Source organism: Cherax quadricarinatus, unplaced genomic scaffold (assembly GCF_038502225.1).
Source record: "Cherax quadricarinatus isolate ZL_2023a unplaced genomic scaffold, ASM3850222v1 Contig957, whole genome shotgun sequence".
NCBI lineage: Eukaryota > Metazoa > Arthropoda > Malacostraca > Decapoda > Parastacidae > Cherax > Cherax quadricarinatus.
This window is the reverse complement of record NW_027195983.1, coordinates 1-118679: the sequence shown is the minus strand read 5'-3', so window position 1 is coordinate 118679 and position 118679 is coordinate 1. Positions and strand designations below refer to the sequence as shown.

Genomic DNA, 118679 nt, shown 5'->3' with positions numbered 1-118679 from the left:
TGTCATCCGGATAGAGTAGGAGTTTGCATTTGACACTGATGGGTATGTCGTTTACATAACATAGGAATAATAAGGGACCCAGAATACTACCTTGGGGAACTCCACATGCTGTCGGGAGGGGTTCTGATTCTGTTTTCTTGATTTTGACAATTTATTTTCCTTTTGTTAAAATAGTACTTAAATCGGTCTACGGAACCTATGCCAATATCTTGAAGTTTCTTACATAGTATATTGTGGTTGACAGTACTGAAAGCCTTTTGCAAGTCTAAGGTTACCATTCCTATGAGGGTTCCCTATCGACATTTCTGTTCTCATATAATCCATCAGATTAATTAGGGAGGTATCGGTTAAGATCTCGTAAAGCCTGACTGGTAACTATGAAGAATGTTGCTCCCTCAACATTAAGTCATCCAGGGCTTTTACCAGCAAAACTACCCTAGAACATCTTAGGTGGGTATTTTGACCTTGTTGAATGTGTCCATTCCGAAGAGATTCGCCTTTGCTCCGTCACACTACCGCTGATCTGTTCCCAAATACTGCAAAATGCGCCACATCAGAAAATATAACTTTTCTCCATTCATCTGTCGTCCACCCCTTATGATCGCGTGCCCACCGCATCCGTGTTCCTTCATAGCAGCAGTCATTTGTTTCTTTACCGGCTTTCTGGCAGTTCTGCCAGTTTCAAGGAGCCTTCATTGAACAATCAATATTTACGCCAGCCGAAGCCAAATATCTCTGTAGATCATTGCTGGTTTTCTTGGGATACTTCACAATATTTCTTATGATAACCTTGTCATCGTGAGGTGTTGTGTTGTCTTCTACAGCTTTCTCCTCGACGCAGTGCTCCACAATCACCAGTGTTTTCAGCTCTCTTCAGAATCTGACCAACAGTTGACTTTGCTAGTTTCAAATTTTCGGGGTTCTGTCTGATACTCAAGTCAACATGTTTTTCTAAGAGCTACAATGCTTGCATGCTTCCTGGGTGTAACATCCATCATGAATTTCAGAAGTAATCACGAATTGAAGGGAGAATTTGGCGAAACCACGTTCACTCACAACACGCTTGCAGGAGTAGCCTTGCAGAACAACAGCTGTTGTAGCACTGAGGAGAGTCGCAGGGTAACACCACAGCTGGATGGTTGCCAGAAGTCGGTGGCAAACTCTTCTGAAAATAACTCAGACTACATTAATTAAGCCGGAGACTAAGACATATGAGACGATCACAAAATTTACTTCTGTCCCAATTAATTTGCACACTACTGTACTTCCGCTAGTGAATTTTTCCAGCGGTGAATCCTTCAATTGCTTCACCTCACCAGTTTACAGTATATAAGCCACCTTTGCGCATATGCTGCACTTTTATCAAGAATGATCAACTGGACACATTTCCAGGCTGAGGGACTGATTACCTCAAACTCATCTTCCACTGCTCTTCTCTGCATTGGACTGATGAAGTCACTGCCTGACGAAACGTTTACACAGTTTAGATACCCAAATGTTGTACAAGGGCCTCATTCATCTCTGTTGCTTATCGGTCAGTCATGCCTCAATCCAGGAGATTATTTCTCCGCCTGTTGAGTGCTGCTATTTTCTTCACTGAGCAATAGCAATCATTGTTTTCTTTCCCTTCACTGACAGTGGTGCAGGTGACTGGTGATAGGACCATGTGCCTACTTGTTTCTTGAGCCTAATATCTGTTGTTTAACGACTGTTGCCTCATAAGTTGGCAAAGAAATATTACAGAATTTAGAACTATTAAGGAAGATACAGGAGAGTAAAGATTAGTGTATATTTAATGACAGTTTAAGTTTGTAAGATTTACCACCTTCAACGTTCACTCCCGTCATATCACTGAGGCAAGTCACGCTCTGACCGGAAATACTTTATCTTCTCGGGGGAGTGGAAGGCACAAGACTGCTGCTAGAGTGGGTAAGATCGTGCTCTGGAGGCAAACATTCCACACAGTTTCAAGATCAGGTACAATCGTACCCTGTAAAGCAGCTTTATTGTGGTTAAGGGCAGTGTCGTGCAGAGGTCTGGTGATGCCCGGGGCCAACTCCTTGATTGTATGCCACAAATGCTCAAGTTAATGCCTACTACTGAGAAATATAAGGGAGATATTTTGAATATGTAAACACAGATGAAACATGACATAAACACTATTCGATTTAAATATAAATCAGCCAAATTTATTAATTTATTTTCCCCAAATGGTTCCACCTGTCAGAAAACACTTGAACTACTTCACTTTTTACATCAACTGTGAGAAATTCTTTTTCAATGCTTATTAAAGCCATGTTGGTCAGTCGCTCCTGTAACATTCAAGACCTCAGATATGTTTTTATTAATTTAAATTTTGAAAATGACACTTCACAGCTTGCGACTGGAAATGCGATTGTAAGCAGTAATGTGTATGAAACACACAGCGTCGGCAAGATATCCCTCCCATACTGCAGTAAAGACTCCGCAGCATCTTTAGGATCAAGGAGAATTATATTCCCTCCAGCTCGAAGGAGTATCACAAAATCAATAATTTCGTCATATAACTGAATGGCTGCCACATCATTATACATAATGATTTGCAAAGTCTGAACATTTCTTTTTTAATTTCTCTCTTGTTCATCTTCAGTTACTACTGAATTAACGTTCAAAAGAAATGAAAATAGGTCACTGAGTCCTTGAAGACGGACACTGCGGTCTTCAATTTCCGTTTTTATTCGGTTCACAATCTCGACCATTACTCAGTTCATTTCTTCTTGTGCCGTCATTCCACTGTCTCTTGCTGACTGTCCAGGCATTATTCTCCTCCTTGTTCGTGCAATTGGTATTCCTTAATTTTCACAATATTCATTAGCCATTGTGGATAATTTCGTCATTCTTGAAATTCAAGATATGAATAAGTCCTTTCAGATTACAAGAAGTTTCATGGAACCCCATTTTCGGATCCTGCAAACGTTTTGAGACTTTATACACTGATGATAAAACTGGGTACCAAAAATTTAATGAAGCTATAAACGGGAACTGTTGAATAGATTTCAGTAGCGATCCTGCATCAGATTTGCTTTCCCTTGAAAATTCTCCTTCCAGCAGGTGTGAAGGCTTGCAATATCGTTGTCACACACTTCGTGGATTACTTGCACAGCATCATGGCGGGAATTCCATCTTGTGTCACACTGTCTTTTCATAGTCCTAATGACAAATGATTTTAACACTTACCAACGAGAAGTAGATTAAGGAAAACAAAGAGTTTTTCCGAAAAATGTAACAACAATAGGTTGCACCTCACTTGCAGAGACACAGGCAAAATTGAGGCTGTGGTTCTCGCAGTTCACAAACAGCTTTTGGGTTAACTTCAAGATTTTTTTGTTGAACACCTCCTCTCACTCCAGCCATAACTGCTGCGTTATCATATGATAACGTTCCTGTGTTTCCTCAGGAGCTAACTACTGCCTCTGTAGTGCGGTGAACCTCTAAATATTGGTTTATCACCGCTGAAATTTCAAAATCATTATTTTATTTCCCTCTCTAATTGGATACCCCCCCTCCCAGCCATTTGGATGCCCGGGGCCACCGCCCCTTCGCTGCCCCCCCCCCCTCTGCACGCCACTGGTTAAGGGGCAGGCCAGGAGCTATCAAAGAACAAAAAGGTGCAGTGCCGTGACTTGAACAATACACAAATAACTCTCACGACGACTTTTCAATCCGACTTAGACCATTTATAAAGACACTAACACACTATCATTCTACACCTGCAGACGTAACTAGGCAAGAACACACCATCAGCCACACCATATACACTGTCCATGTCACCATCACCGCCACAGGGTTATGTACACCAAGAAGTGTATTACTCGGTGTATATACACAGTTTATTTTAATATCTATTTATAGGATTAAATTATATTTGTGTCTCACGTGTCAGCAGGAAGTAGGCGTTGCGTCCTCCTCATTCCACAGGTCTCATTCTTGTCACCTTGTGATGAGTCTTTGCCGGCTGAGGATTATACACTCCTCACAAGCACACTAAAAGATAACTCAAAACTTAAGTATAGAGGGTTCAAGGCTTAATCACCATCACTTCAGATTCATAACATAGGGTTTTCCATCTCTAAATTCTTGCTTTTTTCTATTAAAAATCTCTCCAAATGCTGCAGTACCACGTGTGTAGATACACTGAGAGGCACAGTTCAAGACATTTATTGAGGAAGCACTTCGCCATGGATGGCTTCTTCTGTCCTAATTAAGACTGAAGAAGCCATTCGCGGTGAAACGTTTCCTCAGAAGTACTGTGCATGTCTTCATCCTCACACTGTTAGTATGACACCATACTTATATATACTTTTGCGTACAATCTTCAGAACTTTTGACAAAATGCATATTAGAGATACTGGTCTGTAATTTAGTGCCTCTTTCAGTCCTCTTATTTATAAATGGGAACCACGATGGCTTTTTTTTCAGTTTTCTGGCTCTTGTCCTGATTGGAGATATTAGTTTGAAGACCTTTCCTATGGAATCATAGTTGTGGAAAACTGGTTAGATAAGTACACTTTCCTGCATGAAACAAACATAAGACAAGTGTTACTTATCTTTTAACAGCACGTTGTCCAGAAGCCTCTCCCTGGAAATCCTTTCGGGCTGCCGTTTCAGTTTCCACAGTGGTTGTTGATTAACAAGTTTGTTATACAATTTGTCCCAAAGAAGCGTATATCTCAGCATTTCACTATCAGCTGAAATGCGTAATGATACTTGGTTTTGGGTGAATCATCCACGTCACGGGATATACTGGTAACTCCATATCATAACTCGCCTCTGTCTATTAGCTGCAGCTAACGTAATTAGAAGTGGGTATGGCTGGACTTACCTAGGTATTGTAACTGATCCAGTTTCCCCTAGTTTGTGGTAGGGGAAGTACGTATATCCCGGTACTGTTGTCTTGAGTAGTTATGTCCTCACTCGTTAGGGTGATATCTTGTCCCTTTGTTCGAGATTATGCCGCAGATTATACACTAGTGTTTTTTTTATACTAGTTTTCCTAGTGGAGATTGACGGTATTTCAAACTTTAGCACACAGTCATTATTTTCTTTGTTCTCAGCAGGAGATCTGTGACGTGTTCACGCTCTGATATCTGAATTCAACCTAGCTTGTCGCCCTGCCCAAGCGCCCAACCACTTCACCATCTGCACAAAATAACTGCTGAATTTAGCTTTATATTTCTTCCTTACCACACACTGCAACAGTATTAAATACAATAGGGTAGGTTTCTTGTTATCTAGACTAGAATTCCTAATAGTCCCAACCTGTAGATAAAGTGGGGTGCAGAGGGCTGAGGGGGGTGAGAGGGCTGAGAGGTACCCTTCTTTACTGGAGAATTTTCTCCACAATAGTGGTTCTGCTGCTCCTCTCAGCACCCATAGTAATATATTGGCTGATCCTATCGCTTTTATGTCAAGCTCCATTCAAAGAGCTCTTCACAGAAGTGAAGAGCTCTTTGAATCTGTGGCCATCTCTTCGCATACTTCTGTCACCTTCCACTACTCTCCCTTCAGTTTTATCACTTTGTCCTCTAATTCTAACACGTCTCTCAGTCTTTGTTCTTATCCGTAAGTATTCGTTTAGATCTGTTTTTCCTATTAGACCCAACATGCTATTAATATTTTCGATGCAATTGCCAGCTTGCGGAAATAGGGCAGTCTTGCCCTCATTGCCACCAGGGATGTTCACAAAGCTTTTGACAGTTTGTGGCATGATGGACTTATTTTTAAACTGGTCGACCTTCATGACCACAACTGGACCTTTCTCTTCCTTATATACAACTTTCTGTGACACAGAAAAATCATCCCTTCCTTTAATGGTAAGACTGCTGAGCCGTTTACTCCGACTGCTGGAGTACCACAAGGCTCGTGCCTTAGCCCAATATTATTCATCATATATGTCAACGATGTCCCTCAACCCATGTTTAATGATACACTTATTACCCAGTTTGTTGATGATATTATTCATGTTTTATCCACCCCGGTGACTGGCAAATATAAATATGAGAAGGTAATTGAAAAAATGAATACTGAATTGCGTAGAACAGCGAACTGGGAGAAGAAATGGCGTATTACGACAAACCCAGATAAAGTCCTTATCAGCACCACCTGTTGTTTTTCCTCAAGTATAGAGGACAAGGGGGGTATCTCCATTCGGGGAACGCCTATAGCCATTAGAAACCCTAACAAGATCTTGGGCTGTGAAATAGATAGACTTCTTCACTCTACTTCTCATGTCACTAAAATGAAAAATGTAGCCAAAGCCCACCTGAACTCTCTCTACAGGTTTCATCCGGCCTCATCCCACATCAAAAAACACCTGTATATGATGATACGACCTTTACTTGAATATCCGTGTGTTCCCTTGTCAGTGACTACCAAAACCAATTTGCTACATTTACAACGTGTCCAGAATAGGGCACTGCGCTTCATCACAGGCACCAGAAGGAGAGATGGAATACGAATGGCCGATCTACACACCCAACAGGACATAGTTGCAATGAATGTTAGGCTTGATTACCTGAAAAAGAAACAGCTATATGCCATGCAAGACAGAGAACATCCTCCCTATTTTGCAAAATGCCGCAGACTATGTAATCAATGCACCTCCCCACAGAACCCAACGAATGACCTTCCAGCAGCGTAGATTCATCCATAAGGACGATTTCCAACGTCCGAAGATCTTGAGCGACCTACCAGATGATCCTGATGACTGGTTAACACCTGAACCAATTTATGTTCATTAAGGGTAACTCCACTCCCATTTTTGGTGATATCTCTTGGACATTGTCACTTGTTACATGTACTCATGTACTATTACTAATTCAGTCAAGGTTGGACAATGCTTCCGAAGACGCTGAGCTGGCCTTCCGTCGCCCTGCTTTTGCCATGTGCAGTTTACGTCTTGCCCCCTGAAAAAAAAATTACTTGTAACTAGGTATACCCCTTACCAATTCAGAGTCCTGCAGTTATACATTGTTATAACTATGTGAAACTGACGGGTAAGTGTTATAACCCATTCATCTAAATTACTTTCATTATTCATACTATACACATACATATATATGTATTCTGCACCTAAGTGGTTGGGCCACTTACCTTTCTTACCCCACCTCCCCTCCACCATCCCACCCTTTTCCTATATTTCTATCCTTACCCATCCTTCTTCCTTCCCCATCTTACTACAGCTCCTCTGGTCATACAAGTTGGAAGTTTTCCTATTTTCTGTAACTTGTGATAATGTATCTCTCAAAATCCCTTTTGCATCCCACCCCCCCGGCTTGTGTTTGTGGGGGGGGGATGTCAAGTGGGGAAGTAGGTATCTAGTCAATACTGCGCTTTCCCTGTCAGTGTATGAGTGCTCTGAGCAATCTGCAAATCTCATCATTTCTTCTTGCCACCACCTACACTGCCTACCTTTGGTCGCTTGCACCACTTTCACTTCATCATTTCCCTTTCACCGTCACCACCACCACCGTCACCGCCACCACCGCCACCACCGCCACCGCCACCACCACCACCACCACCACCACCACCACCACCACCGGCACCACCGTCACCGTCACTGGAATCTGTCAGTGGTGGGCTCATCAGAGTCACAGGTACTAAGTCCAGTTAAAAGGCCTCCCGTTTATGTGTCCTCTCATGGAGTCCAGTGTAATGTGTGCAGCTTTTAAAAGATTAGTTTAATAGCGAAGTATGGGTTCCTTGGTACACCCTGTATGTTAGCCACTTGTATGAACTGTTTTATTGACTCTCACAAATGTAGTCAAAACTCCAACAATGAAAATCGAAAAACCACCGAATTTAACTTCCAGTAATTTGAGGACCAGTAATTGGATATCGAGCATTGTCTTCAAAACCTAAATCCGGCCCCAAATATCTTGTTTGGGGACTTCAGTTTGAAACATCTTAAATAGAATATAGCAAGGACTGTAATTGCAGAGTCTCTGTAGATAGTTTGGAGGAACAGTCTCATACAACAAAATTATTAAACCTCTGCAATAAATTTGCTTTAAGCCAGCAGATTGTTGAACCAACCAGACTGGTTGGTTCAACAGTGAGGACCTGGTCTGAAACATACAGTAACTGTGTCGAAGACAAAAATCTCAGACCACAACATAATAAAGATTCAGACATGCGTGCAGAGTGGTCTGGGACACAGAAACACGATCAATTATGAAGGCGAATACACTAATTTCAAAGATAACGTCAACTGGGACCAAATAAATCGTGGTGACCTTAATGAGATATGGTGAGATGATTATATGACCACGTATCCAAACTAGTTCCTTGGGAGGATGAACTCCTTGGATCTCAAGTATTCTCCAGACAGACAGACAGATACAGACACTGACACACACACACTGCAAAGATGTCCATTCGAACAGAGGCATTCCCTCTAAAGATGAAGACAACTTATAAGAGAGCTTTTCAAAGGAAGCAGACTCTCTGAGGTTTGAAAAGAAACTGGTTAGGAAAATGGAGAACATCAAGAGCGAAATGGCTGCATTATATGGAGTCCATGAGAGATGGAGGCAGCAAATAGCCATAAATGAAATTAGAAGAAATCTCGAATACTTCTTACACAGAATCCTGAACAAAAATCTCATCTTGTATAGGATCCCTCTCCAAGGGGGGCTCCTTGGCGTGGTGAAGAGGCTTTTGGTCTGAGGAATTAGACCTGTCGGTCTCCTTCCTCAGACCGAACCTAATTACCCCCAATACCCCTTTCCCTATCCCATCCTCCCCTTTTTCCTTTCCTCCTCCTCCCCACCCCTCCCTTTTGCCCTTCTTTTTGACCTTTGGGATTTTTCCCACAGGCACACTAGTTCCTAGGTAGGGGAAAGGGTACTTGGGTCCATCCCATTCCGTTGAGGTTCTTGGCGCTGGCGTAGTTTGCCGTGGAATCTGGATCGCCTAGGGATGTCCCAATTCCTCTCCGGTATCCCGGAGGGTGGCTTTGGGTGTCTTTCGGGCGACGGGTGTATCTCTGGAAACCACCCTTTAGATTCCGGGGGTGATGGCCGAAGGAGGTATGCTTTGTGGCGGATATCCGGCCGCCCTCTCTTTTGTCCACCGAGGTAGCTCAGCAGATGTGAGGTTGCTATTCCGGATTGCTGGTTTACTGGCATGAAGGGTAGGGTATGGCACGGGTTCCATGCTGCATCTGCGCTACTTGCGGTGCTGAGGTCCTCTTGGGCGCGGAGGGAGATTTCTGGCCCTTTCATTCCTTCTAGGAACTATCCCTCCCCGGTCCCCCCTTTTTTTTATTCTTTTTTTATTTTTATTTTCTTCTTTGTTTTTCTTAAAAACAAAAAGAAAGAAGTAACCTAACCATGGAGTACCCGGTCCATGACCCCGCTACCCCCAGGCTCCTTATTATTACCGCACCCCATTCTGACCTCGCCTTGTCTTTTGACCACTCTTCGGACATTCCTAAGACCCCTGTACCTCTTGCTGGTGCTGTTTCATCACCCGCTTCAGGTGCCGGGGTTTTGACTGACTCCTTCGATTTGTCTGACCTCCGCTCTCCTTTGACCATGCTTCTGGCCTCTCCCTCTATGGTGCGGCGATTCGCAGCCCGTCGTCTCACGTCGAACCGACTCTGGTCCCACTTCTAAACGCCAATGACAGTTTGTTAGATTATATATTGGTGGATAAAAGGTTGATGGGTAGGCTTCAGGATTTACATGTTTATAGAGGGGCAACTGATATATCGGATAATTATTTAGTTGTAGCTACAGTTAGAGTAAAAGGTAGATGGGACAAAAGGAAAATGGCAACAAGAAGTAAGAGAGAGGTGAAAGTGTATAAACTAAGGGAGAAAGAAGTTTGGGTGAGATATAAGCAACTATTGGCAGAAAGGTGGGCTAGTGCAAGTATGAGTGTTGGGGGGGGCGCTTTAAGAGAGTATATGGAGAGTAAAAGAAAGGCGTAGAGAGTGGTGAGAGTGTAAGATAAACAAGTTAAGAAAGCCTAGGGAATGAATGGATTTGTCAGTTACAAACAGAGTAGGGGAGTTAGTAGATGGGGAGATATAGGTATTGGGTAGATGGCGGGAATATTTTGAGGAACTTTTAAATGTTGACGAAGAAAGGGAGGCCATAATTTCATGCACTGGCAAGGGAGGTTTACCATCTTTTAGGAGTGAAGACGAGCAGGATGTGAGTGTGGGGGAGGTGCATGAGGAATTACCTAGAATGAAAGGGGATAAAGCAGCTAGAACTGACGGGATCATGACAGAAATGTTAAAAATGGAGGGGGGGATATATTGTTGGAGTGGTTGGTATTTTTGTTTAATAAATGTATGAAAGAGGGAAGGTACCTAGGGACTGGTAGAGAGCTTGTATAATTCCTTTATATAAAGGGAAGGGGGGCAAAAGAGATTCTAAAAATTATAGAGGAATAAGTTTACTGAGTATACCAGGAAAAGTGTATGGTAGGGTTATTATTGAAAGAATTAGAGGCAAGACAGTATGTAGGATTTCGGATGAGCAAGGTTTTAGAATGGGTAAGGGATGTGTAGATCAAGTGCTTACATTGAAACATATATGTGAACAGTATTTAAATAAAGGTATGGAAGTTTTCATTGCATTTATGGATTTAGAAAAGGCATGTGATAGTGGATAGGGGAGCAATGTGGCAGATGTTGCAAGTTTATGGAATAGATAGTAAGTTACTAAATTCTGTAAAGAGTTTTTATGAGGATAGTGAGGCTCAGGTTAGGGTGTGTAGAAGAGAGGGAGATTACTTCATGGTAAAGGTGGGTCTTAGACAAGAATGTGTAATGTCACCATAGTTGTTTAATATGTTTATAAATGGGGTTGTACAAGAAGTGAATGCTAGGGTGTTAGAAAGAGGGGTGGGATTAAATTATGGGGAATCAAATACAAAATGGGAATTGACAGTTACTGTGTGCTGATGATACTGTGCTTATGGGAGATTCTAAAGAAAAGTTGCAAAAGTCAGTGGACGAGTTTGGGAGAGTGTGTAAAGGTAGAAAGTTGAAAGTGAACATAGAAAAGAGCAAGGTGATAAGGGTATCAAATGATTTAGATAATGAACAATTGGATATCAAATTGGAGAGGAGGAGTATGGAAGAAGTGAATGTTTTCAGATATTTGGGAGTTGACGTGTCAGCGGATGGATGTATGAAGGATGAGGTTAACCATAGAATTGATGGAAAAAAGGTGAGTGGTGCATTGAGGTATATGTGGAGACAGAAAACATTATCTATGGAGGCAAAGAAGGGAATGTATGAAAGTATAGTGGTACCAACACACATGGGTATGAAGCTTGGGTTGTAAATGCTGCAGCGACTAGGCGGTTGGAGGCAGTGGCGATGTCCTGTGTAAGGGCACCGTGTGGTGTAAATATTATGCAGAGTATTCGGAGTGTGGAAATTAGGAGACGGTGTGCAGTTAATAAAAGTATTAGTCAGAGGGCTGATGAGGGGTTGTTCAGGTGCTTTGGTCATTTAGAGAGAATGGATCAAAGTAGAATGACATGGAGAGCGTATAAATCTGTAGGGGAAGGAAGGCGGGGTAGGGATCGTCCTTGAAAAGGTTGGAGGGAGCGGATAAAGGAGGTTTTGTGGGCGAGGGGCTTGGACTTCCTGCAAGCATGCGTGAGCATGTTAGATGAGAATGAGTGGAGACGAATGGTATTTGGGACCTGACGAGCTGTTGGAGTGTGAGCAGGGTAATATTTAGCAAAGGGATTCAGGGAAACCGGTTATATTTATATAGCCGGACTTGAGTGCTGGAAATGGGAAGCACAATGCTGCACTTTAAAGGAGGGGTTTGGAATATTGGCAGTTTGGAGGGATATGCTGTGTATGTTTATATGTATATGCTTCTAAACTGTTGTGTTCTGGGCACCTCTGCAAAAACAATGATTGATGATGAAAGTATTTTCTTTTTGGGGATTTTCTTTCTTTTTGGGTCACCCTGCCTCGGTGGGGGATGTTCAACTTGTTTTATATATATATATATATATATATATATATATATATATATATATATATATATATATATATATATATATATATATATATATATATATATATATTAAATGTCGTGCCGAATAGGCAGAACTTGCGATCTTGGCTTAAATAGCAACGCTCATCTTGCCATATAGGACAAGTGAAAATGTGTGTGTGCAATAATTTCGCCAAAATCATTCTGAACCTAACGAAAAAAAATATATTTGATTGTGTTTGTTTAGTACAAAATTATTGTAAGCGTATTTAAAATATATTTAGTTGGGTTAGGCTAAAATAAATTGCTCTTGTTATAATAAGGTTAGGTAAGTTTTCTAAGATTCTTTTGGTGCAAAATTAAAAAATTTTACATGAACATTAATGAAAAAAATATATCTTTAAACGTATAAGAGAAAATTTCAGAAAAGACTTAATTTTAAATAAGTTCTTGCTAATTGACCAGATTTACATATTCGGCACGACATATATATTCTGAGTCTATTCATTCCATCATGTCATTAACATATACCAAAAATAGCACTGATCCTAGGACCGACCCCTGTGGGACACCACTCGTCACTGGTGCCCACCGTGATACCTCATTACGTACCATGACTCGTTGTTGCCTTCCTGTCAGGTATTCTCTGATCCAATGCAGTGCCCTTCCTATTATATGCGCCTGATCCTCTAGATTCTGCACTAGTCTCTTGTGAGGAACTGTGTCGAAGGCCTTCTTGCAGTCCAAGAAAATGCAATCAACCCTCCCCTCTCTCTCGTGTCTTACTTCTGTTACTTTATCATAAAACTCCAGAAGGTTTGCGACACAGGATTTTCCTTTCATGAATCCGTTCCAGGTGCTATACCACTCTCCTCCTGATAATCTTCTCCATGACTTTGTATACTATACACGTCAGTGACACAGGTCTATATATATATATATATATATATATATATATATATATATATATATATATATATATATATATATATATATATATATATATATATATATATATATATATATAATCACACACACACCCTTCCATCCATCCATCTTCAACACATCCCTTGAAACTGGGCAACTAAATGAGGTATGGAGGATGGCAAATGTAGTTTACATTTTTAAAAAAGGAGACAGAAAAGAGGCACTAAATTATAGACCTGTGTCACTGACGTGTATAGTATACAAAGTCATGGAGAAGATTATCAGGAGGAGAGTGGTATAGCACCTGGAACGGATTCATGAAAGGAAAATCCTGTGTCGCAAACCTTCTGGAGTTTTATGATAAAGTAACAGAAGTAAGACACGAGAGAGAGGGGAGGGTTGATTGCATTTTCTTGGACTGCAAGAAGGCCTTCGACACAGTTCCTCACAAGAGACTAGTGCAGAATCTAGAGGATCAGGCGCATATAATAGGAAGGGCACTGCATTGGATCAGAGAATACCTGACAGGAAGGCAACAACGAGTCATGGTACGTAATGAGGTATCACGGTGGGCACCAGTGACGAGTGGTGTCCCACAGGGGTCGGTCCTAGGATCAGTGCTATTTTTGGTATATGTGAATGACATGATGGAATGGATAGACTCAGAAGTGTCCCTGTTCGCAGATGATGTGAAGTTAATGAGAAGAATTAAATCAAATGTGGATCAGGCAGGACTTCAAAGAGACCTGGACGGTTTGGACACCTGGTCTAGCAACTGGCTTCTCGAATTTTAACCCGCCAAATGCAGTCATGAAGCTCGGGGAAGGGCAAAGAAGACCGCAGACAGAGTATAGGCTATGTGGCCAAAGACCGCAAACCTCGCTCAAGGAGAAAGATCTTGGGGTGAGTATAACACCGAGCACGTCTCCGGAAGCACACATCAACCAGATAACTGCTGCAGCATATGGGCGCCTGGCAAACCTGATAATAGCGTTCCGATACTTTAGTAAGGAATCGTTCAAGACACTGTACACCGTGTACGTAAGGCCATACTGGAGTATGCATCACCAGTTAGGAACCCCTCACCTGGCCAAGCATGTCAAGAAGTTAGAGAAAGTGAAAAGGTTTGCGACAAGGCTAGTTCCAGAGCTAATGGGAATGTCCTATGAAGAAAGGTTAAGGGAAATCGGCCTGACGACACTGGAGGACAGGAGGGTTAGGGGAGACATGATAACGACATACAAATACTGCGTATAATAGACAAGGTGGACAGGGACAGGATGTTAGAGAGAGGGGACACAGAAACAAGGGGTCACACCTGGAAGTTGAAGACTCAGATGAGTCAGTGATGCTAGGAAGTATTTCTTCAGTCATAGAGTTTTCAGGAAGTGGAATAGTCTAGTAAGTGATGTAGTGGAGGCAGGAACCATACATAGCTTTAAGACGAGATATGATAAAGGTCATGGAGCAGGGAGAGAGAGGACCTAGTAGTGTTCAGTGAAGAGGCGGGGCCAGGAGCTGAGTTTCGACCCCTGCAACCACAATTAGGTGAGTACACACACTAGTGTACGTCTTGCTGGAGCCGGTGATATTGTTATTACTCAGAATATATGCTTGTTTGAGTTGCCAAGGCGTGTCAACTCTAGCAACTTAACTTGTAGTTGTACTTCCTTCACATTGTTTCTACGTCCTCCTGTCAGATGCAGATTAGTTTCCAAGTCTAGGGACGCCAATACACTTTTCTATTATATTACTTTTTTTAGTTGAATGTTTCCTAATTGTAGCTTGTAAGGTTACAGGAGGCAAGCGTGTTTCTCAACGGTTTGTGTGTGAGAGAGGCAGTTGGAAGCAGGTGTGGGAGGAAGAGGTGGTTGGTGGCAGGGGGTTCACTCCGGTAATGTCCGCTTACATAAACTAAAAGTATTGTATTTTTAATTTCATCGTATCGAACTTCATTATTCTGTTCCTTTGCTTATTTCTACAAATATATTTAGTCATATTTTCATTATTTTTCAATTGAATTTTACAAATCCTCGTTTTATATTTATTTTGTGTCTACTCATTTTCACTCGACTAAAATATCCCCTTTCTTTTTCGTAACGTCATTTGTTTCTACATATTCTCACTGGATAATTTTTACTTTACTACTATTTTTTTTATCTTAATGGTGGTTATTATTTGAGTACTAATATTGGTTACAGCACATTGTGCGACTACCTTTATGTCAGTGACATTTACAAGGTTACATGAACTGTTTACTCAACTTCATCACGCAGTGTGATTATATATATATATATATATATATATATATATATATATATATATATATATATATATATATATATATATTTATATATATATTTTTTATTATCACACTGGCCGATTCCCACCAAGGCAGGGTGGCCCGAAAAAGAAAAACTTTCACCATCATTCACTCCATCACTGTCTTGCCAGAAGGGTGCTTTACACTACAGTTTTTAAACTGCAACATTAACACCCCTCCTTCAGAGTGCAGGCACTGTACTTCCCATCTCCAGGACTCAAGTCCGGCCTGCCGGTTTCCCTGAATCCCTTCATAAATGTTACTTTGCTCACACTCCAACAGCACGTCAAGTATTAAAAACCATTTGTCTCCATTCACTCCTATCAAACACGCTCATGCATGCCTGCTGGAAGTCCAAGCCCCTCGCACACAAAACCTCCTTTACCCCCTCCCTCCAACCCTTCCTAGGCCGACCCCTACCCCGCCTTCCTTCCACTACAGACTGATACACTCTTGAAGTCATTCTGTTTCGCTCCATTCTCTCTACATGTCCGAACCACCTCAACAACCCTTCCTCAGCCCTCTGGACAACAGTTTTGGTAATCCCGCACCTCCTCCTAACTTCCAAACTACGAATTCTCTGCATTATATTCACACCACACATTGCCCTCAGACATGACATCTCCACTGCCTCCAGCCTTCTCCTCGCTGCAACATTCATCACCCACGCTTCACACCCATATAAGAGTGTTGGTAAAACTATACTCTCATACATTCCCCTCTTTGCCTCCAAGGACAAAGTTCTTTGTCTCCACAGACTCCTAAGTGCACCACTCACTCTTTTTCCCTCATCAATTCTATGATTCACCTCATCTTTCATAGACCCATCCGCTGACACGTCCACTCCCAAATATCTGAATACGTTTACCTCCTCCATACTCTCTCCCTCCAATCTGATATTCAATCTTTCATCACCTAATCTTTTTGTTATCCTCATAACCTTACTCTTTCCTGTATTCACCTTTAATTTTCTTCTTTTGCACACCCTACCAAATTCATCCACCAATCTCTGCAGCTTCTCTTCAGAATCTCCCAAAAGCACAGTGTCATCAGCAAAGAGCAGCTGTGACAACTCCCACTTTGTGTGTGATTCTTTATCTTTTAACTCCACGCCTCTTGCCAAGACCCTCGCATTTACTTCTCTTACAACCCCATCTATAAATATATTAAACAACCACGGTGACATCACACATCCTTGTCTAAGGCCTACTTTTACTGGGAAAAAATTTCCCTCTTTCCTACATACTCTAACTTGAGCCTCACTATCCTCGTAAAAACTCTTCACTGCTTTCAGTAACCTACCTCCTACACCATACACTTGCAACATCTGCCACATTGCCCCCCTATCCACCCTGTCATACGCCTTTTCCAAATCCATAAATGCCACAAAGACCTCTTTAGCCTTATCTAAATACTGTTCACTTATATGAATAACAAAAAGGCACAATACCGTGACTGGAACGATACACAAATAACCCGCACATAAAAGAGAGAAGCTTACGACGACGTTTCGGTCCGACTTGGACCATTGACAAAGTCACACTAACAGAGGTGGAGCAGGACGGCTATATATAGGCAGGAAGAGGTGGAGGTAGTAGTAGTACAAGAATTGTATATAATACCGACAGGATGAAATGACACATGCACAACACCCGGGCATCCCCACCGTAGACGTTTCGCCATCCAGCCAGCCACTGGATGGCGAAACGTCCACAACAAAGACAACCAGACGCCGCACATGTGTCTTAATTTCATCAGTAGTTGTAGTAGAAGAAGAAGAGGTAGGGGTAGTGGTAGTGGTAGAAGTGGGAAATAAGGAAGACGAGCCAGTCAAATACAAAGGAAGGGGAGCACTGCAAGAGAGCTAGAAACCCACAGAGGGAGAGCAAGCGCACCGGGGTGCGTGAAAGGGGAAGTGGTGAAATAAAATAAATGAAGAAGGAACAGAAACACGAGACAGGAGAGAGAAAGACAACCCAGAGGAGAAAAGGAGAGAGGAAAGGGGAAGAAGAAGAAGAAGAAGAAGAAGAAGAAATGAGGATTCAGGTTAAGTCACGGGTGTTCTGAAGTTTGGAGCATTTTACAATGTAGTGGGAGAGGAAGGCATCTACAGAGACGAAGCCAGGGCTAAGGTTCATACAAGGAAAGTTGTGTATTAGAGAGGATTCAACTAAACGGCGACTGTTCGAGTTGGAAGTAGGGAAGACAGTTTTAGCAGAAGACCAGTCAATAGGATGGCTATGATCTCTGACGTGACAGAAAAGAGCATTGTTAGTGTCGGCAAGCCTAACACTATTTTTGTGCTCCCTAAGTCTGTCACTTATATGTTTCACTGTAAACACCTGGTCCACACACCCCCTACCTTTCCTAAAGCCTCCTTGTTCATCTGCTATCCTATTCTCCGTCTTACTCTTAATTCTTGCTATATATATATATATATATATATATATATATATATATATATATATATATATATATATATATATATATATATATATATATATATATATATATATATGCCGAAAGGTAAAATTGGTCAATTAGCAAGAACTCATTTAATATTAAGTCTTAAAATTTTCTCTTCGTTTAAATTTATATTTTGTCTCCCTTTATGTTAATGTAAAAATTTATAATTTTGTACTAAAAGAAGCTTAGAAAACTTGCCTAGCCTTATTATAACAAGCGCAATATAATTTAGCATAATCCAACTAAATATATTTTAGATAAGTTTACAATAATTTAATAATAAACTGACATAATGAAATATATTTTTTTCTTTGGGTTCAGAATGAATTTTGCGAAATTATTACATACACAAATTTTCGCTTGCCATATTCGCCAAGAAAAGCGTTGCTATTTAAGCCCAAATTTACCCCTTGTAATCTTAAATTCAGTAATGTGCATTAACTCATAACTTAACACTCTACATTATGTACAGTGCGTTCAGTATATTAAAGCAAAGTTATTTATAATTTATATTTTCTGATAGTGAGCTAGGAGGCCTTCCTGAGTAAGGTGATGTGTGCTCGCTGTTACAGTTTGTCTTGTTTAAACATGGCTGATAGCCTCGCTGATAGCCAACTCCTCTCACCTATAATAATCCACATACATTACTTATATTTTTCTCGGACAACATTACCGATTCTTCAGTTTTGTCATCATTGCTGATGCGTGGAGAAATGCACGATGCATTATTGAGATTGGTTTGTTGTTAATTCTGCCTCTGAATGAAGTCAGTATTTATGAATAAGATTTTATGCTGATTATTAAATCTAAGAGTTAGTAATCCAGGCTAATCCAAGAAAGTCAATCAGTGTTGCATGTTTCCATGGTGTCCTTTGACCATCATCCTCGGGATGTTACCCGCAACAATCGGGAAGCATCCAGGCACCTATTCAGTTCTAAGTGGAAAGGGGAAACATGCTCAACATGTCCACTTGTTGTTAGATAAGACACACATGCAACAGTTAGCTATCTTTATTTCGAAACGTTTCGCCTACACAGTAGGCTTCTTCAGTCGAGTACAGAAAAGTTGATAGAAGCAGAAGAGACTTGAAGACGATGTAATCAGTCCATCACCCTTAAAGGTTTTGAGGTGGTCAGTCCCTCAGTTTGGAACAATGCTCTCCTCCAGACTGAGGGACTGACCACCTCAAAACTTTAAGGGTGATGGACTGATTACATCGTCTTCAAGTCTCTTCTGCTTCTATCAACTTTTCTGTACTCGACTGAAGAAGCCTACTGTGTAGGCGAAACGTTTCGAAATAAAGATAGCTAACTGTTGCATATGTGTCTTACCTAACAACCTGTCGGTATTTTATACCATTTTAATGTCCACTTGTGCCGAGATTGAAACTAAATTCTCCAGATGTGAATAATTGGTAATGCACAGCTCGTCTCCACATTACATAATACATGTATATGGGCTGGTAAACAGAAAAAGATGAGTCAATCGTTTGTATGGATAAATATTTCCTAGGAAGACAAAGAGCATTGATTCTACACTAGTCTAAACAAAAGCATAGAATGAATACATGAGATTAGTGTACAAATGGAAGATGAGTGAATGAATAAAATACGATTGAGATGCTTAAGATATTTAACGAGATAAAATCACAAAAATGGATTTAAAATTGACAAATTTAGAAATTAGTATGTAGACAGATATTAATAAGAATGTTGGAAGCAAGACTTACGATGACCTGTGGCCTGGTAGCAAAAGTTCTCGCTTTACACTAAGGGCCCGAGTTCGATTCCTGGTGAGGGAGGAAACATTGGGCGTGTTTCCTTACATTGGTTGTCCATGTTCATCCATCAGTAAAAATGGGTACCTGGGCGTTAATTGACTGGTATGGGTTGCATGAGGGACAAAATTGACTTAATTTGCGGGAAATGCTCTACATAACAAGGGGTTTTCTATATAGTAGTATGTCATTGATGTCAACTAGGCCTGTATACCTTATACATTGTGAGGGAAAAGTTCAACAGGTAGGAGTAGCGAGCGAGTATATGGTAACGATAGTTTGATTGCCGGCTGCTTGTTAAGGTAGGGTCAGTCTAGCTCCCGCTATCCTTTCCCCCCCTTTCTCCCCACCCCGAAAGGTGAGGTGTGGGGCTCTGGCCAAACAGTAATCACTCGACTCACAGCTCCCGTCACAACTGTAAGTAAAAGCCTCTGCTCCTATTCTAGTGGATATTGGTTGAAAGCTTCACTTTTGACCAATAATAAACTTTGTCCTTTCAGTTTTAAGCTCCACATGACTTTTCGATAATCACCACCTTTTTTAAATATCTTACACTTATCATGGAGAGTGATTTCTTAAGCAGTGGGTAACCTGTCTCTCTTTCCAGCTTGGAATGACAGATCGGGTCTACCTACCTGATTAATTGTACAGGACACTACCCCTCATCTTTACAGTGGTAAAGAACCTGAGTTCCTGTCATCAGGACGGACTATTCAAGGCTATAGACTCTGTGAAGAACTAGTCGTTGGGTTGTCACTCAACACCTGTGACCCCCCCCCCCCCATCATCAGCAGTGGCTACAATTTCTACAAGACGGTGTCAACATCAACCAGACACCCCAGTTTGTGCATATTAGCGTTGAATTCAAATGTCATTTTTCCATTTCATTTTTCTTTCAAGTAGGATACACCATTTTTTTATGTTTTATCTTTGCATTACTAAATAATAATGCTTATCTTTGTGAATTTTTTTTTTTCTATTCATTAATTTTCCTGAGGAGGAGCCAGCCTTGGTAATACTGTCTGAAGTTGTTACAGGGCTGAGTAAGCCTTCACATACATGTATTTATACATGTAAGGTGCTTCTAGAAGATTTTTTAGTTATCACCTTAAGATGCATCGTAATGCATGGATACATTCTACCCAGCACTTGAATCTTTACAGTATGACTTAATTTTCAAGCACAAGAAATGACTTCCAGCAGGACTGGAATTTTCTAACACTTTCTCTTGCTTGCTAACAGATACGTTTTTAGTGTTAGGCGGCTGGAGTAGCAAGGGTGTGAGGATCATGCTCGTTCGTATATTGCTCCGTACCTGGGACTCTAAAACTAAACCTTGTGTTGAAAGATCTTCCCAAGGAGCTGAGAACCTCCGTCTTTGTGCTTGATTGTTGGTGGAGGAAGTTGGGAGGCTAGGCTGTGATCAGCAGGTTACCGCACACTGAATCATACTGCCTTTATCTCCCCCTCTCCCATCCCTCCCTCTCCCATCTCTCCTCCCTCCCCATCCCTCCCTTCCCTCTCTCCTATCCCTCCTCCCTCTCTCCTATCACTCCTCCCTCACTATCCCTTCCTCTCCATCCCTCCTCCCTCCCCCCTCCCCCATCCCTGCTTCCATGTATTACCTACGTACAATCAAGGTCTTGGCGTCCAATCCCAGAAGAAACACGGGGGCAATATTCCTTACACCCCTGCTACCCCTTGCCCATCTAGCAGTGAAAATAGGTACCCGAGCGTTAACCAACTGTCGAGGGTTGCTTCCAGGAAAAAGAACGTTAAAAAAAAAAACTAGTCCTATGTTTTAACTTGGGAAACCCTAGTTGTGTGTGAGAAACTCCAGTACCTGCTAGAATGTTATATCTTGTGTAAGAAAACAGTGGAGCCCTGTGTGTAAGAAACTGCAGTATCTGCTGGAAGTATTCAGGTGATGGATGAAAGATATCCATGTACCTAATGATGATAGCTAAACAACAGTCTTACATAAAGTAGCCCTAGCTTTTTTTTTTTTTTTTTTTTTTTACACAAGGTTGGGTTAAGGATCCCTAGCTTTATTGACAAGCTATTTACAGGTTAAGGATTCCTAACTTTATTGACAAGCTAAGAGCTGTTACCTACATCAGCTCATTTGAAAACATTTTTATTGTTATGAGACATACAAGTAGGGAACAGGATGAAGTTGAAGCCATCTGTGGGCCAGCATTTTCATTTGATCAACTGACTTTATCTCGTTGACATAATGCTGTACGAATGTGTTCCATACTCCAGTCATCCTGGGGATAAATGACCTCAAATGAAGTGATGTTCTGGAGAAGGGTACAGCCAGAGTGAAGTTGCTGCTTTCTGCCCATCTTGTGGTATAGAAGCTTCACGTTGTCCTCGAAGTGGATCCAAGTGTGGTACTTTGACAATGTTGGCCTTGTACATAACAGTAAGGCCACCCACATCCCTCTTGTGTTGAAGGCTCTGCTGAAATGACAGATCTGTCCAGGATTGGTCCAAGCTAGAGATGAGACATCTTGCTCTGTTCTCTACTGTCAAGCAGTCGCAGATGAGAGGGGGGGGGAAGGCAAACCAAAAAAGTGGAGCATACTCAAGGTGTGAGCGTACTTGTGCCTCGTACAGAATCTTGCCTACCCTACTGCTAAGCAGATGTGAGATACGGCGAAGTGCTGTAAGCTTTCTGGCTGCCTTGTTTGCTAGATTTACAACATGGTTCTTCATGGTTAGTTTGGAGTCAAATTTCACCCCAAGAATATAAACTTCTCCATGTGCCAACACCCTCCCATTCATCCTTACTACTACACCGGCATTACCATCATGGTGCCTAGAGACCATCATTTGTGTTTTCTCAGGTGCAAATGTTACTTGCCAACTATTTCCCCAAGCTGGTGTAGCTCTTAGCTGGTGATTGATGTAGATTAGAGCAGCTGGCATTTCTTTTGGATAAGTGAATATCAGTGTACAGTCGTCTGCATATGCATGGGATTCTGGGATGAGACGAAGGTCATTGAAGTAGACATTCCATAACTGGTCCCAGCACGCTTCCTTGTGGAACACTTTCCCCAATAGGATGTCTTGCTGATTCCGTTCCATTGAGAACTACACTTAGAGATCTACCATGAAGGTAATCACTGAGGATACAGCGTAGAGCCTGCAATTCCCAGTGCTTGAAGTTTTGCTAAGAGGCCCTGGTGCCACACCCGATCGAAAGCACCAGCAATGTCTAGTGCTACCACACAGCTGACTTTGGATTCATCCAGTGACTGGTGCCACTTAGTGGAGAGGTTTAACAACAGGTCAGTAGCAGAGTAAACTTTCCTGAAGCCATATTGACGATCAAGTAGTGAGTGGTAGTCAAGAAACTCTGCAATGCTTTCTCATCCTTTAATTAGCTTTCCTCTGTTCACATTTGCCGCATTTCTTCATCTTTATTCCGAAATATATAGTTCGACTTCACCAGTACTGTCGGTCATTGTTTCACCAGTACTGTCAGTCTCCCACCAATAACTGTCAGTGTCATAACCAATCTTGCCAGTTAGTCTCACCCATGCTGTCAGTCTCTCATCATTTATATTACTAATCCTGTCAGTCCTGCCAATCTCAACTCTGTTCCTTACTCTCGTCTTTTCTATCAGCCCCGCTCCTCTCTCTTCCACTCGTCTCTCTCTCTCTCCCTCTCTCTGTCCTCTCCCCCCTCTGTCCCCTCTCCCCCCTCTCCCCCTCTCTCTCCCCCTCTCTCTCCCCCTCTCTCTCCCACTCTCTCTCACCCTCTCTCTCCCCCTCTCTCTCCCCCTCTCTCTCCCCCTCTGTCTCCCCCTCTTTCTCCCCCTCTCTCTCCCCCTCTTTCTCCCCCTCTTTCTCCCCCTCTTTCTCCCCCTCTCTCTCACCCTCTCTCTCCCCCTCTCCCCCTCTCTCTCCCCCTCTCTCCCCCTCTCTCTCTCCCTCTCTCTCTCCCTCTCTCTCCCCCTCTCTCTCCCCCTCTCTCTGCCCCTCTCTCTGCCCCTCTCTCTGCCCCCCTCTCTGCCCCCCCTCTCTGCCCCCCTCTCTCTCCCCCTCTCCCCCTCTCTCTCCCCCTCTCTCTCCCCCTCTCTCCCCTCTCCCCCTTTCTCTCCCTCTCTCCCCACCTCTCTCTCCCCCCTCTCTCTCCCCCTCTCTCTCCCCTCTCTCCCCCCTCTCTCTCCCCCCTCTCTCTCCCCCCTCTCTCTCCCCCTCTCTCTCTCCCCCCTCTCTCCCCCCTCTCCCCCCTCTCTCTCCCCCCTCTCTCCCCTCTCTCTCCCCCCTCTCCCCCCTCCCCCCCTCTCTCCCCCCTCTCTCTCCCCCTCTCTCTCCCCCCTCTCTCTCCCCCTCTCTCTCCCCCCTCTCCCCCTCTCTCTCCCCCCCTCTCTCTCCCCCCTCTCTCTCCCCCCTTCTCTCTCCCCCCTTCTCTCTCCCCCCCTCTCTCTCCCCCCATCTCTCTCCCCCATCTCTCTCCCCCCTCTCTCTCCCCCCTCTCCTCTCCCCCCTCTCTCTCGGTCCCCCCTCTCCTCTCCTCCCTCCCTCTCCCCCCTCTCTCTCCCCCCCCTCTCTCCCCCCTCTCTCTCCCCCCTCTCTCTCCCCCCTCTCCCCCCTCTCCCCCCTCTCCCCCCTCTCTCCCCCCCTCTCTCTCTCCCCCCTCTCTCTCCCCCCTCTCTCTCCCCCCTCTCTCTCCCCCCTCTCCCCCTCTCTCTCCCCCCTCTCTCTCCCCCCTCCCCCTCTCTCTCTCCCCCTCTCTCTCCCCCCTCTCTCCCCCCTCCCACTGACCTACCTACTCAACCTCACTCCCTCTTCGTCTCGCTGGCGTGAAGGCGCTGTCACAGGTGGAGACTAAGACTGGAATTTTGTGTCATGACTTAAGTAATGCTGCAGGTACTAAGATAAACCTCTCCATACAGGCCGTCGTGTATTACCTACGTACTGTAACACCCAGTTTTTATGCACACCTCGACGGAGAAGTTGCGTTAAAGCAAGCAGTGAATAATTAAGAGAATAATCGATATCCCAAGAGCTAATCAATAAACTCCTGCTCACACATTTTCTGGAAATAAGAGCGTGAATCAGTTTCTTTGATAGATGATCTTGCCTTCGTGTGGTTTACTTTTATATAGTAATGGTGATCATCGCTTCCGCTGCCTCTCGCTTGGCGAGTCAGACTGTTAGTGCTCTCTGCATATACCTAACATAGGCACAAGCTCGAGTAATCAATAATTTATTTCTGGAACTTAGAAGCTCCCTCTGAAAGGAAGTTAGAGGTGTATTTGATATTTTCTTTATGTATGTAAGGCGTTGAGCACACCTGGACTCGTTATGCATAATGATTTGTCACTGTACTTTTTCTTTTGGGTGTTCTACAAGCAATTTCAGCGTGCAGATGTAGGATCAATCCCTCCAGCATCTTACATATGTAAACTGTAATACATCTTTCTCGCTGACGATCCAGGAAGTACATTTTGAAGGGATTTTAACCTTTCACAGGAAGTTAAGTGTTTGACTTTAGGAAGGCTTTGAGATTTCTCAGTACATTCTCCAGGTGTGTAGTTATACCTACCTTGAATGGGGTTATATACTAACAGTAGTAGAATCTGTGTGTGTGTGTGTGTGTGTGTGTGTGTGTGTGTGTGTGTGTGTTAGAGTATTATTGTTGCCTGTGTATCTTTGGTTTAACGCTTCTTGTTATCCAGTCCATCAATTTTCTCGTTGTGGTAGTAACACTGTTCTTTAGTTTACATCAGTTTAGTTTTGCTGTACTTTCGATGGATACCGCACATAATTCTAGTATCATCTGCGAAACACGTGTCAGTATTGTGATTTGTATCTTCATCTGCCATTGCGAAAACGATCAAAACAAGTGTGGCGAGTGTTATGCCCTGAGGCACTAAGCTACTCGCTGTGGAGACCTCGCTGTAAATTGTGTTGACTTGCTGCTTGGTTCATTCTTGTTAGGAACCTAGAGATCCAGCTGCCTACATTTTACAGTTATTCCTTTTGTACGTATTGTATACACTTCTACGCCATTACTATACTTGTCAAAGGCTTTAACAGCAATAACAGCTTAGTTGATCAAGCTTTGATCCACCGAGAGGCCTGGTCAAGGACTGGGTCACGGGGGTGTGACCCCCGGAAGACCCTCCAGGTACACTGGCAGGATTCCTAGCTTCTTCTCTCGCATAAATATGTAAGATGATTTTTTAACAAATTGAATAAATCGGCAGTTGTTCTATATGATAATTCCCAGGGGGAGGGGAGGAACGGAACAAAAGCTATGTTTCCCTGTCATATTCCATCACGCAGAATGGTGCCCATACAGGATGTTGAAACCTGTTGGCTTCAGCTGGGAGATTGCAGTGTCAGCCTGAGCTGGGAGACTAGTGGGTCAATGAGGATATCGTCAAATATTCTGGTAATGGTTCATCAGCTACTACAGCGTCAAAGGTTTCCTTCCAACAGAGCTGGAGTTACTATCACCTGGATGTCATCATCTCCCAGGATAACTTATCACATACACAGCAGAAATGTAACTTTACTCAAGATATCTCCATCATGCGAGAGCAGAAAACATACACAGGACAGAAAATGGGGACGACGAAGAGAAAGATGGCTGTAATAAGATATCCAACCACGCATACATATACATATATGCATTCCATACATATATGTATAAGATGCGTAGTGTGTGGGGGAGCCGGATACAGCATATTATGCTTTACACTAGTGTATGATGCATAAGAAGTGGTTCTACACTGTGTGAGACATGTTTGTGTCGTGTGTAGTAGTTACTAGTTGTCAAAGGCACTTGTTACTAGACACGGCCTTTGTGTGTGTGTGTGTGTGTGTGTGTGTGTGTGTGTGTGTGTGTTTAAAGAATGTGTTTACCTGGTAAGGATGGTGGTGGGAGGGGACTTGGATCCATCCTTGTCCCCCTTCCCTCCCCTTCCCCCCTTAGTTCTTCGCCCCCTTCAGTTCATAACACACCAGGTTCAGGAACCCACCTCCTCTCCTTCTTCCTTTCTCTCTTCCTCTCCTTCTTCCTCGCCTTCTTCCCCTCTCTTCCTCTTCTTCTTCCTCTCCTTCCTTTCTCTTCCTCTCTCTCTCTCTTCCTCTCTCTTCCTCTCCTTCCTCTCCTTCCCCCCTTTCCTCTCCCTCTTCCTCTCCCTTCTCTCACCCTACCATTCCTCTCCCACTTTTCTTCCCTGCCCCCCACTTCTCATCCCTCTCCATCAAGGTTACTGTCTTGATACTGCTCAAGAGTTCTTGATAGGAGGAATGGGACCTACCTTCCGTTTCCTCAGATCAAATCTGATTACTTTCCATTCCCAGGTGTTGTACGAGCCCTGCGGGTTTAGTGCACGTCTCTGTAATCTAGTATTACTTCTGCCTCTCTTCTCCCGATCCTCATTTTCGCCTTCAGTCTTTCATCCTTCTCATTGTCCTCCTCCATCTGTCGCTCTCTTCCATCCCTTCTATCCCTTCTTAACCTCCGTTACTCCCCCCTCTCCATTTTTTCTTTTTTCTCCATTTCCTCACTGAACATTTTCTTCCTCCCTTGCCTCCTCCCTATTTTACTCTGCTTTATCTCTCCCTCTCCTTCCCTCCCTTCCCCTCTCCTTCCCTCCCTTCCCCTCTCCTTCCCTCCCTTCCCCTCTCCTTCCCTCTTTCCCTCTCATCTCTTTCGCCCTCTCTCTTCCTCTTTCCACCCTCTCCCCGTCTCCCCTTGCCTCCCCCTCTACACTCTCACTTGATCTCCTTTCTTCTGGTCGTGATCTTGCAGATTATTTGTCTCAGAGGAGATATTGAACGCTGCCCGACTCTCACTCTTTAAGACTGAACTGAGAGTGGCCAGGATGATGTGTCTTTCCCAGGATGTTAATGTTGCACTCATCTGTTTGCGGTTTCTTAAGTCGAGTCTCGGCTCTTGGCTCTGCTTCGGGTATTGGCCGTTAGTGCGTTCACTCTCTCCTAGCATCGTGAGACCTGTCATATGAATTTTCAAAACTGTATATTGATCCTGCCTCTTAACACTTCATTGTCCAGTTCATTCCACTCTGACCACTGTCGGGGTAAATACTTATATCCCTGTAATTCATCTGCATTTTCAACTTCCAGCTGTTCCCTCGTATACCTGTTTCCCGCCTCTCCTGTCTCCCCTGGTCCTTCTATTCTCTAATGTCATCAGATTCAATTCATTTAGTCTCTCTTCGTACCCCTTAGCTCCAGGACAAGTGCAGTTGCAAACCCATGAAGTTTTCCAGCTTCTTAATATGCTTTCTTAGATGTGTGTTTTATGCTGGCGATTCATATTCCAAGATGGGCTTGACATGTCATATATATTGTTGTGGATGACTCTTTAAATCCCTGAAACCTAATCTTAGATTTGTCAAATCCACATTTGCTGCATAGGTTATATAGTTTGTGCGTGCGCCACAGGCAGTATGCTTGGCACAATGCTTTCTCCGAGATGTGGTTTGCAGTCTTTGTCTCCCAAGTCTGAACGTAATTTCTAATTTTTTTTTTCTCCTTCACCAATTTTCTTAGTCTTGTATTTGATGGAGACGAGTTCCAATAATTGATTGTCAGACTAATCCTGTAGCCTTTCCTTGTCCTCTCTTGGTTATAAACTCGTTAGGTTTACATCGGACTCTTCTGGCATGCCATTCATATACACCAGAAATAGTACTGATCCTTGTGGAACCCCAATGTCACACTTGCCTCTTCCCACTTAATGCCACTTCCCAAACACACTATCTCATTTTTGTTAGGTTTTCTTTGATTCACTGTAATACCGTCCCAGTTATTCCTGCTTGCATCTCTAGTTTTTGTCTCAATCTCTTGTGCTGTACTGTGTCAAATGCCTTCCTACGATTCAAGAATATACAGTTTCCTTCAGTAGTTCCCCCTCTCCTTTTATACTCTGTCCCTATCCGGGTAAAATGGCGATACAAATGTAAACAATGGCTAGGCAAATATAGCAATTGCTTGCAGTAATGCTTAACTATAACCAAATTCTATGAAATCCTACAGTAGTGTCACAGTGAGACAAATATGCATGTCAACACGCATAGCAACATTACATGTACACACAGTAACATGCTACACTACCATGATGTGATATAAACCAGCTTGTTCATGGTATTATTTAAGCTGTCACAGTATTAAGTTGTTCTCAATATTCCTAATTTGTCATGCATGTGAGAGTCGCCCTTGTATAAATTTCAAGAATTGTATTTTTATATTCGTCTAGGAATACCCCAAAATATTTGTGCCTATGATTTAAAAAAAAAACTAATTTCCTTTTCCATACTAGGATTTGTTTATTTTTGATATGCATGATGGATTTTTTTTATATACATATAGGATTTTTTGTTAAAATACACATGACTTGTCTTTATTATATAGTGTTGTAAAAGCGTATGTTGAATGCTACATACTGATGGGTGTGGTGGCCTACCCTTCCTGCTTGCCCACAGCTGCTGGGATCCGGTGTTTCCAGTGTGACTCTACCAGTGAGCGTACCTGTGCCGAGGCTCTACCCCAACACCACGTCCTCTTTGCTGACTCCTGCGACAACATCCAGGAAGCTCAGTTCTGCGTCAAGATGACCGGCCTCTTCGAAGGTGGTGTGTTGGCGACCATCGTCCCTACCCTGCAGCCTTTACTAACATTTATTTTCTTCAGGTGCTCGGGGAACTTTCTTCTAACAGCTACTGTATCTGCTTGTCTTTTTAGTGAATTTTCTTCTAACGTAGGTGTTGCTCTCAGGTTTACAGCTGTTCTGGTTCTACAACAAAACTAACACAGGCTTACCATTCCTAGTATCACTAAACGTTCAGCTAAGTAGGTGGAGGTGTTGCGGTTACCATGGTGGGTATAGCGAGAGGCTTAGCAGCTTACGCAATGTGCAGGGGCGAAAAGTGACTGTGTGTATGTGTGTTGCAGCGTCAGGTCTGAATTGTTACCAGTGTGACAGCAGCAGAGACCCACACTGCCCAGAGTACTTGCGTGCCAACTACCACTCCCGGCCAGCATCCCTCACACCCACCAGCTGTCACGGCGTGTTTGAGGCTCGATACTGCGTCAAGACCACTGGCATGTTTGAAGGTGGGCTGTCTTGCTTTGCTTTATCCTGCACACTTCATCTCCCTTTCCTTCCTGCCGCCTTCTCATTATGTCACCTTCAGTGAGCGTTCCCCTTTTTCCTCTTCCGGCTCACTAGAAAAGCAGCAGCGAGAGTTGGGCATTACAGAGGTGAGTGAAGCATCATGTCATTATGTTCAGTGCCAGATGATCCTTGCCTCGCCCTCCCTGACTTTATACCACCACTACTGGTCTTGCTCATACTCCCGTCCCCTCACCACTACCACTGGCCTCGACTTGTTCATATACCGTGGAGACATATGCTTTCCAAAGCAGGACTTGTAGTAGGCAAACCATCTCGCGGTTTTCAACCGAAAATCTAAATTCTCTTCTCCGGCCTAGGGATCTGGTAAAACAATGTTTAATTCATGTTCAGCGATAAAGCCATGTGGTTCATTCAGCGCAGGGCGTAGTGAAGGCTTAATCCTCCGTCTGCTAACCGCCAGACAGATGCGCTGGTGCTTAGCCGACTAAATATATCTTGTACAAATATATTTAGTCTACACGAGAAACAGTTACGTGATAGAGCATAACTAAAATAATTCATGTTTAGTTATACTGCTTGGTCGACTAGTTTGTGCGTCCCTTACTGATCGTGTCAGCGGTAGTGCAGAAGTAGAATTACAGAGGCCACAGTGGGTCTTTATAATAAATATCTTTATTTCTGCAAGTAAATGTACAAGGTATACAGTCCTAGCTGACATCAGTGACATACTACTATATAGAATGCCGCTTGTTATGCTGAACATTTTGGCCAAATTAGGTCAGTTTTGTTCCCAGGATGCGACCCACACCAGTCGACTAACACCCAGGTACCTATTTTACTAATAGTTGAACATGGACAGTAGGTGCCTTAAGGAAACACGTCCTAATGTTTCCACCCTACTTGTATGTGTGAGCCGAGATCGCTAGCAATCGAGCCAAGGGACACATCTATCATACTATCCCCAGTGAATAGCAGGGGCGCCACGAGTACGCTAAGAGACAACACAGTGTCAGGGACCCAAGATTGTTCAACTGCCTCCCAGCATACATAAGGGGGATTACCAATAGACCCCTGGCTGTCTTCAAGAAGACACTGAACAGGCACCTAAAGTCAGTACTTGACCAGCCGGGTTGTGGTCCGTACGTCGGTTTACGTGCGGCCAGCAGTAACAGCCTGGTTGATCCACTGCAAGACCTGGTTATGGACCAGGCCGCGGGGGCGTTGACCCCCGAAACTCCCTCCAGGAGGCTGATAACATAGAAGGTGTACCTCATTAGGCATAGTTACATTGCAAAAAAAAAAAATTACAATCTCTTCATATATTTTAATTTCTACAGTTTACAAATAGCAGAATGTCCGGAATGTTCTCCAGGTATATCATTCACACTGACTGGTAGAGCATCAGCTAGCACTCATTCTGGCTTGTAGAGCTGACTGGTAGAGCATCAGCTAGCACTCATTCTGGCTTGTAGAGCTGACTGGTAGAGCATCAGCTAGCACTCATCTGGCTTGTAGAGCTGACTGGTAGAGCATCAGCTAGCACTCATTCTGGCTTGTAGAGCTGACTGGTAGAGCATCAACTAGCACTCATTTTGAGTGGTAGAACTTCAAATAGTTATTCTGACTGGAAGATGCAAGTTAATCAACTCAAGTAATAATTTAAGCTCAACACCAGGCTTGTATAAATTTACATTACTCAGAATTGTTAACTGCACAAGTATCAGAAGTGTGCAGCTCACTTGCACACGACCTCAGGTCAACACAGTGCACAGACCAACTAATACTGTAAAGATACCAAAAAGGCAAACAAAGACAGTCCATTCAACTCTAGAATAAGCAAAGCACACAAAACTGCGCAAATATGAAGTTCACTCACTACTTATGGAAACATTAACGTTGACATTAATTAATCGCACGTCAATCAGTCCCACTGGAAACCCCAGCCACTATCTTCCTCACAGGTGGGCTCCCCTAATCAGACGGGCTGTTATGAAATTAACATACTTGGCGCTTATGACTCGCGAAATCGTAATGACACAATTACAAACAAACCATACCACGGGGCGGGGATAGAACCCGCGATCAGAGAGTCTCAAAACTCCAGACCGTCGCGTTAGCCACTGGACCAGCTAGCCACAATAAGATTCGTCCAACTAGGTATATTTCTACACTATAGGAAGGTTAGGAACTTGCATTTGTGGTGCCTATGCTAACCTTCCTATGGTGTAGAAATATACCTAGTTGGACGAATCTTATTGTGGCTAGCTGGTCCAGTGGCTAACGCGACGGTCTGGAGTTTTGAGACTCTGATCGCGGGTTCTATCCCCACCCCGTGGTATGGTTTGTTTGGCGCTTATCTCTGTGATGTCTTGGTTGACACCTATCTCCTGGACCCTGAGCCAGACACTGATCACTTGAGTCCTTGGTATTAACACTAATTATTGAACAGGTGTTGATTGCAATATCGCAAAGGGCTCCTCGCGAGAACCCTGACACCTGATTATATGGCGTCAAGAGGCCTGGTCATGGACCGGGCTGCGGGGGCGTTGACCCCTGGAACACCCACCTACTGACTTCGAGTGCCTACTGCCTCTTTGAAAGTTCTCCCTTAGGCGAAGCACTAGGCACGTTGGTAGACCTTTAGCAAATTAAGGACACGCACATCGGAGATCCTAGCAGATGCAACAGGCTCAAATCTATATTAAGTCATTAAAGACTCGTATGTCGAGGAATGTAATACTACATTAGGTCTCTTCCGATAGATGGGAATTTCCCTAATTCCTTCTATCTTGCACCAACTGAGCCCACGGAAGTCACTGAGATTATAAAGTCATTTAAAAATAACTCGGGGAATCTGTCTCATGTCCCACCATTACTGTACAAGCGAGCGGCCCATGTCCTTTCGCATGCTATTTCATTACTTTTTAACAAGTCATTAGAGACTAGCACCTTCCCGAAACTACTCAAGATGGCAAGGGTTACACCAATACATAAAGGTGGTGACCCTACAGACCTAAACAACTATAGGCCAATATCTAACTTACCATTGCTATCCAAAATCTTTGAGAAACTCGTGCACAGGAGACTGTATTCATTTATAACGGCTCAAAACATACTCAACCCCTGCCAATTTGGATTCAGGAAAAATAAAAGCACTAATGATGCAATCATAAAAATGCTAGATCTGCTTTACACAGCATTGGAAAATAAGGAATATCCACTAGGAATTTTTATTGACCTAAGAAAAGCTTTTGACACAGTAGACCACGACATCCTACTCCACAAACTTGATCATTACGGTATAAGAGGCCATGCGCTTGCTTATTTCAAATTTTACATTACTAATAGGTATCAGTACGTCACCATTAAAGACACAGCATCAGTATTACAACCCAGGATTCCAAATGGCCTGTTACCCCAGGTGTAATGGGTGCAAAATAAACACAGTAGAAAAAGTTTAGACTTATATTATCCTTCACCAATTTAGAACAGCAATATGTACACTATGTACAGTGATAAGTATAGTGCACTCCACGGTAAGCAAAGCAGAAATAAAAGCCACAAGATAGCAGACCGTGCTTCAACCAGCTCTAGAATGGGAATGACAAGGGCAGACAGGAGAGCGGTACCCACATAACCTCTGCGATTGCCAAACCCATCTTCTTATTGGCTAGAACCTGGTCACTAGTTGAACGACGGGGCCCCATCATCAACTCTTAGCAACCTGGTTCGCTGGTTGGGGGAGATAGCCTGTAAATGAGGGTGTGTACATGCGCCGAATAAAGGTTACGTACTCTTTGCATGCCACACCCCCACCCCGAGAAGGCTCAGGATTAGGCTGCCACCTCCCAGTGGTAACCGTGCCGCCATGGCACAAAATAATGGGACCGCCTTTCCTCTCCACCATCCAACTCTTAGATAGAGCTCAGCTTTTCTTGTGACCAAAAGCCAAACCCTAAACTCAGAGTGAGACAGCAGTCAGACAGGCTAGCATAGGTCCAAGATACAGGCGGACGGTAGCCCGCATCCCCTCACTAAAAAAAAAACCCACACCAGGGGATAAAAAAAAAAGAGCATGAAAGGGGTTACCACAAATAACATCCTAACCTAAATAAAATATTATACTCTAGATAAAGAGTCTGCCAACATATTTTCTTTGCCGGCAATATATTTAATCGACAGATTATAGGGTTGCAGCCTTAGCGTCCAGCGCATAAGCCTTGTGTTGTGGTTCTTCATGGCTTGGAGATATACTAGAGGATTGTGATCACTGTAGACTGTGACCACCTGCGATGTCTGGCCCACATAAACATCGAAATGCTCCAAAGCCAGTACCAGCACGAGGGCTTCTTTTTCAATGGTAGAGTAAGCCCTCTGATGTGGCTGGAACTTGGCTGAAAAGTATGCTACAGGCTGCAACTCGTTGTTCCCGATTTGTAATAGTACTGCCCCAACCCCAGACTCACAAGCATCAACCTGTAATGAAAAAGGTTTGGAGAAGTCTGGAGACAAGAGAATGGGTGCAGTACACAATACGGCCACTTGATACTGGAGTTCCGCAGGGAAGTGTCCTTGGTCCCCTGCTCTTCCTCATATACATCAATGACCTTCCAAACGTATCCCAACACCTGAAACCCATTCTCTTTGCTGATGACACGACTTATGTCATCTCTCACCCTAATCTTGCCACCCTCAACACCATTGTGAATGAGGAGCTGATTAAAATATCGACTTTGATGACAGCCAATAAACTTACGCTTAACACTGACAAAACCTACTATATTATGTTTGGTAGCAGAGCAGGAGATGCACAAATTAACATTAAGATTGACAACACTCTAATTACCAGAAATAATGGGGGCAAATTCCTAGATTTATACCTTGACAACAACCTGAATTTCAGCACCCATATCCAGCATATAACCAAAAAAGTATCCAAAACGGTTGGGATCCTCTCCAAGATACGATACTACGTGCCGCAAAATGCCCTTCACACTATACCACTCGCTTATTTATCCATACCTCACCTATGCTATTTGTGCTTGGGGATCAACTGCAGCAACACACCTAAAGCCAATAATAACCCAACAAAAAGCTGCAGTAAGAATAATCACTAAATCCCATCCCTGGCAACACACTCCCCCACTCTTCATAGACCTAAACTTACTCCCAGTTCAGTACATCCACACTTACTACTGTGCAATCTACATCTACAGGGCCTTAAACTCTAATATCAACCTTGACCTAAAACGCTTTCTTGATAGTTGTGACAGAACCCACAGGCATAACACCAGATACAAACATCTCTACGACATTCCCCGTGTCCGACTAAACCTTTACAAAAATTCAATGTATGTCAAAGGCCCTAAAATCTGGAATACCCTACCTGAGAACTCTAGAACTGCAGACACATTCATCACCTTCAAAACTACCATTAGAAAACATCTTATCTCCCTGATACACCCCGTCAACTAACTACACGAAAACCACCTGGTGGTTCACACTTACACTCACTCACTCATTTGACCATAAACAGAAATGTTAATCTCAATCTTAAAATAATGAATCCTGTGATACTCCAATACTGAAACTATGTACTGTGCCAAAACAAAAGCATTCACATTGCTAAACTCACAAACTAGTATTTAGTCACTTAGCCATAATACCAACTTACCTCATAATTTGTAATATTTTACAATTAAGAATAAAACTAAGTCTGCCCGAAATGCCTAGCCATGCTAAGCGTTCTAGTGGTACACTCTGTAATCACAATTTTACTACATGTAAACCACACAATAACCAAATTTCTGTAAACTCAGCATTGTAATCCTTATAGAGAATAAAATTTGAATTTGAAGGAGAGAGAAAGGGAACGATTCATATCCCCTCCTTAGTGGGGAAGTAAGGGTTTCTTAAACCCCCTTCTAGTTGAGTCAAATCTTCCTGAGATTGATTCTACACCAGGCAGTGTCATAAACCACTCAAAAGTGACTGTTCAAAAATAAAAATAGTCTTAATTAAGTTCACATGACCTAGTGCTGATGCCACTCTCAAGTTGCAGAAACTATTTAGTCCACAAAAACACAATTTAGGATGGTAAGAAAGAAACATGAGCAACATTTAGGCATCTTTATTCCGAAGCTTTTCGCCTATACAGTAGGCTTCTTCAGTCGAGTACAGAAAGTAGGCAGGAGCAGTAGAGATGTGAAGACGATGTAATCAGTTCATCGCCCTTGAAGATCTAGATTTGAGGTTGTCAGTCCCTCATCCTGGAGAAGAATTGTTTCATAGTCTGAAACAATGTCTTACCAACTTGCCGGTATTATATACCATTTTGATATTCACAATGTAGGATGTGTTATTGGAAGTGTAGCAATGTTGTATGGATATGCTGAACAAAGTTCAGAGTAGTGAACCTTCCTCGTAGAGGCCATGTTCAACAACCTACCTAAAATGACAGTCCACGATACGAACATAGACTGTAGTCAAATGACAAGGTTATGAATCCAAGCCCCAAAATGACACTAAAAATAAACGTTTACATGTTAGGCGGTTAATGGAGACAGATCAATCTCATTCACATCCTCCCCAGTCAGCATACTGCCAATTGTGTTCTTGGACCAGTGAGGGTGGGGTTGGACGGCAGCTTGCCAGTACTTACCCATACCCCTGCCTGTTACCAAGTGGTAGCTTGTGCAAGGCTGCGACATAGTTTTATTCTTGTATATGTACGTATGTTGTATATATGTATATTGCTTTATTTTTTTCAATATCCAATGGTAATTTGTTTTCTTTGCATGAGTATAACTCATTTATATAAATATACATTACCTCCAGTGTGATTTTATCATTGTTCTATATTCTTCGTATTTTATCTTCTATTTTATTGTCTTTTCCTCTACTTTCACATTTGTATAAGCATTCTGGTTTATAAGTACGTATCTGGCAAAACTCTGGGTTAGTACCTTTCTGTATTGCTTCCAGTATTTTCCATGGATCTCATCCTCCTATTAAACCCTTCATTATTATTATAATAGTAATTTTACCACTCTGGCCTGAAGGCTGTCCATTTGTAATTTTTTTTAATGTCAGATAACAGTGATTGGCCTTTCCATGGTCCCTGTTCAATAACAATTCTGCTGTTTTTGTTCCTCGTTTGTATAAGAACATAAGAAAGGAGGAACGCTGCAGCAGCCTGTTGGCCCATACTAGCCACGTCTTTCTCAAGCCCAAACCCACTAACAAATTTTTTGCCCATCCTGTTTTCAGTGCTACCCAAGAAATAAACTTCGATAACCCTGTTAACTCGTGTACAAGTCCCACTTAAATCCAACCCCATCACTCGTGTATCTGTCTAACCTAAATTTTAAGTTACCTACTAGGCAGACTGTTCCACTCGTCGACTACTGTTTCCAAACCCATACTTTCTTATTTCCATTCTAAATCTAAACTTATCCAATTGTGATGAATGGTTTTGAAAACCGACAACTTGAAGAATTGAGACTTATACAACATATGGGAATCTTTATTGAAGAAACGTTTCGCCACACAGTGGCTTCATCAGTCCGATACAAAATTGAAATGGGAGAGGAGTAGTTTGAGGTAATCAGTCCCTCAACCTGGAATCGATGTGTTCAGTCCATCACTCTTGTAGGAAGTACAGCATAGGGCCAGAGAGGTGGCTTATATACTTCAGTCAGACGAGTCGAAGCAGGAGGAGGCGGGATCACAGTGGGACCTGCCACTAGTGTAAGTATCCAATTGGAGTCCAGCGTTTTCTCGCCCAAGTGTTTTTGATTGTTGGGTGGTATGTACTTACATTTATGAGTTCTTCATTTTGTAGTCGAGAGGCTTTACACTACATTAAATTAATAATAAGCTTCATTTAGTGTATATTTGATTGTCTTCATACAGTAGCCATGAACTGTATGACCGTTGTTTGTGTCCGTGGCCTTTTTGAGTGAGGGGGAGATAGAGGGAGGGAGATACAGAACGGACGGACGGAATGAATGAATTGGAAGGTTGGACATGCAAAAAAAAAAAAAAAAAAAGTTCAGCCTGGACCTGCTGCCTGCTAAAATGTGGAGGACATATGGATTTATCCTCTCTGATACCTGTCGATACTTGTCAGTGTGCGAGGGTGACCCTCTCGTATCTCCCTTCATTTCACCACTCGCCTCTTTCCTCCTCCCCTTCCCCTCACACACACACACACACACACACACACACACACACACACACACACACACACACACACACACACACACACACACACACACACACACACACACACACACACACACATAAAAAGGCACAAGTCGTCTTAACCTCCTATGTGCAGGTTATTTGTGTACTCCCTTTCCTTGAATCACTTCTAATTACCTCCCACTCCCCAGGCGCTGTATGAACCCCATGGGTTTAGCATTTCCCCATGAACCTAACTGTAAGTCCCTCAGACACCTACCTGTCCACCCAACATTGTTTGCCCACCTCCTGTTGAAGGATGATGGAGTCAGCCTACCACTACGGTCTGGTGTCACAGATCAGGCTTCCAGACTGACGGCCAGAACAGTGAGGCTGTTGGTGTTCTCTGCACGTAATCTGACACCACAACCTCACTTATCACATTTTTCGCGAAAATCTTTAAATTATTTCTTGAAGTCAACGTCTATTGGTTTCTTTTTCTGTCTCATAAACACGCTAGATAACAGGGATATCTTGCTACTCCTACTTACACTTTGGTCACACTTCACAGACACGCACATGCATATATATATATATACATACATCTAGGTTTTTCTCCTTTTTCTAAATAGCTCTTGTTCTTCTTTATTTCTTCTATTATCCATGGGGAAGTGGAAAAGAATCTTTCCTCCGTAAGCCATGCGTGTCGTATGAGGCGACTAAAATGCCGGGAGCAATGGGCTAGTAACCCCTTCTCCTGTAGACATTTACTAAAAAAGAGAAGAAGTATGTATGTATGTGTCTTTATTTTTCTTTTCGCCGGTACTCTTCCGACCAGGGTCTTTTCCAAGAGTGGTGACCCGGCCTTGGCTCCCTATCTGTATGTGTGTGTGTGTGTGTGTATGCAATAAGATCACGGTGAACAGGTGATTTTAAAACGTGCAAAACAACCACTGTGAAAGAGTAGTGAAATTCCAAGCGCTTTCGTGACTACTCACATTGTCAAGGAACTATGGTTCCTTGACAATGTGAGTAGCCACGAAAGCACTTGGAGTTTCACTACTCTTTCACAGTGGTTGTTTTGCATATATATATATGTCGTGCCGAATATGTAAAACTGGTCAGTTAGCAAGAACTCATTTAAAATTAAGTCCTTTCTAAAATTTTATCTTATACGTTTAAAGATATATTTTTTTCATTAATGTTAATGTAAAAAATTTTAATTTTGCTGCAAAAGAATCTTAGAAAACTTACCTAACCTTATTATAACAAGAACAATTTATTTTAGCCTAACCCAACTAAATATATTTTAGATTTCTTTACAGTAATTTAATACTAAACAAACACAGTGAAATATATTTTTTTCGTTAGGCTCAGAATGATTTTGGTGAAATTATTGCATACACAAATTTTCACTTGTCCTATATGGCAAGATGAGCGTTGCTATTTAAGCCAAGATCGCAAGTTCTGCCTATTCGGCACGACATACACACACACACACATATATAATATATATATATATATATATATATAAGTAGATTACTGTTTATTTTTATTAAAACCAAGATTAAAGTAGTGATGGTCATATAAATATGTTTGAGTTATCTCTTAGTTCGGCTGAAACTGTTATTGCAGTTGAGATAAGTTGTCTTTGAAGAAGTTTATGATCTTTTGTAATATTCAGTGTGAAATAGGACTTTGCAGGAGAAGAGCTGCAACGGTGTCTATAAAAAAAAGAAGGTACTAGAATGAAACCAGAAAAATGCCAGTAAACAAGTGGTTACAATAGAAAATTGAAGTTTAAAGGTAAAGTCTTGAAGGCTGATTTTTTTTTCAAAATGTGGGTGTAAACAAAGGTTTTTCATAGAAATTGAAGCCTAACAAGTGGTATATGTGAGAAAACGAAAATTTAGTTTTAATGGGAAGGAAATAACCTGCTGGATTTAGTTTGGCAAACAAGGATTCTGTGATAGGTATTCTTAAGGTTAATGAAGAGCTTGGAGAAAGTGATCACAGATCTCCTGGTTTTAATATTTCTTGGAATTACCTTTACAGTAAGAGTTTGCTCAGTTTTTCCTCTTAGAATGCAATTTCAACAAATGTTGATTAAATCCATGGTAATTTACGTGTTTTAACATAATATAACATCAGTTCTAATTATAAGCATATAGCTAAAAATTAAAGTTAACGTCCCCAAGTTTCACAGTGCAGATTTATGGGGCCAAGGGATTAGTTAAGATGTGTCGACTGGCGTAACCTGACCAGAAACAGTCATGAAGGAGACCGAATACAAGGTGATGATGGTTGCCAATATGACTTTTTTGAAGGCAGTGTATAAGCTGGCCAAGCTGCATATATTCATAATGGGGAATCTAGATAAAATACGGCTGTATAGCCCTTGTGGCTTAACGCTTCTTTTTTATAATAATAATAATAATAATAATAATAATAATAATAGATCAAATACGAAAGATCTTAAATGTATAAACAATAGACTCAAATATCTCTTGGGTAATAGAGACATTTACAGTCAAACCAATAGAAGAGCGAGTCACCTTTTTGAACAATGTGATCAGTTTAAGAGAAAAGTTAAAAAAAAAAAAAAAAAAAAAAAGGAATAAAGAAAGCCAATAGTGAATCTGAAATTAAGGTTGCGAGGTAATCCAAGACCAATCATAAGTGTTTCTCTCAGGTATATATCCCCTTGATTATAATAATAATCTCAGGTATATAGGAATAAGAATAGGTCAGCTTACTGTTATTGACAAAGTAATGTGTTCCATTTTTAACACTTATTTCTCTGTTTTCACACAAAAAGATGTATATTAAATCCCAGAAATAATTATGCTGGTCAGGACGAACAAAAATTATGAAGTATCAGTGTTACTAGTGACATGGTCCTCAAACTAGATCAGTTGAGGCCAAATTAGTTTCCGGCCCCTGAGGAGTTGTTTTCAAGGGTTCTAAATGAATGTAAGGAGGAACTTTGCATTCAGATATTGTACGGGATAGCAGCACTGTACGACCCTGTGGGTTTAGCACTTAGTTTGATTATAATAATTGTACCGGATAAATGGAAAATGGTAATTATGATATCCATTTACCCAATAGTAGATAGGTGTTTATCTTCAAATTATAAACCAGTCACCCTACTCTCAACTGTGGGAAAGTTGTTGGAATCATTGATGATGCAATTTGAAGCCACTTTGAAAGATGTATTTTATAGAGGGGCGTTCTTGCCTTACGAATTTACTGACTTTTTCACTGAGGCATTAGAATGATTAGACTAATAGAAAAAATTATTTCCAGGGTCGAGGCATGGCTGATAGACAACAGAGATTGTGCTAATGAGGAAAGATCAGAATGGGGACTTGTTACAAATGGTGTGCCACAGGGGTCAGTGTTGGGACCCTTTTTGTTCACAATCTACTGAAATTACATTGGTTTAGCGCTTCTTTTTGATTATAATAATAATAATACTGAAATTACATCGATGAGGGAATGAATAGCGATATAGTTAAGTTTGCCGATGACACAAATATAGGCCGTCAGATAATTTTTGATGTGGACACGAGAAGGCTACAGGATGACCTGGATAGGTTAATAAGGTGGTGGCAGATGCAGATCAGTGTAGACGAGTGTAAGGTTCTAATTCTAAGAAAGGGAATAACTATGGCAGTTATAAGCTGAACAGTGTAGATCTTAGTCAGAGTGAATGTAAAAATGATCTGAATTTGGTTATCAGAAATTTTAAGCCATGGCAACAGTTCATAAATGTTTGCAATAAAGCTGAGCTGATAGAATTACTGGCTTCATATCAAGAAGTATAAATAATAGAAATCTTCAGGTTATCCTTCAAATTTACATATCTTTGGTTAAACATAATTTAGATTATGCTGCTCAGTTTTGATCTCTCCGTTGCAGGATAGACATCATTGAGCTTGAAGATATACAGAGAAGGATGACGAAGTTGATTTCATGTATTAGAAACCTTTCCTAAGAAAATAAGCTGAAGGCACTGAACTTGCACACTCTGGAAAGGCGTAGAATATGGGGAGATATAACTGAAGCGCACAGATGGAAATCATGAATAAATAAAGGGATAACCTCATTGAGATAAGAACTTTGGGTAGGTTTAAATATAGGTTGGACGGGTACATTAGTGAGTGGGAGTTGGACCTACTTTACAGAGGGTTAGTGTTCCAGTCTGTTTACTGACCCTTTTCTCTTCGAATTCACTTTCTCTTGGCCTCTCTTCATTTACCCCCTTTTTAAGTCTATCCAATATCTAACTTTTCTCTTCTCCCTTGGGAAATTTCGACGATTCGTGTCTGTTCTTCCGCACTTCTCTGCGCGACAGCTCAATGGCCTACAATAGCTTCTCGTTTCTTTTTTCTTAACCACTTCTGATCTCATTCTCATGCCCTTGCAGTTTACAGGATGGTTCTAAATCCTTTGACAGTGTTGTGTTTGCAGTAATTTTTCAGGACAGAGTTGTTTGAGGGCATTTATTAGACTTCGCCAGCATTTTCACAGCTGAGCTACATGCATTTCTCATCGGTGTTATACATATTGCATCCTTCTTACCTTAACATTCGTAGTAATTTCAGACTCCTTTAGTGCTTTAAAGACTATCCACTCTTTCTCCATATGCATCTTTGGTTGCGTTGTATTTCTAGTAAAATCGAAGACGTTTTCTGCTGGGTCCCTGGACACGAGGATGTTCGGGGCAAAGAGGAGGCGGACTCTTGCTGTAGAGATCCTCTTCAAGGGGGGCTCCTTGGCGTGGTGAAGAGGCTCTTGGTCTGAGGAATTAGACCTGTCGGTCTTCTTCCTCAGACCGAACCTAATTACCCCCCAATCTCCCCTCCCCTCCCCTATCCCATCCTCCCCATCCTCCCCTTTTTCCTTTCCTCCTCCCCCTCCCCACCCCTCCCTTTTGCCCTTCCTCTTTTTGGCCTTTGGGATTTCTCCCACAGGCGCACTAGTTCCTAGGTAGAGGAAAGGATACCGGGGTCCATCCCATTCCATCGAGGTTCTTGGCGGTGGCGTAGTTTGCCGTGGAATCTGGATCGCCTGGGGATGTCCCGATCCCTCTCCGGTATCCCGGAGTAGCTTTGGGTGTCTTTCGGGTGACGGGTGCATCTCTGGAAGCCACCTTTCGGATTCTGGGGGTGGTGGCCGAAGGAGGTATGCTTTGTGGCGGATATCCGGCCGCCCTCTCTTTTGTCCACCGAGGTAGCTCGGCAGATGTGAGGTTGCTATCCCGGATTGCTCGTTTACTGGCATGAAGGGTAGGGTATGGCACGGGTTCCATGCTGCATCTGCGCTACTAGCGGTGCTGAGGTCCTCTTGGGTGCGGAGGGAGATTTCCGGCCCTTTCATTCCTCCTGGGAACTATTCCTCCCCGCTCCCCCCTTTTTTTATTCTTTTTTTTTATTTTTATTTTCTTCTTTCTTTTTTCTTAAAAACAAAAAGCAAAGGAGTAACCTAACCATGGAGAACCCAATCCATGAACCCACTACCCCCGGGGCCCCTTCTTGATACCGCACCCCATTCTGACCCTGCCTTGTGTTTAGACCACTCTTCGGACACTCCTGATGCCCCTGTACCTCTTGTTGGTGCTGTTTCCTCACCCGCTTCAGGTACCGGGGCTTTGACTGACTCCTTCGATTTGTCTGAACTCCGCTCTCCTTTGACTGTGCTTCCGGCTTCTCCCTCTATGGTACGGCAATTTTCAAATCGCCCGCCCATTTCATGCCGGACCAACTCCGGTCCTACTCCTAAACACCAACGTCAATCTCCTGATGATGCTCCTTCGTTACCTTCCCATTCTACTCGGAAAAGACCGATACGTCAAGCACTCCCTCTCCACGCTCAGTTTCAGACCACACGATGGACTAAATTCTTTACTTTAAGACCGACTTCTTCTTCTGCCTACCTTTCTGACCATAGTACAGTGGACCCCCGGTTAACGATTTTAATCCGTGCAAGAGGGGTAATTGTTATGCGAAATAATCGTTATGTGAATGAATTTTCCCCATAAGAAATAATGGAAATAAAATTAATCCGTGCAAGACACCCAAAAGTCACATGAAATATTAATTTTAATACACACAAACTGAAAAAGTGCAGAGATCTGGTGATGATTGATGGGATGGGAGGAGGGGAGAGCATTATCTTCTTACTGTTTAGAAGGGGAATCCCCTTCCATTAGGACTTGAAGAAGTCCTTTTCCGGGGTTACTTCCCTTCTTCTTTTAATGCGGACCATTGAGAGTCGTCTGTCGCACTCTGTCCATAGAATGCTACCCCACAACATTGTCTCACCAGCACGGCTGAACAGCTCAGGGTGATTTTCTCTAAAGGTTTGCAGTTCAACCCACTGTTCCTTAAAAGTATGGATTCCACAACTGGCATAGGCTACCCCAAACCCTTCAAAATCTTTCTTATTTCATACTATTGGGTTGGCACTAAAATGGTCATTATTTTCTGTTAATACGAAATCTCTTGGATGTTATGGCTGGTAAACAATTGTAGTGGTACTTGGACGCGTCATTCTGGTATGCGCCCATACCATAGTCCAATGCAGAAAAGCGCTTTCCAGTCATGTGGCAATGACATTCTTGAACAGCTGTCATTCTGAACTCCAGGATCTCCCAATCCTCAAAGTAGACACTTATGTCCTTCCTGCCCGAGGGCGGAGACGTTACCCTTGCAATGTGGCTCGTTTAACTTTTGACAGCCGAGAACTCCCGTCCTCTGTATATGTCGCGGGACATCGGTTACAAGTTCGAAAGGTGATACCTACACCGCAACAGTGTAGAAATTGCTGGCGTTTTGGTCACCCAGTGAAATATTGCAGATCTATGGCCGAATGCCCAGTCTGTGGTGCCGAAGACCATTCTAATACATCTTGCAGTCAACCTCCATCTTGCCTTAATTGTAATGAAGCTCACCCTTCGTACTCCCACCGTTGCCAGGTCTACTTAAATGAACGTGAAATCCGTTGCCTCAAAAAGGCAGGTCTCCCTTATGCTGTGGCAGTTACTCATCTCCGCCTCCAAGGGAGACTACCCCGTGTTTCTTATTCTCGTGTTTCAAAACATCCCCCCACTTCTGGGGTCCCATCTTCTGCAGCCTCCTCTGTTGTTACCCCTCCCATAGCCACTCTGGCATCTAATTCTTTTGCTGTCCTTGGCTCTGACGTCCCGACTACAACTCAGTCTGTTCTCACATCTTCGCGTCCTTCCTCACAAGCCCCAGTATCGACAAGACCTCGTAGGACACCTAATACCAATCGCCCCTCTACTTCTCAGAAGTCCAAAAAATCCACATTGCTCAAATCTTCTTTGCCCCTTCCTTTCCTTCTTCCACCTCCACACTTTACCTTTCCAGTCTCTGTACCTAGTTCTTCCCCTCTCTCTGGCTCTATTACAAATGTGGAGATTCACCCTCCTCCTCGTACTATGTCTTCCACCCCCATCCCCTCCCAAGTTTCTCCCTCTTCTGCCACCTCCCAGGTTTCTGCCTCTTCTGTCCCCCCCCCCACACTTCATCTCCAGTCCCTTACACTCTTCCCTCCCCCTCTACTTTGGTACAGTCCATTACTGTCCCAATCTTTACTCACCCTCCTCCTTCTGTCTCCAATATGGTCTCCCATCCATCTTTGAATTCAGAAACACTTGAAGCCATTTCAGAATATATTGCAGAGACTAAACCTTCAATGGACACTGATTCACTTCCTGTTCCTTCTCTTCCCTCTCCTCCATCTTCACAACCCCATTCTTCGCAACGCTCCGTTCCTTCGCTGCTTGAACGTCTTCCAATGCCACCACACGTTGACTTTTCTAACCCCTCAAGTCCGTAGGTGCCTTTCCCTACGGATTCCGGGTATTTTCTTCATCGCCAATCATGGCCTATTTACAGTGGAATATCCGCGGCCTCAGGGGTAATCGGGGTGAGCTTCAGATGTTGCTTTCCAGATTTTCCCCTGTTGGTGCTTGCTTACAAGAACCAAAATTACACTCGGCTGTTTTCCAACCTATCTCAGGCTTAAATTTATTGTATTCTTCGGATCCTTTCTCAGATGGGACCTTTAATGAAAGTGCCCTTCTTCTACGCAATGATATTCCGTACTGTCAACTATCTGTCCATACCTCGCTGCATTACACTGCAGCCCGTATCCACTTGAATAAGTGGTTTACAATATGTTCTTTATATCTCTCTCCTTCTCGAACATTTTCTATCCCAGACTTTGCCTTTCTTGTTTCATCCTTACCACCACCACTTCTGTTACTTGGTGATTTTAACGCCCACCATTTCCTCTGGGGGGGGGGGTCTCATTGTGACTCACGTGGCATCAAGTTGGAGGCTTTTCTCGCCTCTCACCCCCTCCATGTTTTAAATACGGGTACTCCCACCCATTTTGATCCTCGTACTCATACTCTCTCTTGCATCGATTTATCAGTCTGCTCTTCCTCCACTGCACTAGACTTCACCTGGTCTGTTCTACCGGACTTACATGACAGCGATCATTTTCCAATCATTCTTACTTCTCCTTCCTATTCACCACCTCTCCGTAGCCCTCGCTGGCAGTTTGATCGGGCAAATTGGGATCTTTACTCACACCTCACTGCTTTTAGTGAGGTTCCTTCTTCATCCTCCATTGATGAGCTCCTACACCTCTTCTCGACATCAGTTTCTACCGCAGCTTCTCATTCTATACCCCAAACCTCAGGCAGGCATTCTCAGAAGTGCGTGCCTTGGTGGTCTCCTGCTTGTGCTCGTGCAGTACGTTTGAAACGTGCTGCATGGGGCAGGTACCGGTACAATAGAACCACTGAGAGACTTCTTGATTTTAAGCAGAAGCGTGCGATTGCTCACCGTGTCATCCGTGAAGCTAAATGCACTTGTTGGCGAGACTGTTTCCACCATCACCTCTGCTTCTTCTATGAGTGCAGTCTGGAAAAAAGTGAGGAAATTGAGTGGTAAATACTCTCCTGACCCAGCTCCTGTTCTACGGGTTGCTGGTGTTGATGTAGCAAACCCTCTCGACGTTGCCATTGAACTTGGCACATATCTGGTCCGTATTTCCCGGGGGCTCCATCTATGCCCCTCGTTTCTTTCCTCAAAGTCTGCCAGAGAGTTAGTACCCTTGGACTTTTCTTCTCTCAGAGAAGAACAGTATAATGTGCCTTTTACACTTCAAGAACTAGAGGCAACGCTCTCAGCTTGCCGATCATCGGCAGCTGGGCCTGAGGACATTCATATTCGTATGTTACAACATTTACATCGGTCAGCCCTTGTAGTCCTCTTACACCTCTTCAATCTTATTTGGGCACAAGGAGTTCTTCCCCAGCTGTGGAAATCTGCCATTGTTCTCCCTTTCTGTAAACCGGGTACTACAGGACATGATGCCTCCCACTATTGTCCCATCGCTCTTACTGGTGCAGTTTGCAAAGTGATGGAACGTCTCGTAAATCGACGTTTAATGTGGTATTTAGAGACACACAACAGTCTCTCCGCAAGTCAATATGGCTTTCGTAAGGGTCGTTCTACCATAGACCCCTTACTACACTTGGATACGTATGTTCGTAATGCCTTTGCGAATAATCACTCAGTTATTGCCATATTTTTTGACCTTGAGAAGGCATATGACACAACTTGGAGGTATAATATTTTGGCCCAGGCCCACTCCTTAGGCCTCCGAGGCAATCTACCATCCTTCCTTAAGAACTTTTTAACTGACAGACATTTCCGTGTTCGAGTCAATAATGTTCTTTCCCCGGACTTCGTCCAAGCTGAAGGTGTCCCTCAGGGATGTGTTCTAAGCACAACACTTTTTCTCGTTGCTATAAATGATTTGGCCTCTGTTCTTCCACCCAATATTTGGTCATCACTCTATGTTGATGACTTCGCTATTGCTTGTGCAGGCGCTGACTGTCGTCTCATTGCAGTTTCTCTCCAGCATGCGGTCGACCGTGTTTCCACTTGGGCCGCCACGCATGGGTTTAAATTTTCAAGTACCAAGACTCGCCAAATTACTTTCACTAGACGCTCTGTCATCTCCGATCATCCTTTGTATCTCTATGGCTCCCGTATCCCCGAATGTGATAGTCAGGTTTCTAGGCCTCCTCTTTGACCGTAGGTTATCCTGGAAACCTTACATTACCTCTCTGAAGGCAACTTGTCACAGCCGGCTAAACCTTCTTAAAACCCTTGCTCATCTTTCATGGGGAGCTGATCGTCGAACTCTGCTTCGCCTACATTCAACCCTTGTTTTATCGAAACTCGATTATGGTGACCAGATTTATTCCACGGCCTCTCCTGCTACTCTCTCTAGCCTTAACTCTATCCATCACCAAGGATTACGTTTGTGCCTTGGTGCTTTTCGCTCTTCCCCTGTTGAGAGCCTCTATGCAGAAGTGAATGTTCCATCCTTGTCTGATCGCCGTGATGCCCATTGCCTTCGCTACTATGTATGCTCTCACGATCTCCACAATCCTTCCATTTATAGAATGGTCACCGATATTAGTAGACATTCTTTATTCGTTCGCCGCCCCTGTTTGCTCCGTCCCTTTTCTCTTTGCCTACATTCACTCGTCTTCCCTTCAGTTACCACCTTTATATGTTCATGTAGCATCTCACTTTTCCCTACCCCCCTGGGAAGTTCCAGCTGTTCGGGTCTGTTCTTTCTCACTCCCTTGCTCGAAAGCTCAACTGCCTACGGTGGCTTCCCGCTCTTTTTCTTGATCACTTCCACTCCCATTCTCATGCCACCGCTGTGTACACAGATGGCTCTAAGTCTTCAGACGGCGTCGGATTCGCAGCAGTGTTTCCGGACAGCGTCGTGCGGGGGCATTTACTATCTTCGGCTAGCATTTTTACTGCTGAATTGTATGCCATTCTTGCAGCACTTATTCGTATCGCATCTATGCCTGTGTCATCATTTGTTGTAGTCTCAGACTCCCTTAGTGCTCTACAGGCTATACGAAAATTTGATACATCTCACCCCCTAGTTCTCCGTATCCAACTTTGGCTACGCCGTATCTCTACCAAACATAAAGATATTGTTTTTTGTTGGGTCCCTGGTCATGTCGACGTACAGGGCAATGAACAGGCAGACACTGCTGCGCGGTCAGCAGTACATGACCTACCAATTTCCTATAGAGGTGTTCCATTTCTGGACTATTTTGCTGCAATAGCTACCCACCTTCGCACCCATTGGCAACAACGTTGGTCAACTCTGCTTGGTAACAAACTTCATTCTATTAAACCGAGCATAGGTTACTGGCCGTCTTCTTGTCATCAGTGCCGAGGTTGGGAGACCACTCTCTCCCGCCTTCGCATTGGCCACACTCGTCTTACTCATGGGTATCTCATGGAGAGGCACCCTGTTCCTCTCTGTGAGCAGTGTCAAGTTCCAGTATCGATTAGCCACATTCTGTTAGACTGCCCTCTCTATCAGCGAGCACGCAGAATTTACTTCCAATGTCGTCTTCGTTCTACTACTCTCTCTTTACCTACCCTTCTTGCTGATGGACCCTCCTTTAATCCTGACTCTCTCATTGACTTCTTGACAACGACTGATTTACTCCACAAACTCTGATGATACTTTTCGCACTCCCCTCAGCCCTTTCTAGTTCAGTCTCTTGCTGCCCTTTACCCTTTCACCATCCACTACCCCGCTGTTATCCGTAACCTATTACTCATCCATCTCCCTTTTGCCACCTGATGCCCTCGCTTCCTTCCTGCCCTGCAGCGCTGTATAGTCCTTGTGGCTTAGCGCTTCTTTTTGGTTATAATAATTGCTGTAGAGATGTTTCGGATGTGAAAATTTAGATATCCGCACATACGGATGTGTATGAGGATATCTTACTTATTTGCGAATGTTCCGCGCATGCTGCTGTGGATGTAAGAAATTGTGCGGATATTCCGCGGATGCGGAACATCACTACTATGCTGCTGCATGGTCAGCTGTTCATGACCTCATCTCGTACAGTCATTCTATTCTCAGACTGTTTTGCAGTAATCTTTAGACAGCTTCGCAACTGTTGGGAAAACGGTTGTCTGTGTTGATCCACAACAAATTGTATTCTGTCAAACCTTGTCTAGGTTTCTGGTCTTATCATCACTGTCGTGTTTCGGAGACTACGTTCTCCTGTATTCGTCATGGACACACACGTTACACTCGTGGATATCTCGTGGAGAAGCGCCCAGCGCCACTGTGAGAATTATCAAGTTCCGTTGCCAGCTCGCCATCTACTAATAGACTCTCCTGTCTAACAGCTGACACACAATTTACCTCCGATGTCGTCACCGTTCTAACGCATTTACTATATCTGACCTCGCCGACACCCCCACCTACGATGCAGACTCCCTCTCTGACTTGTCAGCAACTGCTTTATTACACCAACTTTGATTATACTTAGCCTTTAGTACTCCCTACTAACCTTACTCTTTACCTTTTACATACTACGAACCCTCACTAGTTTCTGATCTTCGCACATTTCATCTATAGCACATCCTGCACTGCAGCGCTGTGTGACACTTGTGGGTTTAGCGCTTGGTTTTTATTGTAATAATAATGTTCCAGTCTGTCACAGTTCGCTTTCTTGTAAGTAGTTGTTTGTGTAGATTTGGTTAGTCACGCTATTGTTTTCCTGTTCACCTATTACCACCACCATCTGCTCACCTACCATTACCTGTTCACTTATTTCCCTTATCACTACTTCTACCATCACCTCTCATTACCACCATTATCTGCCCACATACACCAGTACCCCTCATTACCAAGATTACGTACTCATCTAACATGGCATGCAATGCTACCGACACTGTGGGTAGCTGGTATGGGTTTGCTGGGTGGTTACCATACCAACAGTGACACCACGATGAGTGTCACATTGCCAACACCGTGACACTACCATGAATGCCACACTGCCAACACAAGTGACACCACCATGAATGCCACATTGCCAACACCGTGACACTACCATGAATGTCACACTGCCAACACAGTGACACCACCATGAATGCCACATTGCCAACAGTGACACCACCATGAATGCCACACTGCCAACACAGTGATACCATGTGATAATTGGTTTTGAAAACCGACAACTTTAAGAATTGAGACACTTTTGCAACATACGGGAATCTTTATTGAAGAAGCGTTTCGCCACACAGTGGCTTCATTAGTACAATACAAAGCAGGAAGGTATAAGGAGAGGAGGTGAGGTAATCAGTCCCTCAGCCTGGAATCGATGTGTTCAGTCCATCACTCTTGTAGGAAGTACAACATAGGGCCAGAGAGGTGGCTTATATACTGCAGTCAGGCGAGTCGAAGCAGGAGGAAGCGAGATCACAGTGGGACCATTCACTAGCGTAAGTAGGTCTTTGTCCAAAGATTGTACAAGTGTTGAAGAATTCTTTGTATCATGATCCCATGATGTTGCAGTGAGTCTGACAAATGTGATCCCGCCTCCTCCTGCTTCGACTCGCCTGACTGCAGTATATAAGCCACTTCTCTGGCCCTCTGCTGTACTTCCTACAAGAGTGATGGACTGAACACATCGATTCCAGGCTGAGGGACTGATTACCTCAAACTCCTCCTCTCCTTATACCTTCCTGCTTTGTATTGGACTGACGAAGCCACTGTGTGGTGAAACGTTTCTTCAATAAAGATTCCCTTATGTTGCAAAAGTGTCTCGATTTCAGTGATACCATCATGAATGCTACAATTCCAACAGTGATACCAACATGAATGCCACACTGCCAACACAGTGATACCATCGTGAATGCCACACTGCCAACACAGTGATACCATCATGAATGCCACACTGCCAACACAGTGATACCATCGTGAATGCCACACTGCCAACACAGTGATACCATCGTGAATGCCACACTGCCAACACAGTGATACCATCGTGAATGCCACACTGCCAACACAGTGATACCATCGTGAATGCCACACTGCCAACACAGTGATACCATCGTGAATGCCACACTGCCAACACAGTAATACCATCGTGAATGCCACACTGCCAACACAGTGATACCATCGTGAATGCCACACTGCTAACACAGTGATACCATCGTGAATGCCACACTGCTAACACAGTGATACCATCGTGAATGCCACACTGCCAACACAGTGATACCATCGTGAATGCCACACTGCCAACACAGTGATACCATCGTGAATGCCACACTGCCAACACAGTGATACCATCGTGAATGCCACACTGCCAACATAGTGATACCATCATGAATGCCACACTGCCAACACAGTGATACCATCATGAATGCCACACTGCCAACACAGTGATACCATCGTGAATGCCACACTGCCAACACAGTGATACCATCGTGAATGCCACACTGCCAATACAGTGATACCATCATGAATGCCACACTGCCAACACAGTGATAACATCATGAATGCCACACTGCCAACACTGATACCATCATGAATGCTACACTGCCAACACAGTGATACCATCGTGAATGCCACACTGCCAACACAGTGACACCATCATGAATGCTACTTCCAACACATTGATACCACCGTGAATGCCAAACTGCCAACACAGTGACACTGCCGTGAATGCTACACTGCCAACACCGTGTCATCACGAATGCCACACCGCCATCACCATGTCATCACGAATGCCACACCGCCATCACCGTGTCGTCATGAATGCCACACTGCCAACACCATGTCATCATGAATGCTACACTGCCAACACCGTGTCATCATGAATGCAACACTGCCAACACCGTGTCATCATGAATGCAACACTGCCAACACCGTGTCATCATGAATGCAACACTGCCAACACCGTGTCATCATGAATGCAACACTGCCAACACCGTGTCATCATGAATGCAACACTGCCAACACCGTGTCATCATGAATGCAACACTGCCAACACCGTGTCATCATGAATGCAACACTGCCAACACCGTGTCATCATGAATGCAGCACTGCCACCACCGTGTCATCATGAATGCAACACTGCCAACACCGTGTCTTCATGAATGCAACACTGCCAACACCGTGTCTTCATGAATGCTACACTGCCAACACCGTGTCATCATGAATGCAACACTGCCAACACCGTGTCATCATGAATGCAACACTGCCAACACCGTGTCATCATGAATGCAACACTGCCAACACCGTGTCTTCATGAATGCAACACTGCCAACACCGTGTCTTCATGAATGCAACACTGCCAACACCGTGTCTTCATGAATGCAACACTGCCAACACCGTGTCTTCATGAATGCAACACTGCCAACACCGTGTCTTCATGAATGCAACACTGCCAACACCGTGTCTTCATGAATGCAACACTGCCAACACCGTGTCTTCATGAATGCAACACTGCCAACACCGTGTCTTCATGAATGCAACACTGCCAACACCGTGTCTTCATTAATGCAACACTGCCAACACCGTGTCTTCATGAATGCAACACTGCCAACACCGTGTCATCATGAATGCAACACTGCCAACACCGTGTCATCATGAATGCAACACTGCCAACACCGTGTCATCATGAATGCCACACTGCCAACACTGTCATCATGAATGCAACACTGCCAACACTGTGTCATCATGAATGCAACACTGCCAACACTGTGTCATCATGAATGCCACACTGCCAACACCGTGTCTTCATGAATGCAACACTGCCAACACCGTGTCATCATGAATGCAACACTGCCAACACCGTGTCATCATGAATGCAACACTGCCAACACCGTGTCTTCATGAATGCAACACTGCCAACACCGTGTCTTCATGAATGCAACACTGCCAACACCGTGTCTTCATGAATGCAACACTGCCAACACCGTGTCATCATGAATGCAACACTGCCAACACCGTGTCATCATGAATGCCACACTGCCAACACTGTGTCATCATGAATGCCACACTGCCAACACAGTGTCATCGTGAATGCCACACTGCCAGCACCATGTCATCATGAATGCCACACTGCCAGCACCATGTCATCATGAATGCCACACTGCCAGCACCATGTCATCATGAATGCCACACTGCCAACACCGTGTCTTCATGAATGCCACACTGCCAACACACCATCAATGCATTTCATCACATGTACACTGCAGGCTCTTTTGTCCTGGTTCATCCAATCTTAGTCCATCCCCAGGATATATACATAGAGGTATATCTCCCTCACTGTATATTCTGAGACTATATTAATCTCTATTTTAGGAAATACAGTATACAGATGAATTGCAGCTTTAATTGTTGGGTTGATTTATTTGGTTTAAAGCCTGTTGACTACACTAGAATAATTAGGGCTGCATGTAACTTGTACACCACCAGTATTTAGGATTCTTTAATTCCTAAACTAAGGACTACAGTAAACTCTCAGTGTATGTATAGTTTGTACACATAAGGGTTGCTGCTTTATTCGTCAGGAAACAGGACAAGTGTTTCCGAACATAGATGGCTTTCGTAAAGGCCGTTCTACCATAGACCCCTTACTATGCTTGGATACATATATTCATAATGCCTTTGCGAATAACCACTCAGTTATTGCCATATTTTTTTTATCTTGAGAAGGCATATGACACAACTTAGAGGTATAATATTTTGGCACAAGCCCACTCCTTAGGCCTCCGAGGCAATCTACTATCCTTACTTTAGAACTTCTTAACTGACAGGCGTTTCTGTGTTCGGGTTAATAAGATGCTCTCCCCGGACTTTGTCCAAGCTGAAGGTGTCCCCCAGGGATGTGTTCTGAGCACACTTTCTCCTTGCTATAAATGATTTGGCCTCTCTTCTTCCATCCAATACAGTGGACCCTTGACATTCGATACTAATCCGTTCCTGAGAGCTATCGAATGTCGAAAATATCGAAAGTCGAATTAATTTTCCCCATAAGAAATAATGGAAATCAAATTAATCCATGCAAGACACGCAAAAGTATGAAAAAAAAAAATTACCACATGAAATATTAAGTTTAATGCAATAGAATAATTACAATAACAATAGATTAATAACACTAGAATAATTGACACTTACCTTTAACCCTTTGAGGGTTTTCGTCGTACTAGTACGTCTTACGCGTAGGGGTTTTTGACGTACTAGTACTCATAAATTCTAGCGGCCTCAAATCTAGTGGGAGAAAGCTGGTAGGCCTTCATATGAAAGAATGGGTCTATGTGGTCAGTGTGCACAGTCTAAAAAAAATCCTGCAGCACACAGTGCATAATGAGAAAAAAAAAACTTTGACCATTTTTTTTTAATAAATCAGCGACTTTGCAGTGTATTTTCGTATTGTATTTATTGTTGTATTCTAGTTTTCTTGGTCTCATTTTATAGAATGGAAGACATATTACAGAAATAGAGATGATTTTGACTGGTTTTACAAAGAAAGGTGCCTTGAAATTGAGCTCAAAGTAGCAGAAATGTTCGATTTTTACCAAACTTCAAAAGTAAACAAATCGTGCCAAGCGTGCAATACACGTCAACTGGTGAGTCTAATATTCTTTCACAAGTGCACCAATAATATTTATACCATTTTTTACACTAATGCAGTAGTCTGCATAACAGTAAATCTTATATTTTTTGTGAAAATAAAAATTCAAAGTGGAAAGCAAAAGAATATAAGAGGGGCCTTGAGACGTGAATAATGACTAGAGGAAATGTCATTTTAGTGCCAGGAATGTCTTTCTTGTTTATTCTGGACCCTATTCGGAAATTGGCATCTTTTGAAATTTGTGTGAAATTGGCAAAATTGCTAAATTCTGACCACTGTACTGGATAGTTGAATTTCATAAATGAGTGGTTTCTTGCACCCATTCGATAGAAAAAATGGAGTTCTAGCGAAATATTCATGTTTTTTGTCGACTAGGACAGTGAAATTGGCCGAAAATGGGGCTCAAAGTGGGCAAAATCGCCGATGCGTAAACATCGCCGAGACCGCTAACTTTGCGAGAGCATAATTCCGTAAGTTTTCTATCAAATTTCAAACTTTTGGTGTCTTTATGATCGGGAAAAGATTCTCTATCTTTTCATAAGAAAAAATAATTTTTTTTTTTTTTTAAATTTGGCCGACCCTGAGAACGAGTTTCGGAGAGGGCCTGTCGACCCTCAAAGGGTTAATAAAGATCTGGTGATGATTGATGGGATGGGAGGAGGGGAGAGTGTGGATGGTGTTAGTGTTTAGAAGGGGAATCCCCTTCAATTAGGACTTGAACTGGCAGCCTCACCATGCCTTACCACACTGTGTATGCCACTACGATTCTTAAATCATTCAAACCAACCTTTGCTGGCCTTAAATTCACTCGCATCACCACTAGTTGCAGGCAATTTCTTTACCAAATCATCATGCACTCCGACACACACACTCCACTTTCGTACTTTGCAATTATCTCTTTCTTCATTTCAATAGTCATTAGCACCTTTTTTCTCGAAGGGTTGGCACTAGAAGCTTTCTTGGGGCCCATGGTTACTTATTTTGCAGAAACAAGCACCAAAAACAGTGATAATATGGAATGTACTGAATGTATCCTTAGATGCGCGCACACTGGCTGGCTTGTAAACACTGGCACACACGGTGCAGTTCAGGCCCCACATGGACACGTCTCGTACGAATCGTATCGAATGTCGGGTTTTCTATCGAATGTTGAGGCGAAATTTTTGCGTTAAAATGCATCGAATATCGGATTTATCGAATGTCGATGCCATCGAATGTCGGGGGTCCACTGCATTTGGTCATCACTCTATGTTGATGACTTTGCTATAGCTTGTGCAGGCATTGACTGTCACCTCATTGCAGTTTCTCTCCAGCATGTGGTCAACCATGTTTCAATTGGGCCAACACTCGTGGGTTTAAATTTTCCAGTACTAAAACTCGCCAAATTACTTTCACTAGACATTCTGTCATCTTTGATCATCCATTGTACCTCTATGGCTCACATATCCCAGAACATGATATGGTCCGGTTTCTAGGCCTTCTGTTTGACCGTAGGTTATCCTGGAAACATCACATTACCTCTGAAGGCAACTTGTCACAGCCAGCTGAACCTTCTTAAAACCCTCACTCACCTTTCATGGAGAGCTGATCATAGAACTCTCCTTCGCCTACCTTCAGCCCTAATTTTATCGAAACTCAATTATAGTGACCAGATCTATTCGGGGGCCTCTCCTTCTACTCACTTTAGCCTTAATCCCATCCATCACCAGGGGTTACGTTTATGCCTTGGTACTTTTCGCTATTCACTTGTTGAGTCTTTATGCAGAAGCAAATATTCCATCCCTGTCCAATCGCCGTGATGCCCATTGCCTTCGCTATTATGTTCACTCTCACGATCTCCGCAATCCTTCCATATATAGAATAGTCATTGATGTTAGTAGACGTTCTTTATTTGTTCGTCACCCCTGTTTACTCCGTCCATTTTCTCTTCACCTACATTCGCTCTTGTCTTCCCTTCAGTTACCACCTTTCTATGTTCGTGTAGCATCTCACTTTTTCCCTACCCCCTTGGGAAGTTCCAGCTGTTCATGTCTGTTCTTTCTCACTGCCATGCACAAAAGCCGAACTGCCTACGGTAGCTTCCCACTCTTTTTCTTGACCACTTCCGCTCTCATTCTCATGCTATTGCAGTGTACACAGATGGTTCTAAGTCTTCTGACGGTGTAGGATGCGCAGCAGTGTTTCCAGACAGTGCCGTGCAAGGGCATTTAGAAATTGAAGCTAGCATTTTTACTGCTGAATTATATACCCTTCTTGCAGCACTTATCTGTATTGCATCTATGCCTGTGTCACCATTTGTGGTTGTTTCAGACTCCCTTAGTGCTTTACAGGCTATACGAAAATTTGATACACCTCACCCCCTAGTTCTCCTTATCCATCTTTGGTTACGCCGTATCTCTAGCAAGCACAAAGATATTGTTTTTTTTGTTGGGTCCCTGGTCATGTTGATGTACAGGGCAATGAACAGGCAGACACTGCTGCATGATAAGCAGTATATGACATCCCAATTTCATATAGAGGTGTTCCATTCATGGCCTATTTTGCTGTAACTGATACCCACCTTTGCACCCATTGGCAACAACGTTGGTCTGATCTGCTCTATAACAAACTTCATTCTATTAAACCGATTATGGGTTACTGGCTGCCGTCTTGTCATCAGTGTCGAGGTTGGGAGACTACTCTCTCTCGTCTTCGCATCGACCACACTCGTTTTGCTCATTGGTATCTCATGGAGAGGCGCCCTGTTCCTCTCTCTGCGAATTGTCAGGTTTCAGCATCTGTTAGCCACATTCTGTTGGACTGCCCACTCCATCAACAAGCACGCAGAATTTACCTCCAACGTCGTCTCCGCTCTGCTGCTCTTTCTTTACCTTCCCATCTTGCTGATGGACCCTCCTTTAATCCGGACTCTCTCATTGACTTTTTGACAACAACTGATTTACTCCACAAACTCTAATGATTATACCTTTAGCACTTCCCTCAGCCCTTTCTACCTCAATCTCTTGCTACCCTCTACCCCTGCACTGTCCACTGCCTCGCTGTACTCCATAACCTACTAATCATCCCTCTCCCTCTTGCTACCCAATACCCTCACAGCCTTCCCTGCAGCGCTGTATAGCCCTTGTGGTTTAGCGCTTCTTTTTTATTATAATAATAATTCCGAACTTAGGTTTTATTATCATCTGATGGCCCATTACACTCTTGCCATGAATACACGTGATGGTCATTCAGTACAAGAATTTGTAAAGAGCTAGATTCTCTTCATATATACACGTCCATATATACTGTACATAGACATACTCGAGCCAGATGTGGCACAGCAGTTGATCATCGCAGGTGGACAGGACCTACTTGTGGAAGTAGGTCATGTTCAAGAGCAGAACCAGAGCTTAGCAACAGGTTGTAGAAAATACCCTCTACACTTTGAGTCCTTCTTAATTATGCTGGTGTTTGGTACCTGATCATCTCTTCTTCCACTGTCTTCTGTGTATAGTTCTGCAACAGAGGGGACTGATTACCCCTTATATCATCTTGTATCATATCTGCAATGAACTGAAAAGGCCACTGGTTGCAAAACATCTTCAAATAAAGATGCCCAGTGTTGCATGTGTCTAGTTCCCTATTATGGAATGCCTGACGATGTTTTCATAGCCCCGTAGTCTCGATTCTTAAACTCAGATTTAATTGTCATCCTGAATGGATGACAATTATATTTCAACCCCACCTTCAGTTCCCTGCCTTACCTTCCTACTCTTGCATGATCACCTTTCTGAAATTGCTACCTTTATATGCATTTTTCAGCATGTTTTAACACTTCATTATTATTATGGGTATTTTTTATTACTTTTTACAGCATTATGAACCACCGGTGTTAGTGTAAGAGGAGTGTCCTACATCTGGGTATTGCACTGTACTTGTGGAATGCACCTAAGGCAAATAAATACCCAGGAGGTAGAGTACTATGATGAATAGGACACGTGTAATACTTGGGTATCTTAATTGCCGAAATGTTTCGCCTGCACATCAGGCTTTTACATTAGAATACAATACTGGATGTCCTAGTGTACCATATTTTTTATTCATCAACGTTTTGGTATTTTATACAGTCAGTAATATGGTAGTGTGCCATACATATATACTACATGACCCATACTGTTAATGGGAGTGCTTGCCTTTGGCCTGTGTCTTAACATTGCTCTTACCAAAATGCTTCATATTTGATAGGAAATGCCTTGACTTCCACATTATTTACTGCCGTATATTAATTTGTAATTCGTATTACATACTACTTTGTAAAGCCACTCTGTTAAATGTTTAGCATTAGCACAGGACTTGTATACAATATTTCAAAATGTTTTGGACTGGTATTGATAATGCTTTAGTAGATAATTAGTATATAAATAAAAATACTTTCTTTACAAACTATTTTACTCAAATTGTTTCAGCTGTTGCTTTAATTCCTGGCTCAATAGACCAGTGTTGCTGCTCGACTATATTGTTCATTAATATTTAGTATACATACAAGAAATTGCCAACAGTGTACAGTGGACCCTTGAGCAACAGCATTAATCTGTTCCAGAGAGCTAGCCGTTAGTCGAATTAATTTTCCCCATAAGAAATAATGGAAATAGAATTAATCCGTTCCAGACACCCAAAAGTATTAAACAAAATAATTTTTTTTTTTTTTACATAAAATATACATTTCCCTACACAAAAACGAATGGGACATTCAAAATAAATAATTAAATGACACTTACCTTTATTGTAGAGTTGTTGTTAAGTGATGTGCCAGCAGCAGGGGAGATTGAGGTACTAAGTTCTTTGGTGGGGTTACCTCCCTTCTTGGTTTTTTAATGCCACTAGGACCAGCTTGAGAGTCACTGGACCCCTGTTGCACCAAAAATCTGTCCAGAGAGCTCTGTTTCTCACGTGCCCATAGGATTTCCCTAAAATGGGACACAAGAGTGTCATTGTACATGTTGCCAATACAGCTTGCAACAGCTGTGACAGGATAAAATTCGTCCATAAATGTACACATTTCCCTAATCCTTGAAACACAAAGCGTGACAAAACATCCCACTTGGTAATTCCTGCTTCATATTTGCAAATATACAGGGTTTGAAATCAAATAAAAATGACAGTTAGTTATGTCAGTGAGCTCCTAACAGAAGTGAATGCCATATTCGGAGCATTTACATAAACACATACAAGGGATGTTTTGGACGGAGAGGTAAAGATAGAAAACTACAACATGTATAGATGTGATAGAATCAATAGGTCACAGGGAGGAGTAGGATTCTATGTAAAGGATATCACGTGGCATTCAGTTGGAGGCTTTTCTTGCCTCTCACCCCCTCCATGTTTTAAATACGGGTACTCCCACCCATTTTGATCCTCGTACTCATACTCTCTCTTGCATCGATCTATCAGTCTGCTCTTCCTCCACTGCACTAGACTTCACCTGGTCTGTTCTACCAGACTTACATGACAGCGATCATTTTCCGATCATTCTTACTTCTCCTTCCTATTCACCACCTTTCCGTAGCCCTCGCTGGCAATTTGATCGGGCAAATTGGGATCTTTACTCACACCTCACTGCTTTTAGTGAGGTTCCTTCTTCATCCTCCATTGATGAGCTCCTACACATCTTCTCGACATCAGTTTATACCGCAGCTTCTCATTCTATACCCCAAACCTCAGGCAGGCATTCTCAGAAGTGCGTGCCTTGGTGGTCTCCTGCTTGTGCTCGTGCAGTACGTTTGAAACGTGCTGCATGGGGCAGGTACCGGTACAATAGAACCGCTGAGAGACTTGTTGATTTTAAGCAGAAGCGTGCGATCGCTCGCCGTGTCATCCGTGAAGCTAAACGCACTTGTTGGCGAGACTGTTTCCACCATCACCTCTGCTTCTTCTATGAGTGCAGTCTGGAAAAAAGTGAGGAAATTGAGTGGTAAATACTCTCCTGACCCGGCTCCTGTTCTACGGGTCACTGGTGTTGATATAGCAAACCCTCTCGACGTTACCATTGAACTTGGCACACATCTGGTCCGTATTTCCCGGGGGCTCCATCTATGCCCCTCGTTTCTTTCCTCAAAGTCTGCCAGAGAGTTAGTACCCTTGGACTTTTCTTCTCTCGGAGAAGAACAGTATAATGTGCCTTTTACACTTCAAGAACTGGAGGCAACGCTCTCAGCTTGCCGATCATCGGCAGCTGGGCCTGATGACATTCATATTCGTATGTTACAACATTTACATCGGTCAGCCCTTGTAGTCCTCCTACACCTCTTCAATCTTATTTGGGCACAAGGAGTTCTTCCCCAGCTGTGGAAATCTGCCATTGTTCTCCCTTTCCGCAAACCGGGTACTACAGGACATGATGCCTCCCACTATCGCCCCATCGCTCTTACTAGTGCAGTTTGCAAAGTGATGGAACGCCTCGTAAATCGACGTTTAATGTGGTATTTAGAGACTCACAACAGTCTCTCCGCTAGTCAATATGGCTTTCGTAAGGGTCGTTCTACCATAAACCCCTTACTACGCTTGGATACGTATGTTCGTAATGCCTTTGCGAATAATCACTCAGTTATTGCCATATTTTTTGACCTTGAGAAGGCATATGACACAACTTGGAGGTATAATATTTTGGCCCAGGCCCATTCCTTAGGCCTCCGAGGCAATCTACCATCCTTCCTTAAGAACTTTTTAACTGACAGACATTTCCGTGTTCGAGTCAATAATGTTCTTTCCCCGGACTTCGTCCAAGCTGAAGGTGTCCCTCAGGGATGTGTTCTAAGCACAACACTTTTTCTCCTTGCTATAAATGATTTGGCCTCTGTTCTTCCACCCAATATTTGGTCATCACTCTATGTTGATGACTTCGCTATTGCTTGTGCAGGCGCTGACTGTCACCTTATTGCAGTTTCTCTCCAGCATGCGGTCGACCGTGTTTCCACTTGGGCCACCACACATGGGTTTAAATTTTCAAGTACCAAAACTCACCAAATTACTTTCACTAGACGCTCTGTTATCTCCGATCATCCTTTGTATCTCTATGGCTCCCGTATCCCCGAACGTGATACATTCAGGTTTCTAGGCCTTCTCTTTGACCGTCGGTTAACCTGGAAACCTCACATTACCTCTCTGAAGGCAACTTGTCACAGCCGGCTAAACCTTCTTAAAACCCTTGCTCATCTTTCCTGGGGAGCTGATCGTCGAACTCTGCTTCGCCTACATTCAGCCCTCGTTTTATCGAAACTCGATTATGGTGACCAGATTTATTCCGCGGCCTCTCCTGCTACTCTCTCTAGCCTTAACTCTATCCATCACCAAGGCTTACGTTTGTGCCTTGGTGCTTTTCGCTCTTCCCCTGTTGAGAGCCTCTATACAGAAGCAAATGTTCCATCCTTGTCTGATCGCCGTGATGCCCATTGCCTTCGTTACTATGTACGCTCTCACGATCTACACAATCCTTCCATTTATAGAATGGTCACCGATATTAGTAGACATTCTTTATTCGTTCGCCGCCCCTGTTTGCTCCGTCCCTTTTCTCTTCGCCTACATTCACTCTTGTCTTCCCTTCAGTTACCACCTTTATATGTTCATGTAGCATCTCACTTTTCCCTACCCCCCTGGGAAGTTCCAGCTGTTCGGGTCTGTTCTTTCTCACTCCCTTGCTCGAAAGCTCAACTGCCTACGGTGGCTTCCCGCTCTCTTTTTCTTGATCACTTCCACTCCCATTCTCATGCCACCGCTGTGTACACAGATGGCTCTAAGTCTTCAGACGGCGTCGGATTCGCAGCAGTGTTTCCGGACAGCTTCGTACGGGGGCATTTACTATCTTCAGCTAGCATTTTTACTGCTGAACTGTATGCCATTCTTGCAGCACTTATTCGTATCGCATCTATGCCTGTGTCATCATTTGTAGTAGTCTCAGACTCCCTTAGTGCTCTACAGGCTATACGAAAATTTGATACATCTCATCCCCTAGTTCTCCGTATCCAACTTTGGCTACGCCGTATCTCTACCAAACATAAAGCTATTGTTTTTTGTTGGGTCCCTGGTCATGTCGACGTACAGGGCAATGAACAGGCAGACACTGCTGCGCGGTCAGCAGTACATGACCTACCAATTTCCTATCGAGGTGTTCCATTTCTGGACTATTTTGCTGCAATAGCTACCCACCTTCGCACCCGTTGGCAACAACGTTGGTCAACTCTGCTCGGTAACAAACTTCATTCTATTAAACCGAGCATAGGTTACTGGCCGTCTTCTTGTCATCAGTGCCGAGGTTGGGAGACCACTCTCTCCCGCCTTCGCATTGGCCACACTCGTCTTACTCATGGGTATCTCATGGAGAGAGACCCTGTTCCTCTCTGTGAGCAGTGTCAAGTTCCAGTATCGATTAGCCACATTCTGTTAGACTGCCCTCTCTATCAACGAGCACGCAGAATTTACCTCCAACGTCGTCTTCGTTCTACTACTCTCTCTTTACCTTCCCTTCTTGCTGATGGACCCTCCTTTAATCCTGACTCTCTCATTGACTTCTTGACAACGACTGATTTACTCCACAAACTCTGATGATACTTTTCGCACTCCCCTCAGCCCTTTCTAGTTCAGTCTCTTGCTGCCCTTTACCCTTTCACCATCCACTACCCCGCTGTTATCCGTAACCTATTACTCATCCATCTCCCTTTTGCCACCTGATGCCCTCGCTTCCTTCCTGCCCTGCAGCGCTGTATAGTCCTTGTGGCTTAGCGCTTCTTTTTGATTATAATAATAATAATAATATGTAAAGGATACTTTCTGTTGCACAGAAGTGCTGAATTCTATGAATGATATAATAGAAATTCTAGGCATTAAAGTTGAAAATAGGAATTTGGTAATTATCCTAGTATACAAACCACCATCGGCAACTGCTGAGGAATTCACAGAGCAGTTAAGTAAAATAGATAGCTATCTGGATAGGCTAGAAAATCCTACACCAAATATTTTACTCCTTGGAGATTTTAATCTCCCTCGTATAAAATGGAAGATGGCGCAACGTAATGTTATACCAGAAATATCCCCGGGAAGCACCCTGGCTCAACAGGTACATACCAGGGAAATAATGAGGTTTTGTGAAAAGTACTCTTTAAACCAACAGGTAATTGATCCCACTAGAAATGAAAATACCCTGGATTTGATATTCACAAACAACGAGGAACTGATCAGAGACATAACATTTTCCAAACCTATTTATTCTGATCATAACATCATAGAGGTTCAAACTAGTATTAACTCAGGGGTAGGAAACTGCATCGCTAAAGTTAGAGATGGGATGTTCAGTAAGTTTAATTTTAACAACCATAGAATTAGCTGGGAAAAAATAAACCAAGAGCTATCAGACATACCCTGGGAATCAGACATGAGCATCCTAAATTCCCACCAGTGCCTAGGGAAGCTGAATACAGAAGCATACAAAGTATGTATGAAACATGTACCATTGAGGAAACCCAGAGGAAGATCAGATATAGAGAGAGAGTGTAGGAGATGGTACAGAAGAAGAAAACAGGTTACTGAACTGCTTAAAAACACAGATATGCTACAACAGAGGAAAGACAGACTTAGCAGAGATATCACTGAATTAGAGCAAAAACTTAGGATGTCATACCTCACAGAAGAAGTACAAAGGGAACAAAAGGCCATACAGGATATTGCAAGAAACTCAAAATATTTCTATTCCTACGCAAAATCCAAGCTAAGAACTACCTGTAGAATTGGACCACTACTGAGAGGAGACTCGTATACTGACGATGAACAGGAAATGAATGAAATCCTAAGAGAACAGTATGAGTCGATGTTCAGCAACCCACTAAATGACAGCAAGGTAGAAAATGCAGAAATATTTTTCACTCCAGAATAAGGCCGCACAGACCAACTAACTGACATTAGTACAAATCCCATAGATTTCGAAAAAGAAATGGAAAACATGCCCACTCACTCAGCACCTGGACCAGATTCATGGAATGCTCTATTTATAAAGAAGTGCAAAATACCACTAGCACTAACCCTCAGTATTCTTTGGAGAAAGAGCTTAGATCTAAGTGAAATACCGGAGGCCTTAAAGAGTGCAGACATAGCTCCTTTGCACAAGGGAGTAGTAGCCCTAACCTCCCACATCATAAAAATCTTCGAAAGAGTGATGAGATGGCAGGTTACAAATTTCATGGAGCAACACAACCAACATAACCCAAACCAGCATGGTTTTAGAGCAGGACGATCATGTCTGTCACAGCTGCTGAACCATTATGACAGAATTACAGAGGCACTGGAAGACGACCAAAACGCAGATGTGATTTACACAGATTTTGCAAAGGCATTTGACAAATGTGATCATGGAGTGATAGTGCACAAAATGAAGGCCATGGGCATTACGGGGAAGGTTTCATAACACACAGAACACAAAAAGTGGTAGTGAACAGGGCAAGATCCAGCATCAGCGAGGTCAAAAGCTCAGTGCCCCAAGGCACTGTCCTGGCACCTCTGCTGTTCCTCATCCTCATAGCAGACATAGACAAAAACACCCGGCACACTTTTGTATCATTATTTGCAGATGACACTAAAATAAGCGTGAAAGTCAGTACGGTAGAGGACACTGGAAAAGTACAGGAAGACATAAACAGGGTTTTCCAGTGGGCAGTGGAAAACAACATGACATTCAATGGTAATAAGTTCCAGCTGTTTAGGTATGGAAAGAATGAAGAACTCAAAAGGAGCACTTTATACAAAACTCAAGAGGGGCACCAAATAGAACGTAAGGAACACGTAAAAGACCTAGGAATAATTGTCAGTGGACCTTTCTTTTAAAGACCATAACAAGACAAAGATCACGACAGCCAGGAAGATGACTGGGTGGGTATTGAGAGCTTTCAAAACAAGGGAAACAATGCCGATGGTGACACTCTTCAAATCGCTAGTGCTCCCTCACTTAGAATATTGCTCAGTGCTGACGGCCCCGTTCAGGGCAGGAGAATTATCGGAGCTGGAACAAATACAGAGATCGTTTATGGCTCATTTTGAGCCAGTAAAGCACCTGAACTACTGGGAATGCCTGCAAGTCTTGAACATGTACTCATTAGAGTGGAGGAGAGAGAGGTACATGATAATATATACCTGGAAGGTACTCGAGGGCTTGGTCCCAGATCTGCACACTGCCATAACAACATACTGGAGTGAGAGATATGGGAGGAAGTGTAAAAAAAACCCAGTGAGGAGCAGGGGTGCAGTGGAGACAATAAGAGAACACTGTATCAACATCCGAGGTCCCAGAAGATATCAGAAACACTGCTGGAACAAGTGTTGAATCCTTCAAGAGGAAACTAGACAAGTATCTTCACCAGGTGCCAGATCAACCAGGCTGTAATGGATATGTGGGGCAGTGGGCCTCCAGCAGCAACAGCCTGGCTGACCAGGCAAGCACCAGACGAGCCTGGCCCATGGCCGGGCTCAGAGAGTAGATATACTCTCGAAATTCTTCAAAGGTATATCAAAGGTAAAGGTATTGACTAAGTATCTTTCTCCATCTCTGAAGAACATTCCTGAGATGTGATCTGTTGGTTTCACCTGAAGCTCTTGCAGGTCTGCAGTGGTTGGTTCTTCCTCGTCACAAACCTTCAACCTCAAGGACTTCCCCAATGACACAATAGCTTCCACTACTGGCATAGGCTCCTGAGGGTTAGCCCCAAACCCTTCAAAATCCCTCTCTTGTACACATTGTGGCCACAGTTTCCTCCAGGCAGAGTTCAAAGTCCTGGTAGTCACTCCCTCCCAAACCTTACCTACAAGGTTTATGCAACTGAGGATATTGAAGTGATCTTTCCAAAACTCTCCTAGGGTCAATTCAGTGTCTAAGGTCATTTCAAAGCACTTCTGAAACACTGCTTTGGTGTAGAGTTTTTTTGAAGTTTGAAATGACCTGCTGGTCCATGGGCTGGAGGAGAGTTGTATTAAGAGGCAAACACTTAACTTTTATGAAGCTAAACTCCCCTGTAATTTGGTCTTGCAAGTCATGAGGATGAACAGGAGCATTGTCCAGTACCAGGAGGCACTTGAGTGAATTTCTTTTCCTGGAGGTATTTTGTCACAGTGGGGCCAAACACACCATAAAACCAGTCCATGAAAAGTTCCCTGGTCGCCCATGCCTTACTGTTTGATTTCCACAGCACACACAAATTACCCTTGAAGATATTGTTTTTCCTGAACACTGGGAGTTTGAATGATACACCAATAAGGGCTTCACTTTGCAATCACCACTAGCATTGCCACACAACAAAAGAGTAAGCCTGTCTTTCATAGGCTTATGTCATGGGAGTGCCTTTTCCTCCTGAGTAATGTAGGTCCTGTTTGGCATTTTCTTCTAAAACAGGCCTGTTTCGTCACAATTAAACACTTGTTCAGATTTTAAGTCTTAAGTGTCTATATATTCCTTAAAGTCCTTCACATGTTTTTCAGCCGCTTTTTTGTCTGAACTGGCAGCCTCACCATGCCTTACCACACTGTGTATGCCACTGCGATTCTTAAATCTCTCAGACCAGCCTTTGCTGGCCTTAAATTCATCAATATCATCACTATTTTGAGGCATTTTCTTAATGAGATCATCATGCCACTGCCTTGCCTTTTCACATATAATTGACTGTGAAACACTATCTCCTGATAATTGTTTTTTCGTTTATCCATACGAATAACAGTCTCTATACCTCTTCAGTTATTTGCGGTCTCGGTTTTGGAAACATACTTGCACCTTTCGCAACAACAGCTTCCTCGATTGCCTTTCTGTTCGCCAAGATAGTATTGATGGTTGAATGGGGTTTGTTGTATTGCCTTTCCACCTCGGACATACGCACTCCACTTTTATATTTTTCAGATCTCTTTCTTCATTTCCATCGTAAGTCTCACCCTTTTTACCACAGGCTTGGCACTAGAAGCTTTCTTGGGGCCCATGGTGGCTTATTTAGTGGTTACAAGCACTATAAACACTGGAATAATACAAGATATATCGCAGGTACACGTGGGATCAACCGCAATGGCTTGTAAACAATGGCACGCTGAGTCTTGGAGTGGCTGGGCCCACTCAGGCCGTGCTCTGGCTGCATGGTCACATTCGGGACGAACGCCGTTAGATGAGTTTTTCGCCGTTGGTAGAGCCATTTTTTTTACACCAAAGAGCGCCTTTAGATGAATTTGCCATTACTTGATGCCACCGTTAGTTGAGTGTCCACTGTATATTTGAAATTCAAGACAAATTAATTTTCAGTATTGCAAATCGTCCCTCATACATTACTATGGACCTTTATTATACAAGTTTTTTGTGTAAATTTTTTTTTTACCCTGTATGAAGTTGATGGTACTGCAGAAACTACTCAAGGCATAGCTGTAAATCCAGAGAACTCTTAATTAGTCAACAAATCTATACCCAGTAAGAGCTGTTTTTAAAACTGAGTTACTCATAAGTTATATGCTTCTGAGAAAGTGAAGCCTATGGTAGCTGTCCTTATGCACATGATTCATGGGCACTCTGAAGGATGGGTGTTAATGTTGCAGTTTAAAAACTGTAGTGTAAAGCACCCTTCTGGCAAGACAGTGATGGAGTGAATGATGGTGAAAGTTTTTCTTTTTCGGGCCACCCTGCCTTGGTGGGAATCGGCCGGTGTGATAATAAAATAATAAAAAAAAAAATGTCTGTGATGTTTATGTCTGGTATTATGTCTGTTGTTTATGTCTGGCATTATGTCTGTGGCATGCGCAGCGATAATAGTGATAAATGAAGGCATCAGGAGAGATAACATAGGGATAAATGAAGGCATCTGCAGACAATATAGTGATAAATAAAGGCAGGTGAAGAAACAATGTAGTGATAAATGAAGGCTTCTGCAGAGACAATATTGTTATTACTGACATTACTACTAGTACAGTGGAACCCCGGTTTTTGTCCTTAATCCGTTCCAGAAGGTCGGTCGAAATCCGAAATGGATGAAAACCCGAAGTAATATTTCCGATAAGAAATAATGTAAACCCAATTAATCTGTTCCAGACACCCAAAAATATTAACCCTTTGACTGTCGCGGCCGTATATATACGTTTTACGAGGTGCCGTGTTTGACGTATATATACTCATAAATTCTAGCGGCTTCAAATCAAGCAGGAGAAAGCTGGTAGGCCCACATGTGAGAGAATGGGTCTGTGTGGTCAGTGTGCACCATATAAAAAAAATCCTGGAGCACGCAATGCATAAAGAGAAAAAAAAAACTCCGACCGTTTTTTTTAATTAAAATGCCGACTTTGTGGTCTATTTTCGTATAGTATTTATGGTTGTATTCTCGTTTTCTTGGTCTCATTTGATAGAATGGAAAACATATTACAGAAATAGAGGTGTTTTTGATTGATTTTACTATAAAAAGAACCTAGAAATGGAGCTCAAAGTAGGGGAAATGTTTGATTTTTACCAATGTTCAAAAGTAGACAAATGATGCCATTGTCCAATAAATGTCCAACTAGCCATTCTAATATGCAGTCATGAATGGGTTGATGTTATTTATACAGTTATTACAGCATTGCAGTAGTCTGCATAATAGTAAGTCTAATATTTTTTGTTTGAATAAAAATTCAAAATAGAAAGCAAGAGTAATATCAGAGGGGCCTGGAGACGTGACTGATGAACAAAGAAAACGTTATTTTAGAGCCAGGAATGTCTGCATTGTTCATTCTGGACCTTATTTTGAAATTGTCATATTTTTTAGTTTTCGTGAAATTGGCCAAATTGCAAATTTCTGACCACATTATTAGGTAGTTGAAATCAGTAAATGGGCAGTTTCTTGTACTCAATCGATAGAAAAAATGAAGTTCTAAAGAAATAGCTATGAGTTTGGGCGACTGGAACAATGAAATTAATCGAAAATAGGGCTCAAAGTGGGCGAAATCGCCGATTTGTAAACAGCGCCGAGGTCGCTAACTTCGCGAGAGCATAATTCCGTCAGTTTTCCATCAAATTTCGTTTTTTTGGTGTCATTACAACCGGGAAAAGATTCTCTATCATTTCATAAGAAAAAATAATTCTTTTTTTTTTTTTTAAATTTTGCGACACCAGGAGACACCTCAGGATTGGGGGTTGCGACAGTCAAAGGGTTAAAAAAATACATTTTATAGAGAATAACAATAGTTTTACATACAGAAAACAATGAGAAATAAATATAAAGCACTAATTTTAATGGATAAATGAACATTTAAATCAGTTTTACCTTTACTGAAGACTCTTGTTGGTGTATGGAAGACAGTGAGGAGGGATGAGGTAGGTGAGGTTATCTCTACCACCATCACTACCACCCTCTACCACCATCACTACCACCATCACTACCACCATCACTACCACCCTCTACCACCATCACTACCACCATCACTACCACCCTCTACCACCATCACTACCACCCTCTACCACCATCACTACCACCCTCTACCACCATCACTACCACCCTCTACCACCATCACTACCACCCTCTACCACCATCACTACCACCCTCTACCACCATCACTACCGCCCTCTACCACCATCACTACCGCCCTCTACCACCATCACTACCGCCCTCTACCACCATCACTACCGCCCTCTACCACCATCACTACCGCCCTCTACCACCATCACTACCGCCCTCTACCACCATCACTACCGCCCTCTACCACCATCACTACCGCCCTCTACCACCATCACTACCGCCCTCTACCACCATCACTACCGCCCTCTACCACCATCACTACCGCCCTCTACCACCATCACTACCGCCCTCTACCACCATCACTACCGCCCTCTACCACCATCACTACCGCCCTCTACCACCATCACTACCGCCCTCTGTTGCAACCCCTGAATGGGTCACAATGTATATAATGTATATTACCTGTTCATATAATTTTATATTGCTTATATTTGCAATATTAGCTAAATCGTAAATATTTTGCTTTATATTATTATTTGACTTAGTTATATTATTAGGTAGGATGTAACATTTATATATTATTCAGTGCTCATAGTTCGAGTGTTAAGTAGCTGACAGCATTGCCTAACTATCACTTCGCTCATTACCCTGCTGGCGGGGGGGGGGAGGGTGATCACATCTCACCAGATGTGAGTGTCAGCCTGGCCTGCACTGATTATTGTCTGTTTGACGTTCTTCTAACAAGACGTGCCTCTAGCTCTCCCTTACTGGCCCTTGTTGGAAGATCGTCTCTGTCACTTTCTTGTTTTTGGTTCTGTGTAACCCTGTTCACAGAACATGGTCTAGACTTAGTGATTTTCGACGTTGTACTGAGGTTGTGTGTCGCATAGACACTCTGAGAAACTCAGGTCCTGAGCTGTAGCTTCTGACCTAATTGGTACTGGTATCTGTGTACTGTCACAGTTGGGGATTTTCTAATGCTGAACTTAGATTCAGTAGTATGGGAGTTTTGTGACTTTTGTGGAGGTTCTGCAGATGGTCCCTACTTAGTGTCGTTATATTATCTCCTTGTTCCTGATTCTGTGTCACTGTTGCTTGTTATATTGTTGTTCCACCTATCAGTTGCTTTATTGTTCAAGCAAGCTGTTCTAGGGTAAAAATTTGCCAAAAAAAAGTGGTCAAAATCCAAATTGTACAATATCCAGACCAGACGAAATCTAGGGGCTCACTTTAGTAATATTACTGCATGACAACAATACAATATATACATTTGAATAACTGTAATAAATTATAGCTAGTTATTATTGTTGTAGTCATATAGTGGCAGTATGGGGTTCTACAGCACCTCTGGAATGGGAGGTAATGAGGTCAGATCAGAGGAAAGCAGAGGGTAGCTCCAGTTCTCGGGATCTGGAGCCCTTTATTATCAAGGCACCCCACTTCCTTTCAAGGGTGTAGCTAGTTATTTATAACTACACAAAATACTATTGCATACTTGGCAATTTCCTCACTACTGTAATTCCAGTTTATTTTATACTATTTTTAATAAACAAAACTAAGTTAGCTTTTACTCTGCTGTTAGGCATATTGGCATTACACATGTAAGAGGTCACACTAACTGGTGTCTATCATTGCAGGAGAGTTGGGCACCAAAAGGTTCTGCTCGGCTCGTGACTGGGGCAACTACTGTGAGTGGGTGAGGCGGCCTGGGGACGAGAGGGAGTACCGTGCATGTGTCTTCACTTGTTGGGGAGATTCTTGTAATGCTGCTCATCATGCACTCGTGCCCACACTAATGGTCACCCTACTACCACCTCTACTTTTCATGCTCTATACAACTTGGCTGACTGCTTTGTAGGCTCTTGGGCACTAGTGGCTCTTGCAGCCCTAAACTATTTCAGTTCTTTTTGGCTGAAAGACCTACTGTATATTATTTGAGCTTCCCAACCTCCAAGTGAATAATGAAGTAGAAAAGAATATGCAGTGACTACTACTATGCTCATTATCCCTAAAAACAGTGACTGGCGATAAGATTGTGTATCATGCTAACAAGTGACTTGAGTGATTAATGCTTAAAGTTAGCAATATATACACCAGATTTGTCATACAATATCACAAGCATGAGTTACACTTTTACAGATTTCAATTCTTCCTCTAATCTCATGCAAATGGATTCCTCATAGACTTAATGTTAAAGAACCTTGATTTTGCCCTAATGAATTTACTTATTCCCAGCATCATCACTTTAGTTTTGTAATAACTCAAAAAGTTTAATAATTCGTAAACAAAGTTGAGATGCAGTTAAAAATTTTAGATTCTCAAATTAAATGGTACTTAGGCTTCTTCAATAATAATGGTAACACAACTGTATTTTTACATACTGTATTTGTTAGGTTGTTAGTACTGTATGTTATACCACATTAGCATTATTTTTAATGCTGTAGAACAAAAAATGTATTTTTAATGCCAAAATAAGTTACTATAATGTGATGTAGAAATGCATTGATTATGAGAGTACAGTACAATGAATGTATTTAAGTTTATGTATGTATATACAGTATTGCATATATTTTATTAATGAGTGTCATGCAGTTTAATTCAGGTCTCAGTTTATTCATTACTCTCCATGAAATTATGGGCCTAAACTGTGTGATTTCTTGAATTGCAACACTAGAGCAACTACCTATTTACTGTAATGCAGACAGGTGAAGTGAATGTAAAGAGTGCCCATACATCTCATTCAGCCCAAGAGTCAAATCCAGGTCCTATAATTTTGCAAGCTGAACAACTACCATTGAGCTATAAGTCAGTTGGTTCTCTCTATCATCTAAGGTTATCTGCAAGGCATTAACACTGGCAGTGTCAAAAAAGTTGTCTAAACCTTCTTGGAAGGGAATGTTTTTCTTGTTTTTGGCTAGAGCCTATTAGCTGGAAGTTTCATTTCTGAAGTTCTCTGTAATTGTTAGGGACACACTATCTTTGGTAAAGCATTTTTTTTTTTCAGCTATATTGGATATTCTGGCACTGAGCTATTATTATAAATTGCATGTCATGAAATATTTTAAAGCATTTACTGGCAACTAAGCCTGCATTAATAATTCTGTGAAAATAATTTGTCACAATGTACTTAAAAACTATGAGGATATACAAGAGTTTATAGTAGGTATATCTTTGAGAGTGATGCAGTGTATACCAGTGTGTTTTGTGGACTCTTAATAGTCTGTCTTATCTATCAGAGAGCATATGCAATTCACATTCAACAAATGCAATTCTCTGATGTGCTAACTCCAACTGTCTTCCTTGCTGAAAATCCCACCTTAAACATACTCTGACTTTTTTAACAGAAACTTAAGGTAACCTACTTTGCTGTTAATTATTTTTGCATCCTTGCTAACACCCAACACCACTAACTCCTACAATTGCACATACCCACACTGCAGCTCTCTATGTCCATAAAGGTTTTGTACTTTTTAGTCTAGTATAATAATAATGTGTGGTAACATTGAATTTTGACATGTCAGTTGAATTCTGCCTTGCTCCTGATGACTACCATAATAAAAATGTTTTTTTATATATACAGCCTCTCCTCACTTAACTACAGAGTTCCGTTCCTAAGACCATGTCAGTAAACGAATTCGTTGCTAAGTGAGGAGCATACTATAATGTTAGTGGGTTTGTGTCAACTATCTTCGATATTGTTTTAATGTCACCTTTGCACCATTTATAACATTTCTGGTATATTTTTAAATGTTTGTACAGTAGTGTACTGTATATTGTAATAAACAGAATAGAGGAAATCAGCTCTAATATACATAATTTAGGCATACATACTGATCAGAGAGCCAGTTGTAAGTCTGAGGCATCAATAAATAAGTATGTTGCTAAGTGAGAAGGGGCTGTGTGTGTGTGTATATGCTATGTTGTATTCTGAGCACCTCTGCATGATAATATATATGATATAAAGTATTTTCTTTTTGGGGATTTTCTTTCTTTTTTTTGGGTCATGCCTCGGTGGGAGACGACCGACTATATATATATATATATATATATATATATATATATATATATATATTTTTTTTTTTTAACATGTCGGCCGTTTCCCACCGAGGCAGGGTGACCCAAAAAGAAAAAAAAAAAATTCATCATCATTCAACACTTTCATCGTCATTCATACATAATCACTGTCTTTGCAGAGGCACTCAGATATGACAGTTTAGAAGTCATTCCAAACTGCCAATATCCCAAACCTCTCCTTTAAAATGCAGGCATTGTACTTCCCATTTCCAGGACTCGAGTCCAGCTAACCGGTTTCCCTGAATCCCTTCACAAAATATTACCCTGCTCACACTCTAACAGCTTGTCAGGTCCCAAAAACCATTCATCTCCATTCACTCCTATCTAAATCGCCCACACATGCTTGCTGGAAGTCCAAGCCCCTCACCCACAAAACCTCCTTTACTCCTTTCCTCCAACCTTCTCGAAGACGACCCTTACCCTGCCCTCCTTCCCCTACAGATTTATACGCTCTCCAAATCATTCTACATTGTTCCATTCTCTCTAAATGACCAAACCACCTCAACAGCCCCTCTTCAGCCCTCCCACTAATACTTTTAGTAACTCCACACCTTCTAATTTCTACACTCCGAATTCTCTGCACAATATTTACACCACACATTGCTCTTAGACAGGACATCTCTATTGCCTCCAGCCACCTCCTTGCTGCAGCATTTACAACCCAAGCTTCACACCCATATGAAAGTGTTGGTACCACTATACTTTGTACATTCCCTTCTTTGCCTCCATGGATAATGTTTTTTGTCTCCACAGATACCTCAACACACCACTCGCCTTTTTTTCCTTCATCAATTCTATGGTTAACCTCATCCTTCATAAACCCATCCACTGACAAGTTAACTCCCAAATATCTCAAAACATTCACTTCTTCCATACTCCCTCTCTCCAGTGTGATATCCAATTTTTCTTTATCTAAATTGTTTGATACCCTCATGACCTTACGCTTATTTATGTTCACTTTCAACTTTCTACCTTTAAACACCCTTCCAGACTCGTCCACTAACCTTTGTGTGATTATTGGCATTAAATATCATAACTGATTACATACAGGGATGTATATTTTGAATGTGCAGTGATAATCATTCTTAATTATGAATATTTAATGAAAACTAGGGTTTGTTTTCAATTTAAGGGCTGTGCCCTTAGCCACAACAAATGACAACCACAGAAAACATTGATGATTAAGATAATTTGAGTAAGACCACATTTGTAAAGATGTTTAATGCTGCTCTCGAAATCACCAGATTTGGACATCCTGACTGCTACAAGGCTGAACATTTATACAATGTATGGTACTGCATTTAGGCAGTACCATACATTGTCAAGTAATTTTATAAGAATTGTTAAGTGTAATTTTATAAGATTGCTTTTGAGGTATTGACAGAATATTAATTTCCTTCTTTGTCTTAAAATTTGGAGAAGTGGATGTCGTAAAATGTCTTGGATATTACGAGTAACAAAGAGTTCTTGCTGCTCATACCTTGGTTTTGGTGAATGAATTTAGTTAGGTTGGTAAATAATAATACGTATTGATCTGTATGTTATTGATCTTTATATATATACAGTATATTATAATCAAGGGGAAGCACCTGGGGAATAGGAGGCATTCAGGTTCAATTGAAGGAAGGGAAGGACAAGTCTAGTTCCTTGAATGAAAAGCCCCTCACTGGCATCAATGTTGATCAACAGTGCCATAATCTAGACCCTAGTAACTTACTTTTATTATCATTTTTACATTCATGGGTGAGGTGCTAAACACAATGAAGTGCCTAATCTTTGAAGCTGCTTTGCTTAAAAAGTGTTAAAAGTGTTGACAACTTAGCCCATCCAGCATATAACCTAAGCTCAGAATGTATAGTGAATTTAATACAAATTTACATATAGCCACTCCACTACATAAAAGAGAACCCCTTGCCTGGTAGCAAGTCTTTATTCTTATATAGTTTATTACATTTCTTTCAAAAAACTGGCTGTATCCCACCAAGGCAGGGTGGCCCAAAAAGAAAAACAAAAGTTTCTCTTGCTAAATTTAGTAATCTTATACAGGCGAAGGGGTTACTGGCCTCTTGCTCCTGGCATTTTAGTCACTTCTTACGACACATGGCTTATGGAGGAAGAATTCTGTTCCACTTCCCCATGGAGATAAGAGGAAATAAACAAGAACTAGTAAGAAAATAGAAGAAAACCCAGAGGGGTGTGTGTGTGTGTGTGTGTGTGTGTGTGTGTGTGTGTGTGTGTGTGTTTCTCTCAAGCCGGCCGTATCCCACTGAGGCGGGGTGGTGCAAAAGGAAAAACGAAAGTTTCTCCTTTTACATTTAGTAATATATACAGGAGAAAGGGTTACTAGCCCCTTGCTCCTGGCATTTTAGTTGCCTCTTACAACATGCATGGCTTACGGAGGAAGAATTCTGTTCCACTTCCCCATGGAGGTAAGAGGAAATAAACAAGAACAAGAACTAGAAAGAAAATAGAAGAAAACCCAGAGAGGTGTGTATATATATGCTTGTACATGTATGTGTAGTATGTATGAGACAGAAAAAAAGAACACCAGCAATCCTACCATCGTGTAAAACAATTACAGGCTTCCATTTTACACTCACTTGGCAGGACGGTAATACCTCCCTGGGCGGTTGCTGTCTACCAACCTACTACCTAGGTTCATTACATTTATATTTAATTATATATTTACTTCACCCAATGAAACTATGGGGAATCTTTCCAGTGTTTGAAATGTCTAGCACATTTATTTTTAGTGAAGAGAATATGGTTCATACTCTCTTCAAGGGAGGTGCTTTGATACTAGTGAATGACTCTTGAATTGGAACTACCCTCCCTTTCTTTGGATTAAATCTGGTGGCCTCTCATATTCCTATAGCTGTATGACCAACAGGTTTAGTGTTCCATCTGTGAATAATAATATAGACTATTTTATATATACTGCATTTAATTAGAATGCTGGATCCTTAATGGTATCTTGAGAATGACTGCATTGGCTTAGAACTTGCATCACCTGTGTGATGTAAGTTCTAAGCCAGTGTGATAATGTCTTGCATTACAAAGCAAAACTTTGTAATGTGAGGCAGTATAGTTCATGTGATTTGATAAGGGCCTGCTTAGCAGGCTCTAAAATTTAGTCTCCATTTCACAGTGGAGTGATAGCAAATAGTCAGGACACAAAAACTTTGTATTCCCAAAGGCCAGATGTGCTTGCTTTTCTTATTTTAAATTGGTGTTGCCCTTTTTTATTTTTTGTCAAGGCTAATTTTCTGATTATACTGTGTTCCAGTATGTCTCTGAAACTTTAGAAAGTTATTTTTAAATTTTCCATGTAAAAACCTTGAAATTATGGTTAACATTTCCTCTGGAAATGTTAACCATAATTTTCCGGGAAACCGGCAGGCTGGACTTGAGTCCTGGAGATGGGAAGTACAGTGCCTGCACTCTGAAGGAGGGGTGTTAATGTTGCAGTTTAAAAACTGTAGTGTAAAGCACCCTTCTGGCAAGACAGTGATGGAGTGAATGATGGTGAAAGTTTTTCTTTTTCGGGCCACCCTGCCTTGGTGGGAATCGGCCAGTGTGTTAATAATTAATAAAAATTTCCTCTGGAATCCTTCATAATGGGTGTTTGGTACTTTTAAAGGGATCGTAATCCTAGGAATTGGAGCTACCCTCTTCCTCAGATCAGAATTGATTACCCCTGCCATTTCTGTTTCCAAGGCACTATATGACACGTAAGGGTTTAGCACTTCCCCATGAATATAATTTATTTCCTATGAAATTAATAACCCCCATAAGGAATGGGGAGAGCTTACAGAAATGAAGAAGGGTAGGAGATACTGAGGAATGGATACAAATATATTTAAAGATTATTCATAAAATTGGTTCTAATGAGATACGCTGGAGCAGCAGGGGGGGTTTACCTTGTTTGATTGTGCAATATCAAAGTGTAGCACCTCTAGGTAGTGCAGAGTTTGATCTACATCCTAACTGAAACTTGAGCCCATTGTTCAATTCCATTGTGCAAATGCCAATGTTTAGAATTATATAACCCTGATTGTATAAACATTTGTCATATTTGTTAAAATGGTATACAGTACCAACAAGCAGATGAGTAACATACATATGCAACAGTTAGGTATCTTTACTGTTGTAACATATGCTTATACAGTATGTTTATTCAGTCACTTACAGAAGAGAATAAATATGGAGACAGCTGGAGTACTGCCGGCATTTGATCAAAGAAGCCTACTATGTGGGTAAAACATTTAAACAATAAAGATACCTAACATACATATGTATCTTACTCATCTACTGTATTTATCATATTACAGTTTATTGATATATGCTGTAAATAAATAAACCTTTTGATAGAAGTTTGTGTTTAATTTTTAATACAACAGTAGTTATACAAAACATTTTTTAACGCTGATTCCCTAGTCACCTTCTTTACTGGAGGTTTCCCGATGCCAATGGGGGGCTCTTGATCCAAAGACTTGGACCTTTTATTACCTCTGGGGAGAATGGAAAGCAATCAGGCTTGATCCAAGGAAAGAGGATAGGTCCAATTTCTTGAATCATCAGCCATTTATTCCCCCCCTCCCCTCAAGGAAGGTTCCTTGATGTTGGTGAGGGGCTCTTGATTTAGGGAATTGGATCTGTGCTCCAGTTCCCCGAATTAAGCCTGAATGCCTTCCACATCCCCCCCCCCAGGCGCTGTATAATCCTCCAGGTTTAGCGCTTCCCCCTTGATTATAATAATAATAATATCCCCCCCCTCATGGAAGGTGCCTTGATGCCAGTGATGGGCTCTTGATCTAAGGAACGGCTTACTCTCCCCTGGATGAAACGTGAAGTATGTTTCCTAGGTATTCTGGCCCCTATGGGTTCAGTACCTCAATGCTTAAGTACATTCGCTTCTGTGATGGACGTAAGACGTTGTCTTGTCTTGAAGACCTATATTACTGTTTCTACAAATGACGTGCCTGGTGGAATGGGAGACAATCAGGTTTGATCCAAGGAAAGAGGTTGAAGGTCCCTGATCTGTATTTCCTCGAATGCAGGCGAGAGAAACATGATAATATACACTTGGAAGGTCCTGGAGGGATTGGTACCAAACCTGCATACAAAAATCACTCCCTATGAAAGCAAAAGACTCAGCAGTAGATGCAACATTCCTCCAATGAAAAGCAGGGGCGCCACGAGTACACTGAAAGATAACACAATAAGTGTCCGGGGCCCAAAACTGTTCAATTGCCTCCCAGCATACATGAGGGGAATTACCAATAGACCCCTGGCTGTCTTCAAGAAGGCACTGGACAGGCACCTAAAGTCAGTGCCTGACCAACCAGGCTGTGGTTCGTACATCAGCTATTTACTATCTTCAGCTAGCATTTTTACTGCTGAACTGTATGCCATTCTTGCAGCACTTATTCGTATTGCATCTATGCCTGTGTCATCATTTGTAGTAGTCTCAGACTCCCTTAGTGCTCTACAGGCTATACGAAAATTTGATACATCTCATCCCCTAGTTTTCCGTATCCAACTTTGGCTACGCCGTATCTCTACCAAACATAAAGATATTGTTTTTTGTTGGGTCCCTGGTCATGTCGACGTACAGGGCAATGAACAGGCAGACACTGCTGCGCGGTCAGCAGTGCATGACCTACCAATTTCCTATCGAGGTGTTCCATTTCTGGACTATTTTGCTGCAATAGCTACCCACCTTCGCACCTGTTGGCAACAACGTTGGTCAACTCTGTTCGGTAACAAACTTCATTCTATTAAACCGAGCATAGGTTACTGGCCGTCTTCTTGTCATCAGTGCCGATGTTGGGAGACCACTCTCTCCTGCCTTCGCATTGGCCACACTCGTCTTACTCATGGGTATCTCATGGAGAGGCACCCTGTTCCTCTCTGTGAGTAGTGTCAAGTTCCAGTATCGATTAGCCACATTCTGTTAGACTGCCCTCTCTATCAACGAGCACGCAGAATTTACCTCCAACGTCATCTTCGTTCTACTACTCTCTCTTTACCTTCCCTTCTTGCTGATGGACCCTCCTTTAATCCTGACTCTCTCATTGACTTCTTGACAACGACTGATTTACTCCACAAACTCTGATGATACTTTTCGCACTCCCCTCAGCCCTTTCTAGTTCAGTCTCTTGCTGCCCTTTACCCTTTCACCATCCACTACCCCGCTGTTATCCGTAACCTATTACTCATCCATCTCCCTTTTGCCACCTGATGCCCTCGCTTCCTTCCTGCTCTGCAGCGCTGTATAGTCCTTGTGGCTTAGCGCTTCTTTTTGATTATAATAATAATAATAATAATCGTACATCAGCTTGTGTGCCACCAGCAGTAACAGCCTGGTTGATCAGACCCTGATCCACCATGAGGCCTGGTCTCAGACCGGGCCATGGGGGTGCTGACCCCCGAAACCCTCTCCAAGTAAACTCCAGGTAAGAGCCCCTCACCAAGGAAATTCTCATGAGGGGCATATCCTTACATCAAACCTGATTACCTTCCATTTCTAAGGAAATATATGATCTTTACAGGTTTAATGCTTGTGAATGTAATACTGGTAGCAGATATTAGGAGAAATAAGTATATTGTGTTAAGTGTGTTAGGAGAGTTATCCATGTCCTGTCTCAACTTAACATTCTTTTATTGTGCCATGAAATACCTTAGTATTAACAGGAGTGTAATAAAAAGTCATCATAATATGAGAGTTCTCAGAGGTGATAATGAAGGGAGAATGGCAATGAATGTAATTACAGTTTTATAGAAAGTTGTTTGTTGGTGACTGTCAACAAACCAATGACTGCCAGTGGTCTGAAAGTTGCAAAGACAAAAGAAATAAAAAAAAAATCCAGAATAATGAAACATCCATCCATTCTTGTAGAAGACTGAAAAGGGAGGGCAAGTGTTGGGGCTCTTCCTGCCCCTGAAGGAAGATGCCTTGATGCAAGTGAGGGGCTCATGATTTGAAAAACGAAGTATCTTCCCCTTCCTTGGATTGAACTTAATTGCCTCAGATTTCCCAGGTACTACATGACCCCTATGGATTTCATGCTCAAACCTGCTTAATTGTTCAAGGTAATGTATTTATTTTAAGACGATCTATTAAGACGTTTTACTCAGCATGACCTGAATCTTCAAAGTGGTTCTGGACATCTGATCATGAGATCTGCACAAGTCTTGGATATCTACTACGTAAATGAAAGAGAAGCTTTCCATAACTGACTGATGAAGGGAAGATGGCCAAAAACACAACTGCAGTTTAGCTGGAAACTGTGCTGGTTACCAATTTGGGAATTTGAACATTCATGAATTGCAGAGCAAATAGGAGTTTGAATGTTTATTTATTTATTTATTTAGAAATTTTTAGCATACATACAGAGGTACAAAAAAATACAGGTAAGAGCAGCATGCCAAAGCCACTTATATGCATAGCATTACGGGCTGGCTTAAAATTAACTTAAGATTAACTAAGCAATGATGAAATCAGTGATAAGACATTATTGTAAACAGATAACTATACAGCACAAATGAGTATTACAAAGACAGGTCATATGGTTGCATGCATTGCTGTTCATTCAGTAGAATGGAGTATTCTGTTAGGTAGTGTATTTAAAAAAATAACAAAGTTAGATTGGGTCCTAGGTTTAACATTTATGTGATATAATTGTGAGTAACATTTTGGATATACAATTTGTAAGGTTCAGTTATTCAGTATTTATTTGGTTTTGAGTGAGTAAGTGAACTTTGAGAAGAGACTTGAATTTATAAACACGTAGTGTTTCTTTTATATTTACAGGTAATGAATTCCAGATTTTAGGGCCTTTTATGTGCATTGAGTTTTTGCATAGCATGAGATGGACACGAGGAACATCAAAGAGTGATCTGTGCCTTGTGTTATGGTCATGTGTTCTGTTGAGGTTGGCAAGGAGATGTTTGAGGGGAGGGTTAATATCAGAGTTAAGTGTTCTATGTATGTAATAGGTGCAATAATAAGTATGGATGTTTTGTATGGTGAGTAGGTTGAGTGTTTTGAATATTGGTGGAGTGTGTTGCCTGTAGTGAGAATTTGTTATCATTCTAACTGCAGCCTTTTGTTGGGTAATTAGTGGTCTGAGATGGTTAAATGTTGTTGAGCCCCATGCACAAATTCCATAGGTGAGATAGGGGTAAATAAGAGAGTGATAAAGGGCCAGGAGGGCTGACTGTGGAACATAGTACCGTATCTTTGATAGTATGCCTACAGTCTTGGAAATTTTCTTAGAAATTTGTTGTATATGTGTATGAAATTTGAGTATTATCAAGGTGGATTCCTAAGAATTTTCCCTCTGTTAGCTTTGTGATAGGTGATCCGTTTATCGTTATGTTAAGAGGTACATCTGTAGCTCTGTTACCAAACTGAATGAAGTAGGTTTTGTCAATGTTTAGTGTAAGTTTGTTAGTCCTCATCCAGGTGGATATTTTCTGTAATTCGGTGTTTACAGTATTGGCTAGCGTGACTGGGCTCGGGTGAGAGAAGACGTATGTAGTGTCATCTGCAAAAAGTGTGGGTTTGAGTAATTGCAAAGCATTTGGTAGGTCATTTATGTATAGGAGAAAGAGAAGAGGGCCAAGGACACTTCCCTGTGGGACACCAACTGTAATTGGTTGTGCGGAAGAGCTTGCCCCATTTGCGTACACATATTGGCTTCTGTTGCTGAGGTAAGACTTGAGGTAGTTGAGGGAGTGCCCTCTAATACCATAGTGTGACAATTTTACGTGGAGCAAGTCATGGTCAACTGTATCAAAAGCTTTACGTAAGTCAATGAAGATCCCCAGTGGGACTTCTTTTTTCTCTATTGCAGTGTATATATGTTCTAGCATGTGTATAATAGCATCATTAGTATTTTTATTAGGCCTGAATCCAAATTGGCAGGGGTTGAGAATGTTTTGGGAGATGAGGTAGGAGTAGATTCGTTTATGAATTAATTTTTCGAAGATTTTTGAGAGAGGGTGTAAATTGGATATTGGCCTATAGTTATTCAACTCTGTTTGGTCTCCTCCTTTATGGATCGGGGTGACCCTTGCTATTTTGAGAACTGCAGGGAAGGTGGAGGATTCAATGGATTTGTTAAAGAGTGTTGCAATGATTGGTGATAGTACTTGTGACGCTTTTTTGTATATAAAGGGTGGTAAGGTATTTAAATCTCCTGCCTTGTTTTTCAGTGCGTTGATAATAAGGGAGACTTCGTATGGGTTAGTCGGAGCTAGGAACAGTGTGTTCGGGTAGTTGCCAGTGAGGTAGTCATTTGGTGGGGTATCTGAGCTTGGGATTTTATTGGCAAGGTTTTGACCTATAGTGGAGAAGAAATCATTGAGTCTGTTTGCTGTTTCTGTTGGTGAGAGTTGGGGTTCATCTGATTTTGCTAATTTTATTTCGCTATTTCGTGATATCTTTTTTGTTCCCAGAATTTCTGATAGGGTCTTCCAGGTCTTTTTTATATCACCTCGTAAGTTGGATAATCTGTTCTCATAATACAATTTTTTAGCCCTTCTTATCAGGCTGGTTAGGATTGACGAGTAACGTTTTGTTTGGTCTCTGGTTATGTGACCCATTCTGTACTGTTTTTCATATTGGTGTTTTGTATTTATGGATTTGAGAATGCTGGGTGTTAGCCAGGGACTGTTCAGTCTCTTAGCTGTCATCTGTTTAGTTTTTTTAGGGCAGTGCTTGTTATAAAGGTATTGGGTCTTTTTTAGAAAATTATTAAAACATTCGTCAATATCTGTATAGATTTCTGGCTCAGTGTGCCAGTCAATGTTTGTTACTGCTGTTGTGAAGTTATTAATGGCTGCCTCATTGTGAAGTCTGAAGGTGACTTTAGTAGTGTCTTGGGGTATTTTCCCAAGAGTTGTTATGAGGAAAGTAGGGTTGTGGTCTGTGGTATTATCAGTAATTATGCCTGATTTTAAAGGGGATATGGTGTTGGTCCAGATGTGGTCAAGTAGGGAAACACCAGTCTCTGTAACTCTTGTAGGTTTTGTTACTGTTGGTAGCAACATGCAGTTACTCATTGTGTTTGTGAATTCAGTAACGTGTGGGTCCTGGTCTTGCAGGAGATTTATATTGAAGTCACCTGAGAGTAGTAAGTGATCTTTGTTCATGCGTGCATCAGTTATTATACTTCCTAGGTTTTGACTAAATTGGCTAATGTTTGACTGTGGAACTCTGTAGATGTTTATCAATGTGAGAGGTTTTTGTAGGTATTTGGATTTGAATTTAGCTATTATATATTCCCCATGTTCATCCCTTGTGCAAGTATTAGTGATACATTCTAGTTGGTCTGAGTAGTATATGGCTGTGCCACCCCCTTGTTGGTCTGGCCTACAGTTGTGTATGGCTGTGTAACCAGGAATGGCATAGACATCTGTAGTATCAGGCTTTAGCCAGGTTTCAGTTAGTGTAATGATGGACATATTGGCATGCAAGGAATTTAGTAATGCTAGGAGGTCATCATAATGCTTGCTTAAAGATCTGATATTGTAGTTAAAGATAGTTATGTTGTTGTTGGCTCTGAGAGGTGCCTTTGATTGTTCTGCAGTGTAGTAATTACAGTAACTGTTTGAATCATTTAAGTCATTAAATAAGAGGTTGGTATCAGGATCAATGTTTGTAATCATAAGATTTGTAGTGAATCTTTTGTTATAATTAAGTAAAAAAAAAAGTAAATATTCTAAAGCTTAAAAAAAAAAAAAAAAAAAAAAATAGCACCTGAATTATTTAACAAATGTAAAAATAATGAACTAAGGTAGTTTTTAAAGCTAAAATAAAGGAGACAATATAAAAAGGACTAAAATAATTTGTGGTGAACAAATAAAGTGATGATTAAATAATGGAGCTTGGGAATATGATAGTAGGTAGTACTTTAAAGGTAATTCTTTAAAGTTACAATTATAATATAAAAGGGACTAATATAAGTTGTGGTGAACAATAAAGTGGTAATCAAACAAATGAGCTTTGGAGTATAATGGCAAAATAGTGAACTTATTAACTTTAGCACCTGAGAATGAAAATGAAAATGAAAATGTTGATTTCCTTGCAAAGCCTGCAATGTGTGGTTTACATATGCATTATAAAATATTAATTACAAGGAAGGCCACTAGCATGTCTAGGCATTCTGGGCAGACTAAACCTAATTCTTACTCTATGCTGACACAGGTTATGAAGCAGTACATTTAACAAACATTATTGTATACTGATATAAAAGTTAGATAACTTGAGTGATTAATTAGATTTATAATAGTGAGGTAGTACAAAACAACAATACAGCCTCTCCTCATTTAGCGATGTACTTATTTACCGATGCCTCGGACTCTCTGACTAGTATTCATACCTAAATAATATATATTAAAGCTGATTTCCTCTCTTCTGTTTATCTCCATATACAGTACACTACTGTGTAAACATTTAAAAATATACCAGAAATGTTATAAATGGTGCAAAGGCGACATTAAAGCAATATCAAAGATGACTGACACAAACTACAGTGGACCCCCGAGTTCCGTGATTAATCCATTCCAGAGAGTCTGCTGAATGACGAAATTGCCATATGGCAAAACCATTTTCCCCATAAGAAATAATGGAAATAAAATTAATCCGTTCCAGACACCCAAAAATATTAAAATAAAATATTTTTTTTAAATTAAATAAAGATTTACATGCTGAAAACAATGAGAAATCAAGTACATACATATGTAAAATAATAATAACATTACACTTACCTTACTGAATCCTTCTGGGTGGATGGAAGACAGGAGGAGGGGATAGGTGGAAGGTGTACACTATTGTTTGGAATGAGAATCTCCTTCCATTAGGACTTCAGGTACCAAGTCCTTATCTGGGGTTAATTCCCTTCTTTGTTTTTTAAAGACACTGGGAACAACTTGAGAGTCACTGGAACCCTGTTGCACAAAATATCTGTCCAGAGAGCTCTTGTTTCTGGCGTTTCTTTAAGATTTGTCTGAAGTGGGACACAACACTGTCATTGTACATGTTGCCGATACGGCCTGCAACAGCATTGTTAGGGTGAAGTTCATCCATAAATGTTTGCACTTCAGTCCACTTTGCACAAATGTCCTTAATCTTTGAAGAAGGCACCTTCCTCCATCTCTCTTCGTCCTCCTCTGCAGCAATTTCCTGAGCTGTGATCTCTTGCTGTTGCAGATGAAGCTCTTGCAGCTCTTCACTGGTTAGCTCTTCCCTGTGGTCCTCCACCAACTCTTCCACATCCTCGCCACTCGCCTCCAACTCCAGGGACTTCCCCAATGCCACAGTAGATTCCACAACTGGCATAGGCTCCTTAGGGTCAGCCCCAAACCCTTCAAAATCCCTCTCTTCTACACATTCTGGCCACAATTTTCTCCAAGCAGAATTCAAAGTTCTGCAAGTCACTCCTTCCCAAGCCTTACCTATAAGGTTTATGCAAGTGAGGTTATTGAAGTGATCTTTCCAGAACTCTCTTAGGGTCAATTCAGTGTCTGAGGTCACTTCAAAGCACTTTTGAAACACTGCTTTGGTGTATAGTTTTTTGTAGTTTGAAATGGCCAGCTGGTCCATGGGCTGGATGAGAGGAGTTGTATTAGGGGGCAAGAACTTCACCGTGATGAAACTAAACTCCTCCACTATTTGCTCTTCCAAGTCTGGAGGATGAGCAGGAGCATTGTCCATTACCAGGAGGCACTTGAGTGGCAATTCATTTTCCAGGAGGTATTTCTTCACACTGGGGCCAAACACTTCATTAAACCAGTCTAGGAAAATTCCCATAGTGACCCATGCCTTATTGTTAGCCTTCTACATCACACACAAATTACTCTTGGTGACACTGTATTTCTTGAACACTCTGGGATTTTCAGAGTGATACACCAGTAAAGGCTTCGCTTTGCAATCCCCACTAGCATTACAACAAAACATGAGAGTAAGCCTGTCCTTCATAGGCTTGTGTCCTGGGAGTGCCGTTTCCTGTGTGATGTAGGTCCTCTTTGGCATTTTCTTCCAAAAGAGGCCTGTTTTGTCACAATTAAACACTTGTTGGGGTTTGAATTCTCCGGTGTCTACACATTCCTTAAACTCCCGTACAAACTTCTCAGCTGTTTTTTTTGTCAGAACTGGCAGCCTCACTATGCCTTATCACACTGTGAATGCCACTACGCTTCTTAAATCTCTCAAACCAACCTTTGCTGGCCTTAAAATCACAAGCATCACCACTCGTTGCAGGCATTTTCTTTACGAGATCGTCATGCAACTGCCTTGCCTTTTCACATATTATCGACTGCATAATACTATCTCCTGCTAACTGTTTTTTGGGTAATCCACACCAACAATAACCTTTCCACTTCTTCGAGGATTTGCGATCTCTTTTTTGTCAGCATATCTACCCCTTTTGCAACAACAGCACACTTTATTTCCTTTCCCTTCACCACAATCTAAGTGCTGGTTGAATGGGGTTTGCCATACATCTTGGCAAGTTCTGTAACACGCACTCCACTCATATTTTTCAGTGATTTCCTTCCTGAATTTGATCATGTTCTCGCTTTACCAAAGGGCTTGCACTAGCTTTCCTTGGGCCCATGGTGACTTATTTAGCAGTTGCAAGCACAAAAAACAATGGATTATTATGAAATGTATTGTATGAACCAGCGGGGTGATGGTCACGTGCTGGTAAACAATGGCACACTGAGTGTGAATGGTGCGGGAGACTGGCTTTATGTGCATGGTGACGGGCGGTTGGGTACCGAACGGTCACCAAATCATGAGTCCAGTCACGAACCGCGAGGCTAAATTTTGCCGAAAGTCAGATTTCACGAAAGTCGATGTTGACGAAACTCAGGGGTCCACTGTACCATTATCATATGCTACTCAGCGACAAATTTTTTTAACAACGTGGTCTCAGGAACGGAACTCCATCGTTAAGTGAGGATAGGCTGTATTATAATCGGTAAATTTAGTAATGGGAATGGTTTTGTTTTGGCATGATATACTGTTTCTATTAGAGCTTCTATATTGGGCATGATACACTGTTTCTATTAAAGTTCCTATATTGGGAGAGTATCTTAGGCAAAGTTAGGACTAACTTAAGATTTATTAGGCACTACATATCTATATTAGGAATTTTATGTTTACAGTCATTTGTCTGAGTGTAGGTGTAAATTAGGGGGAATTACAGATAATGAGAGTAAGTCTTATTTTGTTTTGGATGTGTTCATGATACAAAAAAAGAGAATTAGGTGGTTTTCATTTAGTTAGCTTATGATGGGGTGTGTTAGGGAGATAAGATGTTTTTTAACAGCAGTTTTGAAATTGGTGATTGAGTCTGTGGTTCTAGTTTTCGGGCAGGGAGTTCCAGATTTTAGGTCCTTTTATGTACATCGGATTTTTGTAAAGATTTAGCCAGACATGATGAATGTCATAGAGGATTTTTGTGTCTGGTATTGTGTCTATGGGTCCTGTTGCAACTATCAAGAAAGTGTTTTAGTTCAGGGTTAATATTAGAATTTATGGTTCTGTAAATGTAGGTTGCACAGTAGTTGGTATTCAGGGATGCAGTATTATTATTACACTTGTTATGGACACATTAAACCCTTTAGCTAGTTATGATTATAATAAACCCTTTAGCATCATACATTAAGACTGTATGACCCCTGTGCTAAACCCACAGGGGTCATACAGTCTGGGTGAAATGCAGCACCAAGGGAATGAGTTTCAAATCTGTGAAACACTAGCTTCAAGGTACCTTTCTTAAGGACCCAGCAAGATGTTTCATCTATTAAAGGTGCTCTACACTGTATGATCCTTGTAGGTTTAGCACTTCTTTTTGATAATAATAATATTAAAGATGCTAATAAATAATTTGAAGGCGGAAAGTAATAGTTTCTTTGAAAGCACTGTTTAGTGATGTACAATCATGCTGGATAACCTGCATCAATAAATACTATATATACACTATGTCATGCTCTGTTTGAGCTTATACGAATTCTCTGCAATTACAGTAGGACCCCCATATCTGCTGATCCTGTGTTCACGGCTTCAGTTATCCGCTGTTTACCTCGGCCTGAAAATATTAAGGAGGTTGCAACTTGAGGTTTCATTTTTTTCATACATCTTTCAATTTTATTCATTTTTTATTCTTTGAATAAGAGTGCATAAAACTGGGCCACCAACACTGCCACCCACACTGGACCACCAGCACTACCACACTGGACCACCAGCACTACCACACTGGACCACCAGCACTACCACACTGGACCACCAGCACTACCACACTGGACCACCAGCACTACCACACTGGACCACCAGCACTACCACCCACACTGGGCCATCAGCACTGCCATCCACATGGTCACCATCACACCACTCTGTTTTTTCCAGCCTCCATCCCTACACCCCTACAAAACTCAACATCATAGGTATGTATGTATGTATGTATGTAAACAAAAAACAACTTGTGTATAGTGTTTGCTGCTATTTGCAGTTTTGGTATCATAATCACTGTAGAGAGTGTCATATCATAATCACTGTAGAGTGTCATACAATCACTTGGCAGTGGTTGGCATGGCTCTGTAATTTTCATGGATTGTTGTAGGACATCTTTATGGTAGAGACATTACAATTTCATTTATACGAAAAGACAAAAACACCCAAAAAAAAAAATTTGTCTTTTTTGGAAAGTTTGACAGTCTTGTATGACAGTTGGGAAAGTAAAGGGAGTGGGTCAGCTGGAGCTGCCACCCCTGGTGCTGTATTGGAAGACAGTGCCTGTAAAGACAGAAGTACAAGACAGTGCACCAGATGGAGATAGTGGTGCTAGTATTGAAGTAACAGGACACGACCAAGACATAAAAGATTCAGAAATACAAAATAGAAATACCGGAGGAAAGGAAAAAAAGAAAGGGATGATGCTTTGGGGAAAGGTGCTGATATACCACCTGGCTTCGAATTCACAGTTTCCAGACAGCATCGTGCAAGGTCATTTATTATCCCTTGCTGGCATTTTTACAGCTGAATTGTATGCCTTTCTTGTAGCACTTATCCATATTGCATCTATGCCTGTGTCACCATTTGTGGATGTTTCAGACTCCCTTAGTGCTTTACAGGCTATACAAAAATTTGATACACCTCATCCCATGGTTCTTCGTATCCAACTTTGGTTAGGCCATATCTCTAGCAAGCACAAAGATATTGTTTTTTGTTGGGTCCCCGGTCATGTTGACATACAGGGCAATGAACAGGCAGACACTGCTGCACGGTCAGCAGTACATGACCTCCCAGTTTCATATGGAGGTGTTCCATTCACAGACTATTTTCCTGTAGTTGCTATCCACTTTTGCACCCATTGGCAACAACATTGGTCTGATCTGCTCTATAATAAACTACATTCTATTTAACCAAGTATAGGTTTCTGGTCGTCTTCTTATCATCAGTGTCGAGGTTAGGAGACTACTCCCATCTTTGCATCGACCACACTCATCTTACTCACAGGTATCTCATGGACAGGTGCCCTGTTCCACTCTGTGAGAATTGTCAGGTTCCAGTTTCTGTTAGCCATATTCTGTTGGACTGCCCGCTCTATCAACGAGCACGCTGAATTTACCTCCAATGTTGTCACCGTTCTACTGCCCTTACTTTACCTTCTCTTCTTGTTGATGGACCTTCCCTTAACCCAGACTCTCTCATCGACTTTTTAACAGCAACTGATTTACTGCACAAAATCTGATGATGATGACTCTAGCACTCCTCACAGCCCTTTCTACCTCAATCTCTTGCTGCTGCCCTCTACCCCTGCACTATCCACTGCCCTGCTGCACTCCATGCACTAATAATCATCCCTCTCTCTCTCTTGCTACCCAATATCCCTGCATCCTTCCCTGCCCTGCTGCTCTGTATGACCCTTGTAGGTTTAGCTCTTCTTTTCTGTTATAATAATTATAATAATGATGATGCTAGGGTGTTGGGGAGAGGGGTGGGATTAAATTATGGGGAATCAAATACAAAATGGGAATTGACGCAGTTACTTTTTGCTGATGATATTGTGCTTATGGGAGATTCTAAAGAAAAGTTGCGAAGGTTAGTGGACGAGTTTGGGAGTGTGTAAAGGTAGAAAGTTGAAAGTGAACATAGAAAAGAGTAAGGTGATAAGGGTATCAAATGATTTAGATAAAGAAAAATTGGATATCAAATTGGAGAGGAGGAGTATGGAAGAAGTGAATGTTTTCAGATACTATTTAGGAGTTGACGTGTCAGCGGATGGATTTATGAAGGATGAGGTTAACCACAGAATTGATGAAAGAAAAAAGGCGAATGGTGCATTGAGGTATATGTGGAGACAAAAAACATTATCTATGCAGGCAAAGAAGGGAATGTATGAAAGTATAGTAGTACCAACACCCTTATATGGGTGTGAAGCTTAGGTTGTAATTGCTGCAGCAAGGAGGCAGTGATGTCCTGTCTAAGGGCAGTGTGTGGTGTAAATATTATGCAGAGAATTCAGAGTGTGGAAATTAGGAGGTGTGGAGTTAATAAAAGTATTAGTCAGAGGGCTGAAGAAGGGTTGTTGAGGTGGTTTGGTCATTTAGAGAGAATGGATCAAAGTAGAATGACATGGAGAGCATATAAATCTGTAGGGGAAGGAAGGAAGGGTAGGGGTCGTCCACAAAAAGGTTGGAGGGAGGGGGTACTCGCCTAATTATGGTTGCAGGGGTCGAGACTCGGCTCCTGGCTCCGCCTCTTCACTGATTGCTACTATGTTGTCTCTCTGATTCCTGAGCTTTGTCATACCTCGTCTTAAAGCTATGTATGGTTCCTGCCTCCACTACATCACTTGCTAGGCTATTCCACTTCCTGACGACTCTGTGACTGTAGAGGTACTTCCTAACGTCCCTGTGACTCATATGAGTCTTCAGCTTCCAATTGTGACTTCTTGTTTCTGTGTCCCCTCTCTGGAACAACCTGTTTCTGCTGACCTTATCCATTCCAAGCAGTATTTTGTACGTTGTTATCATGTCTCCCATGACCCTCCTGTCCTCCAGTGTCGTCAGGCCGATTTCCCATAACCTTTCTTCGTAGGACATTCCCCTGAGCTCTGGACCTAGCCTTGTTGCAAACCTTTGTACTTTCTCTAATTTCTTGATCAAGAATCAAGAATCAAAAGTTTATTCTCTATAAGGATTACAATGCTGAGTTTACAGAATTTGGTTATTGTGTGGTTTACATGTAGTAAAATAATAATTACAGAGTGTACCACTAGAACACCTAGCATGGCTAGGCATTTCGGGCAGACTTAGATTAAATCTTAAGTTTAAAATATTGCAAAATTATGAGGTAAGTTGGTATTATGGCTAAGCGACTAAATACTAGTTTGTGAGTTTAGCAATGTGAATGCTTTTGTTTTGGCACAATACATAGTTTCAGTATTGGAGTATCACAGGCCAACTTATGACTAGTTAAGATTCATTATTTTAAGATTGAGATTGATATTTCTGTTTATGGTCAAATGGGTGAGTGAGTGTAAGTGTGAACCACCAGGTGGTATTCGTGTCATTAGTTGACAGGGTGTGTCAGGGAGATAAGATGTTTTCTGATGGTAGTTTTGAAGGTGATGAATGTGTCTGCAGTTCTAGAGTTTTCAGGTAGGGTGTTCCAGATTTTAGGGCCTTTGACATACATTGAATTTTTGTAAAGGTTTAATCGGACACGGGGAATGTCATAGAGATGTTTGTGTCTGATGTTATGCCTGTGGGTTCTGTCACAACTATCAAGAAAGCGTTTTAGGTCAAGGTTAATATTGGAATTTAAGGTCCTGTAGATGTAGATTGCACAGTAGTAAGTGTGGATGTACTGAACAGGGAGTAAGTTTAGATCTATGAAGAGTGGGGGGGGTGTGTTGCCAGGGATGGGATTTAGTGATTATTCTTACTGCGGCTTTTTGTTGGGTTATTATTGGCTTTAGGTGTGTTGCTGCAGTTGAACCCCAAGCACAGATAGCATAGGTGAGGTATGGATATATAAGTGAATGGTATAGTGTGAGAAGGGCTGTTTGCGGCACGTAGTATCATATCTTGGAGAGGATCCCAACCGTTTTGGATACTTTTTTGGTTATGTGTTGGATATGGGTGCTGAAATTCAGGATGTTGTCGAGGTATAGGCCTAGGAATTTGCCCTCATTATGTCTGGCAATTAGAGTGTTGTCGATCTTAATGTTAATTTACGCATCTCCTGCTCTGCTACCAAACATGATGTAGTAGGTTTTGTCAGTGTTACGTGTAAGTTTATTGGCTGTCATCCAAGTCGATATTTTGATCAGCTCCTCATTAACAATGGTGTTGAGGGTGGCAAGATTAGGGTGAGAGATGACATAAGTCGTGTCGTCAGCAAAGAGAATGGGGTTCAGGTGTTGAGATACGTTTGGAAGATCATTGATGTATATGAGGAAGAGCAGGGGACCAAGGACACTTCCCTGTGGAACTCCAGTATCAAGTGGCCGTGTTGTTGATGCTGTGTCTTTAATGGTGACATACTGATACCTATTAGTAAGGTAAAATTTGAAATATGCAAGCGCATGGCCTCTTATACCATAATGGTCAAGTTTGTGGAGTAGGATGCCGTGGTCTACTGTGTCAAAAGCTTTTCTTAGGTCAATAAAAATTCCTAGTGGATATTCCTTATTTTCCAATGCTGTGTAAAGCAGATCTAGCATTTTTATGATTGCATCGTTAGTGCTTTTATTTTTCCTGAATCCAAATTGGCAGGGGTTGAGTATGTTTTGTGCCGTTATAAATGAATATAGTCTCCTGTGCACGAGTTTCTCAAAGATTTTGGATAGTAATGGTAAGTTTGATATTGGCCTATAGTTGTTTAAGTCTGTAGGGTCACCACCTTTATGTATTGGTGTAACCCTTGCCATCTTGAGTAGTTTCGGGAAGGTGCTAGTTTCTAGTGACTTGTTAAAAAGTAATGAAATAGCATGCGAAAGAACATGGGCCGCTCGCTTGTACAGTAATGGTGGGTGTGATGAATGGTTATGAAAACCGACAAGTTGAAGAATTGAGACACTTATGCAACACATGGGAATCTTTATTGAAGAAACGTTTTGCCACACAGTGGCTTCATCAGTCCAATACAAAGTAGAAGTCGGTAAGGAGAGTAGAAGTTTGAGGTAATCAGTCCCTCAACCTGGAATCGATGTGTTCAGTCCATCACTCTTGTAGGAAGTGCAGCATAGGGCCAGAGAGGTGGCTTATATACTGCGGTGGATGAGTTGAAGCAGGAGGAGGCGGGATCACAGTGGGACCTGCCACTAGTGTAAGTAGGTCGTCGTCCAAAGGTTGGGCAAGCTTGTAAGTCTTTGTACCAAGACCCCATGATGTTGCAGTGTCTGACAGATGTGATGAACGGTTATGAAAACCGACAAGTTGAAGAAATGAGACACTTATGCAACACATGGGAATCTTTATTGAAGAAAGGTTTCGCCACACAGTGGCTTCATCAGTCCAATACAAAGCAGAAGTGGGTAAGGAGAGTAGAAGTTTGAGGTAATCAGTCCCTCAACCTGGAATCAATGTATTCAGTCCATCACTCTTGATGGACTGAACACATCGATTCCAGGTTGAGGGACTGATTACCTCAAACTTCTACTCTCCTTACCCACTTCTACTTTGTATTGGACTGATGAAGCCACTGTGTGGCGAAACGTTTCTTCAATAAAGATTCCCATGTGTTGCATAAGTGTCTCAATTCTTCAACTTGTCGGTTTTCATAACCATTCATCACATCTGTCAGACACTGCAACATCATGGGGTCTTGGTACAAAGACTTCCACGCTTGCCCAACCTTTGGACGACGACCTACTTACACTAGTGACAGGTCCCACTGTGATCCCGCCTCCTCCTGCTTCAACTCATCTCACCGCAGTATATAAGCCACCTCTCTGGCCCTATGCTGCACTTCCTACAAGAGCGGACTGAACACATCAATTCCAGGTTGAGGGACTGATTACCTCAAACTTCTACTCTCCTTACCCACTTCTACTTTGTATTGGACTGATGAAGCCACTGTGTGGTGAAACGTTTCTTCAATAAAGATTCCCATGTGTTGCATAAGTGTCTCAGTTCTTCAACTTGTCGGTTTTCATAACCATTCATCACATCTGTCAGACACTGCAACATCATGGGGTCTTGGTACAAAGACTTCCACGCTTGCCCAACCTTTGGACGACGACCTACTTACACTAGTGGCAGGTCCCACTGTGATCCCGCCTCCTCCTGCTTCAACTCATCTCACCGCAGTATATAAGCCACCTCTCTGGCCCTATGCTGCACTTCCTACAAGAGTGATGGACTGAACACATCGATTCCAGGTTGAGGGACTGATTACCTCAAACTTCTACTCTCCTTACCCACTTCTACTTTGTATTGGACTGATGAAGCCACTGTGTGGCAAAACATTTCTTCAGTAAAGATTCCCATGCGTTGCATAAGTGTCTCAATTCTTCAACTTGTCGGTTTTCATAACCATTCATCACATCTGTCAGACACTGCAACATCATGGGGTCTTGGTACAAAGACTTCCACGCTTGCCCAACCTTTGGACGATGACCTACTTACATTAGTGGCAGGTCCCACTGTGATCCCGCCTCCTCCTGCTTCAACTCATCTCACCGCAGTATATAAGCCACCTCTCTGGCCCTATGCTGCACTTCCTACAAGAGTGATGGACTGAACACATCGATTCCAGGTTGAGGGACTGATTACCTCAAACTTCTACTCTCCTTACCCACTTCTACTTTGTATTGGACTGATGAAGCCACTGTGTGGCAAAACGTTTCTTCAATAAAGATTCCCATGTGTTGCATAAGTGTCTCAATTCTTCAAGTGTCTCAATTCTTCAGTAATGGTGGGACATGAGACAGATTCCCCGAGTTATTTTTAAGTGACTTTATAATCTCGGTGACTTCCGTGGGCTCAGTTGGTGCAAGATAGAAGGAATTTGGGAAATTCCCATCTAGGTAGTCCCCGGCATGGGCATTGGTATGTGGGATTTTATTGGCGAGATTAGATCCTATGGTTGAGAAGAAGTCGTTTATCTTGTTAGCTGTGTCAGTGGGATGTAGTGGTGTTTTATTAGGTTTAGTTAGGACAATATTCTTGTTTTTTTCAGTTTGTGGGTCCCTAGAATCTGAGAGAGTGTTTTCCAGATCTTTTTTATGTCTCCTCTAGTGTCTGTGAATCTACTGGAGTAGTATAGTTGTTTGGCTTTCTTTATTACTTTGGTGAGAACTGATGAATAGTGTTTAAGAATATCTTTGTGTATTAAGCCCTGTCTATATTGCTTTTCATATTGGTGTTTCTTGTCAATGGATTGCAGAATGGTGCTGGTTAGCCATGGGCAACCAAACCGTTTGTTTGTGATCTGTTTCGTTTTTATAGGACAATGTTTGTTGTATAGTCTAAGTAATTTGTTAAGAAAAATGTCTGTCCAGTCATCAATACCATTGGCCTTGGAGAATTCTGTAGGCCAGTCAACAGTCTCTAGGTCAGCTGTGAACTTCCTTATTGAGGCCTCATCATGGAGTCTAAATGAGACTTTGTTGTATTCAAGTGGTGGTTTACTAATGTTTGTCAGGAGGAAGGTAGGGTAGTGGTCTGTAGTGCTATCTGTGATTATCCCTGATTTAAGGGGGGCTAGTATATTGGTCCATATGTGATCTATTATGGTTGCACTTGTCTCAGTGAGCCTGGTTGGTTTAGTTATTGTTGGTATGAGAAGTGTGTTGTTCATATTGTTGATGAAATCAGTTACAGGCTGATCATCTAGTATGCCAAGGTTGATGTTGAAGTCTCCAGCTAAGAGAAGGTGGTGCTTATTCATTTGTCTGTTTGTTATTAGTGACTTTAATTTCTCACTGAAATTTGGGATGTTTGTGTGAGGTATCCGGTAAATGGCACTGATTGTTATAGGTGTCTTAAGATTTTTTACAGTAAAATTAGCAAAAATGTATTCCCCATATTCATCACTAAAGCAAGTGGTGCTAATACAAGATAACTGGTTAGAGTAATAGATTGCAAACTTAGATGCCACAGAACTTCAGGAGGATTTAGACAAACTCAGTTCGTGGTCAGTGTAGTGATACTGGTCCTGTGGGGAGCAGCAGCAGGATAATATTGCACCACCTCTAGGGGCCCTTAACAACAACAACAGTTTGGTGTGTGTCATGGGCACCAACACATGGTGTGTGATTCTCTCCTACTTTATCGATTTATCAGCGAGGCAGATTACATGGTGAGTTTAAATATGTGGCCTGTAGTTATAACTTTTCTCTTGACATATGCAAGACATCACCATCCCTGTAGAAGCCATTATTAGATGTACTAGTCATTATATTTTGTTGTTGCAGAAGTACTATGAAGATTCTATGTTCAATAAAGCCTAGAGATAAGGCCTGTGTTTCTATCACAACAATTTATTGAACATAGAATCCTGGGCTACCTGGTGGTGATCCTGCGCTAGACTACATCACAACATGGAGCGTTTACTGAAACCTGAGAGGCTAGACTGTGACCCCAGCTTATCAACGGCTGCTCAGGAATGGAAGCACTGGTTTAAGACTTTCGAAAACTTCTTGGGAGCCCTTCCTAAAGAAGATCTAGATAAACTAAGTCTGCTCATCAATTTTGTGTCACCTAAGATATATGAGGCTATTTCTGAGTGTAATACCTACGAAGATGCTATCAAAACCCTCAAGTCTCAGTATATTAAACCTACAAATGAAATCTTTGCACGCTATCGCCTTGCAACTCGCCGCCAGCAGATTGATGAGTCCTTAGAGGAATACTTTCAAGCACTGAAAATTTTAGGTAAGGACTGTCACTTCCAAGCAGTGACAGCTGCTCAGTATTGTGAAGAGTCCATCAGGGATGCTTTTATCAGTGGCCTGCAATCACCAATAATAAGGCAGCGTTTATTGGAGAATAAAACTCTCGACTTAGCCGCTGCCTTTGACCAGGCAAGAGCTCTAGATTCAGCCCAGAAGAATTCTGAAGTATACAGTACCACTCAGCCTTCTCGAGTGGTAAGTGCTGCAATTCCTGACCAAGACTCTTGCAATGAAGTTACTGGGGAACCTGCCTCAGTGACAGCAGCAGCAGGTACGGTGTGTTTCTTTTGTGGTTTTTCAAGACATCCACGTCCAAGGTGTCCTGCTCGTGAAGCAATGTGCCATAAATGCCACAAGAAAGGTCACTTTGCTAAAGTATGTCGTGCTAATGCATCAACAAGAGCTAGTGCCTCCACACATTCCAGTGATCATGCGACTCTAGCAACAGTGACTTCTGCGGCTACTCCAAATTCACTGTCAAAGGCAGTTGTGAAAGTATTCATCAAAGGAACAGAAGTAGATGGTCTTATTGATAGTGGCAGCTCAGAGAGTTTCATCAACCTTGACTTAGTTAAACGGCTCTCCTTGACTCTACATCACTCATCAGGTACCGTTTCCATGGCATCAACATCTCTCTCTATTCAGACCTTAGGGTTTTGTAAGGTAAATCTCAGAGTTAATGGAAAGGATTATCAAGATGTACATTTAGCTATTCTGCCACAACTGTGCTCTGATGTTATCCTTGGTCAGGACTTTCAGAAGCTGCATGGTAGTGTCACCTTAACATATGGAGGTGAACTGCCTCCTCTTGTTGTCTGTGGACTTAGCACTTTAAGGGTAGACCCACCAAAGCTGTTTGCAAATCTTACCGCGGATTGCCATCCTATATCAGCTAAGTCACGCCGCTATTCTTATGAGGATCGGATGTTCATTGAGAAAGAAACTCAGAGGCTGCTGAAGGAGGGTATTATAGAACCGAGTGATTCCCCTTGGCGTGCACAGGTTGTTGTTGTTAAAGATGGTTATAGGAAACGGAGACTGGCTATCGATTACTCTGAGACAATCAACAAATTTACACTTCTTGATGGGTACCCTCTACCTCGAATTGACGATACAGTGAACAAAATTGCTCAGTACTACGTGTTTAGCACAATTGATCTGCAGAGTGCCTATCATCAAGTCCCTATAAGGAATGAAGATAAACCATACACAGCGTTTCAGGCTAGTGATGGCCTGTATCAGTTTACCAGAGTCCCTTTTGGAGTCACCAATGGGGTAGCCTGCTTCCAACGAATTATGGATTCACTCATTCAGGAAGAGCAACTCATGGGAACCTACGCGTATTTAGATAATGTTACCATTTGTGGCAAGACCCAGGAGGAACATGATGCAAACCTTGATAAGTTTTTGGAAGCCGCCAAGAAGAAAAATATCAGTTACAATGAGGAAAAGTGCACTTTTTCAACTAAAAGGCTTAGCATCCTTGGTTATGTAGTGGAAGGAGGTTCAATATTCCCAGACCCTGAACGACTACGACCTCTACGGGAACTTCCAATGCCTCAAGACAAAAAGTCACTCCGAAGAACTCTTGGTCTCTTTGCTTATTACTCACAATGGATCTACAACTATTCAAGTAAAGTCCGCCCATTGAGTGCTACCACATTTCCTGTGACAAAGGAAGCAGAAGCCGCTTTCCATACTCTCAAACAGGACATTGAAAACTCAGTAGTTCAAGCCATTGATGAGTCCCTACCATTCGAAGTGGAAACGGATGCATCTGACATTGCCATTGCTGCAGTCTTATCTCAGGCAGGACGACCAGTAGCCTTCTTTTCGAGAACTTTTCAAGGATCAGAGAAATGTTATGCTGCTGTAGAAAAGGAAGCCCAGGCCATCATAGAAGCAGTTTGCCACTGGAGGCATTATTTAACTGGTAGACATTTCACCATAAGGACTGACCAACGGTCCGTGATGTATATGTTCGACAAGAGGCACAAAAGTAGGATAAAGAATGACAAGATATTACGCTGGAGGATGGAACTATCGTGTTATGACTTTGATATTCTGTACCGACCGGGTCAAGAGAACATCTCACCTGATGCATTCTCTAGGTCCCACTGTGGAGCAGCATGTCATGATTTGCAATCACTCTCAGCTCTCCACAAGGCTTTGTGTCACCCAGGAGTTACACGCCTGTACCATTTTGTCAAATCAAATAACATGCCCTACTCAGTGGAAGATGTGCGACAAGTGATCAGAGCATGCAGAGTATGTGCAGAGTGCAAGCCAAACTTTCATCAGCCAGAGAAGACTCATCTCATAAAATCCACCCAGCCTTTCGAAAGATTGAATATAGATTTCAAAGGACCTCTACCAAGCACAAATCAGAATAGGTATTTCCTTAACATAGTAGATGAATATTCAAGGTTTCCCTTTGTATTCCCCTGTGCAAATATGGCTGCTTCAGCTGTTATTAGTTGTCTTTCACAGTTGTTCTCTATTTTTGGTATGCCAGCTTATATCCATTCAGACAGGGGATCCTCGTTCATGAGTAACGAACTTCAGGAGTTTTTGGCTAGCAAAGGTATTGCCTGCAGCAGAACAACAAGCTACAACCCTCAAGGCAATGGTCAAGTGGAGCGGTTCAATGGTACTATATGGAAGGCAGTTACAATGACATTAAAGTCGCGCAATCTACCTGTTCAACACTGGCAAACTGTCCTACCTGATGCTCTTCACTCTATTAGATCACTGCTGTGCACAGCTACTAATGCAACCCCTCATGAAAGACTCCTCAACTATTCACGTCGTTCCTCTACGGGAGCCTCCGTGCCCACTTGGTTATGTCATCCTGGACCCGTTCTCCTGAAGAGTCACCGTAGGATGAACAAGACGGATCCTTTAGTGGAAGAGGTAGAGCTCCTGCAAGCTAATCCACATTACGCCCACATTCGCTACCAAAATGGTGAAGAGACTACAGTATCTACAAGACATTTAGCCCCAGTTGAAATCCCTATTAGTGTGGAATCTCAAGATACACCAATAGATGTGAAAGATGCTTCGTTTTCTCCTGGAAAGCCCCTTGAGACTACCCCTATGGAAATAGAGGATTCTGCTCCAGCAGTTAATCAAACCCCGCTGGAAAATATCGAACCTGGTGAAGAGGCTCAAGGGCTACGAAGGTCGGGACGTGTACGTCGCCCACCTAACAGTTTGGGAGATTACTGTCTCTGATATTTTAGAAGGGGGAGATTGTAGTGATACTGGTCCTGTGGGGAGCAGCAGCAGGATAATACTGCACCACCTCTAGGGGCCCTTAACAACAACAACAGTTTGGTGTGTGTCATGGGCACCAACACATGGTGTGTGATTCTCTCCTACTTTATCCATTTATCAGCGATGCAGATTACATGGTGAGTTTAAATATGTGGCCTGTAGTTATAACTTTTCTCTTGACATATGCAAGACATCACCATCCCTGTAGAAGCCATTATTAGATGTACTAGTCATTATATTTTGTTGTTGCAGAAGTACTATGAAGATTCTATGTTCAATAAAGCCTAGAGATAAGGCCTGTGTTTCTATCACAACAGTCAGAAAAGTGGCAGATGCAGTTCAATGTAGATAAATGCAAGGTTCTGAAGCATGGAAGTGTCCACAACCCTAGTACTTATCAGTTAAATAAAGTAGAACTTAGCCATACAGATTGCGGAAAGAATTTGGAGGTTATGGTAAGCAGCACCCTTAAGCTAAGACAGCAGTGAATATCAAAATGGTATACAATACCGACAGGTTGGTAGGTAAGACACATAGGCAACATTTAGGCAACTTTATTCCAAAACGTTTTGCCTACACAGTAGGCTTCTTCTGTCAAGTACAGAAAGTAGGCAGGAGTAGTAGAGATGTGAAGACGATGTAATCAGTCCATCACCCTTGAAGTCGTAGATTTGAGATTGTCAGTCCCTCAGCCTGGAGAAGTTCTGTTCCAAAGTCTGGAACTAACTGAAGAATGAGGTTCGAGGTTCTGACCAGAGCTTTGGTAAGATGGGAGGGAGGAAGAAGGATGGGTAAGGATGGAATGTAGGAAAGGTTGGGGAAGGAGGAGGGGTAGGTGGGGTTATAAAGGGGTAGTGGCCTATCCACCTTGGTGTATTTTGAATACGTGTGTGTGCATATTGAGTAGTTTATAAGGAGGTTGGTTATATGAGCGGGGTATGCCTCCTGCCCATAAATTGCACACTGCTAAATTGTTGTTATATCAGAGTGTCATTGAAGTGGAAGGATACATACTGCGTGCAATTGCTTTTTTTTTTTTTTTTTTTTGGCAAGAGGTTGGTCAGAAGGTCGCAGCTGCAGGCGGAAGTTGCAGGTCGTTTGATGGAGGTTGGTTGCTCACCTGGAGTTGGCCGGCAAGGCAGTGACTGAGGTGGTGTCCTGCTGGAGGGTAGTTGTAGGTACAACAAGGTTAGTTGTGAGGTGTAGGTTGATAGAAGTGGGTCACCCGGAGATGGGGAGCGTTAGTCCATGTTACTAGACATAGAATGGTTCCGGTGGTAACCATTCTTCTGCGGGGAGGTCGCTTAAGATTTTCGGTCGAGGGAAGTTCTCCTTGTGGATGAAGCATTGAATTCTTTGTTGGAGGGTCATTATTTGGGATCTGTGAGGAGAGGTGGTAATGGTATAGTCGGTCATGTTCACTGGTTGGGGGGGTTCTCTCTGTCAGGCACATAGAGTTCCTGCATGTCATATAGTTGTCTCTTCGTGAGTTTGTCTAACCGGACATTGATTGCGGGGATTCTCTGTTGTATGTGTAGGTCCTCGGTCCTGATTCTGTCTCTGAATCTGGTGCCAGTGATGAAGCAGAGGGCTTTGTTTTGGACTCTTTGGAGTTTTAGCATGTTGGTTTTGGTTGTGAGCGACATGGGTACACAGGGGTATTCCAGCAGAGGTCTGATCATCATCTTGAACAGGTGTTGTTTGATGTGGGGGGAGCTGCTTTGAATCGATAAAGTTGGCCAAGGCGGGCTTTCGCTAGATTTACTTTTTTGGTTATGTGGGATTTGGAGTTGAGTAATCTGTCGATCTCGTATCCTAGGATCTTGTTTGGATTCCTAATAGCTATCTGGGTGCCTCTGATGGAAATGCCCCCTTTGTCTTCTATGGTTGATGGCAAGCATCCGATGGTGCTGATGATGACTTTGTTTGGATTGGTTGTGATTCTCCATTTCTTCTTCCACCTGGCTGTTCTATTTAGTTCTTCATTCATTTTCTCAATTGCTCTCCTATGCTTATTTGCACCAGCTGTAGGGGTGGAGGAGACAACATGGATGACATCGTCTGTGAATTGGGTGATGATGGTGTCGGTATGTTCAGGTTGGGGGAAGGTCGTTGACGTATATGTTGAGGAGGATAGGGCTGAGGCAGGAGCCTTGGGGTACTCCTGCTGTTGGTGTGAAGGGGGTTGATTCCATTCCATGGAAAGTGGGGATGATTCTTCTTCCTGTTAAGAAGTTGTAGATGAGCCTGAGAAAGGTCCAGTTGTGATCAGGGAGGTCTACGAGTTTGTAAATGAGACTGTCGTGCCAAAGGCTGTCAAAGGCCTTGTGCACGTCCCTGGTGGCAATAACAGCCAGGTTTGCTTGCTTCTTCAGGCTGGCCACGACATCAAAGATGATGTTTATGGCCTGCTGAGTGCTGTGGCGGGACCTGAAGCCGAACTGCCTTTCAGAGAATAGGTGGTTGAACTGTTGGAGATTATTCTTTCAAAGACTGCCTGTGACTTCGAGTAGGGAGATGGGTCTGTAGTTCTCGGGGTTGCAGTTGTCCTTGTTAGGTTTGGCGATGAAGATCATCTTAGCTGTCTTGAAAGCCTCTGGGAAGTGACCAGATGTCAAGATGGCCTTGTAGATATTCACCAGTGACATCTTGCAGTTATGGGGAAGGTACTTTAGTTGTTTAGCTCTTATGCCTGATGGGCCAGGAGCTGTGTTTCTCAGTCGCCCTATGACTTGGGACACTTCTCTGAGCGTGATTGGTCTGGTAAGGGGATGTTCGTCTTCGAGGGAAGACGATATAGGATGAAAGGATGAAAGTCTTCTAGGTTCTCGTCATGCCATTGGTTGACCCGCTGGTAGTGGATATTGTTAAATCTTCTGCTGTCATTGTGTGAGAGAATGTTCTCCCATACTTTGCCCATCAGCTTGGCTTGGTCCAGTGGGTCATCAAGAAGGGTGGTCACTACCTCGCCATCTTCGTCGGTGAAGGAGTGAGTGAGGTGTTGAGTGGGAGTGTGATTGGCCCCTAGGAGTCTGCGGATCTTGTTCCAGAATTGGTCTGGGTGGCATTTATATTGGTTTGCTTGGCGCACCAGAAAATCCCAAAGATCTCTTTTATGTTGGGTTATTAGGGCGATTAGCTCTCTTCTCAACCTTTGTAGGACTTCCCGGGAGGGTTGCCCTGTGAGGAAGTGTCTGCTGCATTCTAATTGGTACATGTTCATTCTGTCCTTGATTTCACTGGTTGGTTTGTATTGTTGGTAGATCTTGGACGATGTTAGTGTGCAGCAAGCTTGTGTGGCCTCGTTGATTCTGGTATGGAGGGAGTTAATTGCCCTGTCTATTGCATTGGAGGGCTGGTCTTCGAGAGAAATGGTTTGGTCATTTCCTAAGAAGGCTCTAAAGGGGTCAAAACCTAGCGTCTTCAGGTTGGGTTTGGGGAGGGTGGGTGTTCGGAACGGAGTGGACTGTAGCTTGATTACCACGGGGATGTGGTCTGACCCGATGTTGCCGCCTGGGGAGACTCTACAGTGGAACAGGTCGCAGTCTCTGTTGGTGAGGACTATGTCTGGGGTTCCTGGGTGGGGGACCATGAACGACTTGAAGAATGGGCCTTGGAATGTAAGGTCTTTCACGGCCATTATGTGATATAGTTGTTTCCCCTTGTGGTCACCTTGGGGCTGGGCGGCTCCACAATTGAAGAGAGCAGGGTTGTGGGCATTGAAGTCCCCTGCTAGGACAGTAGGGATATTTCTGTTGAGAAGTCAGTGTAAGGGAATGGATTCGATGTACTGTTGCCTGGGAGGGAAGTACCCTGCACCTACTAGGAGACGCCCATGTGATGCTGGCACTTCGACCGCTAGGATGTTGTCCTCGTCGACATGTGTATTGCGGAATTCATGCCCCTGCTTCACTAGGATGGCCACCCTGCTGTTGGGTCCCCTGAATTTCTCGAGAGTTGAGTACCCACGTATTTTTATGTGCTGGTCAGGTCTGGTTGATGTTTCATTTAAGAGAATAATGTCTGGGTTGTGGTTGCAGAGTTCTAGTTCAAGGAGGTAATAGTTGTTGAAGAAGTGTTGGATGTTAATTTGCAGAATTGTGATCCCCATTATTTTACGAGTTTGGCAGAGTTGCTGTGAACAGAGGATGGGTTTTTGGTAGGGCAGTCACGTGGCGGTTGTGTGCGCTTTCTATTGGGAATGAGGGAGGGAGTGGGGATATAGTCTTGGGTGGACTTCTGAGTGAAGAATTGGTCGTCGTCCATGCTGTTGGCGATGGTGACATCTGTTGATGAGTTTGATTCATCGTCTGATGCCGAGGGCACATCTGGTTCAAAGTTATTTTGGAGGGTTGGGTCGTCAGTCTCGCCGGTTGTCGACGTTGTCGACAAGGGGGACAATAGAGGTTGTGTAAGGTAGGGTATGTCATGATATAGGGCTTGTTGCTCAGTGGGTGCCTCGCATGGGGTGGCGGTGGGACCAGGTTGGTCCTTTGGGTCAGCCTCAATGGCGGTGGGTTGTGCATCAGTTAGTGGTACAGATGCAAAGATTGTTGGTTCCTTACTGGTGGATGGTTGGTCATGTGTGGGGATATGGGTTGAGGGGCTCATGTATGGGTGCACTGAGTCGGGGATGATTATGGCTGAAGTGCCATTTGCAATGAACAACTCATTGAGGATTGTGCAGCAGAGGTGGTCATTGCCCTTGGACCATTCTTTGGCCAGCATGAAGTATGCATTGCTCTTCATAATCCCTTCTTGAATGAGAATGTAGCCACTGAGAGGTCACGTCCCTCTTAGATCAAACAATTCTCACTTGAAAAAGTTGTCCAAGGTGTTTTCTCTTCTGTACCAAGATGCTCATGCCTACTTTCTGTATTCGACTGAAGAAGCCTACTGTGTAGGCGAAACGTTTCGGAATAAAGTTGCCTATGTGTCTTACCTACCAACCTGTCGATATTGTATACCATTTTGATATTCACTCTGTCAGACACTGCAACACAATGGCATCTCGGTACAGAAGAGAAAACACCTTGGACAACTTTTTCAAGTGAGAATTGTTTGATCTGAGAGGGACGTGACCTCTCAGTGGCTACATTCTCACTTCCACCACTCTACACCTCTCCTTCGGACAGTATTTAAGTCTCAACACTGTCGCTTGATCTTCAGTTAGTTCCAGACTTTGGAACAGAACTTCTCCAGGCTGAGGGACTGACAACCTCAAATCTACGACTTCAAGGGTGATGGACTGATTACATCGTTTTCACTTCTCTACTGCATTGTAAATTGAGTTGGGCAAATATTTTGTTCGTGGGAAGGATTGTTAAGGACTTGCCTAGTATGGGCCAACAGGCCTGTTGCAGTGTTCCTCCTTTCTTATGTTCTTTCATTCTGGTACATAAGAACATAAGAAAGGAGGAACACTGCAGCAGGCCTGTTGGCCCATACTAGGCAGGTCCTTTACAATCCCTCCCACTAGAGATGTCAAGCCCACGATGATTCTCTTCAAATTACTTGTTCTCTAAAGGCTAAAATATTACTGTACACTGACTCACGAAATCGTAATGACAAGATTGCAAACAAACCATACCCCTGCCGGGATTGAACCCGCGGTCAGAGAGTCTCAAAACTCCAGCCCGTCGCATTAGCGGGTTCAATCCCTGCCGGGGTATGGTTTGATTACTGTACACTAACAGGCCCTTTCAAGACAGGTGAAATTGTAGAAATGAGAATATACTGAGAACTTTCATGGCACATATAAGTACGACAAAAGCACCTAAATTACTAGAAACAGTTGAAGTCCCTTGATTTGTACTCCCTGGAATGAAGGCGAAAAAGACACATGTTAATATATAAACTTGGAAAATCCTAGAGGGACTAGTCCCAAGTCTGCAAAGGAAATTACTCCCTAAGAAAGCAAAAGACTCGGGAGGAGATGCAACTTCTCTACATGAAAAGCAGGGGTGCCACGAGTATGCTAAGAGACAACACAGTAAGTGTCAGGGGCCCAAGACTGTTCAACTGCCTCCCAGCATACGTAAGGGGGATTACCAACAGATCCCTGGCTGCCTTCAAGAGGGAACTAGACAGGTACCTAAAGTCAGTACCTGACCAGTAGGGCTGTCGTTCATACGTCGGTTTATGTGCGGCCAGCAGTAACAACCTGGTTGATCAGCCCCTGGTCCACTGCGAGGCCTGGTCACGGGACCAGGCCTTTGGGTGGACCCATTATGTGCCTTTGTAATCTTTTGACTACCACCCACAGGATGGGTATGATGGGGTGCATAATAAACATATTAAGCTTAACAACTATATCATAATCACTGTAGAGAGTGTCATATCATAATCATTGTAGTGTCATATCAGAATCACTTTGGTGTCCTACAATCACTGTAGTGTCATATCATGATCACTGTAGAGAGTGTCATATAATCACCGCAGAGAGTGTCATATAATCACTGTAGAGTCACATAATCATTGTAGTGTCGTACTCACTGCATTGTCATATAATAATTGTAGTCATATAATCACTGTAGCGTCATAATCATTGTGGTGTCATATAATAATTGTAGTCATATAATCACTGTAGTGTCATAATAATCACTGTAGTATTATATAATCACTGTAGAGTCATATAATCACTATAGTGTCATATAATCACTATAGTGTCATCATAATCACCGTAGAGTTTCATATAATCACTGTAGTGTCATATAATCACTGTAGTGTCATCATAATCACTGTAGAGTGTCATATAATCATTGTAGAGTATCGCATAATCACTACAGTGTCATATAATCACTGTAGTGCCATATAATCACTGTTGCGTCATAATCACTGTAGTGTCATTTCATAATCATTGTAGTGTCATATGATCACTGTAGTTTCATATAATCACTGTTTACCTGGAGTTTACCTGGAGAGAGTTCCGGGGGTCAACGCCCCCGCGGCCCGGTCTGTGACCAGACCTCCTGGTGGATCAGAGCCTGATCAACCAGGCTGTTGCTGCTGGCTGCACGCAAACCAACGTACGAGCCACAGCCCGGCTGGTCAGGAACCGACTTTAGGTGCTTGTCCAGTGCCAGCTTGAAGACTGCCAGGGGTTTGTTGGTAATCCCCCTTATGTATGCTGGGAGGCAGTTGAACAGTCTCGGGACCCTGACACTTATTGTATGGTCTCTTAACGTGCTAGTGACACCCCTGCTTTTCATTGGGGGGATGTTGCATCGTCTGCCAAGTCTTTTGCTTTCGTAGTGAGTGATTTTCGTGTGCAAGTTCGGTACTAGTCCCTCTAGGATTTTCCAGGTGTATATAATCATGTATCTCTCCCGCCTGCATTCCAGGGAATACAGGTTCAGGATCCTCAAGCACTCCCAGTAATTGAGGTGTTTTATCTCCGTTATGCGCACCGTGAAGGTTCTCTGTACATTTTCTAGGTCAGCAATTTCACCTGCCTTGAAAGGTGCTGTTAGTGTGCAGCAATATTCCAACCTAAATAGAACAAGTGACCTGAAGAGTGTCATCATGAGCTTGGCATCCCTAGTTTTGAAGGTTCTCATTATCCATCCTGTCATTTTTCTAGCAGATGCGATTGATACAATGTTATGGTCCTTGAAGGTGAGATCCTCCGACATGATCACTCCCAGGTCTTTGACGTTGGTGTTTCGCTCTATTTTGTGGCCAGAATTTGTTTTGTACTCTGATGAAGATTTAATTTCCTCGTGTTTACCATATCTGAGTAATTGAAATTTCTCATCGTTGAACTTCATATTGTTTTCTGCAGCCCACTGAAAGATTCGGTTGATGTCCGCCTGGAGCCTTGCAGTGTCTGCAATGGAAGACACTGTCATGCAGATTCGGGTGTCATCTGCAAAGGAAGACACGGTGCTGTGTCTGACATCCTTGTCTATGTCGGATATGAGGATGAGGAACAAGATGGGAGCGAGTACTGTGCCTTGTGGAACAGAGCTTTTCACCGTAGCTGCCTCGGACTTTACTCTGTTGACGACTACTCTCTGTGTTCTGTTAGTGAGGAAATTATAGATCCATCGACCGACTTTTCCTGTTATCCCTTTAGCACGCATTTTGTGTGCTATTACGCCATGGTCACACTTGTCGAAGGCTTTTGCAATGTCTGTATATATTACATCTGCATTCTTTTTATCTTCTAGTGCATTTAGGACCTTGTCGTAGTGATCCAATAGTTGAGACAGACAGGAGCGACCTCTTCTAAACCCATATTGCCCTGGGTTGTGTAACTGATGGGTTTCTAAATGGGTGGTGATCTTGCTTCTTAGGACCCTTTCAAAGATTTTTATGATATGGGATGTTAGTGCTATCGGTCTGTAGTTCTTTGCTGTTGCTTTACTGCCCCCTTTGTGGAGTGGGGCTATGTCTGTTGTTTTTAGTAACTGTGGGACGACCCCCATGTCCATGCTCCCTCTCCACAGGATGGAAAAGGCTCGTGATAGGGGCTTCTTGCAGTTCTTGATGAACCCGGAGTTCCATGAGTCTGGCCCTGGGGTAGAGTGCATGGGCATGTCATTTATCGCCTGTTCGAAGTCATTTGGCGTCAGGATAACATCGGATAGGCTTGTGTTAACCAAATTTTGTGGCTCTCTCATAAAAGATTCATTTTGATCTTCGACTCTCAGTCTGGTTAGCGGCTTGCTAAAAACTGAGTCATATTGGGACTTGAGTAGCTCACTCATTTCCTTGCTGTCATCTGTGTAGGACCCATCTTGTTTAAGTAGGGGCCCAATACTGGATGTTGTTCTCGACTTTGATTTGGCATAGGAGAAGAAATACTTTGGGTTTCTTTCGATTTCATTTATGGCTTTTAGTTCTTCCTGCGATTCCTGACTCTTATAAGATTCCTTTAGCTTGAGTTCGATGCTTGCTATTTCTCTGACCAGTGTCTCCCTACGCATTTCAGATATATTGACCTCTTTTAGCCGCTCTGTTATTCTTTTCCGTCGCCTGTAAAGGGAGCGCCTGTCTCTTTCTATTTTACATCTACTCCTCCTTTTTCTTAGAGGAATAAGCCTTGTGCATACATCGAGTGCCACCAAGTTAATCTGTTCTAGGCATACGTTGGGGTCTGTGTTTCTTAGTATATCTTCCCAGCTTATATCGGTTAGGACTTGGTTTACTTGGTCCCACTTTATGTTTTTGTTATTGAAGTTGAATTTGGTGAATGCTCCCTCGTGACTAGTCTCATTATGTCGGTCTGGGGCTCCACGCATACATGTCTGAACCTTAATTATGTTGTGATCTAAGTATATTGTTTTTGATATGGTGACATTTCTTATCAGATCATCATTGTTAGTGAAGATGAGGTCTAGTGTATTCTCCAGTTTAGTAGGCTCTATTATTTGCTGGTTTAAATTGAATTTTGTGCAGAGATTTAAAAGCTCGTGTGAGTGTGAGTTTTCATCAGAGCTGCCTCCTGGTGTTATTACTGCAACAATATTATTTGCTATATTCCTCCATTTTAGGTGCCTTAAGTTGAAATCCCCCAGGAGCAAAATGTTGGGTGCAGGAGCTGGAAGATTTTCCAGACAGTGGTCAATTTTTAACAGCTGTTCCTGGAATTGCTGGGATGTTGCATCCGGAGGCTTGTAGACTACCACAATGACTAGGTTTTGGTTCTCGATCTTTACTGCTAAAACTTCCACTACATCATTTGAGGCATTTAGCAGTTCTGCGCAAACAAGTGACTCTGCAATGTACAGGCCAACCCCCCCCCCTCCTTTGCCTGCTCACTCTGTCACATCTGTATAGGTTGTAACCTGGGATCCATATTTCGTTGTCCAAGTGATCCTTTATGTGGGTCTTAGTGAAAGCCGCGAACATTGCCTTTGCCTCTGCAAGCAGTCCACGGATGAAAGGTATTTTGTTGTTTGTTGCTGGCTTTAGACCCTGTATATTTGCAAAGAAGAATGTCATCGGACTGGTGGTATTGTTCGTACTGGGGGGGGGGGATTTTTTCCGGCATTAGTATCTGTATCTGTTGGTTTGGAGTGGAGGCCATCGACTGTGGTTCCACTCCAGGAATGACTGGATTTGGTGTACGATTTCTGCCATTTCCTGCCAGTTTTTTTTCCTTCCTGGCACTAAAAAACCTGTCATCATAATCACTGTAGTGTCATATAATCACTGTAGAGTGTCATATAATCACTGTAGTGTCATAATCACTGTAGTTTCATATCATAATCATTGTAGTGTCATATGATCACTGTAGTTTCATATAATCACTGTAGTGTCATATATTAACTGTAGTTTCATATCATAACCACTGTAGAATGTCATATAATCACTGTAGTTTCATATCATAATCACTGTAGTGTCATATAATCACTAGTTTTATATCATAATCACTGTAGAGTGTCATATAATCAGTGGTGTACCTAAGGTATGGCACGTGTCATGGGCACTACTTGAAAGGGGGCACCACTGAGCGGTTTATATTATGTTAGACAAGTAATCCTCGGATAGTGAAAGAACTTTCTTCAGATGTAGAATCTGTCTTTGATTATCATGAGTGAGAAGCACTAGGATGGCTACATTGTTAAATCACTTATATAAAAATACAGTGGTGGGAGCTACGTGACTACATACCTCCTACTACCACTGCTCAGTGCAAACTGGCAGTAAGACCAATCATTCTCCTGCACAAACTAGGAGGTAGTCCAGAATTTTGTTCAAAATCTGTGAAATGTAATATTCTTATTAAAAATGTCATTTCCTTATTTCAGAGCATTGTATAAGAAGACCATGAAACATTTCTTTACGAAGAAGGAAGTGGAGGTGAAGGACGGAAGAGACGAACGTTGGAGGCAGAGGAGGAAGTCAAGAAGTCAAGCACGTTCTTCTTGCTCTTTGAAAATCCTGTAACAAGTTGTTAGACATATTCCATGGAGTCACCTGCATCTGCTACACATTTGTTAGAATCTGAAGGTGGATCAAGTACATATGTGTCACAAGACGAGGAGGATGTCATGTCAGATCAATCCGAGTATGACAGGTTTAGAAGTGAGGCTGCCAGAAAGAATGTGCACATGACCTTGAGGAGATACTTCAAGTTCTCCAGGACATGATAGACAATGAAAATGAGACCAGTGAAGCAAAAATTGACACAAACAATCTGTATAACCTTATGTTCAGTTACGATTTTCTGACTATGCTAGAGTTTTGGAACAAAGTACTCATTCGCATTGACCGTTTTCAAAAGAGGCTTCAGGATCCTAGCATGAACTTCCACGATGCTGCCCTCAGCCCTGGACCATTTTGCTGATTGAAGAGAAGTGTTAGTGAGTGACTCGAAGAAGGACTCGGTGTCTGTCAGGAATGGAATATTGAAGCTGAAAGTCGTCAGAGACGAAAGAAACGAATGGCTGAGGAGAACTCGAGAGACGTTGGGTTAACAGCTAAGGAGGTAATGGAGAGAGTCGTGAAGGGAACACTTGACCATCTTCATAGAGAAATGGATGAAAGGTTTGCTCTTTTGTACGGCACTGACGCCAAGTCTGGGTACTTCTCAGTGTCGAGGGACTGTGTTAAAGTACTGATAGTAACGACCTAAAGAAGCGCGAAAATTTGGGCGAACTGTACACCTCTGATGTCGATGGACAGCAGCTGTATGAAGAAATTTTGGATTGCAGAATGTTGGTATCAAGTTGGACCAGCATGAAAATATCAAGACCTGAAGAGCTTCTCGAATTTATTATTCAGTATGGAGATGAGAGCATCTTCCCCTGTCTTCACATTGCTATTCAGATAATGTTAACCATTGCAGTTTCCATCGCCACCTGTGAGAGATCATTCAGCAAATTAAAACTAATACCTTGGTATGTGACAGCCTCCATGTGTCACTCTGCTGAGTGTACAAAGAGAAGAAACTGAATAAAAACTGAATATGAGCACATAGACCAGTTTGTACCAGTGAAAACAAGGAAGGTGCAATTAAAGGTTTCATGTAGTACCATAATTTGTTAATTAAAAGATTAACAAGCTTGACTTGTATTTTTGAGCTGATTTTATGGTAAAGTTATCTAAAAGATGGGTATCAAATGTCTGGACAGGGGAGCATTTTCAGTGCTTGCCATAGGCACTACAGTGGACCCCCGGTATTCGATATTAATCCGTTCCTGAGAGCTCATCGAATACCGATAATATCGAAAACCGAATCAATTTTCCTCATAAGAAATAATGAAAATCAAATTAATCCTTGCAAGACACCCAAAAGTATGAAAAAAAAAATTTACTACATGAATTATTACGTTTAATGCAATAGAATAATTACAATAACAATAAAATAATTGACACTTACCATTAATGATGATCTGGTGATGATTGATGGGATGGAAGGAGGGGAGAGGTGTTAGTGTTTAGAAGGGGAATCCCCTTCCATTAGGACTTGAGGTAGCAAGTCCTTTTCCAGGGTTACTTCCCTTCTTCTTTTAATGCCACTAGGACCAGCTTGAGAGTCACTGGACCTCTGTCGCACAACAAATCTGTCCATAGAGCTCTGTACCTCCCATTCCTTTACGATTTGTCTAAAATGGGCCACAACATTGTCATTGTAATAGCTGTGTTAGGGTGATTTTCATCCATAAAGGTTTGCACTTCAACCCACTGTGCACACATTTCCTTAATTTTTGAAGTAGGCACAATGTATTCCACAACTGGTATAGGCTTCTCAGTGTGTATGAATTTGTATGTGTGTGTGTGTGTGTGTGTGTGTGTGAGAGAGAGAGACTCAGCAATCAACATTTGCACCAATAACTCACTACAGTTGTGACCGGGTGTGGAAGTGTGAATTGCTCATTACTCTAAAATTTGTTCATGATTGCAGCCATGTATAAACGTAAGTAACCATTCTTACAGTATTCATTACCTTTGTAACTTGTGAGTTCATTACCTTTTTAACTTGTGAGTTCATTACCTTGTACCTAGTTCAGCCATCAAAACTTTGGAGCCCGGTCCCTGGACCCATTGTGTACCTCTGTAATCTGTAAATACCTTTGTAACTTGTAATGATTGTGACTAGACCTACCTGGAGTTCATTACCTTTGTAAATTGTGAGTTCATTACCTTTGTAAATTGTGAATTCATTACCTCTGTAACTTGCTCAGCTATCAAAACTTTGAGGCCCAGTCCCTGGACCCATTATGTACCTCTGTAATCTTTTGACTACCGCCCACAGGATGGGTATGGGGTGCATAATAAACATATTAAACTAAGGCTTCTCAGGGTTAGCCCCAAACCCTTCAAAATCTTTCTTAATTTCCATACTAATTCTCACCCTTTTTACCACAGGGTTGGCACTAGAAGCTTTCTTGGGGCCCATGGTTACTTATTTTGCAGAAACAAGCACCAAACACAGTGATAATATGGATAATATGGAATGTACAGAATGTATCCTTAGATGTGAGCACACTGGCTGGCTTGTAAACACTGGCACACAAGGGGCAGTTCAGGCTACATGTGGACAGGTCTCGTACGAATCGTATCGAATACCGGGTTTTCAATCGAATACCGAGGAAATTTTTTTGCGATATAATGCATTGAATACCGGATTTATCGAATACCGATGCCATCGAATACCGGGGGTCCACTGTATTTTCTGTAGATACGCCCCTCCATATAATCACTGTAGTGTCATATCATAATTACTATGGAGTATCATATAATCACTGTAGAGAGCATCCTATCATAATCACTGCAGAGTTATATAATCACTAGTGAGCGTCATATCATAATCACTGTAGAAAGCTGCAGTCTTCGCTGTGCAGATTATCCTCTGCCGTAATCTTAGATCTAGATAAGGTACAATAATTTTATTATCTACTTTCACTCTATCTCCAGCCTGGTTGATCAGACCCTGATCCACCACGAGGCCTGGTCTCAGACCGAGCCGCGGGGGCGTTGACCCCCGAAACCCTCTTCAGGTAAACTTCAGGTATCTAAGAATGACATGTTCTTATTACCACTTGAGCTGCTAGTCAAAGATATTGTGTTCCTATTGCTATTACCTGAGCCTGGTATAGCATTCTCATCTCTACTCTCATTGACAGTTGCTGGTATACTTTTCTCTGTATTAACTGTGACTGGGGCGACTTTCTTACTAATAGTTGCGCTACACTAGTTACTAAATATGAATCATTCACACTATCCACCAAAGATGGAGTATTCTTGTTTTAACCTTATATACTTATTGAAGTTAATTCATTAACACTACCCAACAAGGGGTAGATTTTTTTAGATTTTGCCACCGAAGTGGCTAGTTTATTGTGCAGCCCATATCCATCCTGTGGACGGTAGTGCAAGAGCATGTGGATACACAAAAGGCCTAGGAACTAGGCCCCAAAAGGGTTAACAGGTGTACATATGGATTTATATCTACATATCTACAGTTCACTTATCTATTAAAAGTAAATTTAGGAAATTTGCTTAGTATGTCTGGTATCTTATTTTCATTAATATCTTGACATATCACATAGGTTATTATACTATCTATCTCTGTATTCCTCAATAAGTGGACAATTAAGCACATAGTGTTCAAGATAGTGACCATATGCCTGATCACATAATTTGCATTTAGTTTGATCATCATCTGTGTGTCTCCCAAACTGCCAGAAGTACTTGTAACCAAGCCTAAGCCTGGCCACTACAACATCAGTCAGTCTGTTCACATTGCAAGTTGCTCCGTAAACATACTTATCTACATTCATGTTATCATAGTGGGTTATAGAATTAATCAGACTTCTAACTGCATTCCTATAACAATCATTTTCATTATTTACTTCTCTCCTAATGTTATTCCTCATGCTAGACACAGATATACCAAAGTTATATTCTACATTCTCCTTCTGGGTACTCTTCTTGGCTAACATATCAACTTTATCATGAAGGAGTAATCCAATGTGTGATGGTATCCACAGCAATTGTACATTAATTCCTTTGTCCCGGATTTTTGAGTAGCTGTACCTGGCTTCTCTAATGAGCAAGGGGTAGTGTTAATTCAAATTCAAATTCAAATTCAAAGTTTATTCTCTATAAAGATTACAATGTTGAATTTACAGAATTTGGTTGTTGTGTGGTTTACATGTAGTTAAATAATGATTACAGAGTGTACCACTAGAACGTCTAGCATGGCTAGGCATTTCGGGCAGACTTGGGAGTATTCTTGACTGCATCAGTCACTTCGCTGATTGTTATTTTGAGAAGATCACACTGACATTAGTAAAAGTATTTTTTTAAAGCAAATGTGGTGGTATTGACACTCCACATTCCTAAGTATCAGTGAAAGAAACAACACCACTATTCAAAATTCCACTGGCAAGCAGAATCACTCTTGTAATCTACAACTGTATTCCTTTAGTGTTGATCTACAGCTCCTGTGGTTCTTAAGGGTGTTGATCTACAGCTCCTGTGGTTCTTAATTAAGGGTGTTGATCTACAGCTTCTGTGGTTCTTAAGTGTTGATCTACAGCTCCTGTGGTTCTTAAGAGTGCTGATCTACATTCTACAGTTCCCGTGCTGTAGGTGCACGAGTCAGATTGTTGGTGCGTTAGTAAGTCAGCGTAGGTGCGTGAGTCAGTATAGGTGCGTGAGTCAGTATAAGTGCCTGAGTCAGTTTAGGTGCGTGAGTCAGTATAAGTCCGTGAGTCAGTATAGGTCCGTGAGTCAGTATAGGTCTGTGAGTCAGTACAGTTCCGTGAGTCAATGTAGGTCCGTGAGTCGATGTAGGTCCGTGTCTCAGAGAATAGGGATTCAGCGGATTGTCTATGTATCGCCATTCTATCATGCAGAAGGAGCCACTTGTCTATGGTGCATCCAGTAAAATCAGCAGACTCTTGGACGTCACTACTGCCCGACTCCGGCAAGCATCTCTGGGAGGTTACATCACCAACTGAGGTACCTGGAGTTTACCTGGAGAGAGTTTCGGGGGTCAACGCCCCCGCGGCCCGGTCTGTGACCAGGCCTCCTGGTGGATCAGCGCCTGATCAACCAGGCTGTTGCTGCTGGCTGCACGCAAACCAACGTACGAGCCACAGCCCGGCTGATCAGGAACTGACTTTAGGTGCTTGTCCAGTGCCAGCTTGAAGACTGCCAGGGGTCTGTTGGTAATCCCCCTTATGTGTGCTGGGAGGCAGTTGAACAGTCTCGGGCCCCTGACACTTATTGTATGGTCTCTTAACGTGCTAGTGACACCCCTGCTTTACATTGGGGGGATGGTGCATCGTCTGCCAAGTCTTTTGCTTTCGTAGTGAGTGATTTTCGTGTGCAAGTTCGGTACTAGTCCCTCTAGGATTTTCCAGGTGTATATAATCATGTATCTCTCCCTCCTGCGTTCCAGGGAATACAGGTTTAGAAACCTCAAGCGCTCCCAGTAATTGAGGTGTTTTATCTCCGTTATGCGCGCCGTGAAAGTTATCTGTACATTTTCTAGGTAGACATAACTAAATATCAACCTTGCCAAGTGAACTGTTGCTACACCCGACGTCATCATGTACTGGAATGCGATAAAATTGTTGAGTTTGGAGACAACTCACAAATGTTAAAGAAGTCCAAATATTTTGTCCA

The 118679-nt window shown here is 42.4% G+C and overlaps 1 protein-coding gene across 1 annotated transcript; it reads left to right on the top strand.

Annotated features, from left to right (window-relative positions):
* The first annotated feature begins 19912 nt into the window (after positions 1 to 19912).
* Positions 19913 to 74726, top strand: bou (glycosylphosphatidylinositol anchored membrane protein boudin). Its single transcript, XM_070080787.1, has 4 exons — positions 19913 to 19925; positions 28988 to 29137; positions 29457 to 29618; positions 72456 to 74726. The coding sequence occupies exons 2-4, from the start codon at positions 29116 to 29118 to the stop codon at positions 72674 to 72676; spliced, it is 405 nt and encodes a 134-aa protein (XP_069936888.1). The 5' UTR covers positions 19913 to 19925; positions 28988 to 29115; the 3' UTR covers positions 72677 to 74726.
* Positions 74727 to 118679: the final 43953 nt, after the last annotated feature.

Excerpts from the sequence above, each read along its gene's own strand:
- bou (XM_070080787.1), top strand. The coding sequence starts at position 29,116 with ATGACCGGCCTCTTCGAAGGTG. Across the intron at positions 29,138-29,456 it reads GACCGGCCTCTTCGAAGGTG|CGTCAGGTCTGAATTGTTAC; the intron begins GTGTGTTGGCGA and ends TGTGTGTTGCAG. Across the intron at positions 29,619-72,455 it reads GACCACTGGCATGTTTGAAG|GAGAGTTGGGCACCAAAAGG; the intron begins GTGGGCTGTCTT and ends CTATCATTGCAG.